Source organism: Podarcis bocagei, assembly GCF_964188305.1.
Source record: "Podarcis bocagei genome assembly, chromosome: 15".
NCBI classification, from domain to species: Eukaryota; Metazoa; Chordata; class Lepidosauria; order Squamata; family Lacertidae; genus Podarcis; species Podarcis bocagei.
This window is the reverse complement of record NC_138141.1, coordinates 33,440,490-33,584,314: the sequence shown is the minus strand read 5'-3', so window position 1 is coordinate 33,584,314 and position 143,825 is coordinate 33,440,490. Positions and strand designations below refer to the sequence as shown.

At 46.5% G+C, this 143,825-nt stretch overlaps 2 protein-coding genes and 1 long non-coding RNA gene across 5 annotated transcripts; all 3 read right to left on the bottom strand.

Moving 5' to 3' along the window:
- Positions 1 to 5,047: 5,047 nt before the first annotated feature.
- Positions 5,048 to 34,081, bottom strand: P2RX1 (purinergic receptor P2X 1). The gene is made up of 13 exons (XM_081173114.1): positions 33,206 to 34,081; positions 22,655 to 22,802; positions 19,893 to 19,964; positions 16,906 to 16,975; positions 16,144 to 16,240; positions 15,734 to 15,814; positions 14,557 to 14,698; positions 14,194 to 14,324; positions 13,654 to 13,744; positions 12,148 to 12,213; positions 10,410 to 10,511; positions 9,341 to 9,401; positions 5,048 to 6,562 (listed from the first exon to the last, which is right to left on the bottom strand). Exons 1-12 carry the CDS (start codon positions 33,340 to 33,342, stop codon positions 9,345 to 9,347), a joined length of 1,194 nt encoding a protein of 397 aa, XP_081029240.1. The 5' UTR covers positions 33,343 to 34,081; the 3' UTR covers positions 5,048 to 6,562; positions 9,341 to 9,344.
- Positions 34,082 to 47,679: 13,598 nt separating this feature from the next.
- ATP2A3 (ATPase sarcoplasmic/endoplasmic reticulum Ca2+ transporting 3) lies at positions 47,680 to 137,595 on the bottom strand. Of its 3 annotated transcripts, none has more exons than XM_081172911.1 (21): positions 136,834 to 137,595; positions 93,885 to 93,902; positions 92,964 to 93,046; positions 90,190 to 90,294; positions 89,122 to 89,260; positions 88,375 to 88,455; positions 87,410 to 87,495; positions 85,916 to 86,380; positions 73,357 to 73,445; positions 67,516 to 67,618; positions 66,637 to 66,768; positions 65,938 to 66,063; positions 62,830 to 63,048; positions 61,723 to 62,058; positions 60,792 to 61,012; positions 58,939 to 59,141; positions 56,868 to 56,953; positions 56,348 to 56,481; positions 54,792 to 54,909; positions 53,145 to 53,262; positions 47,680 to 49,398 (listed from the first exon to the last, which is right to left on the bottom strand). In XM_081172911.1, the coding sequence occupies exons 1-21, from the start codon at positions 136,949 to 136,951 to the stop codon at positions 49,346 to 49,348; spliced, it is 3,033 nt and encodes a 1,010-aa protein (XP_081029037.1). In that variant the 5' UTR covers positions 136,952 to 137,595; the 3' UTR covers positions 47,680 to 49,345. The 3 variants fall into 3 exon arrangements, with proteins under 3 accessions (XP_081029037.1, XP_081029038.1, XP_081029039.1); XM_081172912.1 differs by having other exon boundaries at positions 47,680 to 49,402; positions 136,834 to 137,594; XM_081172913.1 differs by lacking the exons at positions 92,964 to 93,046; positions 93,885 to 93,902; positions 136,834 to 137,595 and adding an exon at positions 92,087 to 92,200.
- Positions 102,267 to 104,723, bottom strand: LOC308574054. Its single transcript, XR_014002323.1, has 3 exons — positions 104,328 to 104,723; positions 103,331 to 103,394; positions 102,267 to 102,654 (listed from the first exon to the last, which is right to left on the bottom strand). It is a non-coding gene; the product is annotated as an uncharacterized lncRNA (long non-coding RNA).
- Positions 137,596 to 143,825: the final 6,230 nt, after the last annotated feature.

Genomic DNA, 143,825 nt, shown 5'->3' with positions numbered 1-143,825 from the left:
ATTCATCTTTAAAATCAGTTATCCTTGTCACGTAGTTTGTGTATCAGTTTTGCCAATTCTGCATAGTCTATCAGTTTTTCTTGCCACAGTTCTTTCGTCGGGATTTCCTCATTCTTCCATCCTTGTGCTATTAAGACTCTTGCCGCCGTTGTCGTGTACATAAAAATATTTTTTTATTTCTTTGGCAGTAGGGGTCATCAACCTTTTTCAGCCGTGGGCCAGTCCATTGTCCCTCAGACCATGTGGTGGACCGGACTATATTTTTTTGGGGGGGGGGTGAACGAATTCCTGTGCCCCACAAATAACCCAGAGATGCATTTTAAATAAAAGCACACATTCTACTCATGTAAAAACATGCTGATTCCCAGACCGTCTGTGGGCCGGATTGAGAAGGCATAGTCCAACCCCCCCTGATAATTTGCTGTTCACATCATCACAAAACCACATACACCACGTCGAAACAGGTAGCCTCAAGATCCCAGCCAAATCTTTTTGTTGTTTCTGCCTCCGTGGAAACGAGATCACCGCTGTGCATTTTCCAATGCTCTTCAACACCATGCCTGCAGGTCCAGCTTGAGAAAAGTTCAAATTCTGACCTGAAAGTGGTGTCAGCAGTGGTGGTGGTGGTCTTCCTCACTTACCACCAAGTTTTACATGGGAGAATCTGCCTGTGACTTTTCCAGGGGAGCTATTGCAAGTGCTCTCACCCCCTCTGCCGGCCAATTTCTAATACTGCAACAACAATTCCAAAGACAGGTCCTGTTGCATTTGATCAAAGTTTTCCTTTTTTAGAGCAAAGATGCTTTGGAGTAGTTCCTCTCTGCACCAAAAAAACTTTTTTAAAAGTAAAAGAATGAATGAAGGCAATCTCTCTCTCTCTCTCTCTCTCTCTCTCTCTCTCTCTCTCTCTCTCTCTCTCTCTCTCAATATTCTCTTCCTAGCAATATTTAGGAAGTACTGTATACGGTCTCTTAACTTTGAGGTTCTGTTTTAGCTAGCATGTCTAATAATCCTTGATGGAAACCTTTTCCAAACATTTGTCTCATCCCCTTATAAAGCCATCAGGTCCCCTTAAAGCTGGGGAATCTTTTTCTGATTCAGGGCCACATTCCCATCCTTGCAATCTAAGGAACCCCTTGCCGGGGGGGGGGGGTGCAGAAGCAAAATTGGGCAAAGCAATAGATGCACATTTTACCTTTGTACAATGGGCTAGTTTCTACACATGCACCCTCTAGCCTTGAGAGGGAGGAAACCCTTTTTCTACTCCATTTCTGGGGATAATTTTATAAACTTCTATATCATGTGGGATTACTGTCTTCTCACTTCTTCGCGCCCCACACCCCGGTGGTGGGGCAAGGACTTCTCGATATAAAATGTCCTTGCTCAAACAAAACTGTTCTGGGCACTCAGGAGTTAACGGCCTCTCCGATTTGGCTGCCTCAAAGTACATTTGTAACTCAGTATCTTCTTTTTGTTTTTTGGCAAAACTTGGAGTTTGACTTTTAGTCAAAGGAAACAAAAAGGTGTCTTTTCTTTCCTCACACTGATTATCCCCTTGCTGTCGTTCAGCATTGTCTGCCTCTGCTACTGTATCCACCCCCTCAGGATTAGGTGACTGTAGGCTCCCTTTTGCTCTGGTAACTATGAAAGTACTCTGCACATGTTCTAAAATGTCCCAACCAATGAGCACAGGGGTGGGAATTTCTTCCGAAAGGGCTACCTGCCACTTCCCTGCCCAGTTTTTGAACCTGACACCTATTTCCACCACCTTTAGGATCTCTGCTTGTTTCGAAATGCCTTTTAATTTTATTAATTTTCCTGGAATTATGGCTTCAGCCCTGATTATCTCCGGGTGGACTATAGTGACTTGTGATCCCATGTCCTTTAACCCGAGATATATTTTCCCGTCTATCCAGATATGCTCTCCAGCGTTCCTTTAACAAGAGAGGCGTCGGGCGTAGCGTGTAGGCGGTTGCTGGGGCAATTGCCCCGGGTGAATTTTTCGGTGGGGGCAGCAGGGCTGCTTGTGCCACCCTCCCTGAGCCAGCCCTGTGCCACTTTGCGAGGCTGGGATTTCAAAGCGGACTAGGGAGGGCAGTGTGAGAATGACGCCATGCACCCTTTGATCCCAGCCTTGTCCTCGCGGGGCTGGGATTGAAGGGCGCGTGGCTGTTGCGTCCTTCTCCTGAAGCCCTTCCTAGGAAGCTCCCGCCTTCAGATGCCTGTCTGTCCTTCTGTGGTGTAGTGTAGTGGTCCTTCTGTGGTGTGGTGCCAGTGTGGTGTAGTGGTTAAGAGCGATAGACTCATAATCTGGTGAACCGGGTTCGCGTCTTCGCTCCTCCACATGCAGCTGCTGGGTGACCTTGGGCTAGTCACACTTCTCTGAAGTCTCTCAGCCCCACTCACCTCACAGAGTGTTTGTTGTGGGGGAGAAAGGGAAAGGAGAATGTTAGCCACTTTGAGACTCCTTAAAGGTAAAGGTAAACGTACCCCTGACCATTAGGTCCAGTCGTGACCGACTCTGGGGTTGTGGCGCTCATCTCGCTTTATTGGCCGAGGGAGCCGGCATACAGCTTCTGGGTAATGTGGCCAGCATGACTAAGCCGCTTCTGGCGAACCAGAGCAGTGCACGGAAACACCGTTTACCTTCCCACCGGAGCGGTACCTATTTATCTACTTGCACTTTGACGTGCTTTCAAACTGCTAGGTGGCAGGAGCAGGGACCGAGCAACGGGAGCTCACCCTGTCGTGGGGATTCGAACCGCCAATCTTCTGATCAGCAAGTCCTAGGCTCTGTGGTTTAACCCACAGCGCCAGTCAGCCCTCCCTTGAGACTCCTTAGGGTAGTGATAAAGCGGGATATCAAATCCAAACTCCCCCTCCTCCTCCTCCTCCTCTTCTTCTCCTCCTCCAACAACTCATGGAGAGTGATGGAGGCAGCAGAACGGGGTGCCCATATAGCTTCCATGAACAGAGGGTACTGCCTTACTGTGTTCCACCCAGCTCAGTATTTCTTACACAGCCCGGCTCTCGTTCTCCAGGAGTTGAGTTTGGGTTCTCTCCCAGCCATCCCTGCAGATGCCAAGGACCGAATTGCTTCTGCCCCTGAAGAGGACTGTAGTTCTGCTCTGTTTTTTTGCTGATCAGGCCACATCCAGAGTTGTGTCCAGCTCTGGGAACCAGATTTTAAGGAGGACATCAACAAATGTTCTTGAGGAGGGAAAACAGGTGTGGCGTGGCCCAGATGTTCACCCGCCTCTATCTTGTTATTTCAGAGAGATCTGAAGTCTCCAAACAGAGGCAGAGGAAAGCTGTTTTGTAATCAGTGTTTGGTGAAGCAATTTTTTTTACTACAGTAACTGTGTTCTATTTTCAAGGATACTATCCCCTTGGTGGCATTATCTCGGAGTCTATGCGGGAGAAAACATCATCTTAATAACCTTGCCTTGCATTGCATTCCTGAAGGAGATAATAAGCAGAGCCAGGAGCCTAGAGGGCAGCCAGGGGGGGGGGGAGCCACAGAAGCTGCAGATTATAATAAAATGTCTTTTCATTTTGAATGGGCAGTAACTGCCTGCCTGCTTTAATATTGCAGTTGGGACTAAGTGAAAGGAATGAATGAATGAATTATATTTGTATGGGCTTTTAGCTATCCTGACTTTGTTACTTCTGGCCTTTCTGATCTATCCTGTTTCATTAACAGGCAAAAGAAATATATTGTTGTGGTAAAAGGGGCTACAAATAAGGGGAACCATATCCACTCTTATTTGTCAAAGCAACACTCTGATGTAGAGCCAGTTCATTTGATGTTAGCGGCCTTCATGTCCCTGAGAAATTAAAGGCTAGCTACACTGCAGGCCTCCCATGTTCTGAGGCAAAAATCTATCACTCAGGTAGGAGATTGTAATCTCTGGCACTGGATAGTGAGAGGTCTGGAAACCAAGGCCCCATACCTTCTAACATTTCTCCGATGAAAACAGAGACATCCCCTCAAACATCTCTCCAGTGAAAATAGGGACGTCCTATTCCACACCCTCCAACATTTCTCCAGTGAAAATAGAGATGTCCTAAGGCAAAGCGGGACATTCCAGGATCAAATCAGAAACCAGGACAGCTTCCATAATTATGAGACTGTCACTGGAAAACAGGGACACTTAGAGGGTCTCAGGCCCATGAGCAACTGCTGGAAAAAAAATGTTTAAAGAAATATCCTAACACCATTATCCAAATCTATGGTGCGGCTCCCATCACCACATAACACTGAGACTACATAACACTGGTCTTGAAAGACCTACACTGGCTCCCAGTATGTTTCCGAGCACAATTCAAAGTGTTGGTGCTGACCTTTAAAGCCCTTAACGGCCTCGGCCCAGTATACCTGAAGGAGCATCTCCACCTCCATCGTTCTGCCTGGACACTGAGGTCCAGCGCTGAGGGCCTTCTGGCAGTTCCCTCACTGCGAGAAGCCAAGTTACAGGGAACCAGGCAGAGGGCCTTCTCGGTAGTGGCACCCACCCTGTGGAACGTCCTCCCACCATATGTCAAAGAGATAAACAACTACTGTACCAGACTTTTAGAAGACATCTGAAGGCAGCCCTGTTTAGGGAAGCTTTTAATGTTTAAAAGACTACGGTATTTTAATATTCTGTTGAAAGCCGCCCAGAGTGGCTGGGGAAACCCAGCCAGATGGGCAGGGTATAAACAAATTATGATTATGATTATGATTATTATGATTATTATGATTATTATGATTATTATTATCTCCTCTCAAAAAGGATAGCTGGAGAAGGTTCAGAAAGGAGCAACCAGAATGAAGTTGAAGTCTGAAGAATACCATTGCAAGCAATTTGATGATCATTGGACTAAGGAATGTTTCAACCTTTAAAATCCATTTTGAAATGCTTTTGTTTTAAAGGTACACCTGCTTGCCCCCCTGGGCTCCTCGGGTAGGAAGAGCAAGATGTAAATTCAATAAATAATCAGGAACCATCATTACTGCCAGCTGCACAGCAATATGCACACAAGGGTAATCACGGAGCAAAGAAAATTGAGGTAGTACCAAAACTAAAGGTCTTTATTTCTCTTTTTTAAAAAATAAAAAATATATTATTTCAAAACAGGCCTCTGCAACCCATCTTCCCTGGGATTCATGCAGCAGGAACAGCTGTTGACTGAAAAGCATGGCAGTGGTGTGTGTGTGTGTGTGTGTGTGTGTGTGTGTGTGTGTGTATGTGTGTGTAAACCACTGAGCTGTGCCATTAAGTAAGGGGCCCATTCAGAGTCGCTGGCAGCCTTGGGAGTGTTTGATGCCATTGGCAAAGATGAGGTGCTCACATAGAACCACCATCTCTAAGGACTTTGGGCATTGCCAAAGAACCACACATTTCTCTGCTGCAGAGGGTCAGCATAAGGCCGGCCCAGGTGCAAGTCCTTCTTATCAGCTTTGTAGGAATGGAGGAGAAATTTGGTTCGGTTCACACGTAAACGTGAATCTATGCAATTCACACTTTGTGAACCGAGAGACACAGCCGTCCTTCAAAATTCGCACTTCTCTGAATTTTGCAAATCTGTTCTTTCGGTCAAGTAGTGTGTGCAAAGAATCGTACACAGGTAAAGTTTTCATAGAAATGCATATGCTGGTGAAAATAGCAAACCCAAAATGCACCGTGTTTGGCAAAATATGCTTTGCATGCAAAAATGTGTGATGCAGGAGAAATTTTGTAGAAAAACTAAAAAAAGACATGAATATTATTAAGGATTGAATACTTACCCAGTAGCTGGCAAGACTGGATGTGTGTGTTACAATTAAGTTTAGTTGACTAGTTATATTTTGCTATACATCAAAGAAAAACCATGAAAATATTTTTTTAAAAAAGCAAAAATGTGTACATGAGAATTTGCACTAAAATGCTGGTGCATTTTCACAAGGACTTCTTAAAAGATATATAATTGCAAACTGATGTGGAAATGTGGACAACTGAACCTAAGATGGGGGAAAATGAGAATGAGAGAATTGCATCACAAGATTGTGAATTTGAAAGGACGGCTGTGTTTTAAGTCTGCATCTTGTTTCATTGCTACTAGGAAAGTTCATCTTTAAATGCAAGTGGAATCGACCCCACATCCCTAGGCTAGTTTGACATTACTGGTTCCCTAACTTCCAAAAGAAACTACGTGCAATTTGGCTGCATCTATAGTGTAACTCCAAGAAGGACCATTGCTGCTTTTCCCTCTCTCTTCGACACCTCGGCTTCTGCACCATCCCTAGTCGAGAGTCCCAGAGGCTGTCTCAAATCCTCCCCAGACAGCTTGAATCTTGTCTTTTTTTATAGCGTTCCAGTGTCCACCTCAAGTGACTCTTAAAAACACATCCTCTCAGTGTTCTCTGCACTGAGAATATTGGGGGAGTCTATAAAACAGCCTCTCTGAGCCGTAGAAGGGAGGCGAGTCCCGTGCTTCCGGGGTTCAGCAGTAAGGGGTAGGTGGATAAATCTCTCAGGTCGACAGCCACGTATTCGAGGAGAAGGAAGAGGAGGCGGGGCATGTGCTTGGTGAGTGGATCCTGGAAGAAGTTAAGAAGTAAATATATGAGGAAGAAAGGGGGGCAGCGGTGGAGCAAGCCGATCAGGCACCTGGGGCGGCGCGTGGTCAGGGCCAGCTTCCCGCGGGGCGGGGTGAGCCAGGGCAGGACACTCCGCAGGACCTCTGAGGAGTCTGCCTGACTCCTCCCACTCAGCCGCCCTACAACTGAGGGAGAGGTGGCAGGCAGACCGTTCGGGGCAGCACAGAGCCTGCCGGCGCCCAAGCCACCGCGTCACTCCCAGGAGAGACGCGTGGCTCAGGCGCACTGCAGGCCCTGCGGTGAGTGCCGCCCGACATTTTGTCACCCCCCCTCAGTGGTGTTTTTTTAAAAAAATTATTTAATAATTTTTTCAATACAAACAACAATCGCAAAAGACACATACAACAAAAACCATAATAACACTAATACAGCGGTACCTCGGGTTAAGTACTTAATTCGTTCTGGAGGTCCGTTCTTAACCTGAAACTATTCTTAACCTGAAGCACCACTTTAGCTAATGGGGCCTCCTACTGCTGCCGCACCACCAGAGCATGATTTCTGTTCTCATCCTGAAGCAAAGTTCTTAACCTGAAGCACTATTTTTGGGTTAGCAGAGTCTGTAACCTGAAGTGTATGTAACCTGAAGCGTATGCAACCCGAGGTACCACTGTAACACGATTTGACAATTCAGATTTGAATACACTGATATACCTATGACTACACCCTTGGACTGCAAGAAGATCAAACCTATCCATTCTTAAGGAAATCAGCCCTGAGTGTTCACTGGAAGGACAGATCCTGAAGCTGAGGCTCCAATACTTTGGCCACCTCATGAGAAGAGAAGACTCCCTGGAAAAGACCCTGATGTTGGGAAAGATGGAGGGCACAAGGAGAAGGGGACGACAGAGGACGAGATGGTTGGACAGTGTTCTCGAAACTACCATCATGAGCCTGACCAAACTGCGGGAGGCAGTGGAAGACAGGAGTGCCTGGCGTGCTCTGGTCCAGGGGGTCACGAAGAGTCGGACACGACTAAACGACTAAACAACAACAACACCCTTTAAAACAATATTTTCCCACCTCTCTCTCCTCCCCCTACTTCCCACCACTATCCGCCTTATCGCTTAAATATTCCTTCCAGATTTCTTCATATTTATCCATTCTTCATTTGCGTCAACATGCAATTTGTTCGTATGTAGCTAATCTGTCCATATTATCAATCCATGTGCTCAATGGAATCTTTTTGTGGCTCTTCCAATTCATCAAAACAAGTTTTTTTTTGCTTCTGTGGTGACACCCGAGGTGGCCTGCCCCCCCACCGCACCGCCCTTCCTCTGCCCCCCTGGGGGGGGGAGGGGAACCAAGAAAAATACCAACCTTGAATGCCTATAAAATGTGCTCTCTGTGGGGGCTTCTCATGCACTTGATCCAGAACCTGCAGTGAGTGTGGAATATTGCAGCACGATTGCTGGCAGGAGTGAGGCCTTGTCAGCATGTAACACCTGTGCTCAGAGCTCTGCCACTGGTTGCTGATTTTCTACCGGGCTGAGTTCAAGGTGTTGTTACTATTAGTATATAAAGCCCTTAGCAACTTGGGACCAGTTTCCTTGGGAGATTGCCTCACCCCCCCCTCCCATCTATGTCCACTTGACTGCTTCAACATGCAGAACTGGCACTGTTACGGGTGCCACACAATACCCATTGCGTAAGAAATCCATCTTTTAGTGTGGCTGCACCTACACGTTGGAACTCCCTGCCTGTGGAAATCAGGCAGGCACTTTCACTGTACTCTTTTCAGCAGCTGCTGAAAACATTTTTATTTAGATAAGCCTACTAGATATGTAGGGACGCTGGTGGCGCTGTGGGTTAAACCACAGAGCCTAGGACTTGCCGATCAGAAGGTCGGCGGTTCGAATCCCCGCGATGGGATGAGCTCCCGTTGCTCGGTCCCTGCTCCTACCAACCTAGCAGTTCAAAAGCACAAAGTGCAAGTAGATAAATAGGTACTGTTCTGGCAGGAAGGTAAACGGCATTTCCGTGCACTGCTCTGGTTCGCCAGCAGCGGCTTAGTCATGTTGGCCACATGACCCAGAAGCTGTACGCCGGCTCGCTTGGCCAATAAAGCAAGATGTGCGCAGCAACCCCAAAGTTGGCCACGACTGGACCTAATGGTCAGGGATCCCTTTACCTTTACCTTTACCTTTACTAGATATGTAGAATGTTGATGCACGTTTTAGTCTGTTTTTAATTTATTGCTGATTCTACCTTTTTTGATGTTTTATATTCTTGTTTTTAACATTTTTTTAAACTCATAATTTTATTCTTCTTTGCTTTTTATGCTCTGATGGTTTTTGTTTTTTAAAAAAAGCAGTCGTGGTGTACCCATTTTATGAAATAAATAAATAAATATGGTTGGCAGGGGGCAGGACTAGATGATGCTCCAACTCAACAATTCTATGATTTTCCCAAGGTAAAATACTTGGGTCCTAAGTTGTTCAGGTCCTTATAAATTAATATGACAATTTATGATGATTGTGATGGTGTGTTGTTCAATGTTGGTTTTATCTGTGAAATGGACGTCATGTGACCACATGCTTGATGGGTGAGGTTTTTGCATTTGGGACAAAATGATTGAACAGGATGTTTAGATGAGGACAGAAGAAGCTTAATTTGGACTAAGTCCTGTTGAATTCAGTGGGATTTACTGCCAAGCAGACATGCATAGGTTTGCACACTCAGTCACCACCTCATTTTATACTGTTTTTCATAGCCACTTACAATTTCATTGAACAACCTTTTCCTTCCCGTGTAAGTCGCACATGACGGCATCTTCTTTTCCCTAAGATTTCCCCCACGCCAAAATAAAATAAATAAAATGAGAGACATGTTGGTTCATCCCGGCATCGCATCCCCAAAATTTCCTCTTTTTCACCGGGAGCAAAATGAAAGCCTTCCCCCCTCAAAAAATCTTGTGGGGTGGAAGGAAAGAAAGAACATTATATGAATGGCTACAGGCTCCCTAGCTCTTTGAATTAAAGGAAAATAAATAAATAAACCTCACCCTGTCATGATGAGCCACATTCACACCACCTGTTTAAAGCACTATGATGCCCCTTGAAGCAGTCATGGCTTCCCCCCAAAGAATTCTGGGAGTTTTTAAGGGTGCTGAGAGTTGTTAAGAGCCTCCTGTTCTCCTCCCAGAACTTCAATTCTCAGAGTGATTTAACAGTCAACCCCTCTTCCCAGGGAATTCTGGGAATTATATCTCTGTGAGGGGAATGGGGTCTTCTAACAATTATCACACCCTTTTAAAAAAAACTACAGCTCCCAGAATGCTTTGGGGGAAGCCCTGATTGTCTAAGGTGGTATTGCAATGCTTTAAATGCATGTGACCCAAGTCAGAGCTGGCTGAAAACATTTTGCCGCCTGAGACAAAGGACAAGGTGATGCGCCTTCCTCATTCCGGCTACAGAAGCCGACTGGTCTTGCACTCGAATCTTATGTAAGCGCTGGTGTTGAGGTAGACGCCCACACCACACCCGAGGGCAGCTAAAGTGAGTGTAGGGCATAACTTGAAGCCCCCAATTCTGCCTTCCAACATCTCGCTGCCACCCCTCAGCAGCTAAGGCTGCCACCACACATCACCTAACAGTAGAGCCGGCCTTGGGTCAACAGATTGTGGCATGGCTGCTGTTGCTTCTTGAGCATTACGGCCAAAAAAGGATTGGAATCTAAACCACCCTCTTCCAAGCCCAAACCGTTAACCACGGCGAGCAGCAGACCCGGCCCAGATTTATGGCGTGTTGCGGCCCGTCTGGAGAGGAGGAAGAACGTGATGCCTACTCACAGGTTTGATGGAATCCTGTTCTGCATACTTGAACTTCTTCTGCTTGTAGTAGTCCCGGTTGGATAGGAAGTTGAGCAGAAGGAGATCACAAAGTACAGAGGCCTGCAGAAGACAAAACAGGACTTCCAGTGTTGTTGACATGTGATTTGGGTGGCTACAGATGGACTTGAGTGACGATGCCCTCCTGCCATTCCCACAGACACTCTCACTTTCCTTATTTACAAGGTAATGAAGTCTCTGTTTTCTGCCATGTGCTCCTTCTAAAGCTAGTTTTGTCTCCCATCTTTCGCAGAAAAATTGAGTCTCTGGAAGCTAAATCTCTGAAAGGGCGGTGAATGTCAGTGTACTCACACGGGTAGAAAAAATCAGCACATGGACTCCGACTAACATTGGGAATAACTTTCTTAAAAGCTGTTCAACAGTGGAATGGACCAGACCCTACAAGTGTTCCTCTTTTCCAGGGACATTACGGGATTCACAGAAGCTGTCCTGGTTTCTGATTTGATCCCAGAATATCCCGCTTTTCCTTAGTGTATTTTTTGTTTTTGTGGAAGCCGCCCAGAGTGGCTGGGGAAACCCAGCCAGATGAGCGGGGTACAAATAATAAATTATTATTATTATTATTATTAGGATGTCCCTATTTTCATTGGAGAGATGTTGGAGGGTATAATGGACTCCCTTAGAAGCTGGTGGACTCTCCTTTGTTGGAGGTTTTTAAGCAGAGGCTTGATGACATCTCCCAAAGACTTCTGGGAACTGTAGTTTGTTAAGGGTGCTGTGAGGCTCCTATGCCCCTCACAGAGCTTCAGTTCCCAAAGTGGTTGAACAATCAGTCCCTCTTTCCAGGGATCTTTGTGAGGGGAACATGGGGTCTCCTAACAACTCTCAGCACCCTTAACTCCAGGATGCCATGACCATCAGAAGTGGCACCAGAGTATTTTAAATGGATGGTGTGAATGTGGCCTGAGAAAACCACACAGACCACCTGGTCACAGTCTTCCCAACAATGGCGAGATGGGTTGCATGTTGCATTTAAACTATAGCCATTGAATCCAAATTGGCTTCTATGCCAATAATTTGGCATGCAGATCTCTGGCAAATCTGTGTCATCTTCTGTCCTCTCTTTATGTTGATGCATTAAGTGACAACAACCCCCGAGGTTGTAAATGCCTGCAGATTCTTTTGCAGTTTCACCTGTTTCATAGCCAGAATAGAGCTTAATTCGTTCTTAACCTGAAACTGTTCTTAACCTGAAGCACCACTTTAGCTAATGGGGCCTCCTGCTGCCGCTGCACGATTTCTAGTCCCATCCTGAGGTAAAGTTCTTAACCCGAGGTACTATTTCTGGGTTGGCGGAGTCTGTAACCTGAAGCATCTGTAACCCGAGGTACCACTGTACTTCCTTACACAACACATAGTGAAACTGGGGAACTCCCTGTCACATGAGGCAGAGATGGCGACCAACTTGGATGGCTCTACAAGAGAATTAGATTAATGGAGAAAAGGACCGTCAGTGGCTACTAGCCATGGTGGATGTGTTCTGTCTGCTGTTGGAGGTGCTGTTGTTGATTCTGAATTCCAGTGGCTGGGCATTACAAGTGAGGAGAGTGCTCTTGCACCCGGGTCCTGCTTCAGAGTTTGCCACAGCCATCTGGTTGGCCACTGTGAGACTAGACCGACCCACTAGGGCCTGATCTAGCAGCCAGACTCCTCCGGGGTTCTTCATAACAGCACTTACCACTCCAAAGATGCCAATCCCGGAGCCTATGGTTGTCATCGTTGGAATAATGTCAAATTTTCCTGCCTGGATAGGAACAGAGATGGCAATGGGAGAACTGTTAGTGTCCTTTATGGCCACCAAGGAAAGCAAGTGAGCTTTGATTGGTTAATTCTGCACAACTGTGGGTGATTAAAGCTGCAGGAAGGGGTGTGGCCTGGGAATGCCCCACCCCCTGATATGCATCTTGCTTGGGAATAAATTCCATCTAACACAACAGGAGTTTCACAATATGGAGTGCATGATCTGCACCCAATGCAGGTAAACCTTCTGCTTGAGCTATCTACCTGGGACTGAGAGGCACTGAGGTATAGTGGTTAGAGGAGTAGTGAGGAACCTTCATCCCTCCAGATGTTGCTGAACTCCCAGCTTCCATCATCCTGCCTGGGGCTGATGGGAGTTGGACTCCAGTTAACACCTGGAGGGCCACAGGTTCCCTTCTTTGGGTTAGAGCAACTGACAAGGAGACCCGAGTTCAAATCCTCACTCAACCAAGACGTTTGGGCTCATCATACTTGCTCCTGGTGTCACCTACCTCACAAGGTTGTTGTGAGGATGAGATGGGGTTGGAGAACCATGTATACTGCCCTGAACGCCTTTAAGAAAAGCTGGGATAGATGAGGGGGTGAGGGTTGGTCAAACCAGGGACACAGCTAGGATGGCCAGGTCAGGAGCATCCCAGACCCTGAGATTTCAAGGTCCAAATCTGAGACATAGGGATGGCCCCATGTAATATCATGGGGCAGGCCCTGGAGATGGAGGTTAATTGGGAGAGGGGAGCAGAGGAAGGCAACCCACCGACCCAGATAGTCTAGGCTATAATTTGCAGCCAGCAAGCTGCATGCACATTCTTCTCAATATTTTTATTATTATTGAAGGCGCTCTCGCCCACCTCGAGATTCAAGCCCTACCTGGAGATTTATTGTTCTGCCCAGACACTGAGGTCCAGCACCGAGGGTTCCCTCACTGCGAGAAGCCAAGTTACAGGGAACCAGGCAGAGGGCCTTCTCGGTAGTGGCACCCGCACTGTGGAACACCCTCCCACCAGATGTCAAAGAGAACAACAACTACCAGACTTTTAGAAGACATCTGAAGGCAGCTCTCTTTAGGGAAGCTTTTAATGTTTGATGCATTACTGTATTTTAATATTTTGTTGGGAGCCGCCCAGAGTGGCTGGAGAAGCCCAGCCAGATGGGCCAGGTATAAATAATAAATTATTATTATTATTATTATTATTATTATTATTATTATTATTATTATTATTATTATTATTATTATTATTATTATCATCATCATCCCTGCCACCTGGAGGGAGCCAGGCAAATCTAGATATTTCAGGAGGTCTGGCAACCCTACCCGCAGCTGCATTTGACTGACGTTGCTCAGCCTACTTGGAAGGAAGGCTCCACTCACAACAATCGAGGCCACAAGGAGAAAACACCAACCGTTTTTCAAAGCGAGCCTCACCTTCCCGTTCACCAGAATGTCAAATCGGATGCCAAACACCTTGTACAGGGTTCTTAGGTCTCTTCCGTTTTCTCTGTAATATTTGGCGTACCTTTCAAAGCAAAAAGAGGCAATTTGTATGCATGAAAACGAACAAGGGTTCCTGGAACTGGAATCCTCAGGGTCTCTCTCTGTCTGGCCCTCAAGGCTCTCCCCAGGCCACCCCCCTCACAGCAGTGCTCTCCCCATGTATGATGCCAGCAGCTGGCATTTATTGGTGAGTGGCATATTGGTTAGAGTGACGGACTAGGACCTGGGAGAGACTAGGGTTCAAATCCCCCCACCCAGCCACGGATGTGACCTTGAGGACCAGTCCTTGCCTCTCTCAGGCTGACCTACCTCACAGGGTTGTTGTGAGGAAAAAATGGAGAGGGAGAAGAGCTGAGCATGGCACATTGAGCTCCTTGGAAGCAAAGGTGGGGATACAAATGGAATAAATAAATAAGGGGGGGGGGGAGAGACGGTCAGACGGGACAGAACAACCCCAAAAGGCCACCGTACCTGAAGTTGAACCCTGGAGAGAGGTTGTTGTCATCATTGTAAAGCCCATGGAACCGGTAAACAGGCACACAGTGCCTCACAGGCCAGTCGAGGTCACAGTCCCAGGAGATGGTGATGCCAACGACGCCCCCCTGCCCAGGGGAACAAGAGGGCATCCTAAATTTTTTGGGGGGCCTAAGAGAGTGGGGCCCTAAGCTATAGCTTGTTTAGCTTATAAGTAAATCCGGCACGGCCTGCAAAACTGGTTTGCGTCTGAAGGAGTTGGAGCCATCCATGCCTGCTTAGCACCCTACCCACTTTGACTCAGCACCTACTAGTCAACCCATTTCCCCTTGCCCAGACTGGCCAGGGGGAAGTCCTCACCTTAAGGGCGAGAACGGAAAACTTCTGCCCGGATTCCTCCACCACGTACCCCAGCTCAAACACAGGACAAAGGGGGTCCCTGTCTTTGTGGTAGGTGCAGTTCCTGAGGTAGCTTTTGGTGACTCGCTCCACAAGGTTACGTCTGCGGAAGAGGAAGAAACAAACCCGGTCATCTCTGTTTGCGGGTGGCTCACTAAATGAGGGTTGTTAACTGGGCTGCCGGCTGCCTTGAGTATCATGCCGTGAGCGGAAAAGGCAGGGTAGGTTCAAGACAGGACCCCGCCTGGAGTCCTGTGTCCAGCTTCATTATACAGCTTCCAGAGTGAAATATACTCGGAGTCGAGTGTGGATTTCATGCTCTTTATTCAGCTCATAGTAGTGAGGAGGAATGGAAGTTCCCCCGAAATGTCTGCTTTATATACATTATTTACACAATGGGCCCCATGTAATTGGCTAATTCCAGGATTCTCCTGTAGGCCAATCAGGTTGCGGATTCACTTCCAGCTGGAGTTGGATTGGGTGGCTCCTTTGGCCCAATCAGACTGCTGCATTCTGGATCATATTGTTCTAGGACCAATCAGACTGCTGCATTCTGAATCCTATTGTTCTAGGACCAATCACACTGCTGCATTCTGAATCCAATTTGGATCCTATTCAACTCAGTACATAACACAGAGGATGCTGAAGACCCACCTCTTTGCCCCGGCTTGAGCTGTACGATTTTAGGACCTACTTTATTTTTATGATTCTAACTTTTAAAAAAATTAAATAATTCTTATTAGTTTTCCATCACAATAATCCAATAAAAGCCTCATTATAACAATGCCAAATTATAATACCATTAATAATGCCAATCATTCCAAAGCCAAATTATACAATTTAGGTGCTCCCCCTCCCCCCGTGTACTAGAATTGATGGTTTGATGATGATTTACTATATTTCTGCATTCCAAAATCTTATGAATTTCCATTACACTCCAGTCAGAATAACAAACCCTTATACGATTCTAACTTCTTTTAAACTGTTTTTAATTTTATAAGTCGCCCTGGAGGGGCAGGTAATATAAGAACAACACCACCACCACCAACACCACCACCACCACCACCACCACCACAACAACAACATTACCGTATAGCATGAGGACTGCCCCACACAATCTCATGGATCCTGGGCTTACCTGGCGACTTTGAACTTGGGGAAGGTGATACTGTTCTTGATAAACAAGGTGAAGTTTTCAGCTGCCAGAAGCAGAGGGGGGCTGTAAGACAAAAGAAGGATTAGTGCCTATGTGTCAAAATGCCTGTGTCCAAAGGAGGTGGGGATACCCTTCCACTTTACTTGTTTACAAAATTATATGCCACTATTAATAAAAACAATCCAGAGCCATTAGCAACAATTAAAACCATATACAAACACAAACACACATAAAAAATGCAGACACAAAACCCTCCCAGTTCATGCTGTGTTGAGGATCCCAGGAATAGACAATCATTGATTAGATGGACCCAATGGTCTAAGAGACAACATCCTACATTCTTCTGATTTTATGAGGACTAGTGTCGCTTGGATGAGAAAGCAGAGACTTACTTAGGAACTTTGTCATCGATCTCCACCGGACACCACCCAAAGATCTCGCAGGTTTTCTCTGTGTGGCTAAAATTCACACACTTCCCAGTCATGATACCTGCAGGAAATGGAAAACACAGTCCGGTTAGTAAAAGATCACCTAAGAGACCAGCATGAGCTATTTGCAGTCTTTGGATAAAGCTCTACTACACTCTAACCCAGGCATAGGCAAACTTGGCCCTCCAGATGTTTTGAGACTACAGTTCCCATCATCCCTGACCACTGGTCCTGTTAGCTAGGGATGATGGGAGTTGTAGTCCCAAAACATCTGGAGGGCCAAGTTTGCCCATGCCTCCTCTAACCCATGATTTCCTCCAGCAGCTTGTAAACCTGTGAAGGGAAACTTCTGCGTTTAATCTATGCACTTCACCTTGAAAGCTTTAGACCAGGGATGGGGAACTTGTGGGTCTCCAGAGGTTGAAGAACTATAACTCCCATCCTCCTCCCTGACATATTGCCACACTAGCCGGGGCTGATGGCAGTCAAATCAACACAGAAGTTTATAACATTATGCATGGCATGGAGAGAGTGGATAGAGAAAAGCTTTTTGCCCTCTCTTTTGCAGCCCTGCCCTGATTTCATGCAAATCTGGGATGGTGATGTTAATCCTCCAATGCGGGCTGTGTGACAACAGCCTTACGTTTTTATATATATAGGAAGATATATAATGAGTCACAGGGTGAATGCAACAAGGGCTTATTGCCTGCACGGTTTCCTTCTCACCTTGGCCCCGACGAAGGAACTTTCCGGCAGTGCATTCGCTGTCTTGGTCACATTTCCCTGCTTCGGGATGCTGAGATAAGGGCAGAAAAAACGTGTGTCACTCAACAACCAGGATGTAAATTTACATCACATCTCTTTTGAATTCTTACATCAGGCACTTCATTGCTGGGGACTCTGTGGCCCTCCAGACGTTGCTGGACTAAAACTCCGACCACCTCTGATTGTTGGGATGGGAAGAATCAAACTAGTGATGGAGGAGCACAAGTCAGGCTAGCATGTTGGGAAGGTTTGCTGAGGAAGTGAGTCTCACTTCACTGGGGGTTACAGGATGGAAGCAGCAAGACTTGGGAGATGGTGTGTGTTGGTGGAGGGGCAGGTTCCTGATGGCGGATGACCTCGTGTGGTATGGAAAGGAGGACAAGAAACAAAGTTTTATGGCATTGTCTGCATCAGCTTGATGCATCCCTGAAAATAGCACAAGGACTCTCATCCCGTTACTTGTTTTGCTTTGTCCCTGATTAGTGCTCTGCTTCTTGGTTGTTTGCCAAGAAAGCACTTCATTAAAGCACTTCAATTAATTTGTACAAACGTCTTGCGATATCCCTCATCCTGGCCACTTTACAGACCTTTCACCCTTCCTAGCTGGGACCTTTCGGAACTCCCCCCTATTAACATTTATGCTCATTTCTTTTCAGGGTTGGGGCTCTCCTGTTCTTGCACAATTGCTGCTACTTCCCACTGGGGCAAGAACACTCCCTTCTGAATCATCTGCGTTGGCCGCAGAAAGCTTTGCAATATCAGTGACCTCTGATTACATTAAATTCCTGGGCTTTGCAGAGGGAGGGAGGTGGGAGACAGAATCTGTTACTCTTCAGTCCACTGCTAGCCTTAAATTTGCAGAGCTTTTGCTCGTGCCTGTTAGTTTTATCAACTTTCCCCCATTTGAAACTCTTCTCTACAGTGGTACCTCGGGTTAAGAACTTAATTCGTTCTGGAGGTCTGTTCTTAACCTGAAACTGTTCTTAACCTGAAGCACCACTTTAGCTAATGGGGCCTCCTGCTGCTGCTGCTTCCAGAGCACAATTTCTGTTCTCACCCTGAAGCAAAGTTCTTAACCCAACGTAATATTTCTGGGTTAGCAGAGTATGTAACCTGAAGCTTATGTAACCTGAAGCATCTTTAACCCTAGGTACCACTGTATTTAATTTGGGCTTTCGTGGTAAAATAAGAAGGCAGTTGACAGGGTGTCCTCTTGAATGTTTTAGCCAGATGATGGAATGTTATTATCATGGTGGCCTGCTTGTATCTTTAGGGGAAAGACATCCTTCTCCGTCCTGGTTCGATCCAGGTGTTTTGGACTAAAACTCCCCATCAGCCCCAGACGTGGCATGATACAGGTCTAGGAGAGGCAGGAGCCAGACTGCAGCTGGTAGGTTTGCCACCTTTCTTCCCACAGATGCATAGCTTGGTGGAACTGCTGTGGATTAAAGCAGATCTATGGAGCAAAGACCTGCGATGCAGCTGGCTGCGTTTGACCCCTGTGGATGGGTCAGTGGTCAGAGCTGTGTGAAAGTCTAACAGCTCTTTATACTCATAGCTGTTCGGCAATCTGACAGACTCCCTCGAAAGGTGGTGGCTCTCCTTCATAGGAGGTTTTTGAAGCAGAGGTTGGATGGCCATCTGTCATGGATGCTTTAGCCGAGATTTCTGCATTGCAGGGGGTTGGACTAGATGACCCTTAGGGCCCCTTACAACTCTTCAATTCTATGACTCTAGGGAGTTTATTTATTTATTGGAATAAAATTTAAATGCTGTTTGATTGTAAAACAAAAACAAAAACAAAACCAACAACCCTCAGAGCAGTTTGCAAAACAGTGAGATTGAAAACAGCTAAAAACAACTATTTGGTAATGTATTAATTACAAAAAAAAGCTAAAAATGGGATTAAAACACATGCCAACATTCAAAACATCTGGTTAGGCTCACCTAAACAAAAATTGTTTTTAGACCACTGTAAGCAGATGAAAACATTAGCAGGATTCTAATAACACTTGTAAGGGACGCGGGTGGCGCTGTGGGTTAAACCACAGAGGCTAGGACTTGCCAATCAGAAGGTCAGCGGTTTGAATCCCCGTGATGGGGCAAGCTCCCGTTGCTCGGTTCCTGCTCCTGCCCACCTAGCAGTTTGAAAGCACGTCAAAGTGCAAGTAGATAAATAGGTACTGCTCTGGCAGGAAGGTAAACAGCGTTTCCGTGCGCTGCTCTGGTTCGCCAGAAGCGGCTTAGTCATGCTGGCCACATGACCTGGAAGCTGTACGCCGGCTCCCGCGGCCAATAAAGCGAGATGAGTGCCGCAACCCCAGAGTCAGCCAAGACTGGACCTAATGGTCAGAGGTCCCTTTACCTTTACTAATAACACTTGTAGGTAACAAATACTATGGACGATATGGACAGATGCAAAATAGAGGTTGTGAAATAATATTCAGTTGAAAATGTTGGCAATAGAACCCAGGGAGGGGATAGTGGGAAGTCCCGAGATTCAGAGAAATCTCTTTATATGGATATGTATTTGGTATTGTTATAACTTTACACTTGTGAAATGAAATGAAAACAATTTTTAAAAAAGTTTTTAGCAGGCACCAAAAGAAGTGCAGTGAAAGCACCTGTCTGTTGTCCCTAGGCAGGGAGCAGGGGCGGTCCATCCTGTTTCGCCGCCTGAAGCGAAACAGGGGTGTGCCACTCCCTGCCTTCCCACTGCCCCCCAATTTATGCTATTGCCGGAATGCCCCCTCTCTCGCTGAACTCATTGAGAGCCGGGGTGCTCCTCAAAGATGTTGCTACTCATCTTCTCCACTCCAGGACTCCAAACTCTGGACTCGCCGGCAAATATTGCGCAGCCTAATTTTGTGTGTGTTTGCTGCTGGCTGCTGTGAGCACTTTCTGAAGAAGGAAAGAGAGTTATGTGGAATTAAGAAACAACCAATTACCTCAGGGCACGTTTCCTGCTTCTGTCCACGGGTGATAATGAAGTTGGTCATAACCACAAAGGAACTGTCGCCCTACAGAGGAAAATAAGACCAGATAGCTTGGTTAAGGAGAAGAGTAATTGGGCCTCTTTTGAATTATGGTGCTGGAGGAGACTCTTGAGAGTCCCATGGACTGCAAGAAGATCAAACCTATCCATTCTTAAGGAAATCAGCCCTGAGTGCTCACTGGAAGGACAGATCCTGAAGCTGAGGCTCCAGTACTTTGGCCACCTCATGAGAAGAGAAGACTCCCTGGAAAAGACCCTGATGTTGGGAAAGATGGAGGGCACAAGGAGAAGGGGACAACAGAGGACAAGATGGTTGGAGAGTGTTCTCGAAGCTACCAGCATGAGTTTGACCAAACTGCGGGAGGCAGTGGAAGACAGGAGAGCCTGGTGTGCTCTGGTCCATGGGGTCACGAAGAGTCAGACACGACTAAACGACTAAACAACAACAACATGCCTCTTCTGCTCTCTGCTCAACAGTGGAACAGACTCCTTGTGAAGGTGGTGGACTCTCCTTCACGGAAGGTCCTTAAGCAGAGGTTGGGTGGCCACCTGTCAGGGATTCTGTAGCTGTGATTCCTGCGTTGCAGGGGGTTGGACTAGATGACCCTTAGGATCCCTTCCAACTGTAGAATTCTGTGATTCTGTGAACCAGGTGGTCCACAGTTTGGCTTAACAGCTTGCCTTTTACCCTGGTGGTGGCATTATCAAATTCCAGGTCAGCTTATTACAAAATCTCCTCCATCCATTATTTAATGATGAGAAGGTTGGTTCATAACACATCAAGCTGCCATATCAACCAGCCTCTAAATTGTGGGATTCCCTTGCTAGGGTTATGTAACTGGTTTCTTCGCTATACAGTGGTACCTCGGGTTAAGTACTTAATTCGTTCTGGAGGTCCGTTCTTAACCTGAAACTGTTCTTAACCTGAAGCACCACTTTAGCTAATGGGGCCTCCCGCTGCCGTCGCATTGCCGGAACATGATTTCTGTTCTCATCCTGAAGCAAAGTTCTTAACTTGAGGTACTGTTTCTGGGTTAGTGGAGTCTGTAACCTGAAGCGTATGTAACCTGAAGCGTATGTAACCTGAGGTACCACTGTACTGCTTTCGGCAAATGCTGAAGACACACATTTTTGCCCCTGAGATGTGTGTTTTGGGGGCCCACCCTATTCTTGTGACTGTAATGTGTTTCAACTGCTTCTAATTCATAATTCAAAGTTGTTGTCACCTACCCTGGGACCTGCTGGTGAAGGGCGGGTAATGGCAATAAAAAATTATAATAATACTATCAACTTTCCTGCTCTTATTCCCCACAGAACGGTACAATTCCCAGAATTCCCTGGGAAAGGGCATTGGTGGTTAAACCACTTTTGGAATTGTAGCTCTGTGAGGGGAATAGGGGCCTCCTAACAACTCTCTGTATTCTTAGCAAACTACAGCTCCCATAATTCTTTGGGGAAACCCATGACTGCTTATAGTATCATAGTGCTTTACATGTAGGGGTGAATATGTCCTGGATATCAGCTACCAACAAGCACTGCCATTTGCGTACAGAGTTCAAATATGTATAAACAGCACTAAGCAGGAAGAAAAACTGTCCAATTAATACAACCAGGACAAAAGAAGGGTGAATGGCCAATTTTTGTGAAAAACTTCCATCACAGCCTCTCGTGAAAAAGAAAACTGCTCAGCTCAAAGACTTCTTATCAGTTGCTGATGCACATCCCGGATTACTGGGACACATTCCTCAAAGATGATCGTTGAGAAAAGCTTTCGCCAAGGAGACTTAGGCATAGCTGTCAACTTTTCGCTTTTCTTGCGAGGAATCCTATTCGGAATAAGGGAATTTCCCTTAAAAAAAGGGAAACGTTGGCAGCTATGGACTTAGGATAAACTGGGACATAGAGGATAAAGATTTACTGCTCAAAACAGATCTATAACTGGTTGTTCCATAGTATCACAGTTCTATTTGTGTTGCTGTTAACTAATTGTCCTTTTTTTTTTTTTTACATGTTTGTACTTCGGGGTACATTGCAAATATTTTTACATACTGCTGGGTCTCATTGCAGTTTGTGTCACATTCACAGTGTGTGTGGCCACACTTAACTCTGTGTTTGATTGTGATAATCATTTTACCTACAGTGGTACCTCGAGTTAAGAACTTAATTTGTTCCGGAGGTCCGTTCTTAACCTTAAACTGTTCTTAACCTGAAACACCACTTTAGCTAATGGGGCCTCCCGCTGCTGCTGTGCCGCCGGAGCACAATTTCTGTTCTCATCCTGAAGCAAAGTTCTTAACCCGAGGTGCTATTTCTGGGTTAGTGGAGTCTGTAACCGGAAGCATATGTAACCTGAAGTGTATGTAACCTGAGGTACCACTTTATCTGGAAGGTGCTGTTGTTGTTTAAGCTTAAAGATAATAATTATATGGGGAAATAAATGGAAAAATCGTTGACATCCCACTCTGTTTTTCCCCCACATTTTCTTCATCTTCTTAACTATACTAGCAGAGCAGTTTGTAAAACTCTGAAGGCTGGTTAGGGTGTCTGTGTGGAGAATGTGAAGGACCACATGAATGAGTTGCGAATTGAACAGGAATTGAATTGGTTCCTTTCCAGAGGGCGTGAACCAGCACTGGAACCAATTCCTTTTTCTTAAAACCAAACTTTGCAAGAGCTTCTTTTCCTTCTGTTAGACAGAAGTGCTTAATTCCTTACCTGAGGAGGGAAAACATAATCAGCCACGTCCCATATGTGCGGGCCGATCTCACTGGTATTTGTCAGGGTTAATCCTTTGAGCTTCACAGAGACAGAGCTGATGATGCCATCCTTGGACTGGTAGCCTTTCTCATAAAGGAAAACCCACCTAGTGAAGAAGTGGGAGGGGAGGAGAGACAGAAGATAATTGACAGCCACAAGGAGCAACTGGGTGCTGCGTTCTTGCATCCTCAGAACAGCCAATCACATTGCAGATTCTATACCTGTCTTCTAATTCTGGGATGGGCAACCTGTTGGCCCTAGCCGGTATATGGCCCACAGCCTAAATTTATGTGACCTAAAGCATCATTCAAATACCCTGGACGTTCCCTCCACCATGCTTGCCTCTCCTGAACACCAACTCTTTGATGGCACACTGAGCCCTAAAGGAGGGGGAGGGAAAGTTGAAATTCTGGGATATTCAAAAAGCAGCCAGACCTACAATTCATATCTTGCTAGATAGGCACATCATGAGAGCTGACGCTCACAGTCTTCCTGTTACATATATCTATCTATCTATCTATCTATCTATCTATCTATCTATCTATCTATCTATCTATCATCTATCTATCATCTATCTATATCTATATCTATATCTATATCTATATCTATATCTATATCTATCTATCTATCTATCTATCTATCTATCTATCTATCTATCTATCTATATCTATCATCTATCATCTATCATCTATCATCTATCATCTATCATCTATCATCTAGCTATCTAGCTATCTAATCATCTTCCTTTCTGAGCACTGAAGCCCATTTTAAGCCTGCCTGAACAAAGCTGCTGTACCTGTTACTACTCTTCAGCAATTAAAGCTCACACCAATAACAAACTTAGTTGGTCTCTAAGGTGCTACTGGAAGGATTTTTTGATTTTTTTGTTTCAACTACAGCAGGCCAACACGGCTACCTACCTGTATTCTGAGTGAATAAATTTTATTTTCACCTTTTACAAGACTGTTTGTGTGGTGGTTATTTTGAGGGGGAGAAAGTGGGGGAGGGGGAGGAATACCAGGGAAATCCAATCTGCCTTAAAGCATTCTGGATTACTAGCCTTTTAGTTTTTAAGGCTAAAACCAGCCTGTCTAGCGAAATGTTGCAGGGATAAAAGGAAGGACTTCTTCACAGTGCAGAGTTAAACCACGGAACTCATTGAACGGGGGCAGTAATGGCCACCAACATGGATGGCTTTAAAAGAGAGATAGACAAATTCAAGGAGGGTACAGCTACCAATGAATACTAGCTAAGCCTCTGCAGTTGGAGGCAGCAATGCTTCTTAATGCCAGTTGCTGGAAACCACAGGAGGGGAGAGGGATCTTGTGTTCGAATCCTGCTTGTGGGTTTCCCACAGGCATCGGGTTGGCCACCGTGAGAACAGCAGGCCGGACTAGATGGTTTATTTATTGGCCAGATCCAGCAGGCTCTTCTTAAATTGTCACAGCTGTCTTGCTTTAGTGTGAGACCAAGAGGAGACCTGGTTCAAAACATCCACTTCATCTCTTGTGCCGTGGGAGTCATGCCCACATTCTGCTGTGGGGATGAAAACCAGATTTATCTCCTTTTTTAGCCCGGCAGTCTTGAGCAGACCATGCCACACAATCTTGGATTTCAGCTTGAAAAGTGATGTTTTCCTTTACCGCCTCCGAGAGCCAGGATGAATCAATCCGCTGTGTTTTGCTTGTGACCTAATGGGCTATTTGCGGAGTCAAAACGGAAGGGATCTGATTTGAGGGAATGCTAATCTGGCAAAATAAAAGGGGACACTTCCAGCCACATATGGCATTCCTGGAGCGAAGTGAAAGTGGTTGCTGGATATTTTCCGTTTTTGCTAAATATAAGCCGCAATTATAACATCAGACTCAGGACTGGCCCAATGCATTTTGGCACCTGAGATGAACCTCAAAATGGCGGCCTTCCCCCCAAATGCCAGGGAAGAAGGGGTGAGTGAAGACCTACATCAGGAGCAAAGGGGGAATAAATATCTCCATCGGGAGCAAGGAGGAAAGTTAAATCTACCTTACTCAGTGGTTGAAGGGGAAATCAAAGACCATCACTGGGCAGGGGTGGGGGGAAGCGGCCCACTCCATACCCTCCAACATTTCTCCGATGAAAATAAGGACGTCCCATTCCATAATGTTAATCTTACTATTTATACCCCACACATCTTATTGGGTTGCCCCAGCACTCTGGGAAGCTTCTAACATATATAAAAACGTAATAAAACATTAAGTAATTTTTAAAAACCCTTCACTATACAGGATTGCCTTCAGACGGCTCGGGGGTTGGATGACTCCATAACCTCCAACAAAAATAGGGACATCCTAAGGAAAAGTGGGACATTCTGGGATCAAATCAGAAACCGGGAAACTAGGAGGGTCTGTTACTGTGAATGATACTGGATGGGTGCAGAGCCCAACAGCACCCGCCATTTCCTCCCTAGGGCTGAGGGGAGACCAGCCTCCTATTTTTCAATCTTGTAGAGGCAGAATTGAGGGGAGGAGGAGGAAGAAGAAGAAGAGGAGGAGGAGGAGGAGGAGTTTGGATTTGATATCCCGCTTTATCACTACCCTAAGGAGCCTCAAAGCGGCTCACAATCTCCTTTCCCTTCCTCTCCCACAACAAACACTCTGTGAGGTGAGTGGGGCTGAGAGACTTCAGAGAAGTGTGACTAGCCCAAGGTCACCCAGCAGCTGCATGTGGAGGAGCGAGGAAGCGAACCCGGTTCACCAGATTACAAGTCCACCGCTCTTAACCACTACACCACACTGGCTCTCAGAGAATCATAGAACTGTAGAGTTGGAAGGGACCCAGGGGTCATCTAGTCCAACCCCCTGCAATGCAGGAATCTCAGCTAAAGCATCCATGACAGGTGGCCACCCAACCTCTGCTTAAAAGCCTCCCATGAAGTCCGCAACCTTCAAAGGGAGTCCGTTCCGCTGTCAAACAGCTCTGACGGTCAGAAAGATTTCCCCAATGTTTTGTTGGCATCTCGTTTCTAAAGATGGAGCAAGCTAGTTTTACGCTGCTCCAGAGGGGAGGCCCTGAACCAATGTATTCCAATAGCATGAAAGGAGATTCTGACTCAACATTAGACCAATGGCTAGTATAGAACCAGATTACGAGTCTGCCGCTCTTAACCACTACACCACACTGGCTCTCGAGGGTGCTGAGGAGGAGGCGGATCTGGCATTCAAGGAGCAAGCTGCAGCTGTTGCAGTGGGTGATGCACCAGATCCGCTGCTGCTGTGAATCCTGCCGCTGCTAAGGCCGCTGCCTCATGTTGCCTCATGGGTGGACCGCCCCTTATCACACTACAATATTTTCATGTGATATGGCACATCTAGTGTGGGGTAACAGTTAAGAGTGCTGGATCTGGCAGACCAGGGTTCAAATCCTGGTTCTGTCATGAAGCTCACTGGGTGACTTTGGGCCAGTCACTGCCTCTCAGCTAAACCTATCTCACAGAGTTGTTGTGGCAATTAGATGAGGAGCGGGAGAACCACATACATCACATTTATTACAAATAAATAAAACAACAGAATGTACTGTATTTTTCCGTGTATAAAACGCCCCCGTGTATAAGACAACAGCTATTTTTTCGAACCCAAAATTAAGAAATCAATGTTTTTTGGGGGAGATCACCCTTGAGTTGTTGAGCCTTTTTGGACGAGGTCACCCCAAAGTTGTTGAGGAGTTAGCTTCTTCACAGCAGTCTTATACACAGAAAAACACGGTAATCACTGGGGCTAGTATACAGGCCCTCCACAGATTTGTCTATCACTATATTTTCTGGGAGAAATGCCATTGCTGAAATCTACACTGCGGGACGAAGTCCTTTATTTTGCCTGTCCTGATTCTTCCAACACTCAGCTGCATCAGATAGTCCCCTGAGCTAATGCAAAGGGCAAGAAACTACATTCTGTTCATTTTTTCCACACCGCCAAGACATTGGTTTAACACGGAGGATATAAGGCGTCAGCGACAACAAGTGGATTATCATTCCCCTAGAAACTTAAATTTTACTCTTTTTATAAAGTATCATGTGTAGGGCTGGGAATTCCCAAATAAACACAAAAACCTTCCAGACATTTTCTGCTTGTAGCTGAACTGCCCTTTGCCCATCTCTCATGAGGCTGGGAATGAGAATCTGGCAAGCAAAGAGCCAGGGTATATTAATTTTAGTCTGTTCCGGAAAATAAGTTACGACGTTTATGCTGAGGAGCAGGCACGTCGCCAAGTTTCTGTCAAAAAGGCATCTTGGTGCATGAGCCAAGAAACACAGCCCAAACGATGCTAGGGTCTCTGACTGCTCACAGCCCCATCATCATCTGAGACACCAAGGAAGGCACATTGCAGGGGGGTGGACTCGATGATTTCTTGCATCCTCTCCAACTCTCCAGTTCTATGACTGTAGAGGAAAGGAAGACATTCACCACGGTGGCATGGCCTTCTTGGTGGTGGCACCCAGGCCGTGACATTTTCTTCCCCTGAATACTCCTCTATTGCTTTCTTCTGCTCTATCTTTTTGGGGCTGCCCCAGACAGGGCAAGGAACAGGAAATGGCTTGTGGGGCAGACACGGTATTTTGAAGGAGGCGGGAGGCTCTGACAGGGTCCTAGAGTCACCCCACTTTCTTCCCAAAGCCTATTTAGCTCTGTCCCAGCTTTGGAAAGGAGATGGGAGGGATTTAGGACCCTGCCAAAGCCCTCATGCCTCCTTTCCAAAGCCAGGCAAGCACTTACCCGCCGCCCAGTATACCTGAAGGAGCGTCTCCACCCCCATCATTCTGCCCGGACGCTGAGGTCCAGCTCTGAGGGCCTTCTGGCAGTTCCATTGCTGTGAGAAGCCAAGTTACAGGGAACCAGGCAGAGGGCCTTCTCGGTAGTGGCACCCGCCCTGTGGAACACCCTCCCATCAGATGTCAAAGAGATGAACAACTAACTGATTTTTAGAAGACATCTGAAGGCAGCCCTGTTTAGGGAAGTTTTTAATGTGTGACATTTTCTTTGTTGGAAGCCACCCAGAGTGGTTGGGGAAACCCAGCCAGATGGGCGGGGCAAAAATAATATATTATTATTATTAAAATTATTATTGAGAAGGCGCCCCCTTGGCTCGGTGCCCCAACCAGATGCCCCAATGTGGAAACTAGCAAGCAGGATTTGCGTGCAAGAGTCCTCTCCCCAACAGTAAAAAAAAAAGGTAAAGGACCCATGGATGGTTAAGTCCAGTCAAAGGCAACCAAGAGGTGTGACGCTCATCTCACTTTCAGGCATGGGGAGCTGGCGTAACACCTTTCCGGGTCCTGTCGCCAGCATGGCTAAACCTCTTCTGGTGCAACGGGACACCGTGATGGAAGTCAGAGTGCACAGAAACGCCGTTTACCTTTCCACCACAGTGGTACCTATTTATCTACTTGCACTGGTATGCTTTTGAACTGCTAGGTTAGCAGGAGCTGGGACAGAGCAATGGCAGCTCATCCCATTGCGGGGATTCGAACCGCTGACCTTCTGATCAGCAAGCCCAAGAGGCTCAGTGGTTTAGACCACAGCACCACCCATGTCAACAGTGCCAACACTTTGCTTGGTACCATTCACTCTGGAATATAACAACAATGGAGAAAATTATGCACAATTTCTGCAAGGACTAGACCTTCCAAACACTATTTATACAATTTGACATTATTTTATTACATATACCACGGAAACATTGTTTTCAAGACAACCCATACCACAAGCTTTGCCCATCTGGAACTATATTATCTGCTAATCAGATAACATTAATATTCTTTACTAGGACTTTGTTATTTTTCCCCATGTGCAGCTGTGCTCATTCTACATCCCTATTTTATAGCTTTGCTTTTCACCTTTTAATTTTGAACTGTTGTTCTAACCATTCTCTCAGTTTTATATACGCTATAAAATGAAATTTTTAAAAAAGTTACAAAAAACAGCACCCCCAGTAACAGCATTTGATCACTGCATGACACAAGATGGACAGTGGTGAGTAAAAAATAATAGGGACAGATGGAGCATGTTTTATTGCTGCATGCAAACATGGTTATTACAGAACCGGATTTGCTGCGAAGGGATCAGATTTACAGCAGATTTACACCTGTGCCTCTCCCAGAACAATCATTTGGAGGCTGAGCGGCCCTCAAGACCGCCTGAGTGGTTTCCTACTGCTTGAGAGTGTCGTTTCTAGGATATCGGCAATCATCAATATTTATCTAGTGATTTAACACTTAGTTCTAGTGTTAGGAGGGAAGGAGAAAAGGTGTTCTCCATCCACTTTCCCTATTGAACGGAGTTGGACCATACGACCTTTTAGGTCCCTTCCAACTCTACAATTCTATCATTTTCTATTATTCCAGGCTATTGCCTTTAAACCTTGCTGGTTGGCTTCTTCTAAGACATCTGGTTGACCACTGAGGGTCAAAACAGGACCCCGGACAAAATGAACTATTTGGTCATATCCAGGAAGTCAGGTTGACTTCAGAGAGTTAGGGCTCATCCTGCTTGTCCTGTGCTTAGAAAGCACAGATTTCAGCGATTTCCCACTTAATCTGCACTTTCTTAGCATGGGTCCAAGGGGAGGGTCCAAGCGATTTCCCCCTCGCCCCATTCCTTTCCCAGGGAAAACCCACTCTTTGGTGCTCAATCGGAGCAAATGTCAATCTGGAGAAAACCCAGCTGATGTTTGCTCTGATTAAGCACTAAAGAGCGGTTTTCCCTAGGAGAAAGCAGCAGGACAAGAGAAAGTGTGGATGAGCTTTTAGACAAGCTATTTCAAACTTTTATATGGTTTTTAAATAGCTCATCTTGTATCCTGAGCAAATCTTACATATGCTGGGGGAGAACTCAGCTACTGAATCACCCAAACCCACATAGATAGGAAATGAATTAGTAGAGATGGATCAGAAATCCAGTTTGGTTTGCATTTCCATGTGAACCTACCTAATTCACAATTCCGCAAGCAACATGTGATGTGAAAGGGGCCATCTTTTGAAATTAGCACTTCACCAAGTGCAATTCTCCAGCCAAACAAAAACATGCATACTAGGGGAAAGTGTTCATCAGAAATGCATATATCGATGGAAAATGCATTAATAGTCAGCTGATCTCCACTTTACTATTATTTTTATTGTATGATTTTGTAAAATGCTCAGGGCTTTTTTAATGAAGTGTGGCATATACATATTCTTATAATGGAATTCTTCTTTGGCGATCCTTCATAGCTAAGTAAGATTGTCTTCCGTGAACACGGTCTTAGCCGTGAGTCCGTAAGTAACCGTGGAGGCCAATTCTGGATCCACACGTCCTTCCACAGTTGGGACTTATAACTAAATTAAATTAAAGGTAACTGCTTAAAAAGAAAAAAAAAACCATGGGCATGTTATGACCCATTTCTTTTACATTACAAACTGATGCAGAAATGTGAAGAACTGAGCTTGAGATGGGGGGGGGGGGAGAGAAATTGAGAGAAAGCGAAATTGACAAATTCGTTGATGCCTAATTAGGCACTAATCTAATGCCAGCAACCGTTCTTGGACTTGGGTTGCAAAACACTCCTGGAGATGTAAACACCCCAAAGCACACTTAAATGTTTAATTGCAAAAGTTTTACAACTGTTGCTTTTCTGTTTGTCACTGTTTGGAATACGCATTGCTTTCTGAGAGTCCTGGAGGAGATCTCTGGAAGCTATCTTGTCTTCAGGAACCACACTGTGTGCCAGCAATCTCCTTTGTTCTTTCCTGGGAAGATGGGTAGAATAACAGAAGATCCATCTCCTTTCCACCCCTCCTTAGCAGCTCAGGACTTACAAATCACTAGGGATGGCGGCACCTGTCAATTCCACTTTTTCTCTGTTTCTCATTTTCCCAATCTTCAGCGCAGAACTCTTCCACAGAACTCTGGTCTTCCACTTTAAAAGCAAAGCAGGGTTCTAGTCCTCATTGCACTGCACTAAGGAGGAACCTAGGAAGCTGTTCTATACTAGCCATTGGTCCATCTAGCTCAGTTTTATCAACACTATCTGACAGCAGCTCTCCAGGTTTGCAAACTGGGGGTCTTCCCTAGCCATGCCAGTGGCTGCAGGGTCTGCGCCCTCACAAAAAGCGATTGCTCTGCTACCTTAACAGAACAGGCCCAGATCTCAAGACTTCACAGGTTTAGAGGCCAGGACTGTCCTTGGTAAAGTGTAAACAGTTGGAGCTTCAGGCCTCCATTTCGTAGAATCATGGAATTGTAGAGTTGGAAGTGACCCTGAGGGTCATCTAGTCCAACCCCCTGCAAGGCAGGAATCTCAGCTAAAGCATCCCTGACAGATGGCCATCCAACCTCTGGTTCAAAACCTCCAAGGAAGGAGAGCGCACCACCTTCTGAGGGAGTCCAGTCGACTGTCAAACAGCTCTTACTGTCAGAAAACCCTTCCTAATGTTGAGTCAGAATCTCCTTTCATGCTATTGGAATACATTGGTTTAGGGCCTCCCCTCTGGAGCAGCGGAAAACTAGCTTTCTCCATCTTTAGAAACGAGATGCCAACAAAACATCTGAAAAATCTTTCTGACCGTCAGAGCTGTTTGACGGTGGAACGGACTCCCTTTGAAGGTTGCGGACTTCATGGGAGGCTTTTAAGCAGAGGTTGGGTGGCCACCTGTCATGGATGCTTTAGCTGAGATTGCTGCATTGCATGGGGTTGGACTAGATGACCCCTGGGTCCCTTCCAACTCTACAGTTCTATGATTCTCTGAGAGCCAGTGTGGTGTAGTGGTTAAGAGCAGTAGACTAGTAATCTGGTGAACCGGGTTCGCGTCTCCGCTCCTCCACATGCAGCTGCAGGGTGACCTTGGGCCAGTCACACTTCTCTGAAGTCTCTCAGCCCCACTCACCTCACAGAGTGTTTGTTGTGGGGAGGAAGGGAAAGGAATTGCTTTGAGGCTCCTTAGGGTAGTGATAAAGAGGGATATCAAATCCAAACTCTCCTCCCTTCTTCTTCTCTTCCATGTCACAGCCATTTACTGAAGATGGCTATTCTATCCAGGGGCGTAGCTAGCTGCTCCTGCACCCGGAGCGGGGTGATCTACGCATGGGGGTGCCATGGTGATCTGCCCGGGGGGCTGCGGTGATCCGTTTCGGGCAGCGCGGGGTCCCAAGCCACCGCGTCACTCCCAGGGGAGACGCATGGCTCGGGCGCGCTGCAGACCAGGCCCCGCAGTAAGTGCCGCCCCCGGGGTGTACCATTTTGTCAAACCCCCCAAAGGATGACACCCGGGGTGGCCCGCACCCCCACCCCTCCTTCCTACGCCTCTGATTATATCATTGCATTGCATTTATGAACCGCTTTCCACAAAACATCAACAATAAACACACAAAAAACACCAAAACAAACAAAACCTGACAGTGTTACAGCAATAAAATGCTTCCCTTCGATGCAGAGTCTTGCGTGCCCTTTGGCTCAGACCGCAGGAATCCTTTTGGGCCAGGAGTGCCCAATGCTAGATCTCTGGCAAGATTAGCAGGCTGTCTGTCCCCTGTGCCAATTTTGCACACTAGCGGAAGGGTTAACTGTCTCCTGTGCTTCCTGGCTGCCTCCTCCCTCTTCTCCCAGGGGAAGGGGCTGATAGGACTTCTGGAAGAGGGAGAAGCAGGGGCCTGTAACTTCGGACATGGCTTTTGGGACAGGAAGCCTCTGGAGGGCTGATGGCATCCCAGCTCCTGGCAAGCTATTTCTGTGTAGCTGTCCCTATTTTTCTTAACAGTTGGCTGACCGTGGATTTTTATTGCCATGTTTACTTTTGCATTTTCTTGTGCGCAGAAAGGATATTTAGAAAGAGCTGGAAATGATCGATTGGCAGGCTTGCCTCAACAAGACAGGATTTTTCAACAGAACAAATAGCTGGGTGACACTGGGCCAATCACTGGCTCTCAGCCTGGCCTACCTCGCAGGACTGTTGGGAGGGTGGAGGGGGAGAGGGACAAGGATACATGCCACTTTGAGCTGCTTAGAGGAAAGATGAGATATAAATGTAAATAAGAAGAACAAGTGGAACTTGCTACTATCCATTGAACCCATATGAGAGAAAACCCACGATGTTATTGATTAGTTCAATTAATTCCATTAATTAATTCATCAATCAGCTGGTTAAATGAAGAGAGTTAAATAGATTGGAGAGGGAGGTGCAATTGGCAAACGGCCTGATACTAACCTAGTTACAGTGGAACGTAGCAAACTGCCTTATACTGAGGATAAAGTGGAGCCTATTGGTCCATCCAGGTCAGTGAGCTACAGCCCTTTCCTTAAAAGTAAAGCAAGATTCTAGTCCTCATTATTCCGAATGAAGGGCTGGTTTAAAGAGGAACAGGGAGTCTCTCCCAGTCCTACCTGGAAAAGTCACTGGGGATCGAACCCAAAACCTTCTGCATGCAAGGTAGATAGATGCTCCACCACTGAACGATGGCCCCTTCCCACAAGCTAGTTGACCCAAACCATAGAAGATGCACTCACCCAATGATGTAGGCAAGGACCACCAGCTGTATCAGCCTGAAGGTGAGCCCCACCTTCTTGTTCCGCACCAAAACCATCCGTGGCGTGTCATATTCAAAGAGGAACGAGGACACTTTCTCCGAGAATTTGTGCCCCATGGATGAAACGCCGCCTTGGTCTCTGCCAACCGCTGCAGGTGAGAAACCTCTGGCTGCTTCTTCAGGCTTTGGTTCCCTGCAGGTCCTGGTGTGGTGTTTTCTTGCAACTCATCCACTTTGCCTTCTGCCCTTCCCCAGGAGACGACACAGAGCTCTCTCTCTCTCTCATGGGTGTGAGCAGGTCACTTTACATCTCCTTAGATGGTCTGGGGGGTGGGAGGTGGGAGTGCTTTCGGAAGCAAATATAATAAACCCGCCTGCAACCACTGTCCAGGAAACCGTTGCACCCTAGAGGTTTGTGCTCCTCCAGATGGTCGCAGGAGGAAGTGAACGAGCTGCGAAGAAGAAGGAGCTTGTGCAAACCTTCCAACTTTTCAGGGGCTAAAATAGGAGAACGCTTGCAAGGTGCCAGCTCTTTAGCCGAAAGTTCCTTGCCAAAGGTCCTCCTCTGTTACATTTTACTCTGCCTTCTGCGCGCTGTAAATATTTGCTTTGCAGTAGCATTCCCTGTGCTGATTGAATAACCAAGAGGATGTTCCTTCTTTGACTTAGACACTTAAGAAAGAATTGTCCTGCAATAGGTTATCAACGGCTTAAAGAGCTAGAGTCAGGCTGGTGTATGATTATGAATGTTTACATCCCTCTTTTTCACCAAGGCTCAAGGTGGCTTACCCAAATCAAAGCAACATGGGTAAAACACAGGAAGCTGAAAACCCGTAAAAGATCATTCCATCCCTTCCAATGTTTCTCTGATGAAAATAGGGACATCCTAAGGAAAAGCGGGACATTCTGGGATCAAATCAGAAACAGGGGCTGCTTCTGTAAATCTGGGATTGTCTGGAAAATAGGGACACTTGGAGGGTTTGTGCCCACAGCGTTATGCAATGCAAATGTTGAAACCCACAACCGAGGAACTACGGGAGAATTTCTCCTCCCCCAAAAGAAATCTGGTGACACCACCACCACCCAATTTATCTGTCCAAAAATACAGTAGAGTGTTTTGAGAGGCCATTTGGACATGGCTCAAAAACTCTTCGGCAGTGGTTTAGTTGTCTACTGCATTTCACTGCTTCTGCCTACAAGGCTTTCCATTGGAGCACCTCATTGGCCACTGTGAGAATGGGGTGGTGGTCTAGAATGGCCCAGTCCAACAGAGCTCTTGTTCGGCTCAAGCTACTCTCCCTATGAAAACAGTAGCAAGGCCCTCTCCATACTGAGATAACATTCCCGCATGTTGCTCTGCCCCTCTAAATGCTGGCGAGAATCCGCAGAGCTTATTTCACCCCCTCAGTGGGCTTTTAAACAGCAAGACCTGCAGAGAGTGGTGGGTGTCCCCAGACAACCGCTCACTCTCTGGGGACATTGCTTGTTGTTGTTTTTGGTAACAATTTATTGCTTTTCTGAAACGAAAACAAAAAAACAGAAAAGAAAAAATCATAAACAGATTAAACCATAATTTTTTGGTCAACTTTCCTCCACCCCCCCTCTTGGTTCCATTATAATATACTTGTTTATGCACATCCATCAAACTTTATATACTTAACAATCCAATTTTAAAACCTTCTTCATCTTATTACAAGTGACTTTTAAAAGTTGTACCAATGTAAAAATCTGTACATAAGCTTTAAAAATATGCATTGAACAATTGCCCTTTTTGTAATAATTTGTCCTGCACAGTTCAGTAATTTATTTTGCCAGTCTTCTTTTTTATCTTCTTTATCTTCTTTGGCTGGGGCTTCTTCCTTCCATAGGGGCTGGCTGGTCTTGGTCTGGCATCCAGTCTCGCATATCGGAACAAAGTCTTTCGCTCAAACAATCCATCAAGTCCTGTACATCTCAATATCATAACATCAATTTTTTAAAAAACAATCATTTCCCACGTTTTCTTCAAATCTTTATACAGTGGTACCTCGGGTTAAGTACTTAATTCGTTCCGGAGGTCTGTTCTTAACCTGAAACTGTTCTTAACCTGAAGCACCACTTTAGCTAATGGGGCCTCCTGCTGCTGCTGCGCCGCCACCGGAGCACAATTTCTGTTCTCATCCTGAAGCAAAGTTCTTAACCTGAAGCACTATTTCTGGGTTAGCGGAGTCTGTAACCTGAAGCGTATGTAACCTGAAGCATCTGTAACCTGAGGTACCACTGTATGTCTTTTCACTGGGGATATTGCTTGTTGTTACTGGAAGTACAACTGCAGGAATTATTCCATGCGTAACTTAAGGGTTAGTTCCCTTCTCAGTGTTAGCCAACTACCCATAGGTGGTGGTGTTGCTTAGCAACCAGCAAGAGTGGCATGATCTCTAGTCAGATCTGTGAACTGCCCTGATATCTTATGATGAAGGGTGGTATAACAACAACAACAACAACAACAACAACAACAACAACAACAACAACAACAACAATGGTGAGGTAACATCTACTCTGATTGGCTGCATATCTCTGAGGGAGTTTTCTCTTTCCTGTTTGGTGGTATGTCTCCCTCCTGTGGAGCAGGCCTGAAAAACAAAACCTCTCTGTTCCTTTCCCTCAAATTATATACTGTTTATGCCCTCCCCCAGGTTTCCCTCAGTAAAGTGTGACTGGGATTTTTCTTATTTCATTTTTATTCAATTTATTTCATGCAGTTCGGATACCACTTGATCTTTAAACAACAACAACAACCCCACATCGAAGTGGTTTGCAGAGACTCATTCTAGACTCAGTCTGCATCATTTAAGTGACTTTGCTAACAGTTGTATCTTCCCTTCTCGCAGCATGGCACCTTTGAACTGACATACTTGAAATTAAATCTGATGTTTTTACATCCAAGCTGGGTTGGATAGCCCTTGGTTTGCCTCCTTTTACATTTGTATTTTAGCTGGCCTTCTGCTGTTTTAAGCAAATTGGGATCTTTTTCAAGAAGTTAAGAAACTCTGTGCAGGCTAACTCAGTTGCACCTAAAATTCGGCATCCACAATTATGTCACTCAGCCAGTTTATGGCCTTGGTCCAAAGCTGTGCTATTAAGTTGAAAACTCTCTCATAGAAGTTATTGGCATCCATCTGTGAAGTCAAACCTCTGCGCTAGCAGCGCCAAAGTCACCTCAATTGGAATATCACAGAAGACCACTGACATTTTGAGAAGGTGTCGTGTGGTACAAAACAATTCCCCTCACATGCCCAAGAAATCCTGCAGGCCTAGGCCTTTTAAGTGGCAAATTAGGCCTTTTAAGTGGCAAATTACATAAATGGGTAGTTTCTTGTGCCTAGTTTTGAGATGGCACTTTGTGGAGATTTTTATCTTTAAGATAATGGTTCAGCTGACAACTGGCAGTTATCTAGACTTCCTACCACATGTCAGGAGCAGGTAGCCCTTTTGTTGTCTGGGAGCCTAGCAACTCGGAGCATTAATCCATACTAACTCATAGAAGTGGCAGCCAATGTGTCCCACTGAAAAGTCTCGCAGGCATCATTTGGTACCAGCTGCAGCATCCAAACAGTCTCCAGGGGGCAGTCCCATGTACAGCACATTGCAGTAGTCTAACTGGAAGGCGACTGGAGCCTGGATAACTGCCCAGGAGACCTGAAGAACAGATTCCTAATGCCCTCAACAGTTTCTCCATTGCAGATGCTGACAGAGAGGTCTGGGATGTTCAGCTAGTTTGAGATTGGTCAGCTGCTATCATCACCAACGGTTACCGCCACCACCCCTCCCCAGGTTTGGCTTTTGGGGATCGGGAGCAGAGGACATACCCTGAATCTCTTCCATGTGTGGTTCATCTTGATGAGCTACCTTTGAAGGTGACCTGGAAACTACAACTAATCCAGAATGCGGCAGCTAGACTGGTGACTGGAAGTGGCTGCCAAGACCACATAGCACTGGTCCTAAAAGACCTTCATTGGTTCCCCGTATGTTTCCGAGCACAGTTCAAAGTGTTGGTGCTGACCTTTAAAGCCCTAAACGGCCTTGGTCCAGTATACCTGAAGGAGCGTCTCCACCCCCATTGTTCTGCCCGGACGCTGAGGTCCAGCGCTGAGGGCCTTCTGGCGGTTCCCTCACTGCGAGAAGCCAAGTTACAGGGAACCAGGCAGAGGGCCTTCTTGGTGGTGGCGCCCGCCCTGTGGACCGCCCTCCTACCAGATGTCAAGGAAATAAGCAACTACCTGACTTTTAGAAAACATCTGAAGGCTGCCCTGTTTAGGGAAGCTTTTAATGTTCGATGTTGTTATTGTGTTTTTAATATTCTATTGGGAGCTGCCCAGAGTGACTGGGGAAACCCAGCCAGATGGACGAGGTATAAATAATAAATTATTATTATTATTATTATTATTATTATTATTATTATTATTATTATTATTGATACTATTACATAAGAGGCTGTGTTTTACAAGATGTTTTGCTGTTAAATTTAGAGTTCCAGCTGCCCCATTATTATCACTGCTTTGGCACGGCATATTAGCAAGCCTTCCATAGAAGGCCTCATTTCGTGCCATCAGTTATGATCACGGGCCGACCGCACTTTATAAGGCTTGCCTTGCAGCACTCGATAGTAAACGATTGTCATCAAGGGCCTGAAGTTTGCAGTTGGCCGTCCAATCTGATGGTTATCAGACATTCTTCTGAGTTTTAGGGGCCTGGCCAATGTCATGTTGAAGAACCCATTATCATCTGATCTGTGCTTCTCCAATTTGCTTCATGCCCCAGAGGTTCAAATCAAACCATTCAAATGCATTCCCAACCGCCAGCCTCCCATGGCATGGGGCAAAAGCACAGGGCCAAGCCAAATGGATTGGTTCAGGTCCTTCAGCCACTTTTCCTGTCCAGCATGTAATAGATGCGGAACTGTTACCATGTAAACAGCAAATAAACACCAAGGTGCAAGTCCTGTTTTAGAGTAGATATGCTATTCTGTGATTTAAAAGGTTCACTTCACAGAGGCCTCATATTCCATTTCGTTTCACGGTGGGTTAATGGGGAAATGTTCTTGGTGCAAAAAAGGTGGATTTTGGGTGCAATAAAGGACCCCCCCCCAAGAAACCCTGACCCACACCCTTCTTTTTGCGGCTTATATGATCTAGTTAATCAGGGATCACGTAGCCAACACAATATCAATACACTCTGAAGGTAACCAATTAATTTTAGCTATTGGAAAATGCTTCAAAGACAGATGAGAGGGAGAGGGAGAGAGGGGGGGGGAGAGAAATATCCCTTTCAATAAGATAACATTTCTGCCCCACTTCAGTCCCCCTGAAATTATCCAAAATGGGAGAAGCGACACATTTCTCTGCGGTGAATTTTCACAAAACTAGTCTCTCTCTCCCACACCCAATTTCAGATCAGCTTCCCCCCGACTTTTTTTGTTACAATACTATTCCCCACCCCCACCCACCAGTCTTCTCTTCTTGGCAGCAGACTTGGTATTGACTTGTCTGCTGCTGAGTTTTGGCCAGAGAATGCTTGAATGACATTATTCTTCTGAAGCATGTATATTCCTGGCCACCGGTGGGTTCTACACCCAGTACAAATCACTTTGCTTCTCACAAAGGATAGCTGTTCGACTTGCACTGATGACAAGGTCATATGCAATGCAAAGCATAGCAGGTAGAGCTAACCATGTGTTCAACTTTAGAATTTAAGTTTCTCGGGTCAAGAATCCCTCTTCTAGTTCTGCAACAATTTACGTAAGTTGATGGGTTTGTGGGTTCAGTCTGAATGAGTCCCTTCCAGTTCTTGGGTCCCTGTGCCCATTGAGAGTTAGCTCCCAAGAGAGGAGGCTGCTGGACTGGTCAGACAAGTTTAAGACAACAGCCTTAGTAAAGGTAAAGGGACCCCTGACCGTTAGGTCCAGTTGCGGACAACTCTGGGTTTGCAGCACTCATCTTGCTTTATTGGCCGAGGGAGCCGGCGTACAGCTTCCAGGTCATGTGGCCAGCATGACTAAGCCACTTCTGGTGAACCAGAGCAGCGCAAGGAAACGCCATTTACCTTCCCGCCGGAGCGGTACCTATTTATCTACTTGCACTTTGATGTGCTTTCAAACTGCTAGGTTGGCAGGAGCAAGGACCGAGCAACGGGAGCTCCAATCTGTTTGAGAGCATTTTGCAGCCCCCCCATCCAAAACCCTAAACATATCCCGTATAACTTTGATCATCCTCATTTTTCAAAAGCATTTGTTGTGCTTCTGCTTCTTTTTAAAAACCACAGTTTAATCACCTCCAGGAGTGGTCCTTAAAACCTTGTTTGGATTTGAATCCTGAGATTGTGCCCTTGAAATGAGCGGTTTAAGTTTTCCCTGGCAGGGTCTAACGTTCTCTCTTCTAATTTATTAGATGCCAGATACGATAAAACTCCAGTGAACAACAGATACTGGCCCTGTAACAAAGCTGAGGTGGAGTCAATCCTTTTTTTAAAAAGAAGAAAAAGTTTCGATCAAGGGACTAGGAAAGACATTATATATTCCATTACAGTGGTGCCTCGCAAGCCGAAATTAATTCGTTCTGCGAGTTTTTTCGTCTTGCAAATTTTTCGTCTTGCGAAGCACGGTTTCCCATAGGAAATAGGGTATTAACGGTTTTAAGAAAAAGGAAACAAACTTGCAAGACATTTTCGTCTTGCAAAGCAAGCCCTTAGGGAAATTCGTCTTGCGAAGCAACTCAAAAAACGAAAAACTCTTTCATCTTGCGAGTTTTTTGTCTTGCAAGGCATTCGTCTTGCGAGGCACCACTGTATTCAGCTCCTCCCTGGCCACTCTTCTGAGTCACTTATGATCACTTTGCTTCTGGGCTCCAATAAATCAGTCACAGTGAAAGTGGCAAAGTTTTTGAACATAGAGGCCATAGAATACTAGAACTCTAGAGTTCGGAGGGACCCCCAAAGGTAGTCTGTTCCCCCGTCCAACAGCTCTTCCTGTCAGAAAGTTCTTCCTAACATTTGGTCAGAATCTCCTTTCTTGTAATTTGAATCCCCTCTGGAACAGCAGAAAACAAACTATCTTCCATGAGCTATCTGAAGATGGTGACTGTCATATACAGTGGTACCTTGGGTTACAGATGCTTCGGTGGGTTACGAGAGCCAGTGTGGTGTAGTGGTTAAGAGCGGTAGTCTCGTAATCTGGGGAACCGGGTTCGCGTCTCCGCTCCTCCACATGCAGCTGCTGGGTGACCTTGGGCCAGTCACACTTCTTTGAAGTCTCTCAGCCCCACTCACCTCACAGAGTGTTTGTTGTGGGGGAGGAAGGGAAAGGAGAATGTTAGCTGCTTTGAGACTCCTTAAAGGGAGTGAAAGGCGGGATATCAAATCCAAACTCTTCTTCAGGTTACAGACTCCGCTAACCCAGAAATAATACCTCGGGTTAAGAACTTTAGCTGAGGATGGGAGCAGAAATCGCACGGTGGCAGCGGGAGGCCCCATTAGCTAAAGTGGTACCTCAGGTTAAGAACAGTTTCAGGTTAAGAATGGACCTCCAGAACGAATTAAGTTCTTAACCCGAGGTACCACTGTATAGCCATACAGCTGACTATTATAACTCTGTGTTCAGTTTTATATATGTGTATTTTATTACAATGTTTTCAACTGCAATTGTTAATTGTTATTAAACGTTAGAACGGTCTGTCTGACTGCCAATAAAGAAGGTTTTCCTTTTGGAAAGGGTCTCTCTGTTTGCTCCTGACTTCCCAAATCCTCTTGCCTATATTCCACCCTCTGTTTACTTTCCCTTGCCATTTATTATCGTGATAGTTATTGCCAAGGCTTCTGGAGAGAGAGAGCGCAAATGGATAAACTGCAACAGCTGGTTAATACAGCACCCTGTTTGCCATGGGTGGGAAGGAACACAGTTTCCCACCTACATATCAAAGTCTGGGGGACGGCCACAACCCGCCTCTTCCTGCTCAACAGTAATGTTGACAGCTGTTCTCTATTTAAGGTTTCGGTTGTCCTGGTGATAAAATCCCACAACAGCGTTACAAATAAAAATTGATATAATCTAATATAGACAACCGTTGCATAAGCACCCGGGGTCTGAGAGCTGGTTGTCAAAATGAAGCTTGTCAACCACGGCCAAATTAAGTAGCTAGCTTTTCATAGGTTCTTCAGCGGCAAAGTCATAGTGCAGTGGGAGCACATTCATTGCCTATAGAGGGTCCCAGGTTCAGTCCTTGACTTCTCTAGGGAATGTCCCCTGCCTGAAGCACTGGACAGTCCCTGCCAGTAACATCAAGTTCATTGGACTGGTCATGTTGTGTGGATGCCTGATTATCGCCTTCCAAAGCAACTACTCTATTCCGAACTTTAAAATGGAAAGCGTAATGCTGGTGGTCAACAAAAGAGGTTCAAAGACTCTCTCAAGGCAAATCTGAAAAACCAAAAGTAGTACAGTGGTACCTTGGGTTACATACGCTTCAGGTTACAGACTCCGCTACCCAGAAATAGTACCTTGGGTTAAGAACTTTGCTTCAGGATGAGAACAGAAATCGTGCTCCAGTGGCGCGGTGGCAGCAGGAGGCCCCATTAGCTAAAGTGGTGCTTCAGGTGAAGAACAGTTTCAGGTTAAAAACGGACCTCCAGAACGAATTAAGTACGTAACCAAAGGTACCAATGTATAAACACTGACAACTGGGAAACACTGGCCTGCAAGCGCTCCAATTGGAGAACAGCCTTTACCAAAGGTGTCATGGGATTTGATGATGCTCAAACTCAGGACGAAAGGGAGAAACGTGTTAAGAGGAAGGCATGCCTGGCAAACCCCCCACCATGATCAACTCCTGCCCAGAAACCTATGTCCCCACTGTGGAAGGACGTGTGGATCCAGAATTGGCCTCCACATTCACTTACGGACTGACTTTTAAAACCGTGTTTATGGAAGACAATCTTACTGGGCTACGAGTGATCGCCAAAGAGACCAGAGGTGGGGAAACTCCAGCCCTCAGGCCAGATTTGGCTTACCTGGTCATTTCTCCCACACCACACCCACCTGCCCCACACCTGATCTGTGACATCAGGTGCGATGAAAGTAGACATGGATGGAGTGGCCTGGTACCCTTGGCTGTGCTTGTTTGAACTATATCCTTGCCTCTAGCCCCTGTCCTGGCCTCAGTATTATTTAGCAGGACTGCACCCTTGTCTTGGCAAAAAAAACATCACCAGGAGTGTCACGAGAAGGTGCTTACAGTGTGCCAACAGGTTTGGATCTGGACAGCGCAACCCGAGGGGATAAATCCACCAGCTGCATAGAAGGCACCTAAGAGGGAGCCTCCACTTCCCAGTCACTGGCCAATCTGACCTGGAGGAAAATGCTCATCTGAATGATTGCTGTGGATTACTGTTGAGTGACGCATCTCCGGATCTGCCAAGCAAATAACCCCCGTTCAAAAGCATATGTACAGTCCAGGACCATGGATTTGCTGCCAAAGTGTACTGGGTGTGTGCTTATGCATTTTTCCACGGAGAAGCTTGGAGTGAAAGACAAAACAACAAATCTATCTGTATCCTCAAAGAAAAAAGGAAGACACCCACAAGTATTATTACTAGGTGTGCCCTCAACCTGCAGCTTATCCTGTAGCTCCAGCTAATACGGCAAACCCTAAACTGTGTGTGCTAGGATGGGCACCATCACGTGGCTTGACTCACCATGAGAAACAACATCGTTACATAATTGTGGCGTGCCGAAATGGCTCATAACCGGATCTGGTTTTTTTTGCAGACTGACTCCGTGTTACAAAGATGTCTGCAAACGTGACATGAAGGTTGGCAACATCAGCCCTGGCATGTGGGAATGCCTTGCAGAGGACCACAATGCCTGGACACTCTTAGGTTGGGTATCCACAGCAGTGACCAGAGAAGGAATAACCGCTGGGAGGAGAGCAGAAGAGAAGAAACGCCATGGTGCATCTGCACAACCGGACACCTTCATCTGCCCCAGCTGCAACAGGACATGTCTCTCCCCTATTGGACTGGACAGCCACACCAGGTGCTGTAACTCTCCAATGGTTTGGGCTTTACCCCCGAAGGCGCAATCCTCCGTTGTCTCCCGAGATAGATGGATACCAATCTCCTCTTTCGTGGGCTACACCTGCTGCTGCCCCCAGGGGGTTAATGAAGAGGGGAAATGGCCCTCATGCTGAAAATCAACCCCCTGTCCACCTCCAATTTTAGAGTCTTGCAAGCTGCCTTGTGAATGATACTGTATTTTTTGCTCTATAAGACTCACTTTTTCCCTCCTAAAAAGTAAGGGGAAATGTGTGCGCGTCTTATGGAGCGAACGCAGGCTGCGCAGCTATCCCAGAAGCCAGAACAGCAAGAGGGATTGCTGCTTTCACTGCGCAGCGATCCCTCTTGCTGTTCTGGCTTCTGAGATTCAGAATATTTTTTTTCTTGTTTTCCTCCTCCAAAAACTAGGTGCGTCTTGTGGTCTGGTGCGTCTTATAGAGCGAAAAATACGGTAAATGCAATTGGGTCCCAGCCAACAACTCAATCAGCACCGCAGACAGCGCCAAAGGACCTCTGCATGGGGAGGGTGTCCCAAGATTGGGGTGTTTTGCTGAGGGCTTCCTAGCTGGAAAGTAACCTCCTAACATTTCCCCTGCTAAAACTAGAGAGACTTCCACTGGCACAGTTGACTCTTTTCCTGGTTCCAGGGTTAGATCGATCCAAGGAGACGAGAGGGACTGGGAGGGGAGTGCTGAGAATTCCATGTATGATAAAGGACTGTTATTGCTATTGTAACTTATTAGTTGCTTTTCTTACAAAATTCAAAGCGACTTCTGGTACATATTGAGATGGAAAGGAGTAAAATGGCACAGACACAACCTTGCAAGAGAGGACTCTCCACCCAGCAGCTTAGCTCATGCAATTCATCTGCAAAATGCATCCGCTTTGGGGGAACGGTTAATTAAATTTGTTGTTGTTGTTGTTGCTGTGGTTGTTGTGAGTTGCGAGGTCTCACAGAATTTGGACGCTGGCAGATGGTGACTTGACTGTGTCTGGGTTACTTTAATTAAATAACTGAATAAATGGGTGCCATCCTCTCTCTTTCGCATATCTGCCTTATTCTCCTTGACTCTTTGTCAGTCAGGGCTCCTTTTGGGTTGTATAAATTTGTTTATACCTCTTTTTTCTTTCTTTCTTTTTTACTTTTTTACTGTTCACTACAATTGTAGCATTTTTATTGCTTATTTTTATCAATTGGCTTGGATTTTCATTGCCTTGTGCAATCTGTGTGTGGGTCTTCCCCATCTTACTAAAATATTAAAATGCCAACAAAGATCAGCTCGACCGCAAGGGGGAGGCGGGGGGAGGGAAACACACACACAACACAGCCAGAATGTGAAGAATAACTTTTCTTTTTGTTTCTTAAAACAACTTTCCTGAAATCACACACAGTATCTATAAAGGGTTTTTTTCCCCTCTCCAAAAAACCTCCATATTAAAATTCCTTGAATACATTTATATATTAAATACAGTAACAACATTTCATGCAAGAATTTCTTTTCCCTGTACAGCAAAACCAACTCAGTAGTATATTCAAGTCTGTACACTCCCAGAGGCCTGGTGATGCTCCCAATCATTTAATTAACATCTTATTTTATACAATGCTGGTGATAAAGAAGAAAGGGGTGGCCTGATATTCAATCAGCATATTGGAGAATCGTCATTTAAAAAAATAAAACAAAAGCTGCTTAAGCAGGTCCAATATGTGTGACTGAGCTCTCTTTGCCTGTCTCTTTTAAAACAAAAAACAAAAACTGGTATAAATCCACAGATGAACTTTTCGGGGGTACCTGTCAGATTTTAGACTGCTATAACTGCACTGAGAATACTTCAACCTAGGCAGGGCTGGCCTAAGACATTTTTGCTGCCGGGGCACCATACATTTAAATTATGAAACCACTTTAAACCATCATGGATTCCCCCAAAGGATTCTGGGAGCTGCAGTTTGTTAAGGACGCTGAGAGTTGTTAGGAGACCACTATTCCCCTCACAGAACTACAGTTCCCAGAATGGTCTAATTAAAGCAATCCCTCTTCACAGGGAACTCTGGGAACTGTAGTTCTGTGAGGGGAATAGGTGCCTCCTAGCAACTTTCAGCACCCTCAACGAACAGCAGCTCCCAGAATTCTTTGGGGCAGAAGCCATGACGGTTCAAGGTGGGATCACAGCACTTTAAATGTATGGCCAAGATGGCCTCCTTTCCATTTCACGCCCAGAAGCCAGCTAGATCGGCAGCTGAATCTTCCTTTAAACACAAGCAACAGGATAGCATTGTGCCCTGGGCCTTAATTTAGGGGCTCCATGACAGAAATAGCTCTTCTCCCCAAGAGAATGGAATGGTCAGGGGACTCTGGGGGATCATCTGTAGGGGGCTGCCACTGCCCTCTACCCCCCACATCTGGAGCCTGAGGTGATTCCCTCACTTTGCCAAAAATTAGGGCTTCCCCCTCACTCACACCCTTCGACAAAAATGCTAAAGGGTGCAGCGTTACCTCCAAGACAACAAAGGTAAATACGACAAAATCAGGCTGGAGTCTGGTTTAGGCTTTCCCTGAGAATTCCAGTAGTTGTTTCTTTTATTATTATTTAAAGGGGGGCGCTACAAACTTCATAGAATTATAGAATTGTCTAGTCTCAGCTAAGATATGAGACTGGAGTCAACCTTCCAAACTTGCCCTCTAGTACAGCCATGGGTCCAGGATGATAGGAAGAGTATTCCAAAATATCTGGAAGGGCACTGGAACAGGGAGAATGGTGCAAAGAGGCGGAATTGGGGCTTTAGAAAAGATTCTCCACTTATAGTTTCCAGCAGAAATTGGCCGTTTTGGTACAGCAGAGATCCTTCCCCACCAGTTTAGAATGTACAAATGCCCGGATTCGTATCCTGTTTACTGGCCTTTGTTTACCCACTTGCTGCTTCCTCTAGGATCCATCTCGAGGGAAAGTCTAGCCAATCAGGGATCACGCCACGAGAAGATGGCTGCTGCAGTGCTGTGCAGCCTATCATGCTTTGCTATCTCAGGAGCAGACTGTCTAGTCCAGTTGCTGTTGGTTGGCTACAACCCCCATCATCGCTGACCATTGGCTGGGGCTGATGGGAGTTGTAATCCCACAACTGCTGAAGGGCACCCCATTGGCTAGCCTGGTCTATGTGATGACATCAGTAAGGGTAAGTGAGAGAATGAGGGCGAGGTAAATTGGTAAGTGAACAGCTTTGCAAGAAAAGGCATCAAAAATATTTTTTTGGGGGGGCAGTTTCAGTACCCCCCACAAGCTCACAAAAGAAAAACGAACCCTTGCATCATTTTTCTCTTAACATTCATAGCCTAAAAACTACAGTTCTGAGATATCTTTGGGTTGGGAAAGATGACAAGATAAGTAGGTTTGAACAATGTTTTAAATTTAGCAATGGATTTGCATGTTATTATTAAGCTTGGCTTAGCACCAACATGCGGAATCCTAGAGCATGGGACTCTCTGCCCGCTGTCCCATGCTAAATCAAACCATAATTCGGCTTAGCATGCCATCTGAGCCTGGACTCCTGGTTTAGCTCTCTACAGGCTAAACATTAGCAGTAACCAAGGACTGTCCTAGGAGTTATGGCTTGTTCCTTGTCCAGGAGAGTTAAACGACAAGCTCAGGTTTAGACAACAAGCTAAACGAAACCATGGCTTAACTCAAACCAGCAGCAGAACAAACCAGCAGCAACTGCAACCTCCTCTTCGGGAGCCAGGGCATTCACCCTAAACCATGGTTTGCCTTAGCACAACACATGAACCAGGTATCTATAAATAAAGCAAAGAAATGCATAGCCCAAGTTGAGACACAGAGGGGCTTAAACTCAATTAGCAAAGCGATAACTATAGGAACATGAATATGACACACACATTGGGTTGCCACCTTCTTTCCTGGCAATGCTCCTGTACATTTAACAATATGTGCCTGTGACTTCAACTTGTCTGTGCATGACAATCAAGAACTTCAACAGATCCAGCGTTTGTTAGCTGGAGATATAAGAAAGTTTTCCCCAATTTGCTCAGCCCTCATTAACCTTCAAGGGGTTCCCCTCAGATTTGATTAATGCATTCTCAGTTCTGCAGTTGCTTATTCCAAATGGTCCACAGAATTTCTTTTTGGCTTATTGTTATTTGAAAGGTAAGACACGTGGGTTCTGAAATGTGTCCCAAAGGTCATGGAAACCCTTAACAAGAAAAAGGTGGCAGGATAATGTGGCGTATTCACACAATACTCTGCACCAGAATCTGCAAATTAAATTGTGCAAGAATTGGTCACGGCAGGCAGCCAAACACTCCAACTTTTGTGGCGCTAGGATGAACCTAAAAGTGCCACAGTGACATCCCTGAGATGAAGGTGCAACACCCACATTTTTAAATGTTATGTTAGTATGGTGGCAACACGTTGATAGCATTCACTCCCTAGTGCAAAGCAGACCAACCCAACAAAACGTGGTTGAAAACAGCTTAAGCTGGACTTGTATCTCTCACATAAAAACAGCAAATGAAAACACAGCATAAGCACAGAATCCTCAACCCTAGGAATTGTAGTTTTGTGGTGTGCAGAGACCATTCAACATCCAGCCCTCTACAGAACTCCCAGTAATCCCCAGGGTTGTTAGACTGAAAGGCAGGATAAATGAATGGGACTGAAATTAACTCAGACCTTTGGGGTTGAAATTACACCCCAGGGCACTTTCCACTGCAGAATTTACACAAAGATCTATAGCATAGTTCATTTAGGGCAGTCTGGCTTAAGCCCTTCCAGATGTTTTGGACTACAAGTCCCATCTGCCTGAGTTAGCGCAGCTCTGCTGGGTTTGTGATCCCAAACCCCTGGATCACAATCAGGTTGGGCAAGGCTGACCTAAGACAATGTTCAGTAGTAAATAATGCCCACATATTTCAGCCACTTACCATTAACCATTTTCTTTCTGCTTTCCAAAAAAGCATCTGGGAGAAAATTAAATATCCCAAGATTTGCCATTGCCCCAAATTATCTGCAACTCTGGCTCAATTTATGTGCCCAGACTGTTTTGTTTTGGATAGTCTAGGGGAAATTTATCCCAAGAAAATGATTTATTTTTGCTACTGGGATCATTTCCTTCTTTTTTAGTCCCAGGCAATGTTAGTAACAAAAATTTCCCACAGCATTTTTCAACAAAAACTGATCAAAGGAAACAGATTCCTTAAGAACTTAAAACATCCTTATTTACTCAAGCTTTCCCAGACGTATGGCCCAGTCCTTGGGCTGATATGACTTTCGATGGCTTTAAAACAATTATGTTAAGCCAATTTTGTTATCTGCATTGCCTAGATATGATTCCCCCCACATTTGATTCATAGCATGCAAATTTATAAATTAAATACATAAAAGAATCTTCTTCTGATAGCACATTGTTGATTGGATTTAGGGGTATTTTACTACCTTGAGATACATTGGAATACAACTTGGGGTAGGGGGGGGGAAATCTCCAAAATCTCGATTTGTGTGATTTTTTTCCTTATGGGTTACAGGTGAGAGTTAAATTAAGTCAGAGCATCAAGGGAGCACTTAATGCTACCTCTTCCTGAGCAGGGATGGTGTCTGTCAAGAACTCTCCCCAAAACTACCATAAGCTCACTTCCTTTCTGAGACAGAAAAATACAGGTTTTTAGGGCACTGAAGATTTGGAGGGTGGGGAAGAAGAGAAAATTATAGGAAAAAAGATTGCATTTTGAAGAAGCAGACCTTTAAGGATCTAGGCTCTCCTGCCTCCACGACGCTGCAAAATTCTACACCCTAAGCCATAATTTAGCTGTCCAGTCTTTGCACCACTATGTACAAGGGTGGAAGGGGAAGCTATGTAACAAGAGTAAAAACAAAACTAAAAATAAAGTCAGGTTGTTTGTTTGTTTTTTCCTTTTCTTTAACGATTAACCGCATTAAGTCCGACACTTTTTCAAAAGCATGCATATTCCTTGTTGGCTTCTGGTGATGTTCAGGCATGCAGGCTCTTCAGTCCCAGTTAGGAGCTGAGGGTTCAATTGCGGAGAAATTGAGTTCCTTTTGGTGTCGTTTCATTTCTTCGCATCTCTGCCTGGTGGTGGTGGGGAGAATGAGTGGAGGGGGAGAGACGGGAAATGATTATCGGTTTTCATTTTTTTAAAGATAAAATATTTTCCCCTACTTTTAACCATAATAGTATAGCTCAGGATGGAGGGAACCCCAAAAGGGGGGGGGGTCATTCATGCAACAGATTGCTGCTTTGTGCAACTAACTCCCTCATGAGACTTATTTATAAAAATATTTATCTACTGCTATTCATTAAAAACATCAGAGCTGTTTGCAACAATTATATGTAAAGCCATACCATAAAATGTGAAAAATTTAAAATCAGAAATCAGCTAGTTATTGTGGAAAGATGTATTCTTAATTGGCTGCATAACAGAAAAACTGCTGAGAGTTTAAAGATTGACTGAGAAAGTGCCTGCTGAATCTAGTGGCAGAGTGTTCCGCAGGACCGAGCCAATGACGCTAAAGGCTCAGTTTCCTGTTGTTGTCAAGTAAGCCGTGCCAACCTGAGGAACAACCAATGACCCCCCTGCAGATGAATTCAGGAATCGACCTGGGATACAAAGGTTCAGGCAGTGCCTGAACTACCCTTGGGCTAAGTCGTTCAGGGCTTTGCAAATTAATACAAGGCTCTTGACCTTGGCTGGATAATAGATGAAAAACAGCCAGTGCAGAGGCTTTAACAATGATGTCACAGGTTGTCAGACAGATGCCCTATCAGCAGTCTGGCTGCCACATTCTGGACCAACTGAAGCTTCTGAACCATGTTCCTGGCAAGGACCACAACCTCAAATAGCTGGGAATGGGCCATTAGACAAAAATTGCAGTACAGGATAGACCCCATCAATGGACCATGACCGATGAATGGAACCTCAGGGGCAGTGTTACTTGCTGCAATAGCAGGAGATAGCTGCTGCCTCTGTGCTCTGGGTTAAACTACAGAGCCTAGGACTTGCCGATCAGAAGGTCGGCAGTTCGAATCCCCTTGATGGGGTCAGCTCCCGTTGCTCGGTCCCTGCTCCTGCCAACCTAGCAGTTCGAAAGCACGTCAAAGTGCAAGTAGATAAATAGGTACCACTCTGGCGGGAAGGTAAACAGCATTTCTGTGCGCTGCTCTGGTTCGCCAGAAGCAGCTTAGTCATGCTGGCCACATGACCTGGAAGCTGTACGCCGGCTCCCTCGGCCAATAAGGCGAGATGAGCGCCGCAACCCCAGAGTCGGCCACGACTGGACCTAAGGGTCAGGGGTCCCTTTACCTTTACCTTAGGTTCTGCAGTACTTGCTGAAGCAAGATCTACACTTGTTGAATTGTGTTGAGCCTTGGGCCTGGCCTTCCCCTTCCTAGTAGCCCAGATCGAGACATGTGGGTCTCTAAGTGGAATGGGGTTTGCTCTGCCTCAGAGGCCTCTGTGTCCTAGTTTTTTTTGGGGGGGGGGGTCTCTCTAAGTGGCAAGTAGAGCATAGAGTTATAGAGCTGGAAGGGACCTCAAAGGTAATGTAGTCCAACCCCCTGCAATGAGGGAACCATGGCTAAAGAATCCATGACAGATCTTTGTTTAAAAGCCCTCAAAGCACGAAAGCCGCCTTCCTGACATCAAGTCAGGTAGCAGACAGCATTTCTCTTTGCTTAAAAAGCAAAACAATGCCAGAAACCCTCCTGGGGGTGGGGGAATGGGTTTGGTCTTCTCGTAAAGCATTCCCCCCCCCTTTGCACATGTCAATTTGGCTCCAAGGTATAACGGCAGCAATGGATTACCCTACAAGGCCATATTATGACAGGGGGAACGACAGGCTCTCAGCATCCAAGGCAGACACAAAGACTCTGTTCTATGCCCACCGGTAATGAGTCACTATGGAGATCCTGCTGTGCTTTAAAGGGGCCTTTTATGGTCTCCAAGAGAGCAGGTTACATTGGCAGGCAAAGAAGGAGAAAAACGCCAGAATCGATTTAAGAGGATTTGTAAATTCCTGCAAATGCAATAGCAGGGGTGGAAAGCTGAGAGAGCTGGTACCCAACCTGCTCTGAATGGGATTGCATTCTCCCCTAAGGATCAGATTTACACTTTGTGTGTTGTCTGTGTGTAGGGATTGAGCCAGCTCTGTCCCTGGAAGACCATGTGATATCCGTGGCACTCACAGGCCTTCTAGCAGCCAACTACGACCCCACCTGGACAGGAGCAGCTTAGTCACGGTTATTAATAATAATAATAATAATAATAATAATAATAATAATAATAATAATATATTATTTATACCCCGCCCATCTGGCTGAGTTTCCCCAGTCACTCTGGACAGCTTTCAACAAAAATTAAAATACAATAATTCATTAAAATACAATAATTCATTAAAATACAATAATGAATGCTCCAGCAAACTTCCACTTAGACTTACAATTGCAATTTTTATTAATTTATTTCGTATAATTTAGATGCTGCTTGATTGCAAGGAAAAACCCTCAGACTGGATTTCAAAAAGATTATAAAGTAGTAACATAAAACAGTTAAGAACAGCTATTTATAAAAAATAAAACCAACAATAAGATAAAAACAGATTAAAGCACATGGCAAAAGTCTGCATATGTGGACAGGATTGCCGAAATAGAAATGCATTCTTTTTGCAGGTGCCCAAATGTGATAGTACCTGCCTGAGGCCCCTGGCAGGGAGTCCCAAAGTCGCTCAAACCAACTTCTGAAGAATGACATGTTTCTCATGTAAACTGTCCATTTCTACAGAAGTGAACCTCAGTGAGCTCAGCAGGACTTACTCCCAGGCTTCTGCTAGGATGAGTCCTGTTTCACAAACTTGTTAAGAGTTCTACAAGTGTCAGCAATCAAATAGGTCAGGATTTCCCAAAACTTGGGTCTCCAGCTGTTTTCGGACTACAATTCCCATCATCCCTGAACACTGGTCTTGCTAGCTAAGGATGATGGGAGTTGTAGTCCAAATATGGAGACCCAAATTTGGGGAACCCTGATATAGGCAGAGGTGATCCAGTGGACACGGTGGACTTGGACCTTCAATAAACATTACGACAAGGTACCTCACCCAAGATTCCTGAATACCAGTTGCTGGCAATCACAGGGGTGCTGGGAGAGTGTTCTTGTAGTCGTGTCCCGCTTGCCAGTTTCCCACTGGTGCATCTAGTTGGCCACTGTGAGAACAAGATGCTGGACCAGATAAGCCACTGGCCTGACCTTGCAGAGCTCTTCTTATGCTCTTATCTGTGCTGATACATTGACTCCCAGTACGTTTCTGGGCACAATTCAAAGTGTTGGTGCTGACCTTTAAAGCCCTAAATGGCCTCAGCCCAGTACACCTGAAGGAGCGTCTCCACCCCCATTGTTCAGCCTGGACACTGAGGTCCAGCTCTGAGGGCCTTCTGGCAGTTCCTTCCCTGCAAGAAGTGAGGTTACAGGGAACCAGGCAGAGGGCCTTCTCGGTAGTGGCACCCTCCCTGTGGAATGCCCTCCCATCAGATGTCAAGGAAGTAAACAACTATCTGACTTTTAGAAGACATCTGAAGGCAGCCCTGTTTAGGGAAGTTTTTAATGTTTGATGTTCTATCGTGTTTTTAATATTATTTTGGGAGCTGCCCACAGTGGCTTGAGAAACCCAGCCAGATAGGTGGGGTATAAATAATATGTTGTTGTTGTTGTTGTTGTTGTTGTTATGATAATTGTGACCCCGCTAGCTGGGTTCCTAAGTGACCCATGCACATGCAAGAAAGCAAGGAGAGGGCTGCCAACCCCACCACAGGACACACTCACCATCTAAATGATTGCGGGAAAGGTACTTGAGTCCTTCATCCAGCAGGATAACCGGCAAGGAGATTTTCAGCACCGTTACCCATTGGGGCCAGCTAAGTGGTGTCACCTGGAAGATCAGCTGGGAAGCAAGGAGAGGATACGTATCACACCTGCCCTTCTGTTCAGAGGCAAGTGCCAATCATTATGTAACCGATATGGCACTGTCCAGACACAGGAATCAGCAGACTTGCAGTGGTAGCCCTGAGATTTATAGCATTGCATAGTTTTTTTAATAGAAAAAGATCCCCAAGCATGCCGACACTTCCAGCAGCCCAATGAGCTTGTTGAGTTTCTGCAGAGGGAAACACAGTAAAGGGGACTAGAAACGGAATGGAGTTTCCTAGAAGAGGGCGTAGCTTCGTAACTGGAACCACGAATGGGAGTACATCACAATGCAATATTTTTCTTGCTGGATAATGTTTTTACTTTAAGGGGGGGCAACAACCTCTAAATGTGAATTTAAACAAACATATGCAATGTTAGCCCACAATGGGTCTCCAGCTGGGAGAAAGACATATGGGGAAAGTTTGCACACCGGAGGTTGTATGATTGATGCCTCGTGTCTCCACTTCATCAAACAGAAGCTTCATGGGGAAGATCTCTAACTGAGACTCTGGAGAGCAGCTGTTGGTCTAGATCAGGAATGAAGAACCTGAGGTCCTCCAGATGTTGTTGGACTCCAACTCCCATCCGCCCCCAGTCAGCATGGCCAATGCTCAGGTGTGATGGGAGTCGGAGGCCACCTGGAAGGCCACAGGTTGCTCCATACTTGCTTGAGACCAGGGGTTTGCAAACTTTTTCAGGCCACTGCCCCCTTGGTTCCATAAACTCATCTCCAGTGCCCCCTATGAAAAAGCATTATTGAGAATAGCAGTTTGCACTAAGGAAGACAATAACACACACAAAAATCAAAACGGTAACAATTAATTGCACATTTATTCAAAAGCCAATGAAAACTAACCTAAATTCTAAACATCCGTTCAATGAAATGGATCCAGTGATGCCAGCTTTTCAAGGTCTGATCCTCATTTGCACCTCCTGCTGGCCTCTTAGAACTGCTCTTTAGAGCTCAATCGGAGCAAACAGCAATTTGGGTTCCCCCTGGATTGCCATTTGTTCCAATCTATCGCTAGAGAGTGGGTATTCCCTTGGAAGGAGCTGGGCAAGTGGAAAAGTGTTTAGACTCACGCTTTCTAGGCATGGCACAAGTGGACATGTGGATGGGGCCTTAGTGCCCCCCCCCCCAGTTAATCCCACTGCCTGCTCCCCAGGGTACAGCCCTCTTTCGGAACCACTGCTTTACTAGGACCAACTTCCTGCCTCAGTAACAAGGCAACTGGTTATGTTTACCCTGCCAAGTCCAGTCCTGAAAGGGACCACATGTGGACCCAGCCTGCTCAGAAAGTGGGAGAGCAGGTAGCATCTTTCTTGGGGTCCAAGGCTTCCCCTCTCTCATGGTGTTTGGGTGGTCAGATGCTGAAGAGGATGGGGTGAGGGTTGTCTCCTGCACCTTTCATAGTGGAGTAGGAGATGGGGATTTCAGGCACGGGCAGCCTGGGTCTTGTCTGCATTTGGCTGCCCTCAAAAATGCAGGTTCTACCTACTTACAGGCAATGGCTTCATGTAGAGGATCAGGAAGTGCAGAGCCATGGACATGACAATGGCCCCCAGGAGCCAGAGGTTCAGCCAAGGAGGCATCCTGAGTAGCGACTGGTTTTCAGACACACTGTGGGAGAGATGGGGTGCATTCAGACATTGGGAATATTGGGTTAGTTTTCCTAATTATAATGCTAGAGCTTCTGCCCTGATCCCTAACATTCCTTTCACAATGCAGTACCTGTTGAGCTATGGAACTATGGGATTTTTTAAATCAACACACCATCAAGTCACACTAAATCTCATTTACTCTGGTGGGTGTGACCAGAAACATCACAGGAAAACTTTGCTGTGCCCCCCCTCCGTTTCCGCACATGCATCCTTCTTCCCCCCATAATTCACCCATGAAAAGGGTAGGAGAGAACATCTGCTTTACCACCCCAAATTTCGTCACTTTAAAGGTAAAGGTAAAGGGACTCCTGACCATTAGGTCCAGTTGTGGCCGACTCTGGGGTTAGCAGCCCTCATCTCGTTTTACTGGCCAAGGGAGCCGGCGTACAGCTTCCGGGTCATGTGGCCAGCATGACTAAGCCGCTTCTGGCAAACCAGAGCAGCGCACGGAAACGCGTTTACCTTCCCGCTGGAATGGTACCTATTTATCTACTTGCACTTTGACGTGCTTTTGAACTGCTAGGTTGGCAGGAGCAGGGACCGAGCAATGGGAGCTCACCCCGTCGCGGGGATTCCAACTGCGACCTTCTGATCGGCAAGTCCTAGGCTCTGTGGTTTAACCCACAGCGCCAACCGTGTCCATCACTTTACTCGAGCCCAAAAAACACATGACCCAAATTAAAGTCCAATGTGCTATAGTACAAACGTATTATAATGATACTTTTGATATTGGTGATAATGATGAAGACGATGACGGTGGTGGCCCCGTCCCCCTTACGAATGCTGTGGGTTATGTGCTCCGCTAACCCGGAAGTAGATGCCCCCTGCTGTGACCTTTGCCCCGTGATGCGAGCGGAAGTCGCACTCTGGTGGCGCGGCAGCAGTGGGAGGTGCCATTAGAGAGAGCGCGCCTCATGTTACAAGCAGTTTCCTGTTACGAACGGACCTCCAGAACGGATTAAGTACATAACATGAGGTACCATTGTCTTTTGGAAAGCGGTTTTCAGGTTTTGGTCTTTGTTTGGAAGCCACTTGAAATCACGATGGCGGACCAAAATTTTTCAAAACTGCACTGTGGTGGGTTTTTGTTTTTGTTTCTCATAATTCCTGTGCAACTCTAGGCATTTTCCACTAGTGGTAACAATAATTTATGCCACAGAGCATGCTCTGTCCAAATGATTTTGTACTTGCATGATTCAGAAGCACATGCAGATGTCAAGGTTCTCTGCACATCTATGCATGATTTACACGTGATGCAGAAAATCCCCTTCCTGGATTAAACGGGCCACAGACTGTAGCTGTGTTAGCCAGTTCCCATTTGCTGGACCATTTCTTCTTAATTTCATACCCAAACCTTTTTTTTAAGGGAAGGAGATGCCTGGCCAGCAATGCCTTACCTGTTGAGTGCATTTAACATCTCAATGGTCACCAGCACAGAGAGCGCCATGGTGGTCGGGTAACGCGATTCGAAAATGTCACAGTCGACGCCTTCGAAGATGGGGTTGTCCTCTGTGCATCGCATGAAGTTCCTCTGTGGGCAGGAGAATATAAGCACAAGTCTGGAGTGAGGGGCTGCCATTGCCCCCCATCTTTCACCGCCACTACCAACAGGTTCCAGAGGAGCCTTTTGCTCCTAAAAATTAAATTACTTTATTCCCTAGCAGCAGTCATGATATAGCTATTCCTGGGGGTTGACAACAAGAATGACTAGGCTTCCTTGATAGCTATGCTTTGCCTCCGTGGTCCGAGGCAGGAATGCTTCTGAATAACAGAAGCTGCAGGATAGAAGAGTCCTCTTGCGCTTGGATCCTGCTCATGTGTTGGCCACTGTGAGAGGAGGATGCTGGACAAGATGGGCCAGATCCAGGCTCTTCTGATATTCTCACGTGTTTTCCCTGCACTGGACTATCAACTTACCAGCTGGTGGAAGGTAACTTGCGGTCCTTCGGGGTCATACAAGAACCACCAGGTAGCTGAACCCACAGTGGCAAAGCCAACATACACTGCAAGGAAAGGAGGAAAAAGTAATTGATCACACAGGCTAAAACTCTGTGTGCTTTTGTGCTGCCTTCAGAAGGCAGCCATTCGACAGTAGCCATATCCTCCAAGCGGACTTTACAGGGCAGCCCCACTCTAAGCATCATTTATTTGTTTCAAAGGCTACTTAATCAAAAGACTCTCCCTGGGCAGGTTCTGTTCACTGGCATTTTTGATGCTGCAACCTAAATACCACAAGCTTTATACTCCACCTCCCAGGGGACATGTCTGGCAAGTGGGCAGGGCCCCTGGCCTGTCAATCACACAACATCACAATGATGTCACTTTGGCACAGCTGTTAGGGAGGGAAGCCCAGGCAATCAGCTGGTTGTTGGTGCTTGGAAAGGACAGATCTTTGCAGTTGCTGCCAACCAGCTGATGGGAGGTGTCTACAATTTCCCCTTTCGCTCTAGTGGCTTATTTAGCTGGCCTACATTGTGCAGTGGGAAGAAGGCATAGGGTGAGGCAGCATAGCTGTCAACGTTTCTGTTATGTACTGAAGTTCTCACCCTGGGCCAGCAGGGGGATACTGTAGATAGTTATGCAAATGAAGGATCGAAAGTGACATTCAGTGATTGGATAGTTTTAGAAAGTTGCTACAGTTACGTTGTTCTGGAGCTCTATATAAGCAGGCTGACTGAGCTCTTCAGTTCAGTTCTGGCCTTTGAATAAACAAGAGCTGTTTGAAGAATCGCTGTGTCATCTGGTATGTTCGCCCACAACTTAACAGTTTCCCTTTTTTAAAAGGGAAATTCCCTTATTCCGAATAGGATTCCTCGCAAGAAAAGGGAAAAGTTGACAGGTATGTGAGGCAGGTGGGTGGGGCTTGTCTTGTTTTGCCCAAAACATGGGACAAATGGAAGGCCCTGGCAGGCCGAATTAGACCCTCAGTTAGAGATGCCCCAATACTGCTATTCCCACTTATCTGGAATTAAGTCCCATTGGCCCCAGTGGGATTTACTTCTGAGTAGACCTGTTACCTGCCTTGTTAAGATGCTGGGCATTATAGAACATAAAATCAGCGAACAAAGCCCCGCCTAGAAGGCTTACAATCTAACTGCAACAAAGATGTGATTGGAAGGAAGCGGGGAAGGTGAGATATCTCTCACTCTCAGAGTAGCCAAGTGCCACCCTCCAGCTAAGCAAAACCCAACAGGAACCGACCCAGACATTTTTGCAGTTTTCCTCTTTGGAGTTTGTGACGCAATGACAAAACGTTAATGCCCATTTTGTTTCAGGCTGTGTTATTTTTAGTTACTTATTATTAAATGAATTTACTAGCCGCTTTTTTGCCATGGCAATTCAAAGCGACTTACCCCCCACAAGAAAACCCCCATAAATACATTAAAACTAGATAGGAAAGGGATAATGCATTATAACATCCCACCCACTCTAGAAAGCCACAGGTTGTTAGGAGCCAAAGGTCTGGTTAAAAAGGAATGTTTTTGCCTGGCGCCTTAAGACGTATAATAACGGTGCCAGGCTTGGGGAGAGCATTCCACAAACAGGGAGCCACCACCAAAAAGGCCAATTGTGGTATTTTATTTTGTTTTATTCCTTTTCACCCTATTATACACCCTATTGGATAATGCATTTCATGTGGCTCTCATCGTATTTCCTTGATGCTCGTCATTGGCTGTAACTACGGAGATTTGGTTTAGAACGTGAGATACACCTGAGATAAAATCTCGCTAGCCTTTTAACCACACCTGGGGTGGCGAGGATGATGAGGCTGTGATGCTCCCCCCTTAGCCCCGCCCCACGGTCACCTGATAGCTGCTGGATTCTGATGCATTCTGGGCAAACGTCTGCAGAGAGGACCCGACTCTATGGACACAGTCTCCCCGTGGGAACTTCTAAACTCTGTGCTGGGAATGGGGGTTAAAGCAGTCTCTCCAAAATTCTCCTCTTGCCCCTAATCTCTAGTGTTGAACATGGCCTCGTTTCTCACCTCCAATGGCAATGTAGCGGAAGAAGAGCCACCCGCTGATCAGAGGCTCCCTGGGATTCCGCGGCAGCTTGTCCATGATGTCAAGGTCAGGCGGATTGAAGCCCAGAGCCGTCGCTGGCAGCCCATCGGTCACCAGGTTGACCCAAAGCAGCTGGACTGGGATCAACGCTTCGGGGAGGCCCAGGATGGCTGTCAGGAAGATACTGGGGGAAAGAAACACACAGAAATTCTACCATGACGTGATTTCACTCCCAGTGCTTTTCTTTATTTATCACACAAGTGATAAACCTCAGGTCTGTGGGCCAGATTTCAGGGAATCATGGAACTGTAGAGTTGGAAGGGACTCGAAGAGTCATTTAGTCCAACCCCCTGCAGTGCAGGATTCTAAACTAAAGCCTCTGTTAAAAAAACATTCAAGGAAGGAAAGTTCACAACCTCCTGAAGGTGACCATCCACTGTCAAACAGCTCTTATCATCAGAAAGTTCTTCCTGATGTTGGCTATTGTATCTCCTCCCAGTATTCTCTTTTCCAGGCTAAACATATCCAGCTCCTTCAGCCATTCCTCGTAAGGCCTGGTTTCCAGAAACCAAGGATTGGAAACCTCCAGGGTTCCCCCCATTTGTGACGTGAAATGCGGGGCAAGTAGAGATGCAGCTGGAAAGCAGGATTGAACTCCCCACCTATTGGCTGAGACGTGGTGAGTTTACTTCTTTATTATTTCCATTTATAGACTGCGCTGCTAGCTACAAGATCTCGAAGCAGGTTGCGCACGCAATCAGTACGATAAAACCACGCCAAACGTGTTGCATAACAAAATGCATTAACAATATCCACAAATGTAATAAGGAATGAATAAAACTGGAGAGCCCTGCAAGGTGGTATAAATTTCAAGCGCCACAACATGCATGCAATCATTCATCCTATTTTACTCACCACCTTGTTTCACACAACCACCACAAGCATTCGTTGATTCCAACATTGCCCCCATCAACCCCTTATACAAAGATCACTCACACTCAACAATATTACAACCCATGTACAAAGTACCACTGCCAAGCATATACAAATTAGGCACATTCCTAATATCTGAAGCAGTAATGGACTTGTGCCCCCCTCCTGCTGGACCATCTAATACTCTCCTTCCATCTATCACCTGAGAGGCACCCAGTTCTCTACCAGAGCATCTGTTCTGCTTAGTTCTCTGTGGGGAAAGCTCCCGTGTACCTCAACTCTTCAAAAAACAGGACTGAACTCCCTGCCCATCAGCTGATGTACTGGTGTGCAATTCTGCATTCTTCCCACCTGTCAAAGTCAGCCCATTTGTGGGGGAGATAAAGATCTGGCTCGCTGGGGACCCCATGCTTTATTATTACAGTGGTACCTCTAGATATGAACGGGATCCGTTCCGGAGCCCCGTTCGCATCTAGAAGCAAACGTAACTAGCGATGGCACGTGTGCGCATGCGCTCGTCACTTTTCGCCACTTCTGCGCATGTGCATGACATCATTTTGAGCATCTGCGCATGCGCAAGAGGCAAAACCCGGAAGTAACGCGCTCCGTTACTTCCGGGTTGCCGCAGAGCACAACCCAAAGCACATTCAACTCGAGGTGTGACTGTATAAAGCTTATGAATTAGGAGTGGAACCCATGCTCAAGCCAAACTTGTCCGCTGGGGAGCACCCAGTGGACAAAGCAAACAAGGCGCATTTACGCAATCTTTGATGGCTTTGAAGGCACCCTCCCAATATTTTGGATTACAACTTCCATCATGGAAGCTGGCTGGTGTGAGTTGGCACCCGTCTGGAGGGCCACAGGCATTCCTGGGCGCAGAATGGAGGGCGCAGGCACTTACCAGACCACTTCTCCGACGTTGGAGGAAATGAGGTAGCGGATGAACTGCTTCATATTATTGTAGATGGCGCGGCCCTCCTCCACGGCTGCCACGATGGTGGAGAAGTTGTCGTCGGACAAGACCATTTCCGCCGCTGACTTTGCCACCGCTGTGCCGGAGCCCATGGCGATGCCGATTTCGGCTTTCTTTAACGCAGGGGCATCGTTCACTCCGTCGCCGGTCTGGAGCACAAAGAAAAGCCCTCGTCACTGGAAGGAACATAAGAAGAGTCTGCTGGATTAGACCAATGGACCATCTGGGCCAGCATCGTCTTCTCATGGGGCAAACCAGACTCCTGTGGAAAGCCAGCAAGCCTATAACATTTAAACACGTTATAAAATACAACGTGTTAATAACAAATTAGTTTAAATGCACGTTTAGAGCCAGCAATTAAAATCTAGTTTGCCCTGACAGCAGCCCATTTGGGCAGCACTGTCTGCACCTTAATTTCCAAAGACCTGTCTGAACAAGAAGGTCTTAGCCTACTCTATTGGGAGGGAAGAAGAAGAAGAAGAAGAAGAAGAAGAAGAAGAAGAAGAAGAAGAAGAAGAAGAAGAAGAAGAAGAAGAATTAGAATTCTGCAGTATGGGGGCAGCCACAGAAAAGGCCCTATCTTGGGTCACCACCAGCTACACCTCTGATACTGAAGGGACTGGGAGAAGGTGCTCACCTGAGGATCTTAGCACCTGGGCAGCTGCATATAGGGAGACAGGATCTTTCAGGTGTCTTGGGCCCAATCCACTCCCACCCAAGCTATTTCCCAAGATTATCTGCAGGTCCAGCAACTGGAAGGGGATTTGGAGCCAGCTAGCTCCGAAATCTGATTCAGGAACATGCTTGGAGGCTTCAGGTGCAACAAGAAAGGCAGGGAGTCGCCGTTTCCAAAGCTCACCATAGCTGTGATTTCGTTGAACGACTGCAGGTACTCCACTATCTTGGACTTGTGGGCAGGTTCCACACGGGCAAAGCAGCGAGTGGAGCGGCAGGCGTTACTCTGGTCCTCCGGCGAGAGGTCGTCGAATTCCCTCCCTGTGTAGGCTTTGTCCGCCACCTCTTCGCTCTCCGAGAAGATCCCAATCCTCCGGCAGATGGCCACGGCTGTCCCCTTGTTGTCGCCAGTGATCATGATGACCCGGATGCCGGCTTTCTTGCACAACTCGATGGACAGCATCACTTCCTTCCGAGGAGGGTCCAGCATCCCCACGCAACCCACGAAGGTCAGGTTGGTCTGCAGGCCGGACGAGAATGGAGGGATCAGTCCCCTGAAAAGTGGTACCCACCAGACTTTCTATAGAGGGAAGCCCTTTTTAAGAAAGGCCCGAGGATGCCTAGTGGTTATAGTCAGGAATGGCTGAGGATAGAACTGGGTTTTTCCCAGTGCCTCCTCCGAGGAGCCAAAGAATTATCAAACTGCTTTGGCTAGGAGGCCGAAGGCAGATGTCGTCCCAAACAACCGGCGAACAGCAAGTTGAAGAAGGTGGATATAAACAATGATAGCTTAAAGGTAAAGGTAAAGGGACCCCTGACCATTAGGACCAGTCATGACCGACTCTGGGGTTGCGGCGCTCATCTTGCTTTATTGGCCGAGGGAGCCGGCGTATAGCTTCCGAGTCATGTGGCCAGCAGGACTAAGCCGCTTCTGGCGAACCAGAGCAGCGCACGGAAATGCCGTTTACCTTCCCGCCGGAGAGGTACCTATTTATCTACTTGCACTTTTGATGTGCTTTCAAACTGCTAGGTTGGTAGGAGGAGGGACCGAGCAAAGGGAGCTCACCCTGTCGCGGGGATTCGAACCGCCGACCTTCTGATCGGCAAGTCCTAGGCTCTGTGGTTTAACCCACAGCGCCGCCCGCGTCCCAATGATAGCTCAGGGAGCCTTAAAGTCTTTGTTTATGAACTGCACACAGCCCCTTAACCCTGCTCCTCATGCACTGCTCCAACCACCTCACTCCATCCTAAACCAGGCTGCTCTTTGGCCTCTTCCTTGACTCTGCCTTACCTCGTAGTTGATGAACTGGCTGGAATCATCCAGACGCATATCCTCCTTCCGGGGAGGGTGGTCTCTCGTGGCCAACGCGAGGCAGCGCAGGGTGTCGATGCCGGTGCCCCACTCCCGGATCTTGGAGAGTATCTTCTCCTTGGTGGAGAGAGTCAGGGCAACCCGGTTGCTGCCGACGCGGACGTAGTTGCAGCGCTCGATGACGCTCTCTGGGGCGCCCTGTCGGAAAAGGTATGGAAGTCACAGGACAGGCCCATTAAGAGATGCAGAAGGCAAGCAAACAGGTAAGAGATTGGAGGACAACCAGCCCAAGAGCTGGGGGGGTGTTTCTTCAGGTGGGTTCCATTAGCACCCAGAGGATGGAGAGCCGACTAAAGGGCCAGGGCTAAAATTCAATGTGAATTATTTGATGGGATGGATGTGCCGCCTGCCCTCTTCAAATTCACAGACACAGCATGGACCACCTGAATGATGCTCGCAGACTCCTGGTGATACATGGACTACAGTTTAGGCACCTCCTGCTTTATTGCACTTTTGCTGCTATTTTTAAGGTTTTCATTGTACATTTGTAAAGTCGCCATTTTTAGTTGTAATAGCTTAGCCTCCCCCCCCCTGCATTAAGTGTGAGAAAAATGGTCTTAAAACTAAGCCATTAAAAATAAGCAATTTCTGTTCACTTTTTGCAAACAAAAAACACACTTCAAAAATCCAGAAGTGGTGAATCATCTGGTTGAGGGTTGTATGCCGAACCACCAGTAAGTTTAGGAACCTTGGGTTGGACTGGTCTGATGAGAAGAGCAGCAAATTCAGACCCCCATTCCTACCCAGCAGGACAGATTTAAAACAAAAACAAAAAACCAAAAACAACCAGTCTTAGTGTAAATATGTCCTTTAGCCGAACTCACAAATGAACATTGGGCATTTGATCCACGATACCTCTGCATGAAAATAGAGACTTAAAAGTAAAACAAGAGCGTGTGCTATTTAGGGAATTACTTTTCTGCCTTTTGGAGCAGAGAAACGTTTTTCTCCCTCTGTTATAACACTGCGATTCATGGACATCCAATGAAGGTGAAGGTTGGAAGGACAGAGAAAAGAAAGTCCTTCTTCACCCAGCACATAGTTAAACTATGGCGCTCCCTCCCCCAAGAGGCAGTGATGGCCACCAACCTAGATTTCTTTAATAAAGGATTAGACACGACCATGGAGGAGTGACCTATCAATAGAGATTAGCCATGATGGCTATGCTGCAATGTTTCTGAAGAGCAGTTGCTGGGAGCCACAGCAGGGTAGAGGGCTATTGAGCTCAGGTCCGGCTTGTGGGTTTCTCACTGGGGCATCTGGGTGGCCACAGTGAGAGCAGGATGCTGGACTAGGTGGCGCATTGTCTTAATCCAGCAGGGCTCTTACAAGCCATGAGATTTTCACCTCCAGTGCAGTTCCCTTGCATCCCAGGGGTGAGGAAGCTGTGGCCTTCCAGACAGCATTAGACTCCAACTCCCATCATCCCTGGGCAGTGGGCCATGCTGGCTGGGACTGATGGGAGCTGGAGGTGCAACCGGTCTCCCTACCCTGCTAGAGCAAGGATGCTGGCTTTTGAATTGTCTGTTTCCCTCCTGATATCTTCTTGCATATGAGAAGCTCTGCTAAGTGAGCGATTGTAGAGGTTAAGCCCAGTGATAGTTTAGCTCACTGGGAACTCGGCCAATTCCCAGCATTTCCTCTAGGTGGTGCTGCTTTGCCAGTTTTCAAATGCCACATGTTTCGCAGAAGGAGGAAACTTGGACAACGGAGCAGAGTTATGTGGAATACCGGGAACCCTGATTAGGTCACTACAAAACCCAGGAGGAAAGGGGAATCAGAGATGTAGACAGAATAACGCTTGTGCAGAAGCAGCAGAAAACGCTTCTTCACAGAAGAATAATACCATCATGTCATGCGCCTGTTAAATGAAAGGTAAATGAGTAACTAAGAGAATGCCAATTCCCCCGGATTCCAGGTTCACTAAAACCTTTTGTAACCATTGCCAGGATTCAGCCTTGCCCAGAGCTAAAACCTTGGAGGAAAAGCAGCAGAGAGCAGGAGCCCCCAGCAGCCAGTATGGTCAATGGCGAGGGACGATGGGGAGTTTTGAGTCCGCCAATCATGGCTGGACTACTGCAATTGTTTTAGTTTGTTATTACATTATGGGTTGCTGTTTTCTGAGTTTTTGTATTGTAAATGCAGAGAGAAGAAACGCCGTGGTGCATCTGTAATAGTGAAACCGGGTGTCTTCTTCTGCCCCAGCTGCAACAAAACATGTCTCTCTCCCGTATCAGTCTCTATAGCTACAGCAGATGCTGTAACTCTCCAACGGTTCGACTTTACCCCCCACTGGCGCACTCTTCCACTGCGGTATAGAAATTTAATTTTAAAAAATAAGTACCGTATTTTTTGCTCTATAAGACTCACTTTTCCCCTCCTAAAAAGTAAGGGGAATGTGTGTGCGTCTTATGGAGAGAATGCAGGCTGCACAGCTATCCCAGAAGCCAGAATAGCAAGAGGGATTGCTGCTTTCACTGCGTAGTGATCCCTCTTGCTGTTCTGGCTTCTGAGATTCAGATTTTTTTCCTTCTTGTTTTCCTCCTCCAAAAACCAGGTGCGTCTTGTGGTCTGGTGCATCTTATAGAGCGAAAAATACGGTAATTTGGTCTTGATGGGGCTACTATTGTGGTTGGTGTAACTAGGTGGCTTATGGAGACAAACTCCCTCCAGCCTAGGGCACCTTGCTTGCGGGATTTTGAACTGGTATTGGTGTGCAAAGCCCCATGCAGTTTGGGACCAGGACACCTAAAACATTGTCCTCTACACAACCAACCAATCGCTGTGTTCTGCTGGAGAGGGCATCCTGCAGACACCATCCCATCAGAAGGTCTTGTCTGCACAATGTCAGAGCTCGGTGGCATTTAGCATGGCGGCACCTACCTTCTAGAACACCCTCCCAACCCTCAGCAGGAGAACCCCACACTGCAACATTCTGTTGCCGCTCCCCTTTCATTGCCAGCTTGTGAAAGATCAGCATTCTGAGGCCACCAAGTGGAGCAAAGCTCTCTGCCCATGCGCCGGTACCTTGACGAAGAGCTTGCTGCCAGAAGAGTTGTGGTTGGTCGGCACCGGCGTGCAGTAAACCGACATGGATTTGCGGTCGCGGGAAAATTCAAGGGTGCACTCCTTCTTCATCAGCTGCTTGATCACCTGAAGAGGGAGGAGGTAAGAAAGGATGGAGGAGTTGAACCTTAAAACTTCAGCAAGGTGAATTCCCTTCAACGGGACATCCCACCTCAAAAAGGCTATGGAGAAGGTTCAGAAAAAAAGCAGAGAAGCTCAACACCAAGATTTCTAGAAAATTCCTAGTATCAGGGTCCTACTGTTGTGTGTTTTTTGTGGGGGTCAGTCTGGATGATACCTGTGGGCCCCTTACTAAAGGCATCTGCTGTGCAGGCACATTATCCTCAATCCAATTAAATATTACCAGTGCTGGAGAAAGCCTCAGATTTACTCTGGTTGACCCTTGGTGCTTTCAATTTAATTGAATAAGCATAATGCCATTTCCTCACAAACCTCATCATTCTAGTCTTCAGATTCCCAGCTGCCTATAGATGAACCCAGATGAACTTTGAAGTTCTCCCATGGGCTGCTTGTGGCTCAAGGGAGGGAGGTTGTTCACCCCCCAGTGTAGGCAGCAAGCCTAGGTTACCCTGATCTTCTCCTCTCTGGCTGCCCCAGCTGAGCACAAGGAAGCGGAAGGAAAATTAACGTCTTACGCACTGTATTGCATGCGTTGGCCCTCTCAACTTTGGAGAGGCTGCTGGTATCCGTGTCGAAAACGTTCATCTTCTCCACTAGGCATGTTAAGGCTGTTTCTGTGGCTTCGCCCACCTTTTCGTAGACTTTCTTGGACTGTTAACAGGAAGGAAAAAGGGGGGGGGGGAAACAGTGAGCAGAAAAGAAAGATGCAATATAGTTCTCATAGAACCCATTGCTGTGGGTTTTCTGGAAATATGTGTTTCTTCCTTCTTTTAATAAACTTTTATTAACACTTGCCACAATGCAAAGGAAGACAATGTGTGTTTCTGAACATCACTCGCTCTCAGTCCAGATTACCTCACAGGGTTGTTGTGAGGATAAAATGGGAGCTCCTTGGAAACGTGGGGGATATGAATGTGATAAATATTAAAGACTACAGTGGTACCTCAGGTTAAGTACTTAATTCGTTCTGGAGGTCCATTCTTAACCTGAAACTGTTCTTAACCTGAAGCACCACTTTAGCTAATGGGGCCTCCTGCTGCTGTCGCGCCGCCGAAGCACGATTTCTGTTCTCATCCTGAAGCAAAGTTTTTAACCTGAAGCACTATTTCTGGGTTAGCGGAGTCTGTAACCTGAAGCGTATGTAACCTGAAGCATATGTAACCTGAGGTACCAATGTATTATAATTATTATTTTCTAGAAAGGAAAATAACAGTAAGAAAAAATTCAGTGCCCCAAATTACAAATATTTTATTTCATAAAATTTATATACCACTTGATTGTAACAAACAAACCTCAAAACAGTTTACAAAAATATAACAATATTTTTATTTTTTAAAAAACCTATTGAAAACATTCAAAATCATTATAATAAACAAACTGGTTTCAAGCACAACCCACCTCATTGTAATCTAGGGAGGAGTCGTTGCAAAGGGCACAAATTGTGGCGAGTTCCACCAGGCCGTCATACTGTCCACAACGAACAGGCCTATCATTCTTGAAGCTGCCATTTAAAAGTGGAGGGATATTGTCATTATTAACTATCGTTATGTATTGTTGTTATCACACAAATACCTTTACTGGCATTACAAGTTACAAGTTCAAATCACTGGGATAAATTTAAAAGGGACAGGAGTTATTGTACTGTTGTTATTGTTATTGGTATACCTGCAAGACTCAGGGCAGTCCACAAGATAAAATCACAATATAAAAGCACAAAATACATAATAAAAATAAAAGCAAGAGCAACCCAATAATCCCCCCTCCCCAACACATTTTAAAAGGGCATAGGATGTCAAATCAACCAAAGGCCTGGTTCAGGGGTCTGCAACCTTTAAGACAAAAAGAGCCACTTGGACCTGTTTCCAAAGAAAAAAACCTCGTCATTATAAAAATAACATTTTGTCACTTTTTTTATTATTTCTTTGTTTGACCCCTCAGAATTACTCCTCCTCATAGAAATAAACGTTAAGTTAACAAGTTACCTTTTTGTGTGTGTGTGTTCTTCACTCCCCTTCAATGCAGTGACCAGCGTACATGCCCCTTACAACGTAGCGGGCGGGCGGGAAGGTGACGTCGGGACGGTGCGTGACTAACGCATGCACTGCCCCCATGCGACATCACAGCCAGAACAGTGCCCGCCACAGTGGGGAGTGTCGGGGCGCACAATGCGCCTCCTCCCCTCGCTAGTATCCGCCCCGGAGCCGCAGCAAAGGTGTAAAAGAGCCACATGCGGCTCCGGAGCCACGGGTTGCAGACCCCTGGCCTGGTTAAAGAGGAACGTTTTTGCCTGGTGCCTAAAGGTGTAAACAGCATCCCACAAATGGGGAGCCACTGCAAAAAAGGCCGGTTATCATATTGCTGCCCCCTGCCTTCTTGTGGAAGAGGCCCATGAAGAAGGGCCTCAGAATATGATCTCAGGGTCCGGGCAGGTTCATATGGAGAGAGGCGTTCCTTGAGGTATTGTGGTATTATATCTTTGCTCATCGCCTTTAACGAAGCGTCACCAAACAACTTACGAAACAATTGAAATACAGAATGACCTCTCAAACACTGATAATCCTTAACCCAGAATAGAATGTAAGCACAGTAAGTGTTCATCCATCAACAAGAATAAAAGGGGATGAACCCTCATTTGAAATCAAAACAAACCGGGACTGTTTGCACCAGGAGATAATGAACAAAAGGATGGAAGCATTTGCTTATTTGTTTTTATTATTTATCTGTCTCTGGGATTTCTGTCCTGACCTGCTATATAAATAACACAGTCCAGTGGTTCACAAACTTTTCCCTCCCCTGGACTGCTTGAAAATTGCAGAGGGTCTTGACAGACGGCTTAGCAATTTTTCTGCCCCTTGTAGCAATTGCAATTTTAAATAAAATTGTTTTTTATTAGCGTTCCATAAAACTGACTAAAACCAGTGAGGGGACAGAGGTCTGCAGGATTATTGGGGGGGGGGGGCGAGTCATGACTTGTTACCATGAGATGATATTGTTTAAATATATTGTACAGACGAGGTCTCTAAGGCTTTGTTGCTGAGGCAACATTCTGGAACATTCTAGGGGGCAACCAGCAATTTGGAGTGCTGGTCACCTCACGATTCCGCTCGCCTCGCCTCAAAAAGGATATTACAGAGTTGGAAAACAGAGACTAAAATGATTAAGGGGATGCAGAGACTCCCCTATGTGGAAAGATTTGTGACTTTCCTGTGTAAGGGATCGTCCACACTTCTGCCTGGGTCCCATGCATGGGTCTGAGTGGTTTTGCCTTTGCCTTGCTGCTTTCCCTCAGAAAACCCACAATTTTGCAATAAACTCGATTGCCATTTGTTCCAATTCCGCGCCAAAGATTGGGTTTCCTCGGAGGAAAGCGGTAGGGCAAAAGGAAGTGTAGATAAGCCCTAAGAGATGGCAGGATAGAAGTTTATAAAATTATGTGGGACACAGGGAAAGTGCATAGAGAATGGTTTTCCTCCCTCTCTCACTATAACTTGGGGACGTCCGATGTTGGAAGATTCAGGACAGAGGAAAGAAAGGACTTCTTCACATAACACCTAGTTAAACTACAGAACTCACTCCCACAGGAGGCAGTGATGGCCACCAACTTAGATGGCTTTAAAAGGGGATGGTTACTATGGCGATGCTTTGCCTCCAGAGTCATAATGCTTCTGAATCCCAGTTGCTGGAAACCACAGGATGTCCTGTTTGCAGGTTTCCCAGAAAAGGCATCTGGTCAGACCATGTGAGAACAGGATGCTGGACTAGATGGGCCTCCGCTGGCCTGATCCTGCAGGCGCCCTTAGGTTCTTAACTTGCTCCAGCTTGTGCCTCATATGGAGCTGTCTGTCCTGAACGTCTTTCCTGAAATGGAACAGGCAGCTTCGTATGCAGTGCCAGGCTGTTGACCACTCAGAAATACTGAAAACGGACTTTGCACGTTCTCAGAGGCTCTCCTCCCACGAAGCTGCCCTACACTAAGCCTCGACTTTGGTCCATCTACTTCAGTACTGTCTGTTTTGACTGGCAATGGGGTCTTCGGCAGAGGTCCTTCCTGCCTGCTACTACCTCAAGCTTGTTTTAACTGGAGGGGTGCTGACAGCCCCAGAAGCAGAGTCCTTCCCAAATCCCAGGCTGAGAGCTGCCCACCCCCCCATCCAGACTGCTCAAATTAGACCCTGAGCCTGCCCGATTAAATCCCTGTGGAAAAGCCATTTTTGGAAGGCCGGAAGGAGGCCTTCTGTCAACGAGCTGTTTCGAACGGAGTGACAAATTGTACCCTTTCATGAGACATTAGCAAATGTCTTGGACTAAGCACAGCTGTGATGGAAAAGTTCTTTGCTAATTAAGGGATCATTAGAGTCGGAGGGAGGGGGAGAAAAAAGTTTATATATCGAAGAGGAGAAGGGAATTAACACACCCTTACACTCAAATAATTCTAGATCTCATGCCAGGGTTTTGTTTTTGCTGAAACTCCATAGGAATGTGGAAAAAAGAGCAGAGTATTTTAGCTTCCTTTTTTGTTTGTTTTTAATCTGTACTGGTAAGTTTCTAGAACGTGTGGCCACAGGATCTGCTTGAAAGTTTTCTGGCTGCTGAAAATTTAGAAGCCGGAGGAGCCAAATAAAATTTACACTGGTGCAGGTGAGTGCTCCGCTCAGCTCTTCAGCCTGCAAGACCAGAGTTTCAAAAATATTACAGGGTAGAGAAATAAGGTCTAGAAATGTACATATTAAGTGAAGTACACAAATGCTGAGATTCTCTGCTCTTTTTTTGCATTGACATTCACACTTCTCCAAATTCTGCAGTGCAGTTCAACAACAACAACAAATGAGGGGAAAGTGTATACAGAAAATTGTATGCAACAGCTAGGGAGAATATGTATGTATCAAGCAAGACTGCATACAAATATTAGGAGAAATATCCTTGAAATTGTATATGAATTTTTGTGCTGATACAGAAATGGGTGCAAACTGAAGTTTGGAGAATAAGGAAATGGAGAGAAACCAATCCCTATGAGGTCTGTCCCTCCCCAAGTATAATTTGCCACTCTTTACATGGTGGATCCTGCTTGTGCAACCCTTGGATGCAAGACATGGATCCCCACAGATCCCAGAGCTAAACCTGCAGCTCTTCTCCCTTGCTCTGCTTAGGCTCCACCCATTCCAAAGCAATTTGCTGTACATTCTTCCAAGTGGAGCTTTATTCCACTTGCTGTTTCCCATGGATGCGCCTCTTAAAATAGCCCAAGATTCAAAACTGGATTAAAAAGTGACTTGACCCTGGTGATTTACAGCCTCATGAACTCCACCATGAATTCCGACTGGTTTGGAGCAGGATCTGAGCAGCTTACATGCCCCTAATGGCACCACTGCAGTGCTCCATGGCAAAACTAAATTCAAATAAATTAAAATGTGGAACCCAAAGGTCGTATCCAATGTCAGTCATACTCATACCCCAGAGAAATTAATGGTTTTATGTTAGTCATAGGAGTTGACTTCTTTGGAAGGTTTTTGGACTCCCCTTCATTGGAGACTTTCCAACAGAGGTGGGATTCATCGGATGTGATTCCTGCATTGCAGGGGATTGGACTAGATGACCCTCTGGGTCCCTTCCAACTCTATAATTGTACAATTCTATGTCTATTATTGTCAATGGGTCTACTTTGAGCGTGACAACCACTGGATAGAATGCAGAATTTTTAAGTGAACATGGTTATATGAGGACCAAATCAGGGATATTGTTTTTCAAAAACCAGCCATAGAAAATCTAGCGCTCAAACCCAGAAGGCCTTAAAAGAAATATCTTCGACTTACAGAATAAAGATGTCTGGCAATTGGCTATCCCTGAGAAGATAGCTCATAACTTGAAAGCAATTAAAGGAACAAAACGAAAAGAAAAACAGAGAAATTTGACGCAGTAGAGTAGAGTGGTCATTCTTTCAAAATGAAACAGGTCTTAAAAGATAAACTTTACAAAGCATCTTTGCAGATATGGCTATCCTGAACAGCACAGCTTGAAATATAGCCTTCCCTAGGAACAATTATCCATGATGGATTTTAAAAAGGAAAAAAAAACTTTTTTGCTGTGCCCGATACATTATATGATGGAGATTTGGATAATTTGAATGGGTTAATAAGAATAATTTATGTTAATGTGCTATATGATATCTGTTATGGGGGTGAGGATGCTGTGTTATATATTTGCTACTATATTTTTTTAAAAAAACCAGGAGATTTTATATAAAATAAAGGAAAAGATGGCAATGAAAGGGCAGGAATAGTTAGATCAGAGCCGTGCGGATAGTTAGATCAGAGGTGTGGCACAGGAAGAGAGGGGGTTTAAACCAAGGACAGAAAACCTCCAGGTGTTATTGGATAGTAACTCTCCGCAGGCCCTAAGCCAGCCTCAAAAATTGCCCCCATCCAGCTTCCTTTTTTAAAGAAAAAAATCATGGAACTCCCCTTTAACAGCTTGTTAGATCATAGAGATTTTAATGTTTTAAGTAAGGGTAGAATAAGCCTCATGTGCCCCCTTTGTGAAGGATGAAACCCAGACCATCTGGAAATCAATGCACATGGCAGAACTGGCAATTGGTTATTTTGTGTGTGTGTGTGTGGTAGGTGGGTTTTATTGGAAGATGGCGGCTGGAAAGTTCCGGAAAACCAAAGCAAACAGAAGAGGCGTTTTGCAAGATTCACAGAAGGGATCTTCCTGTTCTCTCTCCACGCCACATGGCACATCCTGGGGCTAAAGAATAAATTTAATGCTGGGTGTCCCCAACAATGCCAGCCCAGAGCTGCAATTTTAATTTCATGCATTTAAAACGTTTTTAACCTTGCTTTTCAAATTTGTAGAAATTTCGGAGGAGGATTACAATCTACTAGGCCTTTTGGAAAGTTGTTTGTTCACTATGCACTTGGGACGCCTCTTAAGATATTGAAATCAAATAAGGCATGATGGTTTCTGAGATCAAGGAGCAGGTTTTCATCTATGTTCAGACACAATTGGACAGCATTTTGAATCAAGATGGCAGAATGAACCTTCCAATACTGCTTCGATTTTTTGGTTTCTTAGATTTCCTGAGCAAAACCAAGTGCAATGCTGCTAGTAAATAAATTAAATTAAAATTAAATATCTAATTAAATATACCCTGGTTGGCATTCCTTTCTGAGCCTGCCTCTAGATAACTTTGCTAGCTCTCTACTTGATAAATAAAGCCAAAGAAAAGTGTCAAGTGCTTACATTTGTCCCTCCGGTGTGTATGTAGACCCGGAGATGGTGAACTCATGCAGGCTGCAATGGATTCCTTCTATCTTCTCAACAATGAACATCTGCAATAAAGGCAGAGAGAGGGAGAGAGGGAAAGGTGAGCAATGGAAAGAATCCCACACGGCTGAGTAATAATTTTTCAAAATGTAGTAATGCTCCCATTCTCCCCGTTTGTTCAATTATACCTGGCCTTCCTGCCAAAAAGCGCATTTTATACACAATCCACTGAAACAGGCTAACAAACGACACAAAAGGAAACAGGGTTGGGGAGGGTAGAAGGGGGAAAGCAAACTTAAGTGGTGATTATTAAACTGTATTTGTTGCAATTCAAACATTGCTCTGTGGCAATGTGGAAAATGAAGCAATAGACAATCCCTCAGGGCTTCTTGGAGCACCACGATCACAGCAAGGCAAGTTCTGCAGGGTCCGCCGACAGAGGAGGAGGCCCTAAGGGACACTTTGCTCAGAGCACCATCAAAGCTAGAGCAGGTCTTACTTCTGGTGCAGGCATGTTCAAAGGCATGTTTCCGAATTTTTATTTTTATTTTGGTTCAGACATCTCACCAAACCATGACTGCCACAAGTTATGGTGTATAAAGTTCTCTTCGCCATTTTAAGCTCACAACACCTTTTGCGGTAGGTTAGGTTGAGAGCGAGAGACGGACTGTCACATCACCAGGTCACACAGCTCTGTAGCTGAGTGGGGACTAGAACCCAGCTCTCCCCAGTCTTAGTCTAGCACTCTAGCCAGGGCCAGCTCACCTATTAGCTCTGGTGAGGCAGCCACCTCAGGCAGCAGGCTGGGGACAGCTGGGAGGGGTAGCAGATCTGGGTCCCTGAGAAGTGTGTCACTCCCTGCCTCCTGCATTTGTTGCCTGTGGCCTCTGCCTCACAATGTCCTCTCTTGGCCTTTTTTCTTCAGCGCACCAGGGCTTCCTCAGGTTTCTTCCAGTCGCCTCAGGCGGAAGAGGCAGGGGGAAGGCAGCGACGGTGGGGGGGGGGGAGGAGGGCACAGTGGCATACCATGGGGGAAGCCACAAGGGCAATTGCCCCAGGAGCAAAATTGTTTGGGGGCACAAAATTTCAACTCCTGGTGCTGCCTCAATACAGCTACATGCTTCCGTCGCTGGACTCCATTGGAAATGGCTTCTCCTTGAGAATTGGGAAGTAGACTCTCCAGCCAACAGAATTTCTCTTCTTTTCTTATCTCTACGGCTGTGATCTCCCGGGTGACATGGACGCCATTGGGCATTTCAATGCGCATGCGTACTCCATTTCCCTCCCTCCGCACGGCCCCGGGCACTGGCAACCCATGCTGCACCACTGAATGGGCACCATATTCTATTTTGCCTCAGGTGGCAAAATGTCTTCTTCATCTACCACTACGCTGCTTCTTACCACTACGCTAGTTCAACTCTCTCACCTTATGTGCACTAAACATTCCTGACAGTGAAGAACTACGGGTTTCAGAATCATTAGTTCTGCTCCGGCAAACATTTCCGCTGGAGCCGAATGGAGAGGATCGAGGGAGGAATTCAGCAGAGGGACAATTTGGTGAGCAGCTTCACTAATTAATGGGAAGTGCAGCTTGGCGTTCCGGTCCATGTGCACAACACTTCAGCCAAGCAAATTTACGGGGGTTTCAGAAAGCCCATGGTATCTACAGAACACCCCCACCTCACCCCACGCCAGATGAGCAAGAGACACTGCTATGATTTATGAGAATGAAGAGGATATCAGAGGATATCCACAAAGGCAGCACGGGTTGCCAACGTTTCTCTTTTAGCTATGCTCCTGTGCTTTGAAGCAGCGCATGCAAGAAAAACGATGGGTGTCAGGAGCTCCTATGATCCATGTGAGGCTGCCTCATGTGGTGATCCTTTGGATCGCAGGCAGCAGCTTCTCAGCCAAGGACCCTCAGGCCCTAGACCAGGGGTCTGCAACCCACGGCTCCGGAGCCACATGTGGCTCTTTTACACCTTTGCCGCGGCTCCGGGGCGGATACTAGCGAGGGGAGGAGGCGCATTGTGCGCCCCGACACTCCCCACTGTGGCAGGCACTGTACTGGCTGTGACGTCGCATGGGGGCAGTGCGTGCGTTAGTCACGCACCGTCCTGACGTCACCTTCCCAGCCGCTGTCAGATCGGAGGGCAGCGGCGCGCATGCTTTAAATGTCGCAATGGTTTTGCGGCTCCCAGGTTTTTTTTCCTTTGGAAACGGGTCCAAGTGGCTCTTTTTGTCTTAAAGGTTGCAGACCCCTGCGGGACTGAGTTGGCCCTTGCAGGTATTTTCTTTTCACACAGACACACACCCCACTGTTAAGAGAACCACACATACCACCTCGAGCTCCTTGGAGGAAAGCTGGTAAATAACTCTTTTTATTATTAATAATATTTTATTGGGAGAATTTCAGTTGAAAGAAAGAAAGAAAGAAAGAAAGAAAGAAAGAAAGAAAGAAAGAAAGAAAGAAAGAAAGAAAGAAAGAAAGAAAAGAATCAAGGAATCAAGGAAGGAAGGAAGGTGGGGGGGGATCTTGTTTTTTCATGAGAGATCTCGGCGGCCATTTTGAGTGCAAGATACATGCTTAAGCGTCGCCACCCGTTGTGAAGAAATCCCACCCTCCAGAAATCAAATAGGGAACAAAGCCCTCAGCTCTTTGTGTTTCAAAGAAAGGGCTGAGAATATACCATTTCAACTGTATCTAACTTCATTTTCTAAAATTAGGCAATGGAGAATAAACAGCAAGCCTTGCAGGAACTCTATCTTCCGTGGGCAGAGGGAAAAGCTCATTAAAAACAGCTGAATTCCCCCCTACCTTTTTGTCCAAAATATCTGTTAGAGATGGAAATTTATAAGGGCCAAGCTCACATGGTTAATTTCTGATTTGGGTGTGTGTAGAACATTACTATGCTTTTCAGGTCTTTTCATGAGCACTGCAAGTAGGTCCACCAGATTCAAAGGAATACACCCAAGAATGGACACCTGAGGGGTCTCAGAGGGCAGGAATGGCCAGTGGTTGGGACAGAAAAGCCTGATCTCATTCTTCCAATGCATGCTGGGAGTGGGCAAGATGGATACAGAGACCAAGTGAGGCGCCTCAGAGGGATTTTTGGCTCATCGGCCCCTGGGCCTATTTGCCTGTGATTTGGCAGGCTTCAACTACTCTGGAGGGGTAAGTAGCCTGCAAATTTCATCCACTTCTGTCAAAAGGTGTGGAGGAAAGGTTAGAGAGTTCTTTTGTTTCTCACTAGTAAACTGGAAGGTCAGAGAAACCCTGAGTCAAACTGAGGAGTGGATCACAGCAGCACTGAATTGGGGACCATACCAACTTTTGTGGTCAGTGCACACACATCCTTGTAAATAAAACACAGGAAGCAGAATCTGGTCATGGAGGAGTGGACTGTACCACGTGTAGACTTTGACTGGGGGAATACATTCTTTTTTTATGAAGCAAAATAATTAGATCTATCAAGGAGAAAGAACCTACCTCAGGATATTCCCTAATTTTTTGGTTGCAGGATATGAATCACGTAGGGGGAGCATTCAATAAGCAATTCCCCACACATAGCTGGCTATGAGAAAGTAAAAACAGCAACAACCCTCTTCTACCCAATTCTTCTGAATGAGCTGGCGCCGACCAGATGAGAACAAAATGAAGAAAAAAGAAAAAAAAGTAAGATGAAAATAAAAACGAGCTCTTGTGAGTTGTATACATTTGAGTCTTCTCAGCCCCCAAATTCCTGGTTACTTCCTCCTGGCTTTTGTTCAGTGTAACTGGACTGTCAACACTGCTGAAACCTGGTTAATGTACCAGAACATACCTGGCCTGGAGGATGCATTTTGGGGAAGATGACAGATTGAGCAAAGGGGGGGGGGCTGAGTTGCAGCAGACAAAACCAGCTTGCAATTTCATTTCATTTTTTAAAGTAACCCTTTTTGAGAGAGAGAGAGAGAGAGAGAGAGAGAGAGAGAGAGAGAGACCGAGAAGCAGCACAGAGACATCCAGGGAAGACCCAAACAGATCTGTATTCTCTGAGCACATTCAACTGTGTCATGAGGACTGTTCACACATTACATCCTGTGCGCTTGTGTGTACAGCTGCCTGAACGTTTGTAGAGTTTGGGTTTGATATCCCGGCTCTATCACTGCCCTAAAGAGTGCCTGGTGTGCTCTGGTCCATGGGGTCACGAAGAGTCGGACACGACTAAACGACTAAACAACAACAAGGAGTCTCAAAGCGGCTACCAATCTCCTTTCCCTTCCTCCCCCACAACAAACACTCTGTGAGGTGAGTGGGGCTGAGAGACTTCAAAGAAGTGTGACTGGCCCAAGGTCACCCAGCAGCTGCATGTGGAGGTGCGGGGAAGCGAACCCGGTTCCTCAGATTACGAGTCCACCGCTCTTAACCAATACACCACACTGGCTCTCTGTACATACGGTATCTTTGGGTATGTAAAAGCACAAAGAGAGCCCTGCTGGATCAGGCCAATGTCCCATCTAATCCAACATCCTGTTCTCACAGTGACCAACCATGCCTGTAAGAAACCAGCAAGCAGGACCCGTGCCCAAGAAGCCTCTCCCCTCCTGCTGCTTCTGGCAGCTGATATCTGTCCTAAATCTTCCAACATTCAGCTTTATGGGGTGGCCACGACTTCCAGTGGCTCTGTAGCTTGACAGTACAAGATTGGAAAGTCGGCATGCCCTAACCGAAGCCACACCTGTCTTGTTCTTGGACAGCTGCGAGAAAAGACCTTGAGTCGGTTCCTCCAGATGAGTGAGCTTTTTTGGTCCTTTGCCAGTGGAGTTTTCCATCTTTTTGACGCAGCTGTTAGCTTGCATCCTTAAGCCTTTTAAAGTAAATGGGGCTTTGTGGAACTGGCTGCCCTCCAGCCCCTTTCAGACTGGCTTGAGGAGGATTGAGCGCTTGCCCGTCCGGTTTGGGGATTAGCCCCCTGCTATTTCTGCTCGGGTGTTTACATTCGTCCTGGAAAGATGTTCTTTTTATTAAAAAAAAAAAAGCACACACAAAATGTGCACAGAGCAGGATACCTGCTGGATCTCTCGCCGCTGAACTCTTGAGCCCTGCCTTCGGTTGCGTTGGCCACCAAATGCTTTGTAACGAGGAGAGGGAGAGGAATGCGGAGCTCGGTTGCCATGGGATACGGCGTTGCCTTTCTGAATGCCACAGGCCAAATCCTGAATCCTTCATCTAAAAATGCCCAGGCTGGTACATGAAATGGCCAGAAAGTCAGGAGAAGATCCGTAGCTCAGTGTCGGAGCATCTTCTTTGCATACAGAAGATCCCAGGTTCAATTCCTGGCACCTCCTGGTAGGGATGGGAATGCCCCCTGTCTGAAACCTTGGCGCGTCAGTGTAGATCAGGCACCCCCAAACTCGGCCCTCCGGATGTTTTGGGACTACAACTCCCATCATCCCTAGCTAACAGGACCAGTGGTCAGGGATGATGGGAATTGTAGTCCCAAAACATCTGGAGGGCCGAGTTTGGGGGTGCCTGGTGTAGACAACGCTCAGCCATATTCCTGTGTCTTTAAAAAGAGACTTAATCCATAGATGGGTACATGCCATACCCCTGGGAACCTCATCTCTGCTGAATTTTCTGCCAGCCAGCGGGATTTTGTAGTCTACATCCCTCTCTGCTTAGATCTAGGGATTCAGGTCCGACCTGAAGCCTCCAGCTTTGCCCGACCCCCTTCAGGTGGCAAGTGGCAGGCTTGAATCTTCAAGTGGGCAAAAGTCCCTTTAACAACAACAATTTAAAAAAATTAAGAAGACTGTGCATGTGGCTTGATAACCATAAGACCCCAGAAGCCACAAGTGGTACACCTCTGCCCTAGGACCTAAATCTCTGAGTGAGGGGAAGATGCATCTAATCTCTAGCCTGCATGCATATAAATGCAAAATGCATGTACACTAAGGTTCCACGCAGCACCCAGGCAGCCATTTCACACCCTGCAGATGCTGAGAGAACTGGGGTGCCACAAGCACCTCTCGATTCTTATCAGGGAAATGTTGGAAGGCCTTACTGCCAGAGCCACCTGAGAATGCTGAAGGGCTTCGATTTCTGTGGACAGACCAGATCCACATCTCCCTGGCTAATGTGAAGATCGGAACATAATTATCTTTCAGATTTCACACTTCTCCGAATTTCGCCACATAGTTCTTGGCTCAAAACATTTGCATTTAAAAATAAAATAAAATCCATGGGTTAGAACAGAATGCATTAAGAAATGTGTACAATGAGGGGGGAAATCCACATGGGAACCTCAATATAACGTACACGGGGTTGCTTGCAGACTTCTTGGAAAGTTCAATTAGTACGAACTGCAGATGCTGGGTAGATAATTTGGCAACACATCCGGGCAGTGCTTGAACAGCTGCAACAACTACTGGTCTGTTTCTGAGCATCACACTGAATGCCATGGGGGGAATGTCTTCCCCACATTAGCGTTGCCCCCATCTCAACTGCCAATCAATGGAGGATGAAGGCACTTGGACCTCTCATCTGTTCAGAGTGAAGGGTGGGTATCCAGTCCTGGCAACCCAGGAAATGTGTGCACATCTGAGGGGACACAGGAGAGGCTGAGGCAATGTAAACAGGAAGGAAGAGCAAACAGTCTTTAGTGCAGTGTTTCCCAACCGGTGTTCCGCGGCACACTAGTGTGCCGTGAGACATCGGCTGGTGTGCCGTGGGAGGGAGGCGGGCGAGTCGGGCGGTGAGAGGCGGCGGCGGCGAGGATCCGCGTCGAGCCGGGGGCGGCTCCGCGGTGGTGGTGCCGAGCGGCGGGGCAGTGCGTGCAAATGGAGGAGCGCGAGACAGCGGAGGAGGAGGAGGCCGGCATGTCCGGGCAGCAGCAGCAACAACAGCAGCAGCAACTCCCGCCGCCGCCCCCTCCTCCGCCCGCTATCGCCGCCACCACCACAACAGCCGCCGCCGCCTCAGCTGCCGCCGTCCCTCAGTCCCTCGCTCTGCTGCCTCCCCACCCCCAAAGCTTGGAGGTTCCCCGGCAAGGGGGAGGGGAAAAAAGTGAAAACTTTCACTTTCGTGCGTCCCTCCCGGCGTGACGCTGCGCGCTGACGTCACGGGGCAGTAATGGTGGTGTGCCGCGAGATTTTTTTGATTAAACAGGTGTGCCGTTGCCCAAAAAAGGTGGGGAAACACTGCTTTAGTGCACTGTGGAGTTTTCAGTGGATATTTATTTTAGCGAAGTCTCTTAAATACCATAGATGGGAGTCCAGAGTGGAAAAAAATTCTGGTATGCTACACGGAAGAAATGGAACAAGAACAGTGTATGATTTGAGGAGAAAGGAACAGAGAGGGTTTCGTATCCTTTTGTACATAGCAGGAAGACTTACAACCAAATATAGATGAAAAACTTCCTCAGAACTACAGTCAACAAGAACAGGTGGTACCTCAGTAAACATCTTCCTGGTTGCTAAGAAGTACAGTCTTTTGTGCATTTTTGAGGGGATATTTATCGTTGCAGGCAAAAGTAGGAAGCACTTGTGGGTTGCTGCTTGCCTTATTCCCATTAACTAATCCAGCAAGTCAATTTCTTATTTCACATATCCATAAGCTATACAGGCCAGACCTCCAGCTCAGGCTAACATTTATGAAGGGGGAGAAAAAGCAACATGATAATATCCTTTTGTTCCTGGAAAAAAATATTTCTCATCAGAGAGGGAGAAGGAAGATAGAAAACGCAGGGCCTCTCATCTCTCTCTCCGCCATCCCTTTGAAATGCTAAGCCCAAATGCACAGCAGCTTGAGCCGTGAGCCACCATCCCAAAGTCTTATCATTAATTATCTCATCTCCTACTCAGCAACCTGAACACACACTTAAAAGCTTGCCAGCTAAATACCTTGTTGATGAGGTGGGGAACTCAAACAGAGCGATAAAGGGATTTGCTTAATCGACAAAAGGCCTGGCACCTCATACAAAGAGGCCTCCTGTTTTTTTCAAGAACAGATTAAAAGGGTCTAAGGATGATGGTTCAGCTGTCCTTCAAGGAAAAAAAAGGGTGTAAAAGCAAGGGCACAGAAACATTGACTAATAAGGAGACACGCTGCACAAGAGGACATGCTCACCCTATAACGTTTAAAGCACTAGGATTCCATACCCCCCAACATTCCTCAAATGGAAATAGGGACATTCCCTTCTACATCAGAGTCGTCATCCCACTGCATCCCGTATATATGAGCACTGCCAATGGAATATAGGAAAAGAGTGGGGCTGGCTGAGCTGCCCCAAATGGCTGCCACCAAGAGGAGTACGTAAGAGTACTGTACCAGGAAATGTCTCGGTTATATATGCGAAACTTAGAGGATATATGGCAAAACTGTGGGGCTTCCATCAGTCCGCCTTGGGCGTCAGAGGAGGCACCCACACCAAATGTTTACAAGGCAGTACCTCCATGCCAGTAACGTAGTCTCTATGGTCAGTGGTTGGAGGGACCGCCGAAGGGCCCCTGTGTGCCTACATAAGCTGGGGCCCCTAAGGCTACTCCTGCCACCACCACCACCACCGTAATTGAGCAGTACCGGCTGGTGGAGCTAAGGCACCCCAAACCTCCCCTCCTCATGGGTCCTGCTGGGCCTCCTCCCCCTGCCCCCTTTCCATGCTTGCAGAATTAAGGACTCTGTGTGATATAGTGAGAAGCCACCATGGCTTATGGGTTTTCATGACAATCATGGCATTTTCGGGGCACTTGGAGACCATTAACAGCTATGGCATCCCGCAAAGGATTCTGGGAGCTAGACAGTTGTTAGGAGACACCCTATTCCCTCCCCTCAGAGGACTAAAATGGTTTAATGGCCCATTCATATTCACAGGCAACTCGAGGAATTGTAGCTCTGTGAGGGGAATTCTGGGAGCTGCAGTTTCTTAAGGACGCGGAAGATTGTCAGGAAACACCCACACAGAGCTACAGTTCCCACGGTTCCCTGTGAAGAGGAATTCCACTCTGGAAACTGTAGCTCTGGGAGCAGAATACGGGTTTCCGAACAACTCAGTCCCCTTTACAAACTACAGCTCCCAGGATGCTTTGGGGGAAGCCATGATGGTTTAAAGAGGTATCATAGTTTTAACCCTGGTCTCTCAGGCCCTAATGGACACTTCTTGCCACTGAGGAAGCCTGTGCCTCACAGGACAGTGCTGATCTAGGAGTTACCCTCAGGCTATGCATCTTCCCCATCCTCCAATAGGACACAGGAACCACCCACCAAAAGCACCCCCTTCTCGTCTCAACGATGCCTTTAGATTGACAGCTTTCTTCTGGGTGACCGAGAGGTCAATGCTAAAAACAGGAGCACGAGTCATCAGGAACGAAGCTGCCCGTGCATGCTAATTAAATTTGGTGAGGTGGGAAGAGGCGGGTGAGTCATATCTTGGAAGTGTTGCTGACCAAAAGCCTACTCAATCCTGTAGAAACTGTACAGGGCGGGATTTAAACAAGTTGCAGCCCTGATCAATCTGTGATTTATTTATTTATTAAAAAAGCATTTTCAGCAAATCCCAGAGGGCCACAAGAGAGTTCTGTCATTAATTAGTCTTTTAATTAACTCTGCCCAGGGCTGTATCTTCTCTGGCTGATTAAAAAGAAATTCAAATTTTTGCATCAAGGAAAAAAACAAATCTCCAAAACAGGTGGCAGAGGGGAGGGAAGGGCCGTCCTAAGACATTTCGATGCTGTAGGCCAAACATCCCGATGATGACCTGTCCCTCATGCCTACTGTGGATGTGAGTTCCATAGTTAAACTATGCACTCCATGAAGCACTTGATTTTCCTGGAGTGAGGCACCAACAGGCAATTAGTTTCAAAGAGGCTTTCCTCACTGAAACTGAGATTGTTGTCTTGTGTGGGGCAGAGGTCCAACGAGAGACCCCCTAACAAGCTGAAGCAGAAAAGGCTTCTTCAAGATCTGTCCCCCAAACATTCTGCAGGCGCTGGAAATCACCAAATTTCACGTTCAGTAGCACCCGATAAAATTCTGAAACCAGACCCTTCCTGGAGTTCATTTTCAAAGGCTGTCAATGGTCTAGGAGCCATTTGCTATGCAAAGCTGTAGGCCTGTAAGTGCTGTTAGCTAATGCTTTCTACACATCAACTTTCCACGTTTCCACTCCTCCTCTGCAGTAGAACCAAGCTAACCATTTATACAGGATTCTCCCAGTTTACACAATGGTAAGGGCAGGATGTGAGCCAAGCTGTTTAGTGACAAACAACATCTTCCCTGGAGAAGGGGGTGTTCCACAGCAGCCTAGCAAATATTTAACTTTGTCATCAAGTGTGCAAACCTACTAACAATTTCCATATTCCTGCTATTAAGCCTTTGCCTTTATTTAACCAGGGAACTCCTGATGGTTAAACATTAGCTAAGAATTTGAATCTTCTCCCAGAGACGTTTGGTGCCTGGAAGAATAAATATTTATCCAATGGATCCAGCATTTCACTCTTGGAAATTCAGACAGCACCTGTCCTTAAAATGGACTTGAATGAGTATTCTCCCCTGCAGGTGCAAAGAATGACGTCAAAGCCCCAGCAACTGGGGATCTCAATACCTGAAGGAATGATTCTGCTGATACCTGCCTGCCTGGGTTTTAATATCTTCAGTGAAAGGTCTTTAGCGCTGCAGAGGTGGGGACCTATTTTTTTGGCCCAAGGACCTCAAAATATTTCGGTTCCCCATCCCTTGCTTGACCAATGAACCAACTAAGTATTGCAGCCTTACTCTTAAAATGCTTATTTATTGCATACAATGTACACACTGCTTGACAATTTTTTAAAAACACAAACCCTCAAAGCATCTTACAGAAGGAATAAAGCTATAACAGTTAAAAGCATCTATTTAAAACATTCAAATATAACTAAAATCAACAATGAGCTAAAAACAGATTAAAACACATGGCAACATTCTACACGTCTGGGTAAGCTTGTCTAAACAAAAATGTTTTTAGCAGACGCGGAGACGAGAAGAGTGAAGGTGCCTTTCTGATGTCTTGCCTTGCTATCATTAGGCTCAAATTTAAACAATAACCTTAAATGCAGAGGTTTATTATTTTTTCCTGTTATCGGCAGCCTGATTAACAATAGCCTGATACCGGAAACAATCTACAGAAATCCCCATTGAAATCTGGCTAAATAAAGTTTGGAATGTGGCTCTATCTCACCGCAGAAGGGTAATTAAATGCACTTCAGGGATAGACACTTTTTGTGAGACTTGGCTTCCTTCCTTTTCCTTTATAAATGAGACAGAAGATGCCATTATTCCACCCTCAACACAAGAATCTCTGTGGCAAGGCTACTTGAATTGATAATACATAAATAAACATATGAAACGACCACTGGACTAGCTACGGTAGTTATACAGTGGTACCTCGGGTTAAGAACTTAATTCGTTCTGGAGGTCCGTTCTTAACCTGAAACCGTTCTTAACCTGAAGCACCACTTTAGCTAATGGGGCCTCCTGCCGCTGCCGCGCCGCCAGAGCACAATTTCTGTTCTCATCCTGAAGCAAAGTTCTTAACCTGAGGTACTATTTCTGGATTAGCGGAGTCTGTAACCTGAAGCGTATGTAATCTAAAGCGTATGTAACCCGAGGTACCACTCTATGTTCTTGGATTTAAATGGAAAACAATAAAAATATGGGGGGGGGGGGAGAGAAGAAGCCCCTGACTGGGAGATTCCAACAGCAAGCCAGGCTCTTGCTTATGCTAGAAGCAGGGAAAAATCCTCCCCTGTTTACCCAACTCCGCAAGCAGCTTCCTAGAGAGATGAGCTGTTCCCTCCTACCAGCGGATTAGTAAGAGATGCTTCTACCACTGAACACGACCCCATCAGTTTTGCATAGAACGGCTTGCCGCCTCCCCCACATTCATTGCAAAAGAAAAAAAAAAAAGAAATTAACTCAGGTCATTCATGCAGCTGCAACTCTCAGGAAATACTTAAGAGACATCTCCACTCTATTGCTGCCACCGCCTGTCCCAGTCCCAAAGAAACACATCCTTGCAAGCGTTAACATTCACCAGCTGGAACAAAATGAGAGACGTGCTTCCAGAAATGGGCTCCCACGTGGATCTTTGGGTTAAATCTTCTTGTGACAAATGCAAGGCGTTTATGTGGGATGGGGTTTACGAAGTACCTGTTAAGATCGATGTAGATCTTATGACTTCCCACCCGTTTTTTTGCAAAATCGCGTCTCCTCTGCAGCCTTCCCAAACAGTAGCTAAGGAGGTCAATCACTCAAGTCAAGCAAGCTGGTCCTTTCTGGTTATTTGCCAGTAATTCAAGTCCTAGCTTGAGGTGGTACAGTCCTTCTGCGGGGACTGTACCACGTTCATTTTCCCATCTGCTATAATGATGAAGCAGAACAACAAAACAAAGTTCAACTGGGCTTAAAGGGTTTCCTGAAGTAACGCCAAGAGGCTTCCCTTTCCGGGGGGGGGGGGGCCTTATCGCAATTTTCACAATGAAACCAGAGGGCAGGACCCAGCCCACTGTGCCCACGACTCACCCTGAACACGGACATCTGATTGGTCGTCAAAGTGCCCGTCTTGTCAGAGCAAATGACCGACGTGCAGCCAAGGGTCTCCACGGAAGGGAGGCTCCTCACGATGGCGTTCTTCTTGGCCATCCGGCGGGTGCCCAGCGCCAGGCAGGTGGTGATGACCGCCGGAAGCCCTTCAGGAATTGCTGCCACGGCCAAGGCCACGGCAATCTTGAAGTAATATATCGCCCCACGGAACCAGGAGCCGCCGTGCACGGGGTCACTGAAGTGGCTGATGTTGATGACCCAAACGGCGATGCAGACCAGGGAGATGACTTTCGAGAGCTGCTGGCTGAATTCGTCCAACTTCTGCTGCAGGGGGGTTTTCTCAGGCTCGGTGGCGACCATCTGGTTCCTGATCTTCCCGATTTCGGTGTACACTCCCGTGGCAATGACGACGCCAACCGCCTTTCCTGCAGCGATGTTGGTGCCCTGGAGATAAGAAATAGGGCTGTTTCATGTATTATTATTTTTGCTATTATTCCTCAGCAATTAGTGTAGGTGATCAATGTTTAAATGGGGTTTCCAGGGGACTGAATCAGGCTCCCCCAAGCTGGTGCCTTCCAGATGTTTCCGAATGATAACTTCCACCAGCCCTAGTCAGGGTTTAGACAGGGCTTTTCCCTGTGAAAAAAAGGATTGTTTGTTCAACCACTCTGGGAAGTGTAGTTCCGTGAGGGGAACAGGGGCCACCTAACAAACAACTCCAGCTCCCAGAATTCTTTGGTGGAAGCCATGACTGTTTGAAGTGGTATTATAGTGCTTTTAATGTATGGTGAGGATGAGGCCCGCATCAAGCTGAGCTACACAAGCAGCCAAAAACCCTGTAGCAGAGCTCTTGTAGTTCTGTTTAGGGGGGGATAGGGCCTGTTTACACAAACTAAGCTCAAATTCGCACATGTAAAAAGCACTGTTATACCGCTTTAAACAGCCATGGCTTCCCCCAAAGAATTCTGGGAGCTGGAGTTTGTTGAGGGTGCTGAGAGGTATTAGGAGGTTGCCCTATTCCCCTCACAGAGCTACAATTCCCAGAATCCCTTGGGAAAGGGGGGTTCATTGTTAAACCAGTCTAGGGACTGCAGCTTTCTGAGGGGAACAGGGCATCTCTTGACAACTCTCAGCACCCTTAACAAACTACAGTCCCCAGGATTCTTTGGGGGAAGCCATGAACGTTTAAAGTTACATCATAATGCTTTAAATATCTGGCGCGACTGTGGCCTAACTCTGAGGTGGAAGAGTTACCCAAAGGTTGCTTCTTCACTGCCACCAGGCCTCCCCTCCATGAATTGCACAGTCCTCCATGGCATGGCCTCCAATAATTCAAATTAATACACCCCCCCTTCCAAAGAATAGCCAGAGATAGCCTTGTCCTCCATGAATTGGTCTAATCCTCTTTTAAAGCCCTCTGGGTTGATGGCTATCACAGCCTCTTGTGGCTACTTTAGGCATGAGGGTACTTACAGAAAAAAGCATGTTCTTTTTATCCTGGTTGACAGCCCTGGGGTCAGGGACTGGATCTGTGTGTTTGATGACAGAAACAGATTCACCTGCAAAGGAAAAATGATGTTGAGCATAATTACAAGGATTTCAAACTTGTACAGAATGAGGAGAAAACAGAGACAGGGGGAGGGAGGGAGGAGGGAGAAACATGTATACCCCTCTTTGTTCCTAGGAGGAAAAGTGGGCTATAAATTTAATAAATACAATAAACATCTAACAAAAAGCAGGGTAAGCAGTGATTCCTGCATTGCAGGGGTTTGGACAATTTTATGAATCTGACCAGCTGAGTCTCCTGTAGAAACATAGAATAACAACAAGTGTCATCTAAGTCCAACCTTCTGCAAGGCAGAAATCTTTTTGCCCAACGTGGGGCTTGAACCCACAACCCTGAGATTAAGAGACTCCTGCTCTACCAACTGAGCTAGCTAAAGGTAAAGGACCCCTGGATGGTTAAGTCCAGTCAAAGGCGACTATGGGCTTGCGGTGGTCATCTTGCTTTCAGGCCAAGGGAGCCGGCATTTGCCCACAGCTTTCCAGGTCATGTGGCCGGCATGACTAAACCGCTTTTGGTGCAACAGAACACCGTGACGGAAACCAGAGCGTACGGAAACACCGTTTTCCTTCCCGCCACAGCGGTACCTATTTATCTACTTGCACTGATGTGCTTTCACACTGCTAGGTTGGCAGGAGCTGGGACAAAGCAATGGGAGCTCACCGCAACACACAGATTTGAACTGCCGACCTTCCGATTGGCAAGCCCAAGAGGCTCAGTGGTTTAGACCACAGCGCCACCCACGACCCTTCTGAGCTATCTGGGCTGGTCTTGCTCCGTCCAAAGTGAAAAAGATAAATCGGGGGAGGCAGGGTGCGTCAGCAGGCACCAAGGAAGGTTCTCAGGGTAGCATAGGACAAACACAGACACACACCAGTGAGAATGGACTGGTCTACTCGTAACGTCGTTGACTTGATCTCAATGATCCGGATATCGGCAGGCACCTTGTCACCAACTGTGAAAGGAAAAAGGACAACAATATGGTTCACAAGCAGAAACTGTTTGCATCTGATAACTGATTAAATAGGGGTGAAATGAGACTTCCCCTGTTCTGATTCCTTATTGTTTTGGTTAGCTGTGCCATGAATTCCAGTGTGGTGTAGCGGTTAGAGTGCTGGACTTGGGAGAGACCAGGGTTCAAATCCCCACTGAGCTCACTTGGGTGACCCTTGGGCCAGTCGCTCACTTTCAGCCTAACCTACATCACAGGGTTGTTGTGCGATAAAATGGGAGGAGAACTATGCATGCCACCTTGAGCTCCCCTGGTGTAATACTGTATATATGTAATGAATCAATCAATCAATCCAAGAATTCTCTTGGATTCCAGGTTCACTAAAGCCTTATTAGCGCATTGCCAGGATTCAGCCCTGCCTAGAATTAAAACCTGGGGTCTCCTTGGAGGAAAGCAGATGGCGCAGGAGACCCTAGCAGCCCCAGCAGCCAGCATGGCCAAGGACCAGAAACGATGGGAATTGGGGTCCAGAAAGTTGCTGCAACTCTAGATACTGTATGCAAAAAGGAATTGTGGATTGGCTAGGGAACGATTCTTTGCAGTTCATCACCCGAAAAAGTAAGAAGCACAAGGCAAAAACAAACCCACACAAAGCAAGGAAGGTCATACCTGCCACCTCTACAATATCTCCTGGGACAATGTCGCGTGCTCGGATCCGCTGAACTCCGTTCCTATCGGCCCTGATCACCTTCCCCATTTCTGGTTCATATTCCTTCAAGGCTTCAATCGCACTCTCTGCATTCCTCTCCTGCAAAGACGGGCAGTTTTCACATTAATTGGGGAGGGGGCTAGAGACAGGCAGTCTCCCGCTCCCCCACAGTTAGCAGCTTTCCATAAGAACCTTCAAAAAAAATTGATATCCCCCAATGAGTTGCTTCAGGTATCCATTCTCTTTGGGTGCCTATGCCCCACAAGGAACAAGCCCTGCTCTGGTGGCCTTCTCTCCATTTGTTCATTTGGCTAGCCCACCCAAAGGTGCTTCTCTCAGACACCCAGTAGATCACTGTGGCCTGCAGGGGAGCTTCTCCTGCAAAGTCCATAAATCTCAGGAGCCCCACTCTGCAGGAACTCTGAGCAGGGCCTTAAGGGTGGCTGCCCCTGTTCTGTGGAATAGCATTCCTGTCGACAGGCCCCCCACTCTGCACCTTCTGGAAACAACTGAATACATTTCGTTCCAATAGCCTTCCCCAGCTGGATAAAGGATTCTTTACCACAAGTATCCATTTTTTGGGGTTTTAGTCTTGCTTTAAAGGCATCCGCTTTTGCTTTTTCAAACCTTTCTTACTTGTCTTATGCATAAACAGCCTTGAGGCGGCAGTTTAGAATGCGATAAACAAATTAACTGTAATAATAACATTGTGCAACAGCAGGAGTCAGAATCATAGAACCGTAGAGCTGGAAGGGACCCCCGGGGGTCTAATCCCCTGTAATGCAGGAATATTTTGCCCCTCGCGGAACTTGAACCCACAGCCCTGAGCTTACGGGTCTCATGCTTGACTGGCTGAGCTCTGTGTGCCGATTGTCCCACCCACTTTGGCCTCCAGCCACACCTGCCACAGACATGCGGAGATTGTGCCTGTGAGGAAATGCGGCCCCCGGCCTGGGAAAGGTTCCCCACATTGCATGATGGGAAACAAGGTGGCCTCCCCCAAGTCACACTCCAAGGTGCCACCGTACCTGCCACACTCCCACCACTGCATTGGCAAGGAGGATCATGATAATGACAATGGGTTCCACGAAAGCCGTCACTGTTTCTTCCCCTTCCTCAAACCAGGCCAGGATCTGCAGAGGGAAGAGAGAAGAGGAAGGAAGGGCCATGAGGTCAGTGGTTAGAGTAGATTTATCTTATTTATTCATTCATTCATTCGTTCATTCAAAAAAAAAATATTAATTTTCTGAATTTATAACAAAATATCAACAAATATAAACAAACAAAAAAACATAGATCCTAACTGTAATAATTCCACTTTTGTTAACATTGTTAGGTGACTTCCTCGAAACCCCCTGGCTGAGTTTCCATGTACATCATTGTAGCAGTTTTCCAAAACTATTTTCACATAAAATTTACTTAGTCAATTAACATACCGGTATTTCTTTCTTTTCATTTTAACTTTAAACATATTATTCTATAACATCCCATATTTAAATCCTAGGCCCATCTAGTACTTGCAAATAGAACTACTTGCAAGTACTAGATGGGCCTAGGATTTAAATATCTTAGCGTATTTAGCTAAATAGTCTTTAAATTTCTTCCATTCCTCCTGGTGCTCCTCCTCCTTCTGGTCACGGACTCTTCCAGTCAGGTCGGCTAGCTTCCAAAAGTCCATCATCTTCACCTGCCATTTCTCCACTATTTATTTGATGAATTTATACCCCAGCTTGTCTCTCCAATGAGCTCAAGGGGGGGGGGCGTTACAGAGTTCTTCTTATTCTCCCCCACCTCCCAATTAATCCCCACAACCACCCTCGGCTAGGGCCGAGAGGCAGCGATTGGCCCAGGCTCACAGCTTTTTGGCAATGCCTAAAATACTCCATGGCTTCCACTGACCATTGGGCACTCTAAGCTTTGAATAGCTAATCTGATAACTGAGCTAAAAAGTAGGTTATTTATTTAAGTGCTGGGTGCTTTTTGGCACACCAAATTCGGTATATTTTTCCCAACTGGGGGTACAGTGAGAACAGAAACCAAACCACACAGAAACCCTTTCCAGCCTTGTATTCGATCGAAAGAGAGACAGCGGTCATCAAACAGAAATCTACTTAACTCTCTGTTACTAGTCATTTTGTGTGTGTGTGTGTTTTAACTCCTACTTTGGCTGAATTTTCCTCGGGAAATATTCCCCAAGCAGCTGCAGAGCGTAATTCTCCCTTTTTTTCTTCGAGCGGAAAAGCCAAGTCGAAAAGCAAAGAAACAGGGACCTGTCGTGTTAATGCTACGCTTGGAGAAAGAGCAGACCGATTTGTGAAAGCGCCATTGAATTCCCACCGTGCTGTTCAGCTCTCTGTATTTTCATTTTTATCAGATTAAGTAATTGGCTGTTAATAAGGAAACAAAGTGTGTGTGGGGTGGGGAGAGCGAGCGAGCGAGGAAGGCAACCCACCAGGACTTATAACTCTTTTATTCAAAATATTTTAATTCTGCAAACTGGCGGTGGGGGAAGGAAAAACTGGATATTGTAAAATTTCAGATTCGGTTTACGGAGGTTGTTTAAAGCAAGCCACATCTCTGCTTGTCCCTGCACATGTCCCTGATGGTCTGCCACTTTCTCGTGGTCCCTTGGAGTGCTAGTGGTGGAAGCATCAGTAAGAGGCAGTGTGGTATAGTGGTTAAAGTGTTGGACTAGGACTTGGGAGAGACCCAGGTTCAAATCCCCACTCAGACATGAAGCTCTCTGGGTGACCTTCAGCCCAGTCACTGCCTCTCCTGTCTAACCTACCTCAGAGGGTTGTTGTGGGGATTAAATGAGGAGGGATGGAAGGACCCATGTAGGCCAAAGGTGAGATATGAATGCCATCAATAAACAATGTTGTCCATAATTATTACATTTACACATACAGGCGACTCCCCACTTACGCAGGGGTTACGTTCCCTTGCATGTGCGCAAAAATAGTGGAAATACTGTCTAAACCTCTGGAAACAGACTGGTATGAATGGTGGCAAATGCCCCCACAATCACTCCCTCCAAACCTTTCTCAAACTCCAACTCTCCATAGCCCTCAAAGGTTCATGGGATTTTACTTGCAAAGACTCTTGGGATTGGCAACCATTTCCCTGCTCTTTTCGCGCCATTTTCTTTACAGTTTTCCTGCTCTTTTGGGGCCGTTTTTGCCCTTTCTTGTGCCCTTTTGCAGTTTAAATCTATTTATATGTTTCCTGGCGCTGTGCGTATATGCGGTTGCACACAAGTTGAGTGTGCGTTGGTGGGGAGTCGCCTGTACAGCAGCTTCTCTTAAAATTGGTTTATGATGCTCCCCTTCATAGCAATCTCATCGGGCCAGCGCCAACAAAATGGGGGCGCTGGGGATCAAGGAGGAGGCACACCCACACGTTCAGGAGGATCCCAAGATTGGCACAAATACCAAAAACAAAATCTGTAGAGGGAAAAGAAGCCCTGAGGAACGAGCAGTCAAAGTGGCCCCAGAATGTAGTCTTGGGCTCAGAGACTCACTGACTTAACATCAGGAAGAAGGATTATCTGGCAGCATACAGTGGTACCTCAGGTTACATATGCTTCAGGTTACATACGCTTCAGGTTACAGACTCCGCTAACCCAGAAATAGTGCTTCAGGTTAAGAACTTTGCTTCAGGGTGAGAACAGAAATTGTGCTCCGGCGGCAGCAGCAGGAAGCCCCATTAGCTGAAGTGGTGCTTCAGGTTAAGAACAGTTTCAGGTTAAGAACAGACCTCCAGAACGAATTAAGCACTTAACCCGAGGTACCACTGTACTTACGAAGGAAACGAAGGCAGCCAAGAGGAGGATCCGAACTAGGAGGTCTTCAAACTGCTCTAATATCAGCTCCAGGAGCGATTTTCCTAGGAAGAACAATGAACAACAAAAGCCAGAATTATCTTCAGTCCTTCAACAATGCAAAATTCTAACCACTGAGTGACTTTGCCCCACAAACCCATCTCTCCACCCCAATAATGTATGTGGGTTGCATCCAATTTACTCCAGAGTAGACTTGCTGAAATTAATGGATGTGGCTAACTTAGGCCCACTCATTTCAATGGGTCTACCCTGAGCATGGCTAGCATTTGGATACAACCCTAAGGCTGTAATTTCATATCCACCAGCCTGAGATTTACTTCTGAGCAGGCAAGTCTAACATTGTGCTTTAAGGCTCTAGTCCTGTGCCAATGCACCCACCTGGGACTGAAGAATATACCACTGAACTCACCTGACTTAAGGCTCGTCTACATGAACAACAGATAAAGTGGCCACACTATTCTTGTGTCGTACCACCAGAGTGTTGGTGGAGGAGAAGAAAGACAAAATCTCTGGCACAAAGAAATTTTGACTGCCAGGCTAGAATCCTCCCCCTTGACACGCTAGATTTCTATATGCGGTGGGTGCTTACATAGATGGTTTCTGGGGACATTTTACTGCTCCCACACAGTGCATTTTGGAATGGCCAGTAGTCAGGGATGATGAGAGACAACAACATCCCAAGGGTGCCACATTGGAATGAGCTGTCTGAGCATGGAATAGATGCCTCATTTAGTCCTACCCCCCGCAATGTAGGAACCACAGCTCAAGAATCACCAAGCTCCCCTTCCTTCTCCTCTGGGCATCTCCTTCCTCCGCCAACCCGCCCCACGTATAACAAAGCAGCTCTTCATGACCAAGCTGGATAACAGGAAGTCTGTGTACCTTCTTCAGCAGGGAGTTCTGCGGGTTTCCAGCGGAGAGCAGCCACGGACGGGAAAGAGTGGGAAAGAAAAAGGGCAGTCATTGATTTGCCAAAAAACCAAACACACAATCCAAATCTCTCATTGTTAGATGATACCAGTTGCAGATAGGTAGCCGTGTTGGTCTGCCATAGTCAAAATAAAAAAATTCCTTCCAGTAGCACCTTAAAGACCAACTAAGTTAGTTCTTGGTATGAGCTTTCGTGTGCATGCACACTTCTTCAGATACACTGAAACAGAAGTTGCCAGATCCTTCTATATAGTGAACTTCAGAGAAGCTGCTGAATTGCAACTCATTACCAAACTTAAAACCATGGAGAGACCTGGACTGAACAAAGACATTGGATTCTTATCTCATTATACATGACTAAGCCATTTCTCACCTTCTCACCCCTTACCTTTTCCTGTAAGACCTATTACAGTCGTTAAGAGTCGTCAACAGGCTCATCTCAGCTATCTGCCAATCTCCCATTCCCACCACCCTTCTGAGTAATACCCCTCCCCACCTTCTCACTATATAGAAGGATCTGGCAACTTCTGTTTCAGTGTATCTGAAGAAGTGTGCATGCACACGAAAGCTCATACCAAGAACTAACTTAGTTGGTCTTTAAGGTGCTACTGGAAGGAATTTTTTTATGTTAGATGATACATTCACATACTCACTGTTTCCCAAACTTGAGTTTCCAGCTGTTCTTGGACTACAATTCCCATCATCCCTTGTCCTGCTAGCTAGGGATGATGGGAGTTGTAGTCCAAAAACAGTTGAAGACCCAAGTTCGGGAAACCATGCGCTAGGACACATATGAGAAGTGGATGGCCTGGTGTTGGCCTGTGCACTTATGTCTTCAAAAATGTTGCGTCCGTGTCTGGAGATTATATATTTTGAAGCATTTCTAAAGCACTCAACAGTTTCAAAATCTCCAGGTGTTGCGCACTATATGTACAATATGAAAAGGAGTTGCTGAACTGCATCGAGACATGTGCAAAGCTCTGAATAAAATGGACACTGGCTGAATCTTTGCCATTTCAATGCTGTGCAAGTCTGGGTGCTCTTGAAAAGCGGGTGGGTGCCTGTTCCTCCCCTGCCCAAAAAAACACCCCACATGCCACTTCATCGCTTCTCATTCCTCTTTCCCCCATTGAACACTTCCCCCAATTCCCCCAAAGATAATCCTCCCCCTCCCCAATGTTTTCCAGAGGGAGCCTCACGGGGTGGCCTGTTTCCACAGCAACCACCGTCGTGACTCCCGCTAATGCATTTAGCAGTGCTATATGGTGCTTCAGAACATTCAAAGCACCTCACATGCATTCTCTCTCCCCACAACCACTTTGTAAGGTAGGACCATATGAATGTAAGAAGAGCCTGCAGGATCAGGCCCAGGGCCCATCCTGTTCTCAGAGTAGCCAGCCAGATGCCTTCAGGGACCCGAAAGCAGGATCGACTCTCCACTCTTGTGTTCATCACTGCTTCTGTCTCCTTAAAAGTCATCCAAGATGCTGACCGTCGCTGCCTCCTGAGGGAGGGCGTTCCATAGTTCAGCTATGCACTGCATGAATGACTTTCTCAGACCCTCCATGTGCCCCTGTTTTCCAGGGACAGTCCCGGATTTACAGAAGCCATCCCGGTTTCTGATTTGATCCCAGAATGCCCCACTTTCCCTTAGGACGTCCATATTTTTATTAGAGAAAAGTTGGAGGGTATGGAGTTATGTAACTCCCGAGCTAAGAAGACTGGTAACTATACAACCCTTAGAAGACATGTGAAGGCAGCCCTGTATAGGGGAGGTTTTTTAATGTTTAATTGTGTTTTTATATATATTGGAAGCCACCCAGAGCGGCTGAGGCCACCCGGTCAAATGGGCAGGGTATAACAACAACAGCAACAACAACACAAGCCAACAAAAACAACAAAAATAGCACATCCCTATTTTCATCGGTGAAATGTTGGAGGGTATGCTTTCTTTTATCTGTCCTGAATCTTCCACCATTCAATTTCATTGGAGGTCTAAAAGCCCTAGTGTTATGAGAGGAAGAAAACCATTTTTTTCTAAACTAAAAAGTCCCCAAAAGGGCAACCTTTTTGCACTGGAGAATTTTTCCACCCACTTGATAGTTTTTAGTTGCCATTTTCTGAACCTTTTCCCGAGTTTATAATATAATTTTTGAGGGGAGGTGACCAGTACTGCACACTGTTCCGTATCCTGGAACTTGGTATTTGCACATTCCACCTTGCCAACAAAGGTCCGCATAGTTAAAGCTATGGTTTTCCCAGTAGTGATGTATGGAAGTGAGAGCTGGACCATAAAGAAGGCTGATCGCCGAAGAATGGATGCTTCTGAATAATGGTGCTGGAGGAGACACTTGAGAGTCCCATGGACTGCAAGGAGATCAAACCTATCCATTCTGAAGGAAATCAGCCCTGAGTGCTCACTGGAAGGACAGATTGTGAAGCTGAGGCTCCAATATTTTGGCCACCTCATGAGAAGAGAAGACTCCCTGGAAAATACCCTGATGTTGGGAAAGATGGAGGGCACAAGGAGAAGGGGACGACAGAGGACGAGATGGTTGGACAGTGTTCTCGAAACTACCAGCATGAGTTTGACCAAACTGCGGGAGGCAGTGGAAGACAGGAGGGCATGGCGTGCTCTGGTCCATGGAGTCACGAAGAGTCGGACACGACTAAACGACTAAACAACAACAACATGCAACAGGGTTGGCTAATCTGTGGTCTCCAGATGCCGCCGGATTACAACTCCCAACATCCCTGAAGATTGGTCAAGGGAGCTGGGGTTGGTGGAAGCTGGATTCTCATGACGCTCCCAGGGCCCCTGATTAGCCACACCTCTCAAAATGAATGTTCAGAGTGGAATTTTTGGCTATTCGCTTGATTCAGAGCTTCTCCAAATGGGGCATCACAGTCTTTGGTAGCTTAAATGACTCAAAAGCACGCATTTTGATACGATAGCCAAATATCTAAAGGGCTTTCAAATGGAAGATGGAGCAAGCTTGTTTTCTCCTGCTCTGGAGGGTAGGACTCGAATTGTAGAGGGTTGGACTAGATGACCCTCATGGTCCCTTCCAACAATTCTATGATTCAGCAAGAAAATGCACATTTGTATCAATATCTGTCCACACACACACACACACACACACACAGTATCTCAGACTGATGCAGTAACAAAGCAGCATGAAATTATAGGTTAAAAATTTGCCAAAATGAGTCGGAGTAGAAATGAACAAATGCGCCTGTCCCTGCCCATCCTCTTCAAACTATGCAGCAAATTTTTAATGCAAACAGCTGAATCATATTGGGGGAGGGGAGCCAATTCCTGGCATCCACCAAGCTGCTCATTTTTTTACTCTTTTTTTTACATGATTAGCATTCAGTGAATGAGTTCACAATTCATAGCAAGCTCCCGAATGACTCACTGCTGCAGACAACACCGAACCTCTTTCTGAAAAGAGGAAAGCCTGCGGAAGAAGAGAGAGCGAGAGTGTCATCAGAGACAATTTGCAATTTCACTTTCGGTGGAAGAACGGAGCAACAATGAGCAAAGAGAGCAACACAGAAGACATTCACAGCGCCAGCGGAGGCAAATATTTGCTGTCTCCAAGCAAAGGCTGGCTCTCTAATTACAGTGGATGCCAACCCCTGGGCCAGATGTGGCCCACATGTTTGTCCCTAAACAAAATGTACTTGCCCTCTGGTTTTGGCAAAAAGAAATGGAGGTAAGCACAACGTTGGGGTGGCTTGGGAAAAACATAAGAACGTCATTTTGGATCACAGCTGTCCATGGAGGTGCAGGTCAATTCTGTGTCCAGGGCAGCTGTCTACCAGCTCCATCTGGTACGCAGGCTGAAACCCTCCCTGCCCACGGACAGTTTCACCAGAGTGGTGCATGCTCTGGTCATCTCTCGCTTGGACTACTGCAATGCACTCTACGTGGGGCTACCTTTGAAGGTGACCTGGAAACTACAACTCATCCAGAATGTGGCAGCTATACTGGTGACTGGGAGTGGCCGCTGAGACCATTTAACACTGGTCCTGAAAGACCTACATTGGCTCCCAGTATGTTACTGAGCACAATTCAAAGTGTTGGTGCTGACCTTTAAAGCCTTAAACGGCCTCGGTCCAGGATACCTGAAGGAGTGTCTGCCTGGACACTGAGGATCAGCTCCGAGGGCCTTCTGGCAGTTCCCTCACTGCAAGAAGTAAGGTTACAGGGAACCAGGCAGAGGGCCTTCTCAGTGGTGGTGCCTGACCTGTGGAACGCCCTCCCATCAGATGTCAAGGAAATAAACAACTATCTGACTTTTAGAAGACATCTGAAGGCAGCCCTGTTTAGGGAAGTTTTTAATGTTTTTAATGTTTAAAAGACTACGGTATTTTAATATTCTGTTGAAAGCCGCCCAGAGTGGCTGGGGAAACCCAGCCAGATGGGCAGGGTATAAACAAATTATGATTATGATTATCATTATTATTATTATTATTATTATTATTATCTCCTCTCAAAAAGGATAGCTGGAGAAGGTTCAGAAAGGAGCAACCAGAATGAAGTTGAAGTCTGAAGAATACCATTGCAAGCAATTTGATGATCACTGGACTAAGGAATGTTTCAACCTTTAAAATCCATTTTGAAATGCTTTTGTTTTAAAGGTACACCTGCTTGCCCCCCTGGGCTCCTCGGGTAGGAAGAGCAAGATGTAAATTCAATAAATAATCAGGAACCATCATTACTGTCAGAGACATAATTTTTCCCCCGATGGCTGGAAATATTTAGATCGAGAACAGCCAGCAACCATTTGTCCAATCGATACACGACCACCAACACACGGGTCCTTTGTCGGACTAAAAATGTTACAGTAATAATTCTTTTCTAAATACAAATACAAATTTTGCCTTTCTCAGTCTTGCCATTTGGGAAAGGCTACTTTAACATGGAAGGAACGTGGGGGAAATCGGCTGCAGGCACACACAGGTTAAGTTTCTCTAAGATTAATTGGGTCTGGGAGTCACTTAGGCAACTGGAACTCCAACTGCAGCTGGTGTTTGACTAGCGCTGACATTTCAGCCTCCGCCAAGTCAAACAAACGTCCTTTTGCAATGGGAAGACCTCATCCCGGCATCCCTCACAAGCAAATGTGTGACAGGCAGGTGATGGAGAGGATAAACATGGGCAGGGATATTTGCATTTTGTACCTGCAAAGACAGCCTGCCCAATTGCACTGGTGCAACCTGCCTAAATCAGACCAGATATATACATTTGCCTCTTGCAGGAGTCATTCTGCTCCTGTTAGCCATAAAGGTAAAGGGACCCCTGACCATTAGGTCCAGTCACTTTATTGGCCGAGGGAGCCGGCGTACAGCTTCCGGGTCATGTGGCCAGCATGACTAAGCCGCTTCTGGAGAACCAGAGCAGCGCACAGAAACGCCGTTTACCTTCCCGCCGGAGCAGTACCTATTTATCTACTTGCACTTTGACGTGCTTTCAAACTGCTTGGTGGGCAGGAGCAGGGACCGAGCAATGGGAGCTCACCCTGTCACAGGGATTCAAACCTCCGACCTTCTGATTGGCAAGTCCTAGGCTCTGTGGTTTAACCCACAGTGCCACCCGCGTCCCTCCTGTTAGCCACAGGGAGGGGAAAAACATAAATGCAAAACACCTTGGACACAGGAAATTCTCCTGAACCTTTCTTTCCCCCACCCGCTACTGCTCTGTGGTGCAGATTTCTCCTGGCCAATATCTTTGCAGTCATAGGGATTAGAAGCTTGAAGCTTGTTAAGTTCTTTCTTCAATGAAAAAAATAAACATTTGGTGGCATGGTCAATACGGGCCTAGGGACCATCTCTGATGCAAAGCGGTGCATGGGGGTGAGCTGTAGATAAGGAGTGCTTCACTGCACTTCCTTTGAAGGAAGATGAACAAGTTAACACCCATCGCCGTATGCTTTGTAGCAGCAGGTTTTTGCTGCTTTTGGTGAACTAATCGACTTTCTGCCGATTCTGATAGAGGCCGACGTGTCTCCTCACCTCAAAAACTAATGTGCTTGGCCTTCAGATTTTGCGCTTCTCCAAATATTGCAAAGGAAAAAGTACCATACAGTGGTACCTCGGGTTACATACGCTTCAGGTTACATACGCTTCAGGTTACAGACTCTGCTAACCCAGAAATATTACCTCAGGTTAAGAACTTTGCTTCAGGATGAGAACAGAAATTGTGCTCTGGCAGCACAGCAGCAGCAGGAGGCTCCATTAGCTAAAGTGGTGCTTCAGGTTAAGAACAGTTTCAGGTTAAGAACAGACCTCCAGAACGAATTAAGTACTTAACCTGAGGTACCACTGTAATGCATTAGAATGCTTCTTTTAAGGTAAAAGATTCAGCAATGCATACGCTAAAATAAAATACGATACCTAAAATGCAAATTTCAATGCGGAATTTGTTACTAGAAACGGCATTCTTAATGCAAAAATTGATCAGACTTAAGAAACTGACACAGAGCAGAAATATGCATAGACAAGGGGTACCAGGAAAGCTGTTTCAGCCCAAGGGATGTTTTTCCTTCTAGACAACATTCAGGGAGCCACATACATTGGTGGGAGGAGCCAGAGGCAAAAGTAGGAGGGGCTAGGAAAGCAACTTTTGCACAGTAGGCGCATACTCACTCAGACACATTTATTTATTGCACTTCTACCCAAGGAGCTCAAGGTGGCATACATAGTTTCCCTCCTCACAACAACCCTGTGAGGTAGATTTGGCTGAGAGTGAGTGAGTGGCCCAAGATCGTCTAGCAAGCTTCATGGCTGAATGGGGATTCGAACCCTGGCCCACCGAATCAGAGTCCGACGCTCTAACCACTACACCACCACCACCGGCTCTCTTTCTTCTTCCAGGCAAGCAAGAGACAAGCCGACTGCCTCCTCCCGCCCATTCACAGATCCCTCCCTACACGCCGCAAATCAAATCGTAGCAGGGTTAAATTGCTAAGGACAAGGAAGAGAAAATAACAGCCCTTCCCAAGCGACACCATTTTGGGGAGGTTGCCCCTGGATGAGTATCTCTGAAAAATGAATTGTTCTTTTCACTAGCTAAACCCCAGCCCAAACATATTAATGGGAGAGAAACCACGTCACAAAAGGAGACTGCCGTGTGTCAACCGCAGCTGACAGCTTAACACAACATGTCAGCCTGACGACTTCTCCCTCAGTTCTCAGCTCCCCGTTCCCTTTGAGGGAATTTATGGATTAAAAGTGATAATGGCAACAATACGCAGGCTGTTTTAATGTATATTTTTGCAGGAACGCAAGCCGTCCAGGTTTCGGGCTTCATCAACATCTTGTGGAAGAGGGAGGAGCGATTCCCTATGAGAAACGGTTGCAGCATTTGGGACTTTCCGGTTTAGAGAAAAGGCGAATAAAGAAGTGACATGACAGAAGGTTCTAGAACTATACAGGGCATGGAGAAAGGGGATAGAGGAAAGGTTTTCTCCTTCTCGCGCAACACTAGAACTTGTGGACATCCAACGAAGCTAAATGTTGGAGGGATAAAAGAAAGGGTCAAATTCATTGGGATGGCCCCAATTTATTGGATTGTGACAAAGGCAGAGAAACTGACGACAAGAAGATCCTCCCCAATTAGGCTTACCTGGCATCTACATTAAGATCCATTTGGCATCAGATGAAAACCTGTCTGTTCTTCCCTGGCCTTCTCAAACTACATTTTTATGTATTTTTTTGTACTTGGAGCAGATTTGTTTCTGCAGGGCTTTGAATGCTCTCGCTGCTGTTTGTTTTTACGGCAGGAAAGTCAACTTTTTTAAAGGTTTAATCAATCTTTTTATTGTGGATTAAAACAAACTTTTCCATGAATGTTTTCATTGTGCATTGTTTGAGCCTCACAAAAGGACACTGTTGATTTGGGTGGCCCTCCAATGTTCCAAAGCAGGGATTGGTCACCTTTGGACCTCTGGGTGTTGTAGCTGGCACACCTTGGAACTGGTAGGGCAGAAGGCAGGGAAGTTAACAGTAGGTGGCGCCAGAGGCAATGACAGGCAGAGCCAGCTCACTCCAGCTTTGTCCCCATCTGTAAGGAGGTAAAGGGACCCCTGACCATTAGGTCCAGTCATGGATGACTCTGGGGTTGCGGCGCTCATCTCACTTTATTGGCCGAGGGAGCCGTTGTACAGCTTCAGGGTCATGTGGCCAGCATGACTAAGCCGCTTCTAGCAAACCAGAGCAGCGCACGGAAGTGCTGTTTACCTTCTCGCCAGAGTGGTACCTACATCTACTTGCACTTTGACATGCTTTCGAACTGCTAGGTTGGCAGGAGCAGGGACCGAGCAACGGGAGCTCACCCCGTTGCAGGGATTCGAACCGACCTTCTGATCGGCAAGTCCTAGGCTCTGTGGTTTAGACCACAGCACCACCCGCGTCCCTTTTCTGTAAGGAGGAGCCTGCAGTAAATCACACCATGCAAGTTGTAGTTAACTCTTTGTTGGCAAAAGCAGGATCTGCACAGAATTACCATGCCTAATTAGCACATCAACTAATCTCTGTTCTGCTCTTTTCATTTATTTGCACGTTCTCAGAGACCGGGGGAGTGGGGAGGGTGAGGAGCTGGTCTCAGCAGAAGAGGGAGACTCCCTGGCCTTCTCAGCCACCTTTTGCACCCCCCTTCCTCTCCAGCCTCTGCTTCAGCCTCAGAGTCTGAACTGCACTCTGCCACAGACTCTTCCTGCTCATTAAACCTTGTTGTCCCTCCAGCCTCTGACTCCTCTTCCGCTCCATCTTCTCCTTCTCTCCAGTCTGACCCAACACCTGCTATCTGGCTTTTTATTTTAAAAAAATGGAGATGCTGGTGATTAAAATTTTCTACAAAAAAATGGGCACTCTACTGCTGAGGTATGAAAGACCCTTCACATAATCTCGCCTTAGGGTTGACGACTTGCTATTAGGTACAGCAGTAGCACATCTTCTCTCTTTTCCCCTCCTAATGTTTGAATACCTCTCCTAATATACATATTTTCCTAAGGATGTCGTCACGCTGCAGTTCGCTCCATCTCCCAACAGGGGGCGACATGAACTGCAACACGATGGCAAACTTGGCTTTCAGAGCTGCTGAGTCATCGCAACAGTGTTGGGGGGGGGGGAACCAGAGGTGGAGGTGGGCAGCTGAGGATGTTGGGCGATCAGCCAGGTCCAGGCTGGCAGGTGGCCCAGAGCAGCCAGCGGAGATTTGGAAAGGTCTGTGTGGAGAGGGAAGGGATGGCATTTGTGAGAGAAGAGGTCGGGGGTTCAGCCCCTAGTATAACGCAAGCATCTCCCCACCTGTGCCCAGATGCCAAAAAACAATTAAATAAATCAATTTCAAATGGCAAAAAGGCACGAAAAGGGTAAAAGCAGCTCAAAACGAACGGGGAAACGGCTAGTGATCCCAGAAGCCTTTGCAACTGCAATCCCAGGAGCCTTTGCGACCTGTGGTGAGTTGGGAGTTTTGAGAAAGAAGGGTTTATACAGGTTTTTCAGATGGTGTTCCCCACTGTACCTGATTTCACCCTGGAACGTAACCCCCACGTAAGTTGGGAGATGCCCGTATATATTTGCTGCAACAAAGCAATTGCGTTGGCAGCCTGGTTGGCGCTTGCACAGCCTCCCACAATGCCCCAGGGCAGGGCTAGCGGCTTTCCAGGGCATTGTGGGAGTGCGGGGACGACGACTGCCACAAGAACAAAAAGGATGCGAGAATATCTGGAGGAAATTCAGCAAAGGCATCTGTTTTGGAGGGTAGGCGGGGGAGAAAAATAAAAACTCGGCAGCCGAGAAAAAGGCTGATGGACTAGATGGGCCTTTGGCCTTTCGTAGAATGTGAAGAAGCTCAAAGACTTCTAAACCACCAGCTCCTGACGTGCTACAGCTTTCAGGAAATCCTGGACCTTATTTGCCTGCTCACACCCAGCTGCACAGTGTTTACTTTTTTTTTTTGCTTACCCGCCCTCCTCTTTTTCTGTTGCATTTGCAATTTTGCAGGCTCCACCCATGAACAAGAGACAACAGCTAGCCCTGCGTGAACTCTTTCTGCTTCCTAGCCGAATAAACGGCACGCCTAAACAGGGCTGGGATATCCCTTTCTGCCACAAATCCAGGGAACCCCTTTTGCAGCCGGGCTGGCCCAATCAGGTTCCAAGAGGGAAAGCAAAGCAAAATACCATTTCCCCTCAGCCCATGTCACAACAGACAAAAAGGCCATGATCAACCCAGGAGATTTCTGCCGCCGCCGGTGCTAAAAAACGGCAGCCAGCTTCAGGTCTCTTTCTCCTTTTTTCCCTTTTCCGCAAAGGCAGGATTCAAACAGAACAACCGAGGAGCTGTCTGCCCCCCCAAGTTTCCAACGCATCTCGCTCTCCTCACACTTGCGAGAGGTCCCCAAAGGTGCACATTAGAAGGTCGCATTCTGACCCCCCTGTGACAGATTCACGGAGAAGTCTAAAACGGAGGTGGTTTTGGCCAACGCTTGCCAAAGCAAAACACAGCAGAGTGAGTTTCCAGAGAAATCCCCAAAGTGCTTTAAAAAGAAAAGGGGGGGGGGCACGTATTTGAATTTTGAAAGAGACCCAACGGTTCTGGGGGCAAACAAAGGAAGCCAACCCAATGTAATACAGTGGTACCTCGGGTTACATACGCTTCAGGTTACAGACTCCGCTAACCCAGAAATAGTGCTTCAGGTTAAGAACTTTGCTTCAGGATGAGAACAGAAATCTTGCTCCGGTGGCACGGCAGCAGCAGGAAGCCCCATTAGCTAAAGTGGTGCTTCAGGTTAAGAACAGTTTCAGGTTAAGTACGGACTTCTGGGAACGAATTAAGTACTTAACCCAAGGTACCACTGTAAATTCAAGCAGGAGCTGAGCGTTTTTTGCTTATTTTCTCAGTACAGCACACTTCCTGTGTGGCTCTATTTATGTTCTGATTTATTCTGCAACCCCTCTTTTGTTTTTGCCACCACGGCCCAAACTGGTGGGAGCTCGGGAGCAGGGGCCAAAAAGGGGACACATTATCTGTCGCCCCTGCTTTGCAGGCTCAGGGGTGCTAGTTAAAAGGACCCAGAAGGCAGGCTAACAAATGTTGCAACGTTAAGCCAGCAGCAAAATCTTACAGTTGGGGAAACTGCAGCGAACCCTCCCAAAAGTTACTCACAGGAAACCACAGCAGCATTTCCCGCGATATCAGGCCTGGCGCTTTTCAAACAGAGGTTTCCCTTAAGAGGTATTTTCCACCTCCGCCCTCCACAACACCACAGACACACACACAAAATACATCCACACACAAACTGGACTTTTGTTTAAAGCCTGGCAAGGAAAAGTAAAACAAGGGTTGTCCGGGGAAGGTTTCCGCCGAAGCTGATAAAGTTATGACTTGCTCCTACCTCCCTGCCCCTTGCCCCCACCTGTGCTGATCGTGATAAGATCTCTCTTAAGACTCTGTTCTCAAACAGCTTGTTTTTTGCAAAGGGATGCCAAGAAAACTAAAACCCCTGAGCTCCTTAGTGGAGCGGGTCAGAGCTCTGGGACAGCTATGAAGTTTCCAGTAAGGGAAATAAGTGTAAAAAGATTTGACACACACACACACACACACACACACACACACACACAATTGCATGCAAGTCACCAGTTTACAAGCAAGATCGGCTTAGTCCAGGAATGGGCAAATCTATCTTTTTTTATGACCCATGGCATCTTGGCATGTTTCAGCCCATCATTCTCTTCCATTTCTACACTAACCAGTATTTTTTCTTTTAATCCTTTCATAATATGTAATTCCATACATATCTAAATGCAGATATTCTGCCCAAATACTTCCTCATGCAATATTTAAGACAGCTAGTCCAACTCCCACAGTTGCAGGAATCACAGCTAAAGAATCCTTGATAGATGACCCACCTAACCTCTGTTTGAAACCCCCCCCCCCAATGAAGGAGAGTCCACCACTTTGCAAGGTCATACACTCCGCTGTCAAACAGCTCTAACGTAAGGAAGTTCTTCCTAATGCTTAGTCTGAATCCCCATTAAACAAGCTTGCTCCATCTTCCATGTGAAAGCCCTTCAGATACTTGAAGGCGGCTCTCATATCATCTCTCAGTCTTCTCTCCTCTAGGGCTGAACATGAACATCCTCAATTCCCTCAGCCGTTCCTCCTAAGGCTTGGTTTCCAGGCCTTTTTTAATTATCTTGGTCCATCCTGTCTCCTCACCTTCCAGCTTGTCAATACCCTTCTTACGTTTTGGACTACAACTCCCATCATCCACAACCAGTATGGCTCAACGCCTGTCCCCACCCCCGGAATGGATTTATGGCTTCCTACTCCCTTAACTACTCTATACTATAATTATTTTGGCCCTGGGTTTTAGTGTTGTGTACAAAGGAACTCTCTTATTTTATTGCTTTCTACAGTGGTACCTCAGGTTAAGTACTTAATTTGTTCCGGAGGTCCGTACTTAACCTGAAACTGTTCTTAACCTGAAGCACCACTTTAGCTAATGGGGCCTCCTGCTGCTGCCGCACCGCCGGAGCACGATTTCTGTTCTCATCCTGAAGCAAAGTTCTTAACCTGAAGCACTATTTCTGGGTTAGCGGAGTCTGTAACCTGAAGCGTATGTAACCTGAAGCGTATGTAACCCGAGGTACCACTGTATTTTCATTCTTCACTCTTGGAATCTGCTTGCATGAAGGGCACTTTTGTGTGTGTGCATAAGACACACACACACACACAAAAACGGGGCTGGCCCCTGTTCATTCAGCTCACCAACCCCCTGCCATTCCCCCCAACCCCCTAGAGTCTAGGGCCTAGACAAATGGTTCCCAAAGTGGGCGATACTGTACCCCTGGGGGACAGCTGGATTACCTAGGCAGTGCTAAGAGTTTCCAAGTGTCATAAAGAGCCCTTCCCCATTATTCTCCCATTAGCAACTGGCATTCACAGGTACACTGCCCCTGCACAAGGAGGCTTTATCTCAGCCATTAGACCCAAATAGCCTTCCATGAGTTTTCTCTAATCCCAATTGTGGGTTTTGTTGTTGTTGTTAATGTCCTATAGGAAATGCAGCAGGACTAAAGAAAACCCGCGGCCCCCTTTCACATGCTGCTGGGTTAAAACTCCCATCACCTCTAACCACTGGTCATGCTGGCTGGGCTTGGTGGGAGTTGCAAACCTACAGCATCCAAAGTACTTCATGTCCCTCCCTGAAGCACAGAAGGTCTACAGAGATCCTGGTTCGTGCATGCAAGCAAGCCAGGCAGCGGAGGCATTTCTAGGTGTTATCAAAATGTGTGTCTTCCTGCAAACACAATTGGGTTGTGTGGAGGGGGGGGAGGGCACAGAAAAATTGCATCTTTGCACTGTATTATGGGAACAGGAAGGAGCCTTGCGCTCTGATAAAAACCGCTTACAAATTGACAAGCAAAAGCCGACAGAGAGGCTTGTTTCCCACTCTTTTTGGTTGTTGATTTTTTTCCAGCTCCCCGTAATCATTTTCCATTTTGTCACCTCCCAAGGTCAACAGCGGGACTAAAATAAGGAAAATGTGGTGAGCCAGTGGAGAAAGGCGGCGGCAGCTGGGGGGGCAGGGGGGGGAGAGAAACAGAACAGCCTCGCTTTTGTCGCCTCCTGACAACCTGCAGAGCCCTTGTAAAAGTTGCAAAGTCGGTGTTAAGGGCAGGAGCTGATCCAGAGCCCAAGAAGCAGCAAGAGCCGCTGTTCCAGGGAGGAGCCTCCTGGATCAGGCCCATGGACCACCTAGATCAGCATCCTGTTCTCACAGTGGCCAGCCAGATGCTTGTGGGGAAACCCCAAGCAGGATTCGAACACAAGAGCCTTCTCCCCTCCTCTGGCTTCCAGCAACTGGTACAGTGGTGCCCCGCAAGGCGGAAAACTTGCTAGACGAAAGAGTTTTCCGTTTTGGAGGGGCTTCGCAAAACGAATCTCCTATGGGCTTGCTTCGCAAGACGAAAATGTCTTGCAAGTTCCTGCGGGTATTTTCCCCTCCCCCCCTTTTTCTAAGCCGCTAAGCCACTTATCAGCTGATCCGATAAGCCGCTAATAGCGCTAATCCGCTAATCCGTCAATGGGCTTGCTTCGCAAGACGGAAAAAATGCTAGACGAAGAGAATCACAGAACGGATTCTTTTCGTCTTGCGAGGCACCACTGTATTCAGAAGCATCACTGCAAATGCAGTATATAGCCATCAATGCCAGTAATCACTTATAGCTGCATCCTCCATGAATCTGTCTTGAGGTTGAATCCCGAAAAGACAGAAGTACTGTTTCTGAGGGGACAGGGGGTAGGCAGGTGTGGGGGATTCCCTGGTCCTGAATGGAGTAACTGTGTGCAGTCTGGGAGTCATTTTGGACTCACAGCCGTCCATGGTAAAGGTAAAGGTAAAGGGACCCCTGACCATTAGGTCCAGTCGTGGCCGACTCTGGGGTTGCGGCGCTCATCTCGCTTTATTGGTCGAGGGAGCCGGCGTACAGCTTCCGGGTCCTGTGGCCAGCATGACTAAGCCGCTTCTGGAAAACCAGAGCAGCGCACAGAAACGCCGTTTACCTTCCTGCCGGAGCGGTACCTATTTATCTACTTGCACTTTGACGTGCTTTCGAAATGCTAGGTTGGCAGTAGCAGGGACTGAGCAACGGGAGCTCACCCTGTCGCGGGATTCGAACCGCCGACCTTTTGATCAGCAAGTCCTAGGCTCTGTGGTTTAACCCACAATGCCACCCACGTCGCCAGCCATGGAGGCACAGGTTAATCCTGTGTCCAGGGCAGCTGTCTACCAGCTCCATCTGGTACGCAGGATGAAACCCTACCTGCTCGTGGACTGTCTCGCCAGAGTGGTGCATGCTCTGGTTATCTCCCGCTTGGACTACTGCAACGCACTCTACGTGGGGCTACCTTTGAATGTGACTCAGAAACCACAACTAATCCAGAATGCGGCAGCTAGACTGGTGACTGGGAGTGGCTGCCAGGGCCATATAACACCGGTCTTGAAAGACCTATATTGACTCCCGGTATGTTTCCAAACACAATTCAAAGTGTTGGTGCTGCCCTTTAAAGTCCTAAACGCCTTTGGCCCTGTATACCTGAAGGAGTGTCTCTGCCCCCATAGCTCAGCCCGGACACAGAGCTCCAAAGGCCTTCTGGCAGTTCCTTCCTTGTGAGAAGTGAGGTTACAGGGAACCAGGCAGAGGGCCTTCTTGGTAGGGGCACCCGCCTTGTGGAACGCCCTCCCATGTCAAGGAAATAAACAACTACAGTGGTACCTCGGGTTAAGAACTTAATTCATTCTGGAGGTCCGTTCTTAACCTGAAGCTGTTCTTAACCTGAGGTACCACTTTAGTTAATGGGGCCTCCCGCTGTCGCCGCACTGCTGGAGCACGATTTCTGTTCTCATCCTGAAGCAAACCTCTTAACCCGAGGTACTATTTCTTTGTTAGCGGAGTCTGTAACCTGAAGCATCTGTAACCTGAAGTATCTGTAACATGAAGAGTCTGTAACCCAAAGTACCACAGTACCTGACTTTTAGAAGACATCTGACAGCAGTCTTGTAGAGAGAAACCTTTCGAAGTGTCATGTTTTATTATGTTTTTATATATGTTGGAAGCCGCCCAGAGTGGCTGGGGCAAACCAGTCAGATGGACGGGATACTAGGGTTGCCATAGGTCTGGAATTTTCCAGACACAGCCCATATTCAGCCCCATTAAGCAGAGCCCAGGCAGAAATCGCTGAAATATCCAGGAAAATCCAGACATATGGCAGCCCATGTCAGTAGTGCAGATCTGGGCGATTTTCATGAAAAATAGCTCAAAACCAGCTCAAAAACTCCTGTCATGTCACTTCCGGCTTGCTTTTCGCTAAGTTAAGGAGTCCCAACTGCTGCAAGCTTTCTTCCTTTTTTACGTGGTTTGCAAAAACCCTTGCAAACGAAACGTGGTGGGAAGGTGGGGGGCAGTGCCGCTTTGAACAAGGCAGCAACCCCCCCTGCCTTGTTGATATGCCAACTTCTTCCTGAGAGTGTGGTACCTCAGGAGTATGGTTTTGCATAAAAACGTAACTCTCGCTACCCATGCAAAACCCAATCAGTACAATCAGGCACTTGCTATCTCAGTGGTCTGTATTTTCTTTTCCAGGAAGGAAAGAATGGGTGGAGAGGTAAAAAAGAAAAGAAAAAACCAAACCATAACCATAACCAGACCAAAAGCAGCCTAACGGCTCTTGTGTCATGGATGCTGACAGCACAAGACAGAAACCTTTCTGACTTTTTTTTTAAGGCAGGGGAGGGGCATATTATTTATTATTATATCTATATTCCATCTTTCTCAGGATCTGGCTTCTTAGCCCTGTGGCCAAAGAGAGAGGCTTCCAGGAAGCCCACTATCTGGACACAAAGGTGGCAATGTTTTTCCTGCTCTTGCCCTGCAGGAAGAGGCATTCGGGAGGTAGACTGCTGCTGAACAGGGAAGATCCATTTGATTGGAAGATGCAATTGTACGGAATCAAATTGTCTGATTTAAATCAAAATAATAATAATAATAATAGTTGTTGTTGTTGTTTTATTTTATTATGTGTACCCAGCCCATCTGACTGGGTGCCACACCACCAACACACACATTGGAGTAAGAGAGATACCAAGATCAGCTTTGTTTAGGTTTTTCTTGCCCCGCAGGTGCTAAAAGGCTGTCAAGCCACAAAGGAAGATGCAAGAAGCCTCCAGGGCAGAATACTTGCAGTGGCAAGAGTCACACCTCATTTCTCTTCAAGAGAGAAGGGGAGGGGTGGAGTCCCACCCAGCCACGTCAGGCTTGCAAGCTCTTGAGATAATAGGCAGAACTGTGTTCCCAGGCAAGCTGCTCAGGCAGTGCCACTCAACTGTGTCAATAACAACAACTTAAATCTAATACAAAACACTTAGACACTAATTTGCAATTGATCTGAGTGTCTAATTTATATTTTTTGTCCCTCCTTTTCATTAAAATAATACATACTATTTTCTTTCTTTGAATCGTCTACAGATCTAAATGCACAAATAAAAACATTTATGTTAAAGTGTTTTGTTTCCTCTTTCTTTTCCTATTTATTTGTTTCTATAGGTTCCTTTCCTTTTTAAGAGGTTCGTAAGATTCTGAACAACGGACTGATGTTTCCCCTTTATAAAATTTCCTTTATTCATTATTCATTTCATAAAATGTATACACCGCTCGACTGTATATCTCAAAGAGGATCGTGGGCGTAGCGAGGATTTTTGTTGGTGGGGGCAGCCAAAGTTGTTGAGCAATAAAATAAACAATGAAATTATCAACAGGAAGAATTAACGACGACAATTTCAACAAGTTGAAACCAGAAATTAAAACAGATTATAACTTGCATCCAAAGTGCAGGTGATGCCACATTAAAAGATTGAACTCTTCCAAATGTGGAAGAGGTATTATTAATATGGCACCTGTAAGAGTGCCAAATCTGCCAATCAAAGCAGTCGAGTGGGTACATCTGGAGTAACGATATGCCTACAGCCATTGGCTGCGGACTATGCACATGACTGACAACAGATTCCAAGACATTTGCATCCAGCAGCAAAAGAGGGATAGACTTGTATTTTCCCAAGTTTTCACATCTGGAGGAGGTAGTTAACCAATATGGCGTTCCTCCGGACCTATTTCACACATTGTTCCATTGTTCAGGCAAAAATTAGAAATTTAATTTTCGTTGAGCCAGTGATGCTTTCAGTGGATAGTGTCATTAATAGCATTTCATCACTAGGTGGCACTGGACTTACTGTATGTGGGTGGAGTCGGGCGTTTGTTGTGTCTGTCCTTGCGGAAGACAGAGACAATAAAGTTCTTGACTGACTTCCTGACAGCTGTGTTCTCCAAGTATTCCCTGACCTGCCCACTCACAGCACTCCATACAAAACTAAAAAAATGGGTGGCTATGAGTCGTCTTTGACCTTAATAGAAAAGTTCCCTTTGAGTATTCAAATTGGTCAGATCTGAACACTGAACAGCTGCTATTACAAAGGGGCGGTAGAAGAAAATACCATATCTAAACTGCAATCACTTTTGTGATAGTGGGGACACAGAGGATCTGAATTTTCACTGCCAAGGAAGTAGCTACAATAATTTTGCTCCACATTCTCCTTTTGAAACATTGTATGATTAACAGCTTTTCAAACTTTTAAAAAATTAAATCCAGAAAAGTGTTCCATTATAGACAAGGTGTCTGCCTTCGCTAGAAATACCTAGCACCTTCTGTGTAAATCTCTTTGAGACGGTGGTTTAGAAGGCAATTAATAAATCAATGATAACAATAATTTGTAAGCAAAACATTTCCAAAAGGACCATACTGCCAATTCTCAATGTGATAATTAACTATTCTTTATTACGTACTTATAAACAGTTTAATTAGCAGCTGCAAATGTCTCTTTGTCTGAGCATCAACATGAGCAAAATAGGTTTGCATAATTGCTGATGGCGCCTGAAGCTTCCTTTAATTATTTGTTTTAAAAAGTTATTTGTTGCTATTTAATACGGTGATGCTACAGTTTACCGGCATACAGTAAATATATTCAGACCAGCAGTCTCATAACCTGACATTATTTGGGAAGCCTAAGGGGGGGAAATTGTGCCGTTTTCAAAGGTTCAGTCCGCCGTCTTGATTCAAAATGGCGTCTAGTTGCATCCAAACAAACGAAAAGTTGCTCCTTGATCCCAGGACCCATCATGCAAAATTTGACTATAGTATCTTAGGCGGTGTTGAAAGCAAACAAAAACAGCTATCTAAAATATGTGGTAGATTTTAGCTTTTGTGACAAGATGATCATTTGTGTGCATATGACAAGTTCCATGGGGTAGCCATCTTGTTCTGGCAGTATAGTGTGACTGTGGCCTTTTCCTGCTCTTTGACATACGGTAGTCAATGTTAAGTTGTGGGTGAACATATCAGACGACACAGCGATTCTTCAAACAGCTCTTCTTTATTCAGAGGCCACAACAGAACTGAACTGAAGAGCTCAGTCAGCCTGCTTATATAGAGCTCCAGAACAACGGAACTGTAACAACTTTCTAAAACTATCCAATCACTGAACGTCACTTTCAATCCTGAATCACACACACACACACACACACACACACACACACACACACACACACACAGTGTGCAGATGCGAATGCTGTATTTTAATTCAGTTGCATTCTCCTCAGGAGAGGAGAAACCCAATGAAATTAACAGCTATGTCTATCTGAGCTCCATTAATTTCAATGAGTATACTATGCAGAGGACATAGTTGGATAGAACCAAATGATTTTGTACATTTTTATGCTGTACAATCCTTTGGTTCTGTTTTGCGATATGTGGGAGCCCACTGGTGAAAGATGGGCGTATAAATTCAATCAAAGTAATGATTTTGTGATGGGTCTAGTTCTCTTGAATCAGATCCAAATCAAGTCACTTTGAGAGCTTTTAAAGCTGTGGCGAAGAGGGAGGTTTGTCTCTCCAAAGTCTGTGTAACACCCAGTTAGCACCGGCGAAAATCCACTCTTCCACACAATTTGTCATGGGTGCAGCCGCCCTGACCCACACTCCCCTGCTATCTGGTTCAATCATCACTCCTGCCCCTCAGGCGATGTGCCGTTTTGACGTTTACAAAGCACAGTTCCTAAAGACATGCTGTTTGGCAGGCGCAGTTATCCGACACAAGCATGTGTCAAAGAGATGTCCGTCCCGCCCAAAGATGTCCACACCTGGCACACCAAAAAATATTTCCAGCAATAGCCTCCAGCCCATTTCCTCATTGCTCTTTTCTGAAGAACATAATTTACATTTCTGAACAAAGGTCAGTGCCAGCCAGAAAAGGGAAGAAGCTGAAATTGTACGACCCATATGGACTTCAGAACATTGGCTCACCCGGCTGAGTAACATGTCCACTGATATAATAAATAAATAAATAATATTTATTACTTATACCCCACCCGTCTGGCTGGGTCTCCCCAGCCACTCTGGGCGGCTCCCAACATATCAAAAACACCATAAAACACTAAAAAGTTCCCTAAACAGGGCTGCTTTCAGATGTCTTCTAAAAGTCAGATAGTTGTTTATTTCCTTGACATCTGATGGGAGGGCGTTCCATAGGGCGGGCGCCACCACCAAGAAGGCCCTCTGCCTGGTTCCCTGTAACCTCACTTCTCGCAGGGAGGGAACCGCCAGACGGCCCTTGGAATTGGCGTCCGTCCCCCATCCCCCTTAGTGAATCACAAAACTGTAGAGTTGGAAAGGACCACGAGGGTCATCTCATCCAACCCCCTGCAATGCAGGCATCTTCTTGTGACGCTGTGGACTCATTTAGCAGGCAATACTGGAGTTAGGAACATAGGAATCGGAATCAAATACTGAATCAGCCCAATGGTCCACCTATCTCAGTATTGTCTACAGTACACTAAAGAGTTTCAGGAAGGAGCCTACCTGGAGATGCCATTGGAAGTTGGACCTGAGACTTCTGGAATGCAAAGTAGATGCTCTACCACTGAGCTACAGCCCTTCCCTTAAAAATAAACCAAGACTCCAGTCCTCATGGTTCTGGAAATATGGGTCTGGTACATGGATCTCTCCAACCCTAACTAGCAGAGATGCTCTTGGAGATTGGAGCTAGACCTTCAGCATGCAAAAGCTACAGCCCTTTCTGAAACCTTTGGGGTCAAACCTTTGACCTCTGTCTTAGTAGCAGTAAATGTTTCTTCACCTCCCCAAACGGGACCAACAGGGCATGGCTAACTTCCCACGCTAAGCCTAAGGTTATCCAGGGGTGGCTGTCACTCTGATTTCGTGTTATTGCTATTTTGCACCCCCTCTCTCAGAATCTGAGTCCAAAAAGTTTGACGACTTGAGCCAAGGGGACCTGGGTTCCAAACCCACAACCGACCGCACAGCTTACTATGAAGTCACTGTCCACCAAGCCTACCTCGTGGGGCTGTTGTGGTGAGGATGGGAAGGGGAAGGAACAGGCAAGCTATTCTGAGCTGCTTGGAGGAAGCTGTGCAAGAAACATAAGACTCTTAGGAACTGGAACCGCCCCCTCCCCTGATTTCCAGAGAATCTCAGCGTACACAGACCCATCTATTTTCTCCGGCAGCGACCATAGAAATTGGGATTTCGTGGCGACACGTAAAAAAGCACAAACAAAACTAACCCACCCCCCTGGTAGTATAGCCTCCAAATTTCAACCATTTTCATAACAAAACAAAACAAAAAAAGCATCCCACAGAACTTTTGGCCTTAGTTTACTTTTTTTGCTCCATGCAATGTTAACATATTGATGAGCGGAAAGAAAGGAAAAAAGTGTCTCATGTGGGTTTTTTTAAAAAAAAATTATTAAAGTTTTCTTGGTTTACGAAGGTATGAGCAGGGGGAACCCCACCAGGAAAAGCAGTTAAGTGCTCTTCTTGGAAAAGCAGTTAAGTGCTCTTCTTCTCTTAACAGGCATGGCTTTATTTGGGGACCACCTAAAACAAAAGCCCAAATTTTCATCTCCACTTGAAACAGCCTTGCTGCACCATTCAGATATCAGCACATTTGTCTAAGGTATCTTTAAGCCGCCCTTCACCAGCTGGTCTCAGGAACAGAGCAATAAAACAGCCACTATCTATACAGAATTAAAGCACCCTTAAAAGGTCCTTAAAACACACAAGGTGAGCTGGCAGCAGGTGGCAGACAGCTTCAGATTGGGTGATTCATGCTGTTTCTTTGCTAAAGACCTGGGTGAAGTGGTATTTGTGTGCATCAGTCAGTGAAAAGTCATCGAGGTTTATGCAAGTTGCTCCTTAAATGTTTCCCACCTTTAAACTCTTACTTTCAGCTAAAGAACCACCCCTTCGTTTTTAACGATGAGGCCACATGGGCATAGCCAGGACTTATGTGAGAGTGGGGGCAGGACACTCACCTGCCATCATCCTCTGTCTGGAAGATTTTGGACTGAAATTTCTCAACAACAGTTGTTTTAAATTACTTTCTTTTGATCCCAAGCGCTCAGAGAAATCAAAAATCTTCCGTCATTTGAAAACTAGGAAGTTAAATATAAAAAATTAACACCGGGGACTACCTTTCACGCGGTTAACAAGTATATTTTGCAAAATTACTAAGGGCTTGCCTTTTTTTATCTTAAAAATCTAAACTAAAACAAGATTTCTTGGATTTGCTGAAAACCTTTTCAGCACTTCCTTCTCAAATTCCTCCCTTTTTTTCTCCCAATGCAGCGAGCATTTCAATTTCAAATATTCTGATTCTTTCTACTTTTATTTAAATATTTTAATGTATTTATTTGATTTAGTGGGTGGGTGGGGGCATGGATCGGGGAGTGGAACTTAAGTGAAAACTCAAAAACCCAAGCCGGATAGATTAATGGGGTGCTTGAATCCCATGCTGGCTTCCACTTTATTTTGGGGGTAGCCGAACACCCCCCAAAAAGCTGTGCGCCCTGTGGCAGGGCAGGAAAGAGAGCATCTTAACCCGCTTCCCTGGACTGGGAATTCTTTCTTTCTTTTCCAACCACGGAACTGTGGAGTTGAAATGCTGTCTCGCAGCAATTCTCGTGTGTATGGTGCGACCACGGCCTAAGTACAGTGGTACCTCGGGTTACAGACACTTCAGGTTACAGACGCTTCAGGTTACAGACTCCGCTAACCCAGAAATAGTACCTCAGGTTAAGAACTTTGCTTCAGGATGAGAACAGAAATCGCACGATGGCGGCATGGCAGCAGCAGGAGGCCCCATTAGCTAAAGTGGTACCTCAGGTTAAGAACAGATTCAGGTTAAGAACAGACCTCCAGAACGAATTAAGTTCTTAACCTGAGGTACCACTGTACCATTCAGAGAAGAACTTAGGAGACCAGGTTTGCAATGTCCAGCCACGCCAATGGGTGTGTGCAGATTACAAAACAATGATTTGATACGACCCGTGCTTTCCACCATCTGGGAAGCAGCTGACAGCACTCCAGCTCGGCCCCAGCAGCTTCTCGCGAAAACGGTTAGGGAGGCTTTAATCCGACGGAAGAATGAATCTCACAAACACAGAGAGCACGTCATGGAAACAGTTGAGAAGCCGCAGAGTCGCTCCCCGCCCCGCACACACGCACCCCCAGCAGCCCCATGTCAACTCACTCTGAGCCACAAATTTTATCTCTTTCGTGCTGCTTTCAGAAAGTCATGCTCACTGCACTCTTTATATCAATGCCTCCCATTTGAGGGATGGGTTTCTGAAGAGAAAAATCTATTCAGAACATTGTCACAGCAGGAAAAGAAAGAGTGAGGTACAGTGGTACCTCAGGTTACAGACGCTTCAGGTTACAGACTCTGCTAACCCAGAAATAGTACCTCAGGTTAAGAACTTTACCTCAGGATGGGAGCAAAAATTGCGCAGCAGCAGGAGTCCCCATTAGCTAAAGTGGTACCTCAGGTTAAGAACAGTTTCAGGTTAAGAACGGACCTCCATAATGAATTAGGTTCTTAACCTGAGGTACCACTGTATATATTTTGAGGGGTTAACCGGCCAAGCTGTCTCTCTTTACCCAGTTCCCCCCCCCCTCTCTTTTCTGAACCTTTTCTGACTCTACAATATGCTATTTGAGTTGGGAAAGGTCCAGAAATGGGTAATCAAAATGATTGAAGGGATGGAGCGGCTCAGCTATGAGGAAAGGTCGCAGTGTTCGGGACTTCATATGTTAGAGAAAAAGCCAGGGAGAAGTGGCACGAAAAAGGTTCACAGAATTATGCGTGGTGTGGAGAAAGCGCATAGGGAAAAGGTTCCCCTGTGAGAACTCGTGGACATCCCATGAAGCTGAATGTGGGAAGATTCAGGACAGATAAAAGAAAGCCCTTCTTCACGCAGCGGCCAGTTGAACTATGGAACTCACTCCTGCAAGAGTCAGGGATGGCCACCAACCTAGATGGCTTTAAAAGAGAATGGACACATCCTCTTCCCTCCCCATTCCATTTTCCTTTCGTGCCATGCCTTCTTAGATCAGCCCAAGGGTAGGGACCACACTGTATTTCGTTGAGATGTAATAATAATAATAATAATAAATTTTATTTATATCCCGCCCTCCCCAGCCAAAGCCGGGCTCAGGGCGGCTAACAACAATCAAATAATCAGTAAAATAATCACACAATCTAAAAATATTCATTATAAAAATTAATTAAATCAAATTGATGGCAACCAATTAAGCAGAATTATGTGTAGGTTGCCAGAGGAGGGAGTCAGGCTGCGCCCTGACCAAAGGCCTGGCGGAACAACTCTGTCTTGCAGGCCCTGCGGAAAGATGTCAGGTCCCGCAGGGCCCTAGTCTCTTTTGACAGAGCATTCCACCAGTTTGGAGCTGCAGCCGAGAAGGCCCTGGCTCTAGTTGAGGCCAGCCTAACCTCTCTGAGGCCTGGGACCTTGAGGATGTTATTATTTGCAGACCGTAGGTTTCTCTGTGGGGCATACCAGGAGAGGCGGTCCCGTAGGTAAGCTGCCTTGAGAGCCTTTCCAGCTGAAGAGCAGGATATACAGTGGTACCTCAGGTTAAGAACTTAATTAGTTCTGGAGGTCTGTTCTTAACCTGAAACTGTTCTTACCCTGAGGTACCAATTTAGCTAATGGGGCCTCCCGTGGCCACTGCGTGATTTCTGTTCTCATCCTGAAGCAAAGTTCTTAACCTGAGATACTCCTGGGTTAGCGGAGTCTGCAGCCTGAAGCATCTGCAACCTGAAGCATCTGCAACCCGAGGTACCACTGTAAATGCTATGCATCAGTTGAAATTGTGGGCTGGGATGTATTAGGATTCAAGAGTGACAAGACAGAGGGCGTTGAAGGCTATGCAGCTTGTGCAAAATTAGAGGCCAAAGAATCAGAACTGGAAGGGGCATCAAGAGGCATCTAGTCCAACCCCCAGCCATACCGGAATCGCAAAATAATCTGTGGCAGAAGGCCATCTAACCTCTGCTTAAAAACCTCCCACAAGGAGAGTCTGCTGTCGAACAGCTATTGCATTCAGGAAGTTCTTCCTAATGTCATATTAACCACTCTGAGCATCTTGCTGATCAAAGAGCAGGTGAAGACATTTTCTGATTTATTTTAAAAGTGAGTATCAGAACTTCAGGCCCCAGGAGAAGAGACTGCTCTTGTGTTTGAATCCTGCTTGCGGGTTTCCCAGAAGAGGCATCCGGTTGGCCACTGTGAGAACAGGATGCTGGACGACTAGATGGGTCACTGGCCTGATCCAGCAAGCTCTTCTTATGTTCAAGCATGAGCAACAGCCCACCGTACGTCTCCAAACGAATCTCGGGGCACAACTCCCCTCTATCCAAATTCCCGTGTTTATAGCTGTACTGCTGCTGCTGCTGCTGCTGCCAGGCTTTAAAAAGTGAAAGCAAATCTTTCCCCAATTCAAAATTCAGGGCTTGCTTAAATTAAATTATCAAGCACCCAAGGCATTTGGAATGTAATCTGGATTTCCCCAGAGGAAAAAAGGATTGGGAGAAGGGGGTGGGGCGGACTGAATGTTTATGAATCAGACGGTTTTAAGTGTGTGCATCGGGGGCTGGAAGGTGGGCGATGTGCTGAAGAACAGAAAGTTGAGCTGGATGAGTCAGGAAGTTGTTTTTTTTTAAAAAAAGTGTTTCTCTTTTCTCCCCCAATGCCATATCAGAAAGCTAAATACCTGAATAGAAAGAGGGCACCTGTGTCATTTCTTGTTGTTATAAGGCCAGGAAAGTTCAGTGCGCTTGTCTCTCATAGGAGAAAAAGAAGTCGGAGAGGGGAGAGGGTCAACTTGCCTTACCCTCCCTGCCACCGCCCTCCCCACTGCTTGATCTCCTTCGTAAAATAACGCCAGAGGACTGTTCACACATCTGCCGCAGAGCCTCGGGTTTGGATCTCAGAAGGCGAGACGAGATGTAAAAGCAGAAGAAAATCTGGAAAGTCTACAAACTAATTTGCTAAGGTCTGCCTTGTCCCTCCCAGCACATTTTACGGATCAAGCTGTTCTGAAGCTTAGCTGGCACTTAATAATAATAATAATAATAAAAGCGTAATGGAAGCAGGAAGCCGGTGTGTGTGTGCAGAACACACACGGTTATGCAACAAGCAAACAATTTCTTCCTAGCAACCATTTATCACTTTTTAAAAAGAAAAAGGGGAGATTAACAAATCTACACATTGCAGATCTGGCTGTGAACTCGCCAGATCCTTCAAAACAAAGCTGTCTTCCTCCAAATCCTGGGGAAAGAACCTCTATTCCACAGCTCAAATGCACACACACCCGGCATCCATATCCATCCCTTGAGGCTCTTTCCTGGGTGCCACCCATCGAAAGACCTGCATAGCAGCCTCCTCAAGTGCTTTTGCTTGCTGGGAAGAGTTCCCGAAATGTGATCATGCCTTTGTCTTGCCCTACATGGAGGGGTGTGTGTGTGTGTGTGCGCGCGCGCGCGCAGAAGGCTCAGAACTTTCCTATGACTGGAATGTGACCTACTGTATATTGCTCCACCCACTTTTACCTCTGGCCCCGCCCACCAATGATAAGGAGGGCTCCCTGGGAGGTCCCTTCCAGCCCCACCGCTGTATTCTTCTAGTGTTATGAGTTTGTGGGTGCCAGACCACTATAAATCCCTGGATCCAGTAAGTGTTGGAATTTAATCAAGGCTTGGCGTGTTAAACTGGGTGCCAGACACTCTATCCCTGGAACCTGCAAGTGTTAGACGCTAACCAAGTCAGGTGTTCAGGTAATCACCTAGTTTGATGGGCCATGAAGAAAGCAAGAGAGAGGGGTCTCTATATGAGATGGGAAAAGGACATAAGCCTGAGTTTAGAGTTGAAAGTGTCTGCAATGTGACCTAGAAGCAAAGCTGAGGCTGGAAAGCCAGAGAGGCAGAGCACAATGTTTGAATTCTGGCTATAAGAGAAACAAGACCTTTTTGGGTTGTTAATGCTACGAACCCCTCCATCTCAGGCTCAGGTTGCATGTTGTTGTTGTTTTTGTTTAGTCGTTTAGTTGTGTCCGACTCTTCGTGACCCCATGAACCAGAGCACGCCAGGCACTCCTGTCTTCCACTGCCTCCCACAGTTTGGTCAAACTCCTGTTAGTAGCTTCAAGAACACTGTCCCACCATCTCGTCCTCTGTCGTCCCCTTCTCCTTGTGCCCTCAATCTCTCCCAACATCAGGGTCTTTTCCAGGGAGTTTTCTCTTCTCATGAGGTGGCCAAGGTATTGGAGCAGGCATAGGCAAACTCAGCCTCCCAGCTGTTTTGGGACTACAACTCCCATCATCTCTAGCTAACAGGACCGGTGGTCAGGGATGATGGGAGTTGTAGTCCCAAAACAGCTGGAGTGCAGAGTTTGCCTATGCCTGTATTGGAGCCTCAGCTTCAGGTTGCATAGATGTGTCAATAAACCATAAATCCCAAAGACGCCACAGTCTCCGCTATGCCTCATTCCTAAAAGGAAACGTGAACCCCAGGCAAACGTCTGGAATCTCGCACCGCTCCAAGACTGGGGTGGGCAGGCGACTCTACGTCCCACGAACACGGAAGCAAGAGCAAATGCGAGAAAACGAAGCGAGGAATGTTCGCTTGCATTTTCCCCATTTCGAGCAACCCAAATGAAGGAGCTATTTTAAGGGGGGGGACCAATCTGAATGGGACACCTCCAAGCGACTCAATGGGGGCAAAGGCAGATTTAGGAGAGAACCACTGGCGTGGCTGCTCTGAGTGCAGAGCTTTGGGATCACATGTGCCACGAGGGTGCCACAGCTATAAGGTAGAATGGAAAGTGAGAGGCAAGTAGGTGCCAATTTTTGGTGCTGCACAGGGTGCCACTGAAATTAGAGGACCCACACACACACCAAGGTCCGCCACTGATGGGGACTACTGCCATGGGGTGGGTAACAAAACCACTGGCATCACCCCACTAAAAGAAAACTGGGAACAACAGCCAGAAATGGGATTATGACTCAAGTTTTTGTCCTATGCGCAGGAAAGTAGATGGAGCCCATGGATTCAACATTCACTCCTGGAGAAGCAGCATCTTACAGAAGAGAAGTATATCAGGGGAGCTGCCCCTCCTATTTGGGACATGGAGGTGCAAAAGCACCCCACAAACCGGCGCAACAAAGACATCTATTCCCTGGAAAAACAAAGCACCAGCATATCTATCTGCACCTCAAGGCAGAATTTATTATTTATCCCTTTCCCCCACTCATAACTGCCTTGAAATGGAGGCAGTTTCTTTACTCAGGAAGGTGCCCTTAAGGCCCCCTCTCACAGTGTACATTTAAAGCACCATGTAGCAACTTTCAAGAGTCGTGGCTTTCCCCCAAAGAACCTGGAAACTGTAGTTTCTTAAAGGTAAATACAACCGAGCAGTATTTACGTTTTGTGAAATGAAATTAAAAAATAAGCGTGCTGAAAGCTGTTAGGAGGCCCTCATTCCCCTAAAATCAGTGTTAGAAACTGGGATAGAAGAGCTAGGAGCCAAATGGCTCCTGAGACCTGGGTTGTGGGCGCCAAAACAGATTGTCTAGTTACCATGTGGCAACAATTTTCATTTATTATTTTGATAAACATGAACTAACACGCAATTCACATAAGTGACACATTTTTAGCAGAAAGTGTTAATACATGTTTATTTTGGTGTTTCCAATAAAAATAATGGTACCATACTTCAGTTTTCAAAATAAAAAAATTCCTTCCAGTAGCACCTTAAAGACCAACTAAGTTAGTTCTTGGTATGAGCTTTCGTGTGCATGCACACTTCTTCAGATACACAGTTTTCAAAACACTCTACTCTTTATTATTAAACTCCTTAACATGTTGCCTATCCTTAACATATACTTTGAGGCTTCAAAGCACATACATTATTTCAGTAATCCTTGAGTGTCAACCAGGCGCAAAAAAAAAAGCACCCAGACTTTTTGAGGTATTCGCAAATGGAGAATTTTTAGGTGCAAAATGTGCCTGGCGCCCTGCTGATTACAAACCCTGCCTAAAATACAGTACTACAAAGTTTGGGCTTGCACAGGGTATCATATTACGAAAGATTAGCAAAGTCCCTCCCTGATCCCATCGACAAGGAGCAAGTATATATAATTTAAAATTTTGATATATATATTTACATTTATATTGCTCTTCCAATTGAAAACCCAGAACACTGCCCACTATAATTAAAACAATCAACACAAGTTAATTCACAACCTCACTTAGGAAAAAAAAGTCAAAACATGCTCACACACTGAGGGGGTGCATTTCAGCTATTTTTTGAGGGGGACAGAAGTAGAGACTTATTGGTGGTGGCTCCGCACAAGGTAGCTGTGGCAGCCATTTTTTCTTTCAGAAGTCCACTGGGAACAATACTTTGTCACCATAGTGAACTTTCTCAGTGAACCTTCGTGTTGGGGGTGGCCACTAGGCACCTCACAAAAACAAAACCACCAACAACAGAGTCTCCAAAGAAAATCTTAGCTGGCAGGTTGGAGACTCATCCAAAGACTCTGGGCCAAAATAGCATTTGAACCCAGGACTCTGCAGTCCTAACCCGAAACCACATTTCAATGAATGCCTTTAAAAACAGTTGCTTTGTAGATGGGAGCTTGGTTGTTCATTTGTGGAAAAGGTCACATCCCTCTTTTTAAGCACCCGTAAGATTACGAAGAGGGCCAATTTCTCACAACAATGTGGGGGGTTTTTTGTTTCTGATGGGAGAAACCGCCACCAACTGGACTGTCTCCAAAGAAGCTGCCTCCAAAAAGCGTAGGAATGATTCACTTTAATTTGGCTGCGCTCGATCTCTGAACGCCTTCCAGGATGCAGCAAGCTACAACCTTCTTTTAATTATAGAATTACAAATAAATACCATTCCCAAGAAACAGCGTTCCGTTAATTTATAAATGGGCTCCGCTCTGACGGCAAAATCATCCATCATAAACAAGCCGTTCTGCACATTGTTGGATGGAAAAGGAGCAAATTGTCAAGGAAGCCTACCTGGCCACTGTGGCCTCAGTCCAGCTTATGACCAAATACAATGGTACCTTGGGTTACAAGCACCTTGGGTTACAAACACTTTGGATTACAGACTCCGCTAACCCGGAAGTAGTACCTTGGGTTAAGGACTTTACCTCAGGATGAGAACAGAAATCACACAGCGGCAGCGGGAGGCCCCATTAGCTAAAGTGGTACCTCAGGTTAAGAACGGTTTCATGTTAAGAATGGACCTCTGGAATGAATTAAGTTCTTAACAAGAGGTACCACTGTACCACTAAAAGGCTGCACCATATCCTTAAAGCACTCTGAAACCACTTTAGATCAGCACGGCTCCCCCCCCCAAGGAATTCTGGGAGTTGTAGTTTGTTCAGAGTGCACACGTGATACCAGAGGCATGCGCTAAACACAGTGCATGATGCCACAGTTGTGTACTGCGGCGCTGAGCCCCTCCACTGTGAGGCACAAGATGGCACCTCTGTACTCTGGCAGTGGCAGCTTACTTCAACACTGGTGATGGGACGAGACCTCTGGCCGCACTCATAGGCAACAGGCTTGGACAGGGCAGGTGTTGCGGCACACACAGCTCTCTCCTCTGACATCTTGCTGCCACTGCTCACCTCATCGCTGCCTGAAGCGTCTTCCTGACTCTGCCTAATGGTAGGGCCAGCTCCTTACAGTACTTGCATTTCTTTTTAAATATATATATATTGTTATGTTAACTGACAGCCTAACCTACCTCAGGGGGTTGTTGTGGGGCTAAAATGTGGAGGAAAATAACCATGCATGCCACCTTGAGCTCCCTGGAGGAAAAGCAGGACAAAACCATGTTAAAGAAATAAAAAATAAAAGGAGGGGACATTTTATCATATGTGGTGGGATTGTAAGGTAATTAAAAATTTTTGAGAAATGATATATAACGAATTGAAGAAAATGTTCCATTTAACATTTGTTTAAAAACCTGAAGCATTTTTATTAGGGATTGTAGGGAAAGATCTGCCAAAAAAGCTGAAAAACATCTTCCTGTATGCGACAACAGCCACGAGAGTTTTAATAGCACAAGGATGGAAGACTGAAGAAACCCCAACTAAAGAATCATGGCAAGAAAAATTGATGGACTATGCAGAACTGGCAAAACTGACATACAAGCTACGGGACAAGGATAACTGTGACTTTAAAGATGAATGGGAACCCTTTACAGAGCCAGCAGGGAAGCAGTTGAAGAAGGAGCAAAAAGGGTTTTCTCTTGTGTGTTTGTGTTTCTTTGTGGCTGATTAGCTGTTCTCCCTGTGCAAAGGTCAGAGGGGGCAGGGTTTCTGTTGAGGAAGGTGATTAGCTGTGGGAGGAGCTTATCAGAGCCAGCAGGGAAGCAGTTGAAGAAGGAGCAAAAAGGGTTTTCTCTTGTGTGTTTGTGTTTCTTTGTGGCTGATTAGCTGTTTCTTTGTGGCTGATTAGCTGTGGGAGGAGCTTATCAGAGCCAGCAGGGTAGCGGCGCGCGCCTAGCGGCGCGCGCTGTTTGATCCATCTTTTAGATTTAGGAGAGCTAGTCTCAAACGTTTGTTGGGGGAGACCTAGGGTTTTTTTTGTGTGTGGGGGGAGTTATTTGTCCTGTCTTCACGCTTTTATGATGGAGGACCGCTGTAGCCACCCCCAACGACACATTCTCAAGATGGAGGGGGAGGGAACAGCTGCTGTCGCCTGCGGTTCCTGCGCAATGTTTGCCATCTTGCCAAAGGTTGCAGGCAGCTTTACCTGCAGCAATTGCATGTTGATTGCACTCTTAAAAGACAAAGTCCAGCAACTGGAGGAACGTGTAGCTACGCTTCAAAGAATTAGAGAGCTGGAGCTCTTCTTGGAAGCAACAGACCACACCGTCTCCATCAAAGAGGAGACAGGGGACTCCCCTGAGAAGGAGGCTAGTTCACCAACAGAGGAGCCAGATATATGGAGAAACGTGACTCAAAGAAGTAGGAGGCCCAGGGTTCGTTCTGATTGTTTAGAAATACACAATCGCTTTGAGGTCCTCTCCCCTAGCATGGAAGACGAAGAGCAGACTCCATTTGAGGATCTCTCCCTCATTTCAGTCGATCAGGTAAATGAAGACGAGCAGCAAAGTCAGTCCTCAGGGAATGTGCAGGCGACCTTGGAACGGACAGCTCATGGAAGAACCCCGACCAAACCTAAGAGGAGGCGTGTAGTGGTGATAGGGGATTCCCTACTGAGGGGAACAGAAGCAGTGATTTGTGGGCCTGACAAGATGTCTCGGGAAGTGTGCTGTCTCCCCGGGGCTAAGATCCAAGATGTAACTGAACGACTGCAAGGAATCATAAAACCCACTGACAAATACCCCTTCCTCTTGGTTCATGTGGGAACCAATGACACTGCAAGCAATAGCCTCCAGAAGATCAAAAGAGACTACGAGGCTCTCGGCAGGAAATTGAAGCAACTAAATGCACAAATTGTCATCTCATCTCTCCTCCCAGTTGAACGACGTGGCCCAGGGAGAGAGGGAAAAATAGTGGAAGTGAACAGCTGGCTTCGCAGATGGTGTAAACAGGAACGGTTTGGATTCTTAGATCACGGACTGCAGTTTCTTGAAGATGGACTTCTGGCAAGCGATGGGCTGCACCTCACAACGGTTGGGAGAAATGTTTTTGCCAAAAATCTCAGAAACCTCATCAGGAGGGCTTTAAACTGACTAATGTGGGGGAGGGAGACAGTGCTCCTGAAGGTAGGAGCCTATCAATTGATGAAGATGATCATCCAAATGTCATAGACCAAATGGAGCAAACAGCACGCAGACCTAGTGGTGGGAGGAAAAAATCCTTAAATAAGAGACACGGGGGTATGATTAATGGACTTCAATGTCTGTACACTAATGCGCAAAGCATGGGAAATAAACAAGATGAGCTTGAGCTCTTGGTACAGCAAACTAAATATGACATAATAGGCATCACTGAAACCTGGTGGGATAAGTCCCATGATTGGAATGTAATAATGGGGGGATACAATCTATTTCAGAGAAACAGACCAGACAAGAAAGGAGGAGGAGTGGCGTTATATGTCAGGGATGTGTATACCTGTGAAGAGATCCAAGATTCAGAACCTCAAAGCCAAAGTGAGAGCATTTGGGTCAAAATTAAGGGAGAGAAGAATAACAGGGACCTCATTGTGGGAGTTTACTATAGATCCCCAAACCAAACGGAGGACATAGATGATGCCTTCCTGGAACAGATGGAACAGATGGCCAAGCATGCAAAAGGAAGGGAGATAGTAGTAATGGGGGACTTCAATTACCCGGATATTTGTTGGATGTCAAACTCAGCCAAGAGCATAAGGTCAAACAGATTCCTCACTGGCCTTGCAGACAACTTCATTGTCCAGAAAGTGGGAGAAGCAACAAGAGGAACAGCCATTTTAGATCTGGTCCTAACCAATGTTGATGATCTGGTTAGTGGGGTAGAAGTGGAAGGATCATTAGGCGCGAGTGATCATGCTCTTCTGAAGTTTACTATACAGCGGAAAGGAGCAGCCAAGCATACTAGGACTCAATTTCTTGACTTTAAGAAAGCTGACTTCATAAAACTTAGGGAAGTGCTGGGTGGGATCCCATGGACAGTAATACTAAAAGGAAAGGGAGTTCATGATGGCTGGGAGTTTGTTAAGAGGGAGATACTAAAAGCACAACATCAGGCAATACCAATGAGACGGAAACATGGAAGGTGCCTAAAGAAGCCAGGGTGGCTATCTAAAGAACTTTTAACTGAGTTAAGATTAAAAAAGGATGTGTACAAAAAATGGAAAAGGGGGGAAACCACCAAAGAGGAATTCAAACAAATAGCCAGCACGTGTAGACACAAAGTCAGAAAAGCTAAAGCACAGAATGAACTCAGGCTTGCTAGAGAGGTTAAAAGCAACAAAAAAGGCTTCTATGGGTATGTTCGTAGCAAAAGGAAGAACAAAGAAACAGTGGGGTCACTCAGAGGAGAAGATGGTGAAATGCAAACAGGGGACACAGAAAGGGCTGAACTTCTCAATGCCTTCTTTGCCTCAGTCTTCTCCGATAAGGAAAACAATGCCCGACCTGAAGAATTTGGAGCAAATGATTCAGCAAAGGAAACACAGCCCAGAATAACTAAGGAGATAGTACAAGAATACTTGGCCAGTTTAGATGTATTCAAGTCTCCAGGGCCAGATGAACTGCATCCAAGAGTATTAAAAGAACTGGCAGATGTGATCTCAGAACCACTGGCAGTCATCTTTGAGAATTCCTGGAGAACAGGCGAAGTCCCGGCAGACTGGAGGAGGGCAAATGTTGTCCCTATTTTCAAAAAGGGGAAAAGAGAGGACCCAAATAATTACCGCCCAGTCAGTCTGACATCAATACCAGGGAAGATTCTGGAGCAGATCATTAAGCAAACAGTCTGTGCGCACCTAGAAAGGAATGCTGTGATCACCAATAGTCAGCATGGATTTCTGAAAAATAAGTCATGTCAGACTAACCTGATCTCGTTTTTTGACAGAATTACAAGCCTGGTAGATGAAGGGAATGCAGTGGATGTAGCCTACCTTGATTTCAGCAAGGCATTTGACAAGGTGCCCCATGATATTCTTGTAAAGAAACTGGTAAAATGCGGTCTTGACTATGCTACCACTCAGTGGATTTGTAACTGGCTGACTGACCGATCCCAAAGAGTGCTCATCAATGGTTCCTCTTCATCATGGAGAAGAGTGACTAGTGGGGTGCCACAGGGTTCTGTCTTGGGCCCGGTCTTATTCAACATCTTTATCAACGACTTGGATGATGGACTCAAGGGCATCCTGATCAAATTTGCAGATGACACCAAACTGGGAGGGGTGGCTAACACCCCAGAGGACAGGATCACACTTCAAAACGACCTTGACAGATTAGAGAACTGGGCCAAAACAAACAAGATGAATTTTAACAGGGAGAAATGTAAAGTATTGCACTTGGGCAAAAAAAAATGAGAGGCACAAATACAAGATGGGGGACACCTGGCTTGAGAGCTGTACATGTGAAAAGGATCTAGGAGTCTTGGTTGACCACAAACTTGACATGAGCCAACAGTGTGACGCGGCAGCTAAAAAAGCCAATGCAATTCTGGGCCTCATCAATAGGAGTATAGCATCTAGATCAAGGGAAGTAATAGTGCCACTGTATTCTGCTCTGGTCAGACCTCACCTGGAGTACTGTGTCCAGTTCTGGGCACCACAGTTCAAGAAGGACACTGACAAACTGGAACGTGTCCAGAGGAGGGCAACCAAAATGGTCAAAGGCCTGGAAACGATGCCTTATGAGGAACGGCTAAGGGAGCTGGGCATGTTTAGCCTGGAGAAGAGGAGGTTAAGGGGTGATATGATAGCCATGTTCAAATATATAAAAGGATGTCACATAGAGGAGGGAGAAAGGTTGTTTTCTGCTGCTCAAGAGAAGCGGACACGGAGCAATGGATTCAAACTACAAGAAAGAAGATTCCACCTAAACATTCGGAAGAACTTCCTGACAGTAAGAGCTGTTCGACAGTGGAATTTGCTGCCAAGGAGTGTGGTGGAGTCTCCAACTTTGGAGGTCTTTAAGCAGAGGCTTGACAACCATATGTCAGGAGTGCTCTGATGGTGTTTCCTGCTTGGCAAGGGGTTGGACTCGATGGCCCTTGTGGTCTCTTCCAACTCTATGATTCTATGATTCTATGATTCTACAAAATATTTGAAGACGCAACAAAGTGAACTGGACTCCTTGGCTGGTTTTGAATAAACATTCACAAACTTTTTAATGATAATAATTACTTAAATAGTTTGAGGATCTATACAACTGTGTAACATGCAGAAAACAGCATTTTTTAGAGAAATCAAAGACTGGAACTGAGGGAAGTCGGGGGGTGGGTGGGTTCTGTGGGGGGAGGGGGAGGAAAAAAGGGGGGAAATAAGGATGATATATTTCTGGATAATATGTTTTGTTTTAATTTTGAATAAAAAAGAAATTAAAAAAAGAAATTAAAAATAATATATATTTGTAACAGGTTCAACTGATTATTTGGGGGCACATATTCTAATCGTTACAGTCTTAACCCACCTTCCCTCCAAGAGCAGAGGCGGAATTAGGGGAGCACGGCCAATTTGCGTTTTAGAGTTGCACAGGGCACTGCTGAAATTTGAAAGCCCAAAGTCCACCACTGCCAAGGGCCTCAAGATGGTGTACATAGTTCTCCTGCTCACAACAGCCCTGTGAGGTAGGCTAGGCAGAGAGGCTGTGACTTTCCTATGAGCTTTGTGGCTGAGTGAGGACCCTGGTCTCCCAGGCCCTATACGTTAACAGCTATACCACACTGGCTCTGAAGACAATTGGTCCATCAAGCTCAGTGCTGTCAACACTGGCTGGCAGCAGCTTTCCAGCGTTTCCAATGGGTTTCCCCAGTCCTTCCCGACGAATACCAGGGATTGAACCTGGACCTTTCACATGCAAAGCAGATGCTCTTCCCCATTTCTCTACACAGTCAAGAAGGGTTTCCAGTTTCAGTTTCTTCTAGCCACCCAACAAAACACAGTTTTTCTTCCAGGGGTTGCCAGCCCTGGTGACTTCCAGATGTTGGCGGCTCCCAGCTCCCTCAGCCCCAGCCAGCATGGTCACTGGTCAGTGATGGAGCGTAGCAACATCTGGTGGGGTGCGGGTTCTCCACCCCTGATTTAATAAAATGCAATGTGCTATGATAAACCAAAGGCTCAATTGAACCCCGAAGATTTGTAGGGTCTCGGCGGTCTCCATCTATACCCACAGAGCTGTAGCTCAGTGGCAGATGAGTGGTAGACCTTTGCATGCAGAAGGACCCGAGATGAATCCCCTGCGTTTCCTGGTAGGACTGGGAATGTCCCTTGTCTGAAGAGAGCCAACACTCCAACTCAGTTCAAGGCAGCTTCCGATACTGTTGGCTAGGAAGTTTAGAGTCCATTCGCCTTGCAGATCACCTTGTGCTCAATCCCTCCTGATTTCCTGTGGAACAGCCAAGAGCACCTGTGGCAGAAGATCCCTGATCCTGAAGGGCTGGTTAACTCACACCCAGCCCAATCCTATGCATGCTTGCTCAGAACTAGGACTTGCAAAGTCCAGCAGCGCCTGGTAAGAGATCACCAGATGGCAGCCGTTGATCACCTTCAACCTCCAAAGCCATCCCTGTAAAGAAGCCAGAGGTGGGTGCGAGTTCAGGATCCGCCAAGCTGGCCAGTGGAAAGATGCCTTTCGGTGCACAAGCTGGCCGGAGAGGTCTTCCCCAACGGTGTTCGAAAATAACCAGGCGCCAGGCTCGTCTTGTGACTGGCGCAGGTCCAGTTGTGACCACCTAGAGATCTCTGGATGCTAGGTTGGTGACTGACATCTCCACCTGGCTGGCCCCTCCAGTTTTCTTAAGCAGGTAAGCAGAAGGGCTTACTTACTGAATATATATCCCATATATTTTCTTTAAAATATAATGCAGTATAGAAATGAAAAAGAATAATTACAATAACAATCTCCACTGGGAGAGGGGGAATGGCGCCTAGACATACCATTGTGGCCACCATAAGCTATGTTTAAGGTGTGTTTTGGCAGTTAACTCATGGGTAGGCAAACTAAGGCCCGGGGGCCGGATTTGGCCCAATCGCTTTCTCAGTCTGGCCTGCGGGAATCAGCGTGTTTTTACATGAGTAGAATGTGTCCTTTTATTTTAAATGCATCTCTGGGTTATTTGTGGGGCCTGGCTGGTGTTTTTACACGAGTAGAATGTGTGCTTTTATTTAAAATGCATTTCTGGGTTATTTGTGGGGCATAGGAATTCGTTCATTTTCACCCACCCACCCCAAAAAATATAGTCCGGCCCCCCACAAGGTCTGAGGAACAGTGGACTGGCCCCCTGCTGAAAAAGTTTGCTGACCCCTGGGTTAACTTATATATCTGAGATTCTAACACTGTTTCTTGACACCCAAAGGGTCAACTCAGGCTTGAAAGAACAGGTTGCAGTGTGTGCCTCTAGGTGTGGGGGGCCCACAACAATTTTTCTGGTTTGCAAGTGTGCCCCTGGGTCCAGGAAGGTTGACAGTGCCTGATCAAAGCCATTCAGCAGAGTTGGCCCAAGACATTTTGCAGTCTGAAGCACATGTCAAGATAGTGCTCCCACTTGGGCAGCTGAGTCTTAGCGCTGAAGACAAATTAGCATCCTCTATGGCACCCAAGGACAGAAGGCTAGCAAAGAGAAGGCTGCATAGCCTGCCCAGCTGAGTTCACTACCTCTGTTCTCAGTAACTGCCACCCGAGGCAGCTGCCTCACTCCATGCAATACTAGGACTGGCCATACCCTCCAAATTTACAAGAATGGAGATTCCGACTAAACATCAGGAAGAACTTTCTGCCGGCGAGAGCCGTTCTACAATGGAACGGTCCACCTCAGAAGGTGGCGGACTCTCCTTCATTGGAGGTTTTTAAAAGCAGAGCTTGGATGGCCATCAGTCATGGATGCTTTAGCCGTGATTCCTGCATTTAAGGGGGTTGGACTAAATGACTCTTGGGTTCCCTTCCAACCCAACAATTCTATAATCCAGAGAGCGTTGCAAGAAAGGGCTCTGCTGCAGAAATACAACAGGCTCCCCTCCGTTCTACCCACCGACAATAAGTAGCCTTTAAAAGAACACACACAGAGAGACAAATATGCATCCTCTAAAAATAGGCTGTGCAGATGATCACAAATTGCTTCTGAAACTCAATTTAGTTTTACAAAGTTTTTTTTATAAATTAATTGCCTTTAAAAAAAAACCCCAACAACCTGGCACAACCCATCCTCCAACTTCTGCCATTTTCCAACACACACACACACTTTATTTCAGCTTCATCAAAGCTATTTGCATATGCAAATATTGGTTGGGCTGCATAAGGACTTTCCAATGAGCTTTCTTCTAATCAGATAAATATTGACTCAGGTGTGGTTGTGTTCTGAGGCTCAGTGTCAAGTTCCACCCTTCTTTGTGTAGGGATAACCAAATCTTATTGTCTCAGGGGAAAGGTGGCGCCCGCAGGAAACAAAGGTCACAGGTCTCTTATCCCTGAGTATCATAAAATCGTAAGGTTGGAAGGGACCTGAGGGTCATCTAGTCCAACCCCCTGCAATGCAGGAATCTTTTTGCCCAACGTGGGGCTCGAACCCACAACCATGAGATTAAGAGTCTCGTGCTCTTACCATCTGAGCTATCTGCAGCAGAGGTGAGGAACAATACAAGAGCAAACATACAATACAATACAATACAATAGCGAACATACAATAGCGAACATTCCATCCAAGTAAAATACTAGAGTTGCTAGGTCAGGACCCTGAGACCTGAGACCTAGGGGCAGCCCCTGTTGATCTCACAGGAAGCAAGCTCCAGTGATGTCATTAAGCATGACTGAGCCCTGGAGATGGAGGTTAATTGGGATTGGAGAGGAAGGGGGGGGGGAGGGACTCCACCCACAAGAATCAATGCAATAATTTGCAGCTGGCTCCTGCCAGGTTGAAGCCTACAAGCTGCATGCACAGTCTTAATAATAAGAGTAATAAATCTTATGGAACTCTCGCCCACCTGGAAAGTCAAGCCATCCCCTTGTCACTATCTTCCCACCTTCGTAGGCCAGGTCTGGCAGATGGGCAGGACACCTGCCATTCACCTGACACAATTAAGGTATCAGATGACTGACAGGTGGGTGGTCCTGCCTACCTGCCAACGTTGGCCTGCAGGGTTTGGGAGGGATGATAATCATCTGTCCTGGGTTAGAGGGAGTGGCTACCAAAGAACGTAGTAGCCCAGTGGGCCTTATTTCCAAGTCAGTCGTTCCCTTCTAGATACTTTGGACTACAACTCCCATCATCCTCTCTGGCAACTGGCCACTCTGGCCGGGAGATGAGAGTCCAGCACAGGCATCCCCAAACTCGGCCCTCCAGCTGTTTTGGGACTACAACTCCCATCATCCCTAGCTAAAAGGACCAGTGGTCAGGGGTGATGGGAATTGTAGTCCCAAAACAGCTAGAGGGCAGAGTTTGGGATGCCTAGTCCAGCAACATCTAAGAGCACCAGCCTGACGGCAAGAACCATCTAGAGCAGTGTTTCCCCAAACTTGGGTCTCTAGCTTTTTTTTGGACTACAACTCCCATTATCCCTAGCTAACAAGACCACTCGTCACGAATGATGGGAGTTATAGTCCAACAACCTCTGGGGAACCAGGGTTAAGAAAGGCTGATCTAGAGCACCATGGCTCCCTCTAGAGTGGTCAATACTGTGAGACATGGGGTGACAGCCTGAATCAGTACACTCCCTGACCCACGCCACCTCTGCCAACCCTGGCTCCTGCACACTCCACTCTGAATATTCATTGTACAAATGGAGAGCTGGTGTAGCACAGTGGTTAGAGTGTCGGACAATGACCTGGGAGATCTGGGTTCAAATCCCCACTCAGCCATGAAGCTCACTGGCTAACCCTGGGCCAGGCTCTGCCTCTCAGCCAGACCTACCTCACAGGACTGTTGTGAGGATTAAATGAGGAAGAGGAGAACCATGTGCTCTACCTTGTGCTCCTTGAAGAAATGAGTGGGATATAAATGCAATAAATAAGTAAATGATATCCCATCTTTCTTCCAAGAAGATCATGGTCCCCAACATGGTTCTTCCCTGCCTTCATTTAATCCCCACAACCCCAAGTGAGGTAGGTTAGGCGGAGAGGTAGTGCTTGGCCCCAAGGTCACCCAGTGAGCTTCTTGGATGAGTCAGGGTTTGAACGCTCGTCTCCCAGGTCCTGGGAACCCTCAGGGTCCCTTTCAACTCTACAATTCTGTGCTGGAATGTTGGAAAGGTCAAGGCTTTGTGGCAGGACATCTGCTTTTCATGCCCAAAGTCTCAGTTTCAATTCCTTCCAGCAGCTCCAAGCAGGGATGAGAAGACTACTACCTACACGTAACCCTAGGGAGCTGCTGCCAGTCGGTGTAGGGAACACCCAGCTAGATGGGTTCAGGCACAGACATTGTAAGAGACCGAGGGTACAGAAAGCAGCTTGCTAATGTTCCTGTGTTTACTCTGCCTGTGACTCAAAGCCCCCTTCTGAAGCCTGCTTCCAGGTTATCTGCACCCCAAAATTCACCCACAATATTCACCAACTTACAGACACATCAACCCCTAGCCAAGTCCCAACACAGAGCAGTTCTCCCAAAGACCTAGGTCACCACTACCTCAGATGCTCTCTGCAAATCCAGGTGTCCGCTCCCTGCTCTCCCGCCCCCCCCCCGGCCCAGGCCTGACCAGATTCACAATCACAGTTCCAAGCACTTCTCATGGCAGGGGGCTGGGCTAGATGACCTTTGGGACATCTTCCAGCTCCCTGATTCTATGATTCACCTTCCAGGTAACTCCTAAGCAAAGCAGTCTTCCAGGGCCTGCCCAGGGCCCAGCCAGTTCTTCCTTCACCGGGCAGTCAGACCACCATGGTCTGTAACCAATGGCCGGTGCAAGCCTTGCCTTTCATGCCCAAATAATCTCTGACCCCCACCCTGCCACAGTCTCCAAACCGAACCTCAATTTATCCTCTGCAGCAACATTTAAAAATAATAAATCAGTCGCTCCTCTTCCCCCTCCAAGCATGAAAGCTGCCATTTCAGAGCTCTCTCAATGGAGCTTCCAGGGTCCAGGGCATTCTGGCTGTAAATGTAAGATTACTAGGGGCAAATACAAAGGGGAGCAAAAGGCTGCTTTTGCAGACATCCCGGAAGCCTTGTGCCGACTTCTACGGAAGGAGGCTGCTCAGCTAAATGGAACCTGTGGTTTGCTCTAGCAGCAGGGCTCCTCTTTGAGTGCTTATTTTAAAACTGATCAGACAAAAGTCCCGAGAGGAGGGAGCCAATTAATGGCTGTCTGTTGCGGCATCTCAATGGAACTAGCATGCTTAGGGGCAGTCTATCTCTGAAAGCAAGGGCAGAGGGTTCTTGCCTTCATGGTGCTGCTCTCAGGCACCTACAAGAGCGGCTGCGGTTCTTGGCGATTGCACTTTTCTCTCTCTCTCTCTGCCCAGTCACCTTTGGCTTCAGGATCCTACCACCCACTGCCCAAACTGGATGGCACTCCCATGCCCCACAGAGCCACCCTCTCCAGCCCCACGTAAACCCCACAGGACACCCAACCATTAAAAGTACCTCCCTTACCCCAGATCACACACCCTGTTTATAAACTCTCTGTTTAGGTGGGCCCCTTTCAAGGTAGCCCCCCGTTATGTGGAAAACAAAGGGTTGCACCCAAACAGCATAAGAGCCAATTCCCAGCGGATAAGGTCCCTTTGCCCCCCAATGTAATATTTGAGGGAGCTGGGACCCTCAAAGTCGATGGACATTGTCATTCAAATGGTGTGCATGTGCCACATCATGAGATGATTATGCAGGGCGAGGCTTACCTGCCCCCCCCCCATATTTTATTCAAGTTGGCATCCCTGCAAGCAAGAGCAGACCCATAGAAATCAGTAGGACACATCCATTCAAAGCACTCTTACACCACAGTCAGTCATGCCTCCCCTGCCCCAAGGATCCTGGGAACTATAGTTGAAGGATGCTGCCATTCTCAGCACCCTTAAAAACTACAGTTCCCATGATTCTTTTTGGGGGAGGGTGCGAACCATGCCCGGTGCAGAGCGCTTTGATTGCATGGCGTGGCTGCGACCTGAAACCATAGCTTTCAATGGGTCTGCTCTGAGTAGGGCTAACCCTGGCTCCAACCCCCAAACCCGTCCCGATGACATCGCCGTTCTGAAAGCCACCATGGATGGCATCGCGGTTCTCCGGCGGTAGGGCGCGAGGCGGCGTCGGCCCCAGCAGGACTCACCGTTGGCGCCGTACTTCTCCCGGTTCCGCCGCACCTGCTCCGCGCTCAGCCCGCAGCTTTCGCGCACGCCGAAGCGCCGCAGCACCTCCTCGGCCGTCGAGCTGTGCGCGCTCTCCATGACGCGCGGCTGGAGCGCTCCGGCGCCCGCTCGCCTCGCCTGGCTGTGCGCTCCGGCGGCGCCCGCCCGATCCCTTGAACGCTGCTCGGTTACCGGACCGGCTCCGGAGGAGGAGGAGGAAGCCTGATCCGGCTGGACGACGGTGAAAAGAGGAAAGCCGCCCGCAGGTTCCCACCTACTCCAAAGCCAAATCGCGCAACCCGGATTGTAATAATAAAATTAAATTTTAAAACCCGGGGCGTTTTTTCTCTCTCCAAGTCCCTCGGTCTCAGCCTGCCGCGATCTCGCAGGAAGGGACTCCTCCGAGCCGAGCCGAGCCGGGCACCTTCCGCTTGGCCCCGCGAGCAGCCCTCTCCGCTTGCGCGCTCACAGCCGCGGCTCCCGTCCGCAGAGCCTGCCCGGGCGTTCCGCTACTGCCGCTGCCATGCCGCGCCTTGCAAAGTTACTTTCTCTCCACTCGGGTTTCCCTGAGCCAGGCCCCGCCCTCTGCCTCCAGCGCCCGGCCTCGCCTTCCCCCAGGATCGCTCGCCTCGATCACCTGCGATCGCTCGCCCTTTTTGTACGATTTTTTTGGGGGGGAAGTGTTATTATTGTGATTCTTTAAGCCTCGCTGCTGAGCGCGCGGCGGCTCCTCCCTCTCCCTCCTCCAGCCTTCCCCATTCACAAGCTACCTGCCGCCTCCGATTGGTTCCGGCACACCCTTGATACCTTCCTGCCCTTCTGCCATTGGCTATGAGAGGCGTTCCGATTTGCATAGCATTTCTCTCTTTCCCCCCACCCGGGGGGGGCGCTTTTCCGACCCGCCCACTTGTGCCTTTTAAGGTGTTTTGTGTCTTTTTAAAGGAATTCCCATCGCTGCAGCGATTGGGGGCGGGGCACAGCTGCACCTGTTGGATTTCTGTCTGCCATACACCTGCTGTTAACAGTCCCGTGCCGAAAGCTCTTGCTGCCTGAAACAGGGAAGAAATCTAGTACACACGGAATGAGAACTAGATCCTCTCTCTGTGTGTAAAATTAATTCATAAGGGGAAAGGGACTTTTCAATCTTCATTTTAACTAAGTAAACACACATTATTTTTTTCAAATAAAGCAATGTCATGAAAGATGTATTTTAATATTAAATGATTGCAATTTCAAGAAACTTGACATTTAAATTTTAATTTAAAATGTTCAGATATGGGGGAGGGGGCACGTTCCAAAAGCCCTCTCAGCATCAATCTCTGGAATGGCTGAAAGAAAGCAGATAACAGCAGTCCAGGTGTCACACAGAGCATACCAATCCCATTCAGAACTATGTTTACTTGTGCATTAACTGTCTCTGTGAATGACATATTGCTTGTGTGTCATTCACTATAACAGGGGCTGGGCTCTGCAGGCCAGATCCTTACCAAGCACCACCCCTAGGGGCCAGCTTTGACAGGTGGGTGGGTGGGACAACTCACCTGCCAATCACCTGATGCCGCCAATAATTGACAGGCAGGCTGCCCTGCCCACCTTTTGCTCCATTCTCTTATGGAAAACGCCTTTGTAGGAAAAGTGTTTTCAGATTTCCATTTGGCAGGGCAGTTCTACAACCAATAGATTTTTTTTTTTAATCTTCCATTTGTTAACTGACACCACCATCAGTCTGAATACCAAACGTTCCTCAAATGCACTGTTCACCAGCAGGTCTCAGAGTGGGTAACAACACTTTAAAATTCTGCACTAAAAACATACCAAGCAAAGTAATAAACGTAATAATCAGATTTTTTCATTAAAAAAATTATCATAGGAGCCTTCTGAGAAGGTATAATGACTCAATTTAACCTTAATCGGGATTCAACATGTACCATAACTTTTCATTTTTAAAAACCTGGTCACAATGACCATTTTACTGAATTGTACTGTTGGTAGAGACCAACCACATTTCTGATTGTGATTCATTTACTGGCTGCTACATTTGTATTGGCCCCATACAATAAGCCTCCTGCCTTGCCAGTGGCTACAAAATGGTTTATGAAGTTTTCAGAGTCAGCTGAAATGAAAAGGGAGACAAATTAACAGGCAGTGTGTCCACCCAAGAAACAATCCCTCAGCCTCCTGTCTCCAAATGACAGAGAAATGTTCTCCTTTTCTGATATACTGTAACACACAGTGTAAGACATGGCAAAATCTCAAATACATTATTTTTAAAATGGCAGGGGAGGGGGAATATTGAAAGAAAACCATCTATTTAAATTTGTGTTTCTACTCTGCTCCTTCAGCCAGGGCTGCTTACATACAATCAAAGCAAGACAGTTCCCTCCCTCAACTCCAGTAGGGAATTAGAAAGAAAAAGGCCAAAGTTGAGAGTTGAGTTATGTGAGCTAGAAGCTGGAAGCAGGGAAGCAGACTGTGAAGTCAGAGAGACAAAGCCATGCCTGATTTCTGCTGGAATCCCAAGGTCTAGCTATGGGAGAAGCAAGACCCTCTTGGGCTGTTACTGCAGTGAACTCCTCCATCATAGACTCAGGTTGCATATATGTGCAAATAAACCATATGTCGTAAAGGCACCACAAACCTTCTGTAAGCACTGGGAACCCCTGGAATCGCGGACTGCTCACAGGATTAGGGTGGTATAATAATAATAATAATAATAATTTTTTATTTATACCCCGCCCTCCCCAGCCAAGGCCGGGCTCAGAGCGGCTTACAAGCAATAATAAAAACAAGATGAGTGATTACAACTTAAAAACAAAAATAAAATACAACATTAAAATAATGGAACATTAAAATATTAAAATGGAGCCTCATTGTAGGAGAAGGAAAAGAAAAAAGAAAAAGGGGGCGGAGGGAATCAAATTGGCTCCAATCCAAAGGCCAGGCGGAACAACTCTGTCTTACAGGCCCTGCGGAAAGAGATCAGATCCTGCAGGGCCCTGGTCTCATGAGACAGAGCGTTCCACCAAGTTGGGGCCAGTGCTGAAAAGGCCCTGGCTCTGGTTGAAGCCAATCTAACTTCCTTAGGGCCTGGGACCACTAGGGTGTTGTTATTTATGGACCTTGAGGCTCTCCGTGGGGCATACCAGGCGAGGCGGTCCCGTAGGTACGAGGGTCCTAGGCCGTGAAGGGCTTTAAAGGTCAAAAGCAGCACCTTAAATCTGACCCTGTACTCCACCGGGAGCCAGTGCAGCTTGAAAAGCACTGGATGAATATGCTCCCATGGTAGAGACCCTGTGAGGAGCCTCGCTGCAGCATTTTGTACCCGCTGGAGTTTCTGGGACAGCTTCAAGGGCAGCCCCGCGTAGAGCGAGTTACAGTAGTCAAGCCTGGAGATGACTGTTGCATGGATCACTGTGGCCAGGTCGGGGCGGGAAAGGTAAGGGACCAACTGCTTGATGCGGCGAAGGTGGAAAAATGTCGCCTTGGCTGTTGCTGTGACTTGCGCCTCCATGGAAAGGGAGGTGTCAAGGATTACACCCAAACTCTTAACGGAAGGCAATGGCACTAATTGGGCCCCCGCAAGAGAAGGGAGTTGGTCCCTCATCCCCATGCTATCCCGACCTAGCCATAGGACCTCTGTCTTCGAAGGATTTAGTTTCAATCGGCTCCCACGAAACCATCCAGCCACAGCTTCCAAGCATCTGGTCAGTGTGTAAGGGGCCGAGTTGGTGTGGCCATCCATCAGTAGATAGAGCTGAGTGTCATCAGCATATTGATGACAGCCCAGCCCAAAGCTCCGGATAATCTGGGCAAGAGGGCGCATAAAGATGTTAAAAAGCATTGGGGAGAGAATTGCGCCCTGCGGCACTCCACACACCAAGGAGTGGCGTGACGACATTTCCCTCCCTAGTGCCACCCTCTGTCCCCGACCAGAGATAAAAGAGCACAACCAGTTACGGGCTATGCCCTGTATCCCCACGTCTGCAAGGCGATGGTCCAGAAGATCATGATCGACCATGTCAAAGGCTGCTGACAAATCTAAAAGGATCAGCAGTCCTGACCCGCCTCGATCCAGTTGTCTACGAATATCAAGATGCTCAAGATGCTCTTGTGAACGCATATGCCCCCACCCTCCCAAAAACAGCCATTCACAAATTACGATGTGATAGTGTTTTATCAATAATTATATGCCCGATAACTGTGTGCGATGTCAGAAAATAGGTGAGCTTCTGTTTTCCAATCAATAGATGTTTTGAATGAATTGTATCGCCGTCATCCTTTCTTGCTAGATACATAGAAATGTAGGTTGTCATCACGCCACTATACCAATTGCCACATAAGGAACAGTGGGTAGGCCCAGGCGAACAGCGAGATTTAACAGAGTGGTGGGGGAGGCAAGTCACTGTGTAAAGCAACTCTGTTACAACGTGGCTGAAGAGTAAAAATGTTTTAAATAAAATAGTTCAAGAAATACCTTTTGAATGCAGAATGTATTTCTGATCTCTGCAAGCCACTCAGAGAACCTTTCCTCCCACCTGGCAGAAGAGCAGAGTAAATATAGTTTAAATAAAATAGTTTAAATGCATAGAATCATAGAATTGTAGAGTTGGAAGGGTTATCTAGTTCAACCCCCTGCAATACAGGAATATCAACTAAAGCATTCATGATAGATGGCCATCCAACCTCTGCTTAAAAACCAGCTTGGTTTCAGAAGAAGAAAGCAAAGACTACCTCAGGTGAGGCCAAACAATAAATGGAGTAATAATAATAATAATAATAATAATAATAATAATAATAATAATAATAATAATAATAAATTATTTCTACCCCACCCATCTGGCTGGGCTTCCCCAGCCACTCTGGGCGGCTTCCAACAAAATATTAAAATACAATAACCTATTAAACATTAAAAGCTTCCCTAAACAGGGCTGCCTTCAGATGTCTTCTAAAAGTCTGATAGTTGTTCTCTTTAACATCTGGTGGGAGGGCGTTCCACAGGGCGGGTGCCACTACCGAGAAGGCCCTCTGCCTGGTTCCCTGTAGCTTGGCTTCTCACATCAAGGGAACTGCTAGAAGGCCCACAGAGCTGGACCTCAGTGTCTGGGCAGAACGATGGGGGTGGAGATGCTCCTTCCGATATACTGGACTGAGGCCGTTTAGGGCTTTAAAGGTCAGCACCAACACTTTGAATTGTGCTCGGAAACGTACTGGGAACAGATTATTCTACCTGAGCAGAAGAAACAGCAGCCTTTATCCAAGAGAGTTGGATCTGGCTGTCTGACACCGTTCTGCAAATATGAGAGAATCTAAAAACAGGAACGTCTTCCTCTTATACTTTAACTTTCCAGGGTTGAGGAGCTGGACTGCTAGTGAAGAGGATGTGCAAGTTCTCCTTTCTTTCAAAAAGAAGGGTGTTTATTTTCCTGCTCTCCCTCCCTCCCTGCCTGCCCCATATCTGCGAGATTCTATTTTCATATTGCCAGTGGGAGGAAGGTTCAGAGGCTCTGGAGAGCAGCAGTGAAGGAGAGGAGGAGGAAGGGGCAGCAGCAGCAAGCATCCTTCCCAGCATGCTTTGCCGCAAGCAGCGTCCACGGAAACCTCAAATAAAGGCAGCGGTGCAACATTGCAAAACTCATGCTTTTTAGATGCTTCCACCTGAGCCCAAACTCGCCCACAGCACAGCAGAGCTGGAGAAGCGGCTGTAGCTCAGTGTTGTGGAATATTTGCTTTGCATGCAGAAGGATCAATCCCTGGCCTCTGCACGCCCCCACTAAAAAGCTTACCTTGGCAGGTGGGCCATTCCTCATACTGGGGGAGGGGGCAGAGAGAGATGCAAACTCTTGAGCATCTCAACACCTTACTTTTTATATGTATAGGAAGAAAGGAAATAAGGAAGCTGTATAATACAGTGGTACCTCGGGTTAAGAACTTAATTCGTTCTGGAGGTCCGTTCTTAACCTGAAACTGTTCTTAACCTGAGGTCCCACTTTAGCTAATGGGGCCTCCCGCTGCCGCCACCATCACGTGATTTCTGTTCTCATCCTGAAGCAAAGTTCTTAACCCGAGGTACTATTTCTGGGTTAGCGGAGTCTGAAACCTGAAGCATCTGTAGCCTGAAGCGTCTGTAACCTGAGGTACCACTGTACATTCATTCAGAACTGTTCTACATTTATTGATGATTGCAAAACGAAAGCTCATCCGTTTTCTGACCTTGTGCACACTTAACTGAATGGACATCTCATTATTGATAAAATACATCATAATTTGTGAAATAAAAAGAGCCTGCTGGGTCAGGCCAATGGCCCATCTAGTCCAGCAATTTATCCCCATAGTGGCCAACCAGATGCTCTAAGAGGCAGCAGCAGAAGAACAAGGTTTTCAAATCATTGAATGGATTTTAAACACTCAATGTACTTCGCACACATTATTTCCGTACTCTTTGCAACAACCCTGCAGAGCAGAGCAGGAATAATAATCATAGACTCATAAAAGGGCCCCAATGGGTCTTCTAGCCCAACCACCTGCAATAATTAGTAGTAGTATTCCTATATTCAGAGGGGACACCATAAGAAGCCATTTGCCTAAGGCTATACTTGGCCAATATACAGGTGGGGTGAGATTTGAACATGCATCCTGGTCTGTTAGCGCGAAGGGCCGCTGTGCCACCAACCTTAGGTTTGCCCTCAGCCAATCCCTCCCTCCCTTTCTTCTTACTCACAACCAATCAGGGGCTGTCTCCGCCTGCCATTGTCTCTGGCCCTAGCATTCGAATCCTGGCTCACAGCTCACATCCAGGCAAGCTGCTATACCTCACACACAGGCTACCTGAAAGCTTTACCTGAAAACCATTTGCTAGAGATTCGAACCTGGGACCGTCAACATGCAAAGCACTGAACTACGGCCCTGCCTTTTCTGAGGACAGGCACCTGTTGCAAATCATGCAAATTACTTTTCCTAGGGGCTGGCTGGTCTC

Coding starts and splice junctions, on each gene's coding strand:
- P2RX1 (XM_081173114.1), bottom strand. CDS start 33,342: ATGGGGCACAAATTCTCGGAGAAAGTGTCCTCGTTCCTCTTTGAATAT. Junction 13,745..14,193: donor TCTCCAGGGTTCAACTTCAG/GTACGGTGGCCT, acceptor TTGCTTTGAAAG/GTACGCCAAATATTACAGAG. Junction 10,512..12,147: donor GGATTGGCATCTTTGGAGTG/GTAAGTGCTGTT, acceptor TGTCTTCTGCAG/GCCTCTGTACTTTGTGATCT.
- ATP2A3 (XM_081172911.1), bottom strand. CDS start 136,951: ATGGAGAGCGCGCACAGCTCGACGGCCGAGGAGGTGCTGCGGCGCTTC. Junction 88,456..89,121: donor AGATATTGTAGAGGTGGCAG/GTATGACCTTCC, acceptor TTCCTTTCACAG/TTGGTGACAAGGTGCCTGCC. Junction 53,263..54,791: donor TCTACATGAAGCCATTGCCT/GTAAGTAGGTAG, acceptor CTTGCTTCCCAG/CTGATCTTCCAGGTGACACC.